Source organism: Pleurodeles waltl, chromosome 5, assembly GCF_031143425.1.
Source record: "Pleurodeles waltl isolate 20211129_DDA chromosome 5, aPleWal1.hap1.20221129, whole genome shotgun sequence".
Taxonomy (NCBI): domain Eukaryota; kingdom Metazoa; phylum Chordata; class Amphibia; order Caudata; family Salamandridae; genus Pleurodeles; species Pleurodeles waltl.
This window is the reverse complement of record NC_090444.1, coordinates 583948041-584092219: the sequence shown is the minus strand read 5'-3', so window position 1 is coordinate 584092219 and position 144179 is coordinate 583948041.

Sequence of the window (144179 nt, the reverse complement as noted above, 5' to 3'; positions counted from 1 at the left end):
CTAGAGTGTGGACTACATGATGGCAGTAAAATTTTAGAGCCTGTGCAGGGTGGTGGGTTTGTCTATAGATTGGGAAATGTATGTCTGCAGTCATGCCCCTGTAATTCTTGTCTTGTATGTGTCACACTTGGGGAACATTGACAAATAGAAAAGGTCTAGCTTGCTGTTTTGGACACAAATGTGATTCAACCATTTGTAATGAAAGTTGTGATCAAAATCTCTTGATTTGTCTCTTGCATCCATGCAGGTCAACACCAATCAAAAGAAGATATAGTGAGCCATTGCCAAGAAAGTGTAGATCCTGGGAGACCACAACCACCAGAGCATCCACAGCTGAAAAACGAGGGAGGACCTGACACGCTGGGCCTGAAAGATCATGGAGGCTCAGCTGGGACTGTCCTCCCAATGTGGGCATGGTGCCCATCAGACCATGACGCCCCCTAATGGTCCGCATCCTGATGGCGGCCTACTGAGAGCTTGATGGGTGTTTAAGGGCAGCACAGCAGGCAAAAGGATGTGAGTACAGGGCATTTCCCTGCCTGTCCCATTGCCAAGTGATTGAATTAGGTTCTAGCACCTCCCGCTGATGTTTAGGGATGAGCCATGTGTCACACAGTAAATGAAAGATTGTTTCTGTTGACATGATGTGCCTTGCCTATTGGACCAGGGACCTACGGCACAACTGGGTGGAATCTGCAAACCACCTGCTCTGCAAGGACAACATATAGCTGTGTACATTGATCAATCATGTACTGTATGTTGTTGCACTGGGTGTAATTACTAAATAAGTAGGTGATGAATCACTGTCCTCTGCCATGTGTCTGGGAAATTGTGTATGTTGGCATCAGCCACAGTGCCAGTGCCACACTGCAGTCTGTAATATGAATGTGTGCAACATGCATGTGACAAGGCTTACATTGTTCTTTGGATGCTGTTATAGCTCACTACTTTCCCTTTGTAAGTGGGGAATGTCCATTGACACGATTTATATGCCATCACTGTTGCCAACATTCCTTGTGTCTGCATGTCTCTTTCTTCTGGAAAACATTTGTAAGCTGCAGTTCATGCTCATGCATGGTCTAGCTATGTTGATGGGATGATGTCTGTATTCCTTCGCATATATGTGCATGGCAAACTGTTTGTGGAAAAGTACATTTACAATGGGGGTATATTTTATGTTGTACCACAGACAGGAGTGTGTCATCATTGTTCATTTGCTGGCACATAGCCTTACCCATCATAGTATGTCAACAGCAGTAGCGTGACCGGGAGGCCTATATTTTAGAGCCACAATGTGGATATTTATGCCCTCGATGTTGCATCAGGTGGAAAAGTGCACTGCACATATGTAATGGTTAAGGTTTGTATCCTGACTGTTGATATGCATCATAGAGTGACTTGTAGTTATGTAGAAATCAAATGTGTTTGGGGACACCAATTCATCCACAGACACACATCTTGGTTTGCATGAGAATAATGGGGACAGTGATGTATCTTCCCACTGGGCAACATGTTGAGGGCCTTCTACAAGTCCTTGCAAATTTCTGTGTCTCTCCAACATGCAGTGGACTGATGGCTTCTACAGAAGCCCTCAGAGTATGTCATTGTAAGGGGTGCCATACATTAGTAGTTATAACCCTGGGGCTTGCTGATTCATTGTGTTGTGTATTTTGGGGACATCTCTACCTGATATCTTGCACATAATGTCCACAGTTGCATTTCCATGCAACATGTGTGGCCTAATTTAGCAAAAGTAATACTACCTTCTTGACTCTAATGGGATAAATATCACTTGGTGAAGTGTACATTGTTGATATGTTTCCAGTGTGACGTGGGTATTTCAATGTCACCTTCTCCAGGGTATTGTATTGTTGTCATCAACTTGGCATGATTTTGTATCATCAGTCCTCATTTCTGGGACTTCATGTATGTGACAAAGAGATGTGTGCATGACCTTGTGTGGGATCTGTGGAAATGCATTTTGCATTGGCCCACTGTTGTATGCCAAAAGGTGATCGTAGTCTGCTTCATGGAGCAAAGATTTGAGGGTGATGGTGACTCCTCATGATTGAATGGTCTTTGAGATAGCACAACTTCAGCCATGCAACCGTAGTTGTGTGAGATCCTGAATTTCCTATTAGCAACTGTTGGCAGTTCAGATGGCGTGCATGCATATGGTATGGCACATGTATGGGCTACTTAAGTGGAATTTGTTGCTGGGGCCAAGTTGACATCATGGTAATGTTTGCTAATCAGAGTTGTTGTTCATGTGTGATTACAGACATGTGATGACCCTATTTCTCTTTGTATTTGCAGCATCAGCACCAGCAAGTGAAGGAGATGGAGCAGAGAGCTGAGTGGGGAAGCTTCTGGCCACAGGACCTCAGATCAAGACACCACTGACACAGAAGGACCCGTTGGCCCAGAGGGAAAGGGGAGTGCCATGGGGGAGACTGCAACATCATCCTCATCATCATCATATTTTTCCTCCAGTGGACACTCCCTAGTGGTGGCAGTCCCATTGGGGCATCCCCAGTACTATCCTTGTCCGCCACCTCCCATTCTGTCACTGCCCTCTCTGTTGCTCCCCAACCAGTTGGTCATGCCCGCTCACCCAAGAGGGTGGGTATCTCCTTTGCTGTAGACACCTCCTCCTCAGCACCTGTTACCCGTGCTGCCCTCAGTGAGGAGGCTATTGACCTTCTAAGAAATATCTCTGTGGGTCAGTCAGTCATTGTGAAGGCCATCCAGGGATTGACCACCCAGCTGCAACAAACCAACGCATTCCTGGAAAGCATTCATTGTGGCAATGGCTGGCTTACAGAGATCTTTTCATGCTCTGGCCTCCACACTGACGACAGCCAGTCACCCCCAAACTTCCGTCCTCTCTCCACCTCCCCTTCACAATCTAAATCCCTCCTTCACCTACCTACTTAAAGCACTCAGACAGATCTGCATGCATCTACATCAACACACAAGCACCACAAAACACACCGGCATGCAAGCAAACAACATCACCCACAGACACCTGAACAGTTACAATTTCCCCAGACACCCCTACCACCTCCAGCATCACACGCACATCAGGCATACCGCCAAGCACTACAACAACACTGACACTCCCACAGTACACATCATACCCACAGACACCACCCCCAGACATGCACCACAGGTATCACAGACACCACAACTACAGACACACACACATCCATCACATCCAGCCAACCCCCAGTCACCACAACAGACACATCCATCACTCCATCCCTTCGCGCCTCCACCTCTCAGTCCCTCAAGACAAGCAAACTCACTCATCCACCCACCCAACAGACACCCACCACACACAAGCATAAATCCCAGAAGCATGCACCCACGACATCCACACCAGCACAGCAGACAACCACTCCCTTGACCTCCAAATCCTGGCCTTCCTTTGATGGCCATTCCCATGTCCCTAATAAATTATTTATGTTTGACCTTGACCTTTGTCCTGTTCCCTTCACCCTCTGTCCCAAGCCAAAGAGGCACCCACCCAGCTCCCAGCCCCTCCCTTCCACCTCCTAGGCTTTCACTGCCCCCCCCTCAAGAAGAAGCCCACCCCTCCGAAAAGAAGACCACCCCTCCTAAGCCCAAGCCCTTATCCTCCCTCCCAAATCGAACCCCCTATTCCACCCCGGATAATACCTGAGGTGCCTGCCTGCCCCATTGATTCCCCTTCCTATCCCCGTCCATGGCAGTTGGGATCCAAGTTCAGTCACAACGCTGTGTATTATTGGACTGCTTTTGGAATGGCCAATAGCCTTGGGACTTCAAATATTTATTGTTTATTAAACCCAAACTGTTGTATTTTTTGGGGTATACATTTGTCCTGCAATTCCTTTTCTACATTATTGTTTTTCCTGAGTGACTTATGTTCTGTGGCTACAGTTGTGTGTGTTTGAGTCTGTTGCTGCTCCCTTTGCTGTTGTTTGCAGTGTCTGACTTTGTGGGCACTGTTGGTGTCCCCCAAGAGAAGGGTATGTATTGGGTGTATGGATATGTGGGTGGTTATGCAAATGTGGTGTCATGGCATTGTGCACTGTTTGTTATGGTAAGAATTTTATCCTGTGTTTTCCAATGTGAGCATGTATGGTGTTAGACTTGTCCCTTGATATGTCAGCTTGAGTTTTGTTTGTGCAGACATAGAGTGTGTTCAGTTGTGTTTGCTTTGTTTGCATTTGAGTGTGCATGTTTCCATTTAGCTATGTGTACCTTGCAGCTAGTTCCTGTATAGCTATGCCCCATGCAGTTTGAGGTGTATGTGCTTTGTTGACTTGCACTTCCAAAATGTGCAGATGGGCCAGACATTTGGGTCTAGTTCTGTTTGTTCCTGAGACAAATGTTGGGCCATTTCCTGTGCACATGTTCTTTTAGGGGTGTGTGCAAAGTGATATGTGTCCCAGTGCAGCCTCCTTCTATGAATGCTTCTGATGCCCGCATCCCTATTGTGCAGGTATTGTTGTAATTTTGCTCTTTGTCTAGTTGTCTCTCTGTCTATTGTGTATGCCATTGTCTTTCTATTATGCTATGATGTGTGTGTCCATTGCAGGACAGTTTACTGGGAATGTTTGTGTTCCATGCCACATCAATACATATGAGTGTTGTATGTGATAACAGTCCCTGACCTGTGTGGAATGTGAGTTGTATTGGTAGATGTGATGTTTGTGTGTTGTTGGTTATGTGTGAGACAATATGGTGTAGCCTTCACTATCCCTATGCCTGAGATGTGTGGACATGTGTTTTTGTGTAGTGTTGCTATGCAGTGTGAGTGACCAGCCCAAAGGGAGCGTATTCTGACTGTGAATGTGTCCGTCATCATTTATGATTTGGACTGCGTACAAGGTGAGACATGTACTTGGTGCCCATGGTGTGACCCCCACTTGTCGTGGGCGATGGTGCTACGATCAGCTGTTAAGGTTAATGACACAGGCAGGTGTGTATACTTATGTTCGGCTCTGCTCTTGAGGCATTGATTTTGTGCTCCTTCGATGACCAAAAACAGCTGCAGGGTGTGAGTGATAGGTTCCATAGCAGCACCAGACATGTGAGGCTGTCTGCAGGTGAGTGTCTCCCTTTATAGTCCCCATTTCTGCCTTCTGAGATGTGGTGGTTTGACCGTCACGGTCACATTTGCGATGTGCAACCTCATAATTTGTCCGGCGGCAACACAGGCTCCGCCGGCCTGTTTGTGCTGCCTCCTCACTGTGGTGATCTGTGCTGTCTGGCGGTGCCGGTGGCACTGCGACTGTCTTTGCTGCCATAGGCCAGCATGACTCGTAATACAGCAGCCCGACCGCCATACCGACAGCATTCAGACCACCGCCACTGCCACCACAGCATTCGGATGATTGCCAAAGTCGTAATGAGGCTGTAAGTTATTTACTTGACTAATTAGTAATTAAATATGCTACTAATTCTTAATTTAATTGAAAACAAAAAGCAAAAATGTAAAATGTCAATAGTTTCTCACCACTTTCCATATGAATCAAACAACCTGCTACTATATTATACATTTCTGATCAAATGTATATACATTAATTATACATTAAAACTTACAAACCTCACTAAAGTGAATTTAAAATAATTATTATAATAATACTAATTCCTAAAATAAATATAGTAACTAATGGATGTCACATTAATTACAAAACAATATTTAATACAACTATATTAAAGTAAACAATATCATACAGGGTATTTTACAAACAAAAATATATACATCACAACAGTATTCTTACCTTTGATATTCAGTTCATCAATATTTTTGACTCAGCAATATTTTTGACACTGTATTCTTACAAATCAATATTTTCGAAACAATATTTCTGCCGTTCACAGCAGTGACAAACCACTTTTGTACTTAGGCATCAACTACCCCTCCAATCACGTTTTCAATGCCTTTTCCTTGCACTCTGACAGGAACCTGCTGCCTTTCATATAGGTTTATGTGCATAAACACCATGTGCATACATGCACACAAATGTCTGGCTTTCTGGGGAATCAAAATCATCACATATATAAATGTGGCACATCCACCAAGTGAAACGGCTGAATGCAAACATTTGGCACATTTGTGCATTTCAACATTTTGAAGAACTATTTTTGCTTCTCAGTAGTAAACATGCTTTCCTACGTTGGAACTCCTAGCTGTATCACCCATAAACTATGGGGATGTTGCCTCACTTTTTCGGCATTGGCACCCAACATGCCCTAACCCATGGGAGGCGTGACTAAGAAGATGCTCACATTAGTAAAAATCTGCAAGGATTACCTGAAAACCAACAAAGCTACAATTCTGTGGGTGTTTAACTAACTTTGCGGGTACACACAGCAAGAGTCCCAAAAAGCAGCCAAATTACATTTGTGAATCTCAAGATTCAGGTATACTGGAGGATTATCCTTTATGTGTGTAGAGATTGATAGATTTTTGCTTAAAAATTCAATCTGGGTGCACATCATGTTGTGAAACTCATGCGCAGATACCCTATATTCGAGAGGGATAAAACAGAGCAGATTTTGCCACGTTTTAAATGTCACTTCTTTGAGCATCAACAAATTAAAAAGCACGACTTTTCAATGGCATTTCATGACTTTGACATTTTATTGTCAGCCTCTAACTTTGCAAAAAACTAGTACACATTTCTAGTAGTGAAGTCTACGCCCTATAAATGAATATTTTTAGGGCCAGACTGGCCTCGTATTGTATTTTATTGGCCCAGGGTCGGCTTTAGTGCTGGTGGTGCCTGTTGCAACAATCTTTTTCGGTGTCCCCGCAACTCCTATGACCTCTTTCTCCACAGATTGCCTCACTGCCACCCTCCAAAAGTGCTTCTCATCTCTCCATCGACCGTCTCTCACCCACATTTCACTGGTTCTATAGTGCAACTCATACCAGTGTAGGGTGTCAGAGTACTTCACATCACACACTACTTATACAAATACAATGAATAGTATGTGTGTAAATCAGCCTATAGGAAATGTTATACAAGAAAACGACGCTTAAAAGGTGTAAGAATTATATATAATCTATACTAGTAAGCAACATATTTAAAGAGATTTAAGTCTGGACAATCAATCTCAGGATTTACAATATACTTTAGCGGTTGGGATGGGCTTACTAACGAAAGTGTGGGGTAAAAACAGCTTTCAAACCTATATCATGCAGTTTGCATGCAGCTCTTTGATGACAGTGCATAAGTAACTGTGCTATATTTCGGGACAGATTTAAGAAAAGTGGCGCTGCACCGAGTGCAGCGCCACTTTTCTTGAGCCCCTTAGTGCTCCCCTTATCGCCACCATGTGTGTGCCATATCTAAGATATGGCGCATCATGGCGGTAGTTAGGGAACTAGCGACATAATTTTTTACACTAGTTTAGAGCTTTGCAGGATTAGAGTAAAAAACGTTGACGCAAATCCTGCAAAACCTATTGAGGTCAATCGTAAATAATGGCGTGCCTCCTTTTAAGGCCTGCTCTAAGCAGGCATTAAAAGTGCCAAAACAAATGCCGCAAAGAAATCTCTTAGATTTCTTTGCACCATTTTTTTGCCCCCCCCCCACAACAGGAGAACGTCCCCTTTGCATAGACTGTGCCTGGCACAGGCATAATATAGCGCAAAGGGTTACAAAGGGGCACAATGCATGCATTGTGCCACTTTGTAATTTTGGTGCAGCAATTTTGGTCTCGTTAGGCCACATTAGCGTAAAAGAATTATGCCAATGTGGCCCAAGGAGGCACGAGGAGCTCTTAAATCTGTCCCTAAGATTATAAATTGTAAACTGCAAGTAACAAGAGGATCTCTGTGACAAAAGCAGTAACCCACTGTGGTGTCCACATAAAATAAAGTTCTATTATCTGCATACATGTTCTTGTCAACGCTACCACAAGAAAGGGAGAGTAGGAAGGACGAAGGTAGAGAGAAAAAGAGTCAGGACAATGAAGAGTGAGACAGGAGAGGGAAAGGATAGATAGAAGGAGGCTGTTTTTTTGAGCTTTTGTTGTAAGGGCTGCTTACTGTTCTCTACTCTGGCCCTACAAAAGTAGTAGGACGAGATAGCTTTCCTCATCATAGTAGAAAGTGACATCACTTCTGTTACTGGGACTTCTGGTGCCCCTGAGAGTCCGCCCCGGGTGTTACGTGGTTTGTGAACTCATGGTGTCACGTGTTAGCCATGTGCTAGGGTCCTAGCCCTTGGTTATTGGTCTTTTGGCTGTGCAAAATTAAGGCCTTGGTGTTGTGCAACCAGTTTCAGAGCCTAAGAGGACAGGTCAGGACATGTTAGACATTCAGGACCAAGAGGCTGCTTGGGGGTCCCCTTACAGGACAGAGAAATGGGCGGGCAGGCCAAACCTCCTCACTGTTGGCTAATCCAAAAGAGGGTCTGGTCAAATGTTGCTTTTGTTAGATCCAACCAGTCAATTTTGAAAATGTAAACCTAAAACAAATACACCGCCCTGGACTTCCCAGGACAGGATTTAAGGATGATAGGCACTGCAAATCTAAATCAGATGTATATCCTAGGACTTTCCAGGACAGCCATCAAAGGGGGCTCAGTAGAGGTTAAATTATAAACTGACCAAGCAATTAAAAGTTTAAAACAAAACAATGGACCAGTAATGCAAACCTACAACAGATGTGTGCCCCAAGATTTCCCAGGACAGGACTCAAGAGTATGACGTGCATTGCAAATCTAAAACAGATGTATTTCCCCAGGACTGGACTCAAAGGATGACAGGTATTGCAAATCTACAACAGATGTATGCTCCCAGGACTTCCTAGGACTGGACTCAAAGGATGACAGGCATTGCAATCTAAAACAGATGTATGCCCCCAGGACTGGACTCAAAGGATGACAGGCATTGCAAATCTAAAACAGATGTATGCCCCCAGGACTGGACTCAACGGATGACAGGCATTGCAAATTTAAAACAGATGTATACCCCACAGGACTTTTCCAGGGGCACAGTAGAAGGTAAATTATAAACTGACCATGCAATAAAAAGTTAGAAACAAAACATTGGACCAGTAATGCAATCCTAAAAAACAAATGTGTGCCCCCCCAGTGACTTCACAGGACAGGCCTCAAAGAGTGACAGGCATTGCACATCTAAACCAGATGTACACCCCACAGGACCTTTCCAGGACAGGAATCAAAGGGGCTCAGTAGAGGTCAAATTATAAATTGACCATGCAAATCAAAGTTTGAAACAAACAGTGGATTGCCAGTGCCCACCTAAAACAGATGTCTATGTCTATCCCACACCCATTACAAAGCCTAGGAATAATTAGCACAATGAGGGCCTTATTTATACTTTTTGGTGCAAAACTGCACTAATGCAGCTTTGCACCAAAAAGTTTTGCACCGGCTTGCACCATTTTTTAGCACCAGCTGGGCACCATATTTATGGAATGGTGCAAGCCGGTGCAAAAGGTAGGCTAGCGTAAGCTAAATGACTCTAACCAGATTAGCGTCATTTTTTGAAGCTAAAGGGCATATTTATACTCTGTTTGCACTGAATTAGCGTCATTTTGTTTACTCTAATTCGGTGCAAAACTTAGGGCCAGATGTAGGAAGCCTTTTGCGCCTCGCAAATGGTGAAAAACGCAGTATGCGAGACGCAAAAGGCTGAACGTGATGCAGAATCACATTTTGCGAGTCGGTACCGACTCGCAAAATGTGATTCCGACTCGCAAATAGGAGGGGGTGTTCCCTTCCTATTTGCGACCGCATCGCGATGTAGAGCTGCTTTGTGACCGCGAAAGAGGTCGCAAACCAACTCGCAGTTACCATCCACTTGAAGTGGATGGTAACTCATTCGCAAAAGGGAAGGGGTCCCCATGGGATCCCTTCCCCTTTGTGAATGCCCACAAAAATATTTTTTCAGAGCAGGCAGTGGTCCTGTGGACCACTGCCTACTCTGAAAAAACCGAAACCAAATGGTTTCGGAATTTTTTCTTTTTGCAGCTCATTTTCCTTTAAGGAAAACGAGCTGCAAAGAGAAAAAAAAACTGCTTCATTAAAAAAGCAGTCACGGACATGGTGGTCTGCTGTCTCCAGCAGGCTACCATCCCCATGAGTGCATTAGACTCTCTATGGGGTCGCAAACTGCAACCCACCTCATGAATATTCATGAGGTGGGTTTTTGCGACCCCATAGCGAGTCGCAGAAGGTGTCTCAGACACCTTTCTGCATCTCGGATTGCGAGTTGCAATTTGCGAGTCGCTATGACTCGCAAATTGCAAGTCGCAATCGGATACCTACCTACATCTGGCCCTTACTCCATATTTATACTTTGGTGCTAGACCCGTCTAGTGCCAAATTTATGGAGTTAAAGTCATTTTTTGGAAGTGGAAACCTACCTTGCCTTAATGAGATGCAAGGTAGGCGTTCCAATGCAAAAAATTACTCTATGACCTTAACGCCATATTTATACTCCCATGCAAAAATGGTGCAAGGGAGGGAGGAGGGGTCCAAAAATGGGGCATAGCTTGCTTTGCCCAATATTTTAAAGCCTTGGTCAGGGCAGGCGTTAGGGGACCTGTGGGCCTATTTCCATAGTGGAACACCATGGAATAAGCCCACAGGTGCCCTCCCCAGGCCCCAGGGTCACCCCCACCCACACCAGAGGGACTGCAAAGGATGGGGGAGCCCATCCCAGGTAAGTACAGGTAAGATTGCATTTTATTTTTGAAAGTGCCATAGGGGGCCCTGAATTGGGTCCCCATACATGACACAGGGTGCAATGGCCATGCCCAGGGGACCCTTGTCCTCTGTGCTGGCCATTGGGGTGGTGGGCATGACTCCTGCCTTTTCTAAGGCAGGAGTCATGTGGCATGGTAGGTTTAGCACCATGAAATGACACTAATCTGGTTAGAGTCATTTTTTTTTACTCTAACCTGCCTAAAGTCATTTTTTGGTGCTAAACCCTCTTATTCTATAGTGCCAGCCCCACCCGACTAAAGTCTTTTTTTTTTTACTCTAGCCTACCCTTTGCATCGGCTTGCACCATTCCATAAACATGGTGCCTGGCTGGTGCTAAACTTTTTGGTGCAAAACTGAGTTAGTTCAGTTTTGCACCAAAAAGTACAAATAAGGGCCAATATTTTGTAAGTTTGTGCCACTTTTTCATCAAAAAAGGGCGTTAATGCGGCGTTAAAAAAGTATAAATCAGGGCCTTGGTGCTAGACGGGTCTAGCACCAAAGTATAAATATGGAGTTAGTTTTGCACTGAATTAGAGTAAGAAAAACTACGTTAATTCGGTGCAAACAGAGTATAAATATGCTGCAGAGTATAAATATGCCCCTAAATATGGCACTAAGGCCATAGAGTCATTTTCTGCACGGGAACGCCTACCTTGCATCTCATTATGGCAAGGTAGGTCTCCACTTCCAAAAAATGACTTTAACTCCATAAATTTGGCACAGACGGGCCTAGCACCAAAGTATAAATATGGAGTTAGTTTTGCACCGAATTAGAGTAAAAAAAAATGGCGCTAATTTGATGCAAACAGAATATAAATATGCCCCTGCGTCTTGTATAAAAGCCCCCACCTTCACAGACCTCTTTTTGTTATGAACTACATACTTGAAGTTTGCGGAGAGCAGGTACCATCAGGACCTCAATGCTGAAAACATGAAGGGTAGAGCACAGACCAATGATGCTAAACCTCTTCTACTTGAGGTCTGTAACAATGTGATGCATGTATAAGTTCTACTGTAGTTTAACATTGACATTAACCCCAACCTGTTTAACTATATATAGCAGAGTAAAATGCACATGTTTTTAAAATGATATGAATATATGTTGGAGGTGGTCGTTGGCAAGCTGTGGGGGTACAATGTTTAATTTGTGCATGCGGGTTCTGGTGTTGAGCATTTACATGTATTTTTGAGGGTATGCTTTTTATTTGGGCTGTGGAAGCCATGCTAAATTTGTACTTGAAGGTTCTGGGACTGTGTTTTTGTATGTATTTTAGGGGGTCTGCACCTATTTTGTAGGGTGGAGGCAATACTTAATTTGTACTTGCTGGTTCTGGTGTTGAGCATTTGCACTTATTTTTGAGGGTCTGCATTTATTTTGACGGGTAGAGGTAATGCCTAATTTGTACTTGCTGTTTCTGGTGCTGTGTATTTGTATGTATTTTTGGGGGTCTGCATTTATTTTGGGGGGTGGAGGCCATGCTTATTTGTACTTAAAGGGTTTGGGGCTATGTGTATGTATTTTTGAGGGTCTGCACTTATTTTGTAGGGTGGAGGCAATGCTTAGTTTGTACTTGAAGGTTCTGGGGCTGTGTATTTGTATGTAGTTTTGAAGGTCTGCACTTATTTTGTGGGGTGGAGGCCATGCTTAATTTACACCTGCTGGTTCTGGTGCTGTGAATTTGGATGTATTTTTGAGGGTTTGCATTTATTTTGTAGGGTGGAGACAATGCTTAATTTGTACTTGAAGGTTCTGGGGCTGTGTATTTGTATGTATTTTTGAGTATTTGCACTTATTTTGTGAGGTGGAGGCCATGCTTAATTTGTACTTGCTGGTTCTTGTGCTGTGCATTTGTATGTATTTTTGAGGTTCTGCATTTATTTTGGGGGTGGAGGTCATGCTTTAACTTGTACTCGCTGGTTCTGGTACTGTGCATTTGCACTTATTTTTCAGGGTCTGCACTTATTCTGTGGGGTGGAGGCAGTGCTTAATTTGTTCAAGTTGTTTCTGGTGTTCAGCATTTGCAGTTATTTTTGAGGGTCTGCATTTATTTTGGAGGGTAGAGGTAATGCTTAATTTGTACTTGAAGGTTCAGGTTCTGAGCATTTGCACCTATTTTTGCCCCATTGTGCTCGGGGACCTTGTGCTAATAATAGAAACGGTCTACTCTCAGAGGCAGCGCAGGCTCCGAGAACAGGTGCTTCTATTATTAACTTGAGGTCTCTAAGCACGTTGCGGCTTGGAGATCTCAAGTTAATAATAGAAGCCGGTCTGTTCTCGGAGGCCCTGTTAATGGCAGGAGGCCTACGAGAACTATGTTTCAGAGTTGCAGGAAACCGCAGATGGTGCGAGGGCCTGGCCCTCAGGCCCAAGACTGGCGTGCATGGGCCCTCAGGTCCTTACAGTTAAAAAAATAAGTTTGAGGCCCTTGGGACCTGAGCACGAGGCTCAGGGCCCCCAGGGGCCCACATGGCAGAATTTTCCTTTTTTTTTAAATAAACAAAAAAAAATTGAAAGAAATAAAATAAACTAATAATTACTGGTGGCTACAGAGCAGAGGCCAAACTGTGTGTGTCCTCTGCTCTGTAACCCCCAACCCTACAACTTATCACTGGTGGGGGCATTGAGCAGTAGGCTCAGGCCCCCCAAGCCCACAGCCACTCACATTAGTTCAGGGGTCTGGTGTCCAAGGATGGTGTAGAGAAAGATACTGGTCCCCACACATGCTGCCTCCACAGACGGCCATTTTAAAACAGAAGACTGTGTCTGGGGTGTTGGAGCTGGCTCTGCCTGTCTGCTCCACCCTGGAGGCTTGTGTTTAGATTGAGCTCCGCCCCACACATAGATCTGAGCCTTGTTGAGCTAAGGCAAAAACATGGCTTGAATCCTAGGATCCGGCTACCAGTCTATTGTACATGTATGAATTCTAGGAACTGTAATGTTTTTAAATTGTGTTGTGTTATTGTAGGAGGCTGGCCAAGCTTATAGTGGGTACCAATAGTACTTACACCTTGGGCCAGGCCCAGTTATCCCTTATTAGTAGATTAGTAGTGTTCTAGCAGCTTAGGCTGATAGAGGTAGCTATAGCAGAGCAGCTTAGGTTGAACTAGGAGACATGCAAAGCTCCTACTATACCACTTATATCATATAGGTACTATATCATAAGAAACACAATACTCAAATTACTAAAAATAAAGGTACTTTATTTTAGTGGCAATATGCCAAAATATCTCAGAGAATATACTCCCTTAGGAGGTAAGTAAAATACACAAAATATACACACAAACCAAAATCAGGTAAATAAAACAGTCAGAAAGTAGTGCAAACACTGTAGAATACAATAGGATGCAATAGGCCTAGGGGCAACACAAACCATATACTGAGAAAGTGGAATGTGGACCTCAAATGGACCCATAGGCTAGTGTAGTGTGTAGAGGGTCGCTGGGAGAGTCAGAAAACACTAAGGGTGTCCGAGATACCACACCCCAAGACCCTGGAAAGTAGGAGTAAAGTACTACGATTTCCCCAGAAACACACAAAAGTCGTTATAGAGGATTTTGCAAAGACCACAACAGACTGAAAATCACTGAAGACGTATTCCTGTACCTTAGGACCTGCAAAAGAAGGGGACCAAGTCCAACAGTCGCAAAAGTGTCCGGGGGGAGCAGGAGCCCACTAAACCCCGGATGAAGGTGCAAAATTGCTGCATCTGGATGGTAGAAGCTGAAGATTCTGCAACAAAGAAAGGTGCTAGGAACTTCTCCTTCATGCAGAAGATGTCCCACGGAGTGCTGGAGGATACAGAGTTGTTTCCTAGACAAAATACTGCAAACAAGCCTTGCTAGCTGCAAGAGTCACGGTTGAAGAAAAAGGGTGCTGCCCGTGCCCAGGAAGGACCAGGATGTTGCCTCTTGGGAGAGGAGACAGAGGGGGCCCTCTGCAATGTAGCACCCACAGAAGTCCTTGAGCATGGGTTCAAGGAGTCTGAACATGGCAGTCATCTCAATACTGCAAAAGAGGGTCCCACGACACCGGAGAACAACTCAGGGAGCTGAGCATTGCAGGACAGAGTGCTGGGGACCTAGGCTCGACTGCGCATGCAGGACTTCTTGGAAATGTGCACAGAATCCCCAGTAGCTGCAGTTCACGCGGTGCACAGGATTACTGTCTGGAGAGGGGAGGCAAGGACTCACCTCCTCCAAATTTGGACAGTTGGACCACTGGACAGTCTGGGTCACTTGGGTCCACAACCTGTGTTCCAGGGGCCACGCTCGCCAGGATGAGAGGGGTCCCAGAGTACCTGTGACACTGAAGTTTGGTGCCTGCTGAAGCACGGGGAAGATTCTGTCAACCCACAGGATATTTATTTGTGGCTTCCAGTGCAGGATGAATGCAGGCAGCCCCCAAAGCATGCACCACCAGGAAACAGTCTAGAAAGGCGGCAGGATTAGGTGCTACAATGTTGCTGGTTGTCTTCTTGCTACTTTGTTGCAGTTTTGCAGGAGTCCTGGAGCAGTCAGCGGTTGATCCTTGGCAGAAGTGCAGAGGAACTCTGGTGAATTCTTGCAAATCGTTATCTGAGGAAAAGCCCACTGGAGAGACCTTAAATAGCCCTCAGATGAGGATTGGTCACCTAGTCAGGTAAGCACCTATCAGGAGGGGTCTCTGACATCACCTGCTGGCACTGGCCACTCAGAGGCCTCCAGAGTGCCCTCACACCTCTGGAAACAAGATGACCGAAGTCTGGGACACACTGGAGGAGCTCTGGGCACCACCCCTAGGGTGGTGATGGACAGGGGAGTGGTCACTCCCCTTTCCTTTGTCCAGTTTCGGGCCAGAGCAGGGACTGGGGGTTCCCTAAACTGGTGTAAACTTGCTTATGCAAGGAGGGCACCATCTGTGCCCTTCAAAGCATTTCTAGAGGCTGGGAGAGGCTACTCCTCCCCAGCCTTTAACACCCATTTCCAAAGGGAGAGGGTGTAACACCCTTTCACAGAGGAAATTCTCTGTCTGTGGGGTGGCAGCAGCGGTAGCTGCAGAGAAAACCCCAGAGAGCTAGTTTGGCAGTACCCGGGGTCCATAGTGGATCCCTGTGGATGCATGGAATTGGCTCCCCATTACCAGATTTGGAATGGGGGGACAATTCCATGATCTTAGACATGTTACATGGCCATATTCGGAGTTACCATTGTGAAGCTACATATAGGTATTGACCTATATGTAGTGCACGCGTGTAATGGTGTCCCCACACTCTCAAAGTTCAGGGAAATGGCCCTGAATGATGTGGGGGCACCTTTGCTAGTGCAAGGGTGTCCTCACACTTAATAACTTTGCACCTAACCTTCAGCAAGTGAAGGTTAGACATATAGGTGACTTATAAGTTACTTAAGTGCAGTGAAGATGGCTGTGAAATAACATGTGCGTTATTTCACTCAGACTGCAGTGGCAGTCCTGTGTAAAAGTTTGTCTGAGCTCCCTAAGGGTGGCAAAAGAAATGCTGCAGCCCATAGGGATCTCCTGGAACCCCAATACTCTGGGTACCTAGGTATAATATACTAGGGAATTATAAGGGTGTTCCAGTATGCCAATAGAAATTGGTAAAAGTGGTCACTAGCCTATAGTCACAAATTTAAAGTCAAAGAGAGAGCCTAAGCACTGATGTTCTGATTAGCAGAGCCTCAGTGACACAGTTAGGCACTATACAGGTAAACACATATGAGCACCGGGTTCCTGGCTAGCAGGATCCCAGTGAGACAAATAAAACACACTGACAAATCAGGTTTTCACTATGAGCACTGAGGTCCTGGCTAGCAGGATCCCAGTGAGACAGTAAAAACACATTGACATATACTCACAAACAGGCTAAAAGTGGGAGTAACAATGCTAGAAAGATGCTACCTTCTCACAGTTATACATTTTTATAATTAGTGTAATTATATGATGCTATAAAGACCTTAGGGGACATTGTAATAGGAATAAAATGAGGTTGTGGATCCCCTAGAATTATATTAGTAATGCCTTATAGAGAGAATCCTAGAGCTTATGGTGTGCAAAAGCGCCACCCTCTGGACTTTGTTTGTTAAACAGTGTATAGTTTTTGAGAAAAGGTCTACAATTGCCTCTGTGCATTATACTTCCAGAACATAGGCGTTCAACAAATGGCACCTTTAGAGATTTTTTTTTTTCAACCTTTTGCATGGTTTTCTGAAGGGGTTATGCATATAACATTAAGGGGGTGATTCTGACCGCGGCGGACGGCGGTCGCCGCCCGCCACGCGGTTCCCGCCGAAAGACCGCTCCGCGGTCAAAAGACCGCGGCGGTCATTCTGGCTTTCCCACTGGGCTGGCGGGCGACCGCCGAAAGTCCGCCCACCAGCACAGCGGGAAACACCCTTCCCACGAGGACGCCGGCTCAGAATTGAGCCGGCGGTGTGGGAAGGTGCGACGGGTGCAGTTGCACCCGTCGCGAATTTCAGTGTCTGCTAGGCAGACACTGAAATTCTTTTTGGGGCCCTCTTACGGGGGCCCCTGCAGTGCCCCCTACCGCCATCCTGTTCCCGGCGGGAGAACCGCCAGGAACTGGATGGCGGTAGGGGGTGTCAGAATCCCCATGGCGGCGGAGCGCGCTCCGCCGCCATGGAGGATTCTCAAGGGCAGCCGACTTTCCGTTTCTGGCCGCGGCTGAACCGCCGCGGTCAGAATGCCCAGCGGTGCACCGCCAGCCTGTTGGCGGTGCTACCGCCGACCTCCGCCATGGCGGTAATTACCGCCAGGGTCAGAATGACCCCCTAAATGAGTTGTGCTTAAAGTAAATTCTGTCTCTTTTGTACTAGGACCTACAAGAGCCTCCGGGTTCCCCAGAGGAAATGGAGACAATGCAACAAGGTGAGTTACAGGTCACAGGCCGTTCTAAACAAGATGTCATGATTGTTAATTTTTATTTTACCATTAATGGTTTCCCATTTGTTGGTGTGCTTGTACAGGTTATGATGCAGAACTACAGCTTGCGGTTGATGCTCTGTAACAGATCCTCCAGGCTCAAGATGGTCCAAGCACAATGCCCCAGGATGCAGCTTTTGCAGGTAAATAAAGGAGTCCTTGTGTAAACGCCTTGAAAACCTAAAAAGCCCCCATAAACGCAGCATCGAAGGAACCCGCAGAGAACTCTGGGCCTGATTCTAACTTTGGAGGACGGTGTTAAACCGTCCCAAAAGTGGCGGATATACCACCTACCGTATTACGAGTCCATTATATCCTATGGAACTCGTAATACGGTAGGTGGTATATCCGCCACTTTTGGGACGGTTTAACACCGTCCTCCAAAGTTAGAATCAGGCCCTCTATGTATTATGTTGTAAATGTAACACTTATTTATTTTTTTATCCCACGGTCCCCCTGCGGGAGAAGCGACTCCTGGGGTAATGACCCTGAATGTGGATGGGAACGTTAAAAAGACAGTCTGCAAAAGGAAGTCCCAGCGTCTAAGGATGTCTCCCCTTATTAAGAATTGTCCCTCATGTTGGAAAACCTCAGGTGAGTTTTTAGAAACTGTAGAGCCAGATGAATACAATCGTTAGTGTGTCTCAAACCTCTTTCATCCCACGGTATATGGGCTATAATAACACCTAATATGTATTTTGCTATCTTTACATCCTAGAGTCATCACATAGGAGCTCTGGAGGAGTTGGCCATCAGACTAAACAGTTGATGCTGTCTTTAAAGGTCAACAATGGGACCATTCAAAACCCCATGATGCCAGCCGCATTCGTGAACAGCGCAGGACCCCAAGACCGACCGTGCAGCGGCTCTACAGACATCAGTCATGGCCCAGGTACAGCTCTTAACTACACCAAATCATCAGTCATAAAGGGTATGCCCAGTAGCGCGAACACATCTACAATAACTACCTACGGGCAGGGGCTTGAACACTCTGACATTGTCATGTTTACAACCCCAGACACACAGCAGCTTGTACCATGTAAAACCTCTGGAGGGGACTCTAATCACCGCAGCAATCCTAAAATAAATCAGTTGTCCTTAAAGAATCATAAGAAGTTGCAGACCGCTGAGCTACAAGCCTTGCCTTTAGACCTGTCTTTTAAAAAAGTTGCTAAGGCTCAGACTACTCCACCCAGCCCCCAATGTTCTAAATGTTCAATGCAGGTGGAGTCTAATATGGGAAGGCACGTCAGCGATCTACCACCAACAAGTGGTGTAACAATCCATCATAGTCTTTGGGACACAGACTTGAAAAATGAGCACCACATAGAGGATCCTTATTCCCATTGTATAGGACTTCTTAAGGCACTCTCTGGTACGGTAGAGAGTTCTGAAGCCACAGCAACGCCCCATGACACTTCTAATGCGTCCCCCTTAAGGTTGCAATCAACAGAGCCGCAATCATCATCACCCATCCACAGCACTTCCTGTACATCCGAGGCCTTGAGTTATTACGACCAACATTTAACCTCCCCATGTCAGATGTCACCAGTTACACCACCGGGAGCGTATGACCCCACAAGCCCTACACCAAGTGCCTGCGCCCAGTGGTCTTCACCATCCTCCTCAATATACCCGACCAGCAGTATAGGATGTAGCAGATCACAACATCAGAGCTTTGGAACACCATATATCGAAGATCAGATCTCTCAGACCCCGGGATGTTCACATTGGAACCCTTTGTTTTTTGACCCGCGCCAGTCTGTCCACTCAGAAAGGGAGTAATAATGTTAACCATGGTCCTGTAGCAGGGGCGGCTCAGGGAGATGTCAATCATCCATCTAATGTCTCAAGTAATGACCCAGAAACGGCCCTTCGGACCGTACTAGAGTCCTGGACACACATATAAAAGAAATAGACCAATCTGTTAGACAGCTAAAATTCAGACTCCGTCTAAAGACTTTAAAACTGGGTAAGAACGGCTGCAATACTGGGGCCTCCAGAGCTACCGTGAGAGCTTTAATATAGCGGTTGGCCCAGTGTAGAAGTTAGGTTGTCCAATCTTGCGATTCAGCAGTTGCAGACATAAGTAACATACCGTCGTGACTTTGCATGCAGGCCGACCTAGGGACTGTAAGACCCCCATTTATTAATACTTCTGTCCTTAGGTCTAAATATAAAAAGAAAACCCAGGATGTACTCAGTAAAGCTCTAAAGCCCTCATTACAACCCTGGCGGTCGGTGTTAAGGCAGTGGTAATACCACCAACAGGCCGGCAGTAACTAAAATGGAATCATGACCACGACAGGAACCGCCAACAGATACAGCCACTTTAACACTCCAACTACCACGGCGGTACCAACAAACACCATGGCAGTAACCGCCAACAGCCAGGCGGAAGACGATGTACCGCCCACCCCATTACAACCCGCCCATCTGCCAGCTTTTCCAGGGCAGTACCAATGCCATCAAAAGCACAGCAGAAACAGTACTTTGAAGGAAAACCACTCACCTCTTGACACTCAAGGAAGAACCAGGACGCCATGGAGTCTGAGATGTAGGTCTGCCCCATGCTGGTGTTTCTGCTCATATGCCAGGTGTACCAACAGCGGCGGGGCGACAACCACGGTGAGTACGGCATCTAGCACATAGAGGAGGGGGGGAGGAAAAAGATAGTGACACACATATGCAACGCGCAACACGCAACACGCAACACTCCCACCCTCACCCTCACCCCCAACACCATACACACAAACACATGCAACAACATTACAAATACACTCCGTAACCCTCTGGAATTATGCAAGGACAAAAGTAATTGAGTCAAATGAGTGTTATATTAGAAATAGTTAGAAATACGATAATAATTCAAAAACAGTATTTACAATATATACAAAAGGTGGGAAAATGTCCACTCAAAATGTCCGTTGCCCACTGGACCAAAACTTGATTCGTGCCTCAATATGGAGGGAACACTGCAGGGGCATCAGGTCGAAAAGACACAGGCACCTCAGGGGGACGGGGAATGGGGGCACCTCAGCCGGAAGATGGGACAACGCCACTGCTCCTGGAGGGGGCTCCATGCTCACAGCGATGTCCTGGGGAGTGCAAAGCCACAGTCTCTCAAGTGCGTGGTTTGCCATTCTGCTTTGTCCTGGGGAGTGCAAGGCCACAGTCTCTCAAGTGGGTGGTTTGCCCAATGCTTGATCCTGGGAGTGCAAAGCCACAGTCTCTCAAGTGGGTGGTTTGCCCACTGCATGGTCCTGGGGAGTGCAAAGCCACAGTCTCTCAAGTGCGTGGTTTGCCCACTGCTTGGTCCTGGGGAGTGCAAGGCCACAGTCTCTCAAGTGGGTGGTTTGCCCAATGCTTGATCCTGGGAGTGGAAAGCCACAGTCTCTCAAGTGGGTGGTTTGCCCACTGCATGGTCCTGGGGAGTGCAAGGCCAAAGTCTCTCAAGTGGGTGGTTTGCCCACTGCTGGGTCCTGGGGAGTGCAAAGCTACAGTCTCTCAAGTGAGTGCCAGTTTTCCACTGGTTCTGGAGGGGGCTTGGTGCCCAGTGTGCTTCATCCTGCCAAGGATAGGGTGAGTGGATGCCTTTTTCCACTGGTTCTGGAGGAGGCTTGGTGCCCAGCGTGCTTCATCCTGCCAAGGATAGGGTGAGTGGATGCCTCAGACGGCTGCCCACTGGGACTGCTGCTCCTGGTGGTGGAGCTGCTTGCGACAGTGCTTGCGACAGTGAAAGTGGCGGTGCTGCCCGCGGTGAAGCTGGCGGTGGTGGGCGCGGTACAGGTGATGGTGCTGCCAGTGGAGGGGGGAGGCTCCAGCCCTTTCCCCGCAGCCTCGGATTGCTGCCCACTGGGGTTGCTGCTGCTGCTGGCAGTGCTGCTGTCTGCGGTGCAGGTGGTGGTGCTAACCGTGGAGCAGCTGGAGGTGGTTGCTGCGGTGCAGGTGGCAGTGCTGCCAGTGGAGGGGGGAGGATCCAGCCCTTCCCCTGCAGCCTCGGATGGCTGAAGTGCCCTGAATGGTGTTCTGTGCCCCTTCCTGCCTTTGTCAAATGGTGGTGCCTCCTTGCTTCTGCCAGCTGGAGTCTTTGCCTTTGTCTTGCTGGCTGGTTGTGCCTCCTTCTCCTTCCTGGATGCTCTCCCTTTTTTGCCCTTTCCTGGTGGCGGAACCTTCTTGTCCTTGGCACACTGGCTGGCCTGACGGGTGCCTCCTTAGAGCCTCTCTGAGCTCCAGAAACCACAGTGGATGTGGACTTGGTGGCTGAGGTGCTGGGCTGGGTTCTGGCCACCCTAACCTGAGGTGAAGGACATGGGGGGGGAGGGATAGGGGATAGGTCAATGCTGGTGAGGAAAAGCTTCTTAGGGACACTGGAGCAGGAAGAGGGTGAAGGGTTGGGAGTGGAGGAAGAGGGAGTGGTTGTAGGAGGTGTCAGTCTGCTGTGTTTAGGTGCAGGTGCATGAGCTGGATGCTATTGTGAGGTGGATGGCTGTTGAGGGGGTGAGTGTTTATGTTTGTGTACTTTGGGAGGAGGGGTCACAGACACAGTGGGAGAGGACACAGGGGACGTGTGCATGGATGTGGAGGTGGTGACTGCCAGTGAGGGGTGTGTAGTGATAGGCATGCTGGTGATGGAGGTAATGGATGAGGATGTAGTACATGCAGGTGTGAAGGCAGATGCTACTGGGAGGGAGATAGGCAATGAGGAGGAGGGGGACACAGTTGAGGCAGTGGCTGTTGGAGTGTCTGCTTCTGGGTGGTACTTGTGTGAGTGCCTGTGGGATGATGTGTGGTGCTTGTGTTTGCCTGAGCCACTTCTGTGTGTTGATTTAGGTGAATGCTAGTCTGAAGGTGTGCTTTGGATAGGTTGGGGTTGAGGGGATTAGGACTGGGTAGAGGAAGTTGGAGGGGGGAGGCTGAAGACAGGGACAATGGCTGTCATCAGTGCGGAGGCCAGAGCTTGAAATGCTCTCTGTTGGGCCGCCACGACAGAGTGAATGCCCTCCAGGTATGCATTTGTTTGTTGCAATGCCTCTTGACACCCTGGATGGCATTCAGAATGGGTGACTGCCCAACAGTGAGGGATCTCAGGAGGTCAATAGCCTGCTAATACAGGGCTGCAGGGCTGACTGGGGCAGGGCCTGAGGTGCCTGGGGCGGAGGGGATGCCCACCCTTGTAGGTGAGTGGGCAATGGAAACACGCTGAGGGTCTGCTGGGAGGGCGGTGCTGGTAGGGGGGTGGCAGCTGTACCTGTTGTTGGGGTGGGCACAGAGGTGTCCGCCATCGCCATGGAGCTTCAATCGGAGGAGGAGTCGCTGTCTGGAGTGCCCCCTTCTGCCTCCGTCGTGGTTCTCCCCTCGCCCTCCATTCCACTGGTGCCCTCACCGTTGGTATATTCAGCCTCCAGGCCCATGTGGGATGCAGCTCCCTCCGTCGTCGGTGCCTCTGCTCCTCAGCCACATGATGCTAATGCACACAAGGACAGGGTGACAAAACAAAAAGGGGGGAGAGACAAAGGATACACTTGGTCAATGCCAGCAACACCACTACTGTTGGTGTACACAACACACAGGGAGCTGCCCTATGCATCAGGCCATGCACTACCAGTTACACAGCTAGTCACCAGCCAATGGGGTACAATACCTAATGCCATGAGCTGCACACCTGAAACCCACAGGAGCCTGCCCAGTAGTAGATGCCCACTAACACTATTGGGGTTGGAGTGCTTCAGAACCTGCCCATCAAGGGACCTACACTGCCAGTTCGCCCTAGCCTAGAGGCACCCAAAGCCAACATCACACACCCAGGTAAAACCTTAACGCGCGCAAAGTCATGATTCAGAATCTGTTCTCACCCCCTTGTGGCTGCTGTGATGCCTTCAAGCGCCCATCCAACTCCGGAGTGGCCACCGCCAGAATGCAGAACATCAGGGGGGGGTCATGGTACGACAGGCACCCCTTCATCGTTGGGAGGCCAGCCCCAGCTGGTCCTCCGCCGTCTTCCTTGCCCAGCGGCACAGGTCCTCCCACCTTCTGCGGCAGTAGGTGCTCTGCCTGTCAAAGACCCCCAGGGTCTGCACCTTCTTGGCGATGGCACGCCAAATACCCTTTTTCAGATGGGCATTGACCTGCAGGGAAATATGCATAGAAAAAAGGGATTAGTAATACCGTCCGCACTGTTACACTCAAGTCCCACAATATCCCTCCCATCTCCTTACGCACAGACATTGACTACCAGACATGCAGCACTCTATCCCGGACTACTCAGCCCCCCCCTACAAGAGGCACACACACACAGCACTCCATACATTCATGGCCCACACATCATGCTCACAGTGTACTCACCTGTTTGTCTGGAGGACCATAGAGTGAAGTATACTGGGTAGAACCCCATCCGACAGTCTCTCCAACTCCTCCGAAGTGAAGGCGGGGGCCCGTTCCCCAGACACTCGATCCATTGTCACTTCCAGACACAGGTCACAGCAGCACTTACAGTATAGGTCCTCTCCTGTTGAAGGTCAGGTAGCAAGTGATTGAAAAGTTAGAAAATGGCAGTCACATCCGCTGCGGTGCGTACCGTCACCGCCGGCGTACATCGCCATTGGCTCCTGGAACCCATAGGGCTCAATGATAACCAATGCGAAGTTGTGCGGCGGTTATCGACTGCCGATCTCAACGGCGCACAACGCCAGTGGAATTAACTCATTTCCACTTGGCTCTCCTCAGAGGTCAGGCAGCTGCCATTTCAGGGGGGCACAGGCCATGGCACCTAACTGCGTCACAGCAGACATTGGCACATCAACTGATTTTCAAATTCACATACTGTTTCTGTAAAGGAAGAAATGAATTTTTATTATAACATGTGTGTGAATATGACCCTCTGTTCACTGTTTCCCACCCTAGAGTTCAACCGCTGAGGATGAACAGGAGATGGAAACACCCCCTGTGTACAGACCCCTTGTGGAACTGGTGACTATGGAGGACAGTCACATAATCCTTTCCTACAGACTTGATCAGGACACAATCCAAGAACTGTGTGCCCAATTGGAGCCAGACCTGATTTCAGCTATCCGCCACCCCACAGTTATCCCCCCTCTAGTGCAGGTCCTGTCAGTGCTCCATTTCCTGGCAATTGGTTCCAGTGGCAATGGCATCAGGGATTGTCTGCCCTACTGAAACACATGCGCAGGTAAATCGTATTCCCCCAGGTGGAGGATTTGGCCACAGTGAAAGCTGGCTTTTATGCCCTGGGACGTATCCCCAACATCATTGGTGCCATTGATGTTACCCATGTAGCATTTGTTCCCCCCCACCCCCCCCCCCTGGAGAAATGAACAAGTGTTCAGGAATAGAAAAAGCTATCACTCTCTGAATGTGCAGATGGTGTGTTTGGAAAAATAGTACATCTCCCATGTGAATGCCAAGTATCCTGGCTCGGTGCATGATGCCTTTATCTTGAGGAATTGCAGCATCCAATATGTGATGGCTCAACTCCAAAGGCACCGGGTGTAGCCAATAGGTGAGCCCAAGGTCCCCACCCAGTATATGTTGGTGTATGGGTTTGTCCCTAAGGGTGAGTGTGTGGCTAACAGGTATCACTCGATAGTTGCAGGTGACTCTGGTTACCCCAACCTCTCATGGCTACTGACCCCAGTGGGGAATGCCAGGACAAGGGCAGAGGAACGTTACAATGAGGCACATGGGTGAACAAGGAGAATAATTGAGAGAATCTTCGGCCTCCTGAAGGCCAGGTTCAGTTGCCTCCATCTGACTGGTGGATCCCTTTACTAATCACACAAGAAGGTGTGCCAGATCATCGTTGCGTGTTAGATGTTGCACAACCTGGCCTTGAGACACCAGGTGCCTTTTCTGCAGGAGGATGAGACTGGAGATGGTCTTGTGGCAGCGGTGGAGCTTGTGGACAGTGAGGAAGAGGAGGCAGAGGATGAAGATGTGGACAACAGAAGTTCTCTCATACAGCAGTACTTCGAGTGACACACAGATAAGACATTGTAACTTCACTTTACATTGCAGTTTTGTGTTGGACATTGGACATGGCAGCATGATTTCCCTATGTCTGTGGTCACTCACTGTATCGTCTGGCATCTCTATTTTCAGATCTCTGTGCCCCACTCTGGCTTCTGGTGTGTTTACTGCTGCCTACTACAGGTCATACCAATATATATATAACTGTACATATGAATTGCAATGTTTACAGATTGTTGAACTAACACATATTTCAATCAATTGACAGACTCTGGACTTGTATTTGTTCCAAGGGTGTTTATTTAAGTGCTAAGAGGTTGAGGGGGATGTGCAATGGGCTGGGGTGATAGTGGAGGAATGTCCAGTTAGAGTCCAGTCTCTTTGTATCACAGGTGCATTGTCCAATGAGGCATAGGAAGGGGAGCAATGGCAGTTCAAGGTGAACAGGGTAACAGAGTGGGACACAAGGGTGACAATCAGGAGAGTCTTATTTCTTGGTGGGGGTCTTGCTTCTGCCTGGATCACAGGGACCGTTTGCGGGGTGGTTCTCTTTCTGCAGGGGGTGGGGTGCTGGTGCCTCCTGTTCACTAGCGCCTGCGGAGGTGGAGGGCTGTTCCTCGGTGTGGCTATTGTCAGGGCCTCCCTCATGGTGTTGCCCATGTCAGCCAGCACCCCTGCAATAGTGACCAGAATGGTGTGGATGTGTTTGAGGTCCTCACTGATCCCCAGGTACTGTCCCTCCTGCAGCCGCTGTGTCTCCTGCAACTTGGCCAGTATCTGGCCCAAGGTCTCCTGGGAATGGTGGTATGCTCCCAGAATCCCTGCAAGTGCCTCGCGGAGAGTGGGTTCCCTGGGCCTGTCCTCCCCCTGTCGCACAGCAGTCCTCCTAGCTTCCCTGTTGTCCTGTGCCTCTGTCCCCTGAACCGTGTGCCCACTGCAACTGACCCCAGGTCCCTGATTATCTTGGGTTTGTGTGGTTGCCTGGGGTCCCTGTAGTGGTGGACACACTGCTGATTGGCGTGTCCTGGGGACAGCTGGGTGGATGCTGTGCTGGTGTTTCCTGAGGGGGGAGGCTATGTGGTGGTATGGGACTGTTGCAGGGTAACCAACTGTCCAGAGGTCCCTTATCGGCCGGGTTGGTCATCGTGATCCATCCGTGCAGAGCTGCTGTCATCACTGTGGGCCTCTTCTGTGGAGGGACTGGATGTTGGTGGCACCTCCTCTCCGGTGATGTTGAGTGGGGGTCCTGTGGGATGTAAATGCAGTGTTATTGTATCTGCGTGTGCCATCTTGTGCATGGGTGTGTTTCTCTGTATGGTTGTGATTGCCCTGTCAGCTTTGTCTTGTGTACGTGATGATTTTGTGGACTAGGTGATTCTCTCTAGTGGGCATGCTTTAGTGATGGGTGTCAGTGCAGGTCTGTGATGGGTGTCCATGCATTGGTGTTGCATGCAGGGCTTGGTATTGGGATGGGTGGGTTGTGATAGCGAGGTATATATGAGGTGGTGGAGTGATGGGGTGAGGGTATGGGTAGGAGTTTGTGATGGCATGCAGGTAGGATTGGGGATATAGTAGTAAAGATTTGACTTACCAGAGTCCAGTCCTCCTGCTACTCCCGCGAGGACCTCAGGATGCATGGTCGCCAAGACTTGCTCCTCCCGTGTTGTTAGTTGTTGGGGAGGAGGTGGGGGTCCACCGCCAGTCCTCTGTACGGCTGCCTGGTTTCTTGCAACCACGGAATGCACCTTCCCCTGTAGGTCGTTCCACCTCTTCCTGATGTCAGCCCTTGTTCTGGAATCCTGTCCCATGCCATTGACCCTGACCACGACTCTCTGCCATAGCTCCATCTTCCTTGCAATGGACGTCTGCTGCACCTGTGATCCGAATAGCTGTGGCTCTACCCGGATGATTTCCTCCACCATGACCCTTACCTCCTCCTCTGAAAACCTGGGGTATCTTTGGGGTGCCATGGATGTGGTGTGAGTGGTATGTGTAAGGATGTGTGGGGTGATGTGTTGTGGTGTGTGCTGTGAGGTGCGTGGATGGTGTATGGGTGATGGTGTTCTGTGGCTCAGATTGAGTGGGTGCTCCTGGCTTGTCTCTCACTCTGTTAAAATCTTTTTTTCGTTAAAGGAGTTGCGGGTAATGTGGGTGTGTGTTTTGTAGTGTTGTGGGTGTGGTGTGTGTATGTGTGTGTAGTTTGAATTGTCCAATGTGGTGTAGTTTTGTAACTGTGTGTGTATTTCAAGCACAGCGGTGTGTACCGCCAATGGTTTACCGTGGTTGAAAGACCGTCACTGTGATTTGTGGGACCTGATACAGTGGGCGTATTCCTGTTGGCGTAACAGTGTGGGTTTTGGTACCGCCAGTTTGTCACTGACCTTTGGGCTGGCGGACTTGTGTGGGTGTCTGTATCGTGGCGAATTTCTCTGTGTGGATCATAATACCCGTAGCGGTATACCCACGTGGTCACGGTATGTTGGCGGCCGTCAGCACGGCAGTAGGCGGCATTTATTGCCAATGTTGTAATGAGGGCCTAAGTGTTTTACGAGCGCTCAAAACTCAAAAGCAGCGTGAGCATACCCTTAACGGTTTAAAAATCACAAAAACAGAACCCTCAACTTGGCGAGGGGTGTGTAGTGATAGGCATGCTGGTGATGGAGGTAATGGATGAGGATGTAGTACATGCAGGTGTGAAGGCAGATGCTACTGGGAGGGAGATAGGCAATGAGGAGGAGGGGGACACAGTTGAGGCAGTGGCTGTTGGAGTGTCTGCTTCTGGGAGGTACTTGTGTGAGTGCCTGTGGGATGATGTGTGGTGCTTGTGTTTGCCTGAGCCACTTCTGTGTGTTGATTTAGGTGAATGCTAGTCTGAAGGTGTGCTTTGGATAGGTTGGGGTTGAGGGGATTAGGACTGGGTAGAGGAAGTTGGAGGGGGGAGGCTGAAGACAGGGACAATGGCTGTCATCAGTGCGGAGGCCAGAGCTTGAAATGCTCTCTGTTGGGCCGCCACGACAGAGTGAATGCCCTCCAGGTATGCATTTGTTTGTTGCAATGCCTCTTGACACCCTGGATGGCATTCAGAATGGGTGACTGCCCAACAGTGAGGGATCTCAGGAGGTCAATAGCCTGCTAATACAGGGCTGCAGGGCTGACTGGGGCAGGGCCTGAGGTGCCTGGGGCGGAGGGGATGCCCACCCTTGTAGGTGAGTGGGCAATGGAAACACGCTGAGGGTCTGCTGGGAGGGCGGTGCTGGTAGGGGGGTGGCAGCTGTACCTGTTGTTGGGGTGGGCACAGAGGTGTCCGCCATCGCCATGGAGCTTCAATCGGAGGAGGAGTCGCTGTCTGGAGTGCCCCCTTCTGCCTCCGTCGTGGTTCTCCCCTCGCCCTCCATTCCACTGGTGCCCTCACCGTTGGTATATTCAGCCTCCAGGCCCATGTGGGATGCAGCTCCCTCCGTCGTCTGTGCCTCTGCTCTTCAGCCACATGATGCTAATGCACACAAGGACAGGGTGACAAAACAAAAAGGGGGGAGAGACAAAGGATACACTTGGTCAATGCCAGCAACACCACTACTGTTGGTGTACACAACACACAGGGAGCTGCCCTATGCATCAGGCCATGCACTACCAGTTACACAGCTAGTCACCAGCCCATGGGGTACAATACCTAATGCCATGAGCTGCACACCTGAAACCCACAGGAGCCTGCCCAGTAGTAGATGCCCACTAACACTATTGGGGTTGGAGTGCTTCAGAACCTGCCCATCAAGGGACCTACACTGCCAGTTCGCCCTAGCCTAGAGGCACCCAAAGCCAACATCACACACCCAGGTAAAACCTTAACGCGCGCAAAGTCATGATTCAGAATCTGTTCTCACCCCCTTGTGGCTGCTGTGATGCCTTCAAGCGCCCATCCAACTCCGGAGTGGCCACCGCCAGAATGCAGAACATCAGGGGGGGGTCATGGTACGACAGGCACCCCTTCATCGTTGGGAGGCCAGCCCCAGCTGGTCCTCCGCCGTCTTCCTTGCCCAGCGGCACAGGTCCTCCCACCTTCTGCGGCAGTAGGTGCTCCGCCTGTCAAAGACCCCCAGGGTCCGCACCTTCTTGGCGATGGCACGCCAAATACCCTTTTTCAGATGGGCATTGACCTGCAGGGAAATATGCATAGAAAAAAGGGATTAGTAATACCGTCCGCACTGTTACACTCAAGTCCCACAATATCCCTCCCATCTCCTTACGCACAGACATTGACTACCAGACATGCAGCACTCTATCCCGGACTACTCAGCCCCCCCCTACAAGAGGCACACACACACAGCACTCCATACATTCATGGCCCACACATCATGCTCACAGTGTACTCACCTGTTTGTCTGGAGGACCATAGAGTGAAGTATACTGGGTAGAACCCCATCCGACAGTCTCTCCAACTCCTCCGAAGTGAAGGCGGGGGCCCGTTCCCCAGACACTCGATCCATTGTCACTTCCAGACACAGGTCACAGCAGCACTTACAGTATAGGTCCTCTCCTGTTGAAGGTCAGGTAGCAAGTGATTGAAAAGTTAGAAAATGGCAGTCACATACGCTGCGGTGCGTACCGTCACCGCCGGCGTACATCGCCATTGGCTCCTGGAACCCATAGGGCTCAATGATAACCAATGCGAAGTTGTGCGGCGGTTATCGACTGCCGATCTCAACGGCGCACAACGCCAGTGGAATTAACTCATTTCCACTTGGCTCTCCTCAGAGGTCAGGCAGCTGCCATTTCAGGGGGGCACAGGCCATGGCACCTAACTGCGTCACAGCAGACATTGGCACATCAACTGATTTTCAAATTCACATACTGTTTCTGTAAAGGAAGAAATGAATTTTTATTATAACATGTGTGTGAATATGACCCTCTGTTCACTGTTTCCCACCCTAGAGTTCAACCGCTGAGGATGAACAGGAGATGGAAACACCCCCTGTGTACAGACCCCTTGTGGAACTGGTGACTATGGAGGACAGTCACATAATCCTTTCCTACAGACTTGATCAGGACACAATCCAAGAACTGTGTGCCCAATTGGAGCCAGACCTGATTTCAGCTATCCGCCACCCCACAGTTATCCCCCCTCTAGTGCAGGTCCTGTCAGTGCTCCATTTCCTGGCAATTGGTTCCAGTGGCAATGGCATCAGGGATTGTCTGCCCTACTGAAACACATGCGCAGGTAAATCGTATTCCCCCAGGTGGAGGATTTGGCCACAGTGAAAGCTGGCTTTTATGCCCTGGGACGTATCCCCAACATCATTGGTGCCATTGATGTTACCCATGTAGCATTTGTTCCCCCCACCCCCCCCCCTGGAGAAATGAACAAGTGTTCAGGAATAGAAAAAGCTATCACTCTCTGAATGTGCAGATGGTGTGTTTGGAAAAATAGTACATCTCCCATGTGAATGCCAAGTATCCTGGCTCGGTGCATGATGCCTTTATCTTGAGGAATTGCAGCATCCAATATGTGATGGCTCAACTCCAAAGGCACCGGGTGTAGCCAATAGGTGAGCCCAAGGTCCCCACCCAGTATATGTTGGTGTATGGGTTTGTCCCTAAGGGTGAGTGTGTGGCTAACAGGTATCACTCGATAGTTGCAGGTGACTCTGGTTACCCCAACCTCTCATGGCTACTGACCCCAGTGGGGAATGCCAGGACAAGGGCAGAGGAACGTTACAATGAGGCACATGGGTGAACAAGGAGAATAATTGAGAGAATCTTCGGCCTCCTGAAGGCCAGGTTCAGTTGCCTCCATCTGACTGGTGGATCCCTTTACTAATCACACAAGAAGGTGTGCCAGATCATCGTTGCGTGTTAGATGTTGCACAACCTGGCCTTGAGACACCAGGTGCCTTTTCTGCAGGAGGATGAGACTGGAGATGGTCTTGTGGCAGCGGTGGAGCTTGTGGACAGTGAGGAAGAGGAGGCAGAGGATGAAGATGTGGACAACAGAAGTTCTCTCATACAGCAGTACTTCGAGTGACACACAGATAAGACATTGTAACTTCACTTTACATTGCAGTTTTGTGTTGGACATTGGACATGGCAGCATGATTTCCCTATGTCTGTGGTCACTCACTGTATCGTCTGGCATCTCTATTTTCAGATCTCTGTGCCCCACTCTGGCTTCTGGTGTGTTTACTGCTGCCTACTACAGGTCATACCAATATATATATAACTGTACATATGAATTGCAATGTTTACAGATTGTTGAACTAACACATATTTCAATCAATTGACAGACTCTGGACTTGTATTTGTTCCAAGGGTGTTTATTTAAGTGCTAAGAGGTTGAGGGGGATGTGCAATGGGCTGGGGTGATAGTGGAGGAATGTCCAGTTAGAGTCCAGTCTCTTTGTATCACAGGTGCATTGTCCAATGAGGCATAGGAAGGGGAGCAATGGCAGTTCAAGGTGAACAGGGTAACAGAGTGGGACACAAGGGTGACAATCAGGAGAGTCTTATTTCTTGGTGGGGGTCTTGCTTCTGCCTGGATCACAGGGACCGTTTGCGGGGTGGTTCTCTTTCTGCAGGGGGTGGGGTGCTGGTGCCTCCTGTTCACTAGCGCCTGCGGAGGTGGAGGGCTGTTCCTCGGTGTGGCTAGTGTCAGGGCCTCCCTCATGGTGTTGCCCATGTCAGCCAGCACCCCTGCAATAGTGACCAGAATGGTGTGGATGTGTTTGAGGTCCTCACTGATCCCCAGGTACTGTCCCTCCTGCAGCCGCTGTGTCTCCTGCAACTTGGCCAGTATCTGGCCCAAGGTCTCCTGGGAATGGTGGTATGCTCCCAGAATCCCTGCAAGTGCCTCGCGGAGAGTGGGTTCCCTGGGCCTGTCCTCCCCCTGTCGCACAGCAGTCCTCCTAGCTTCCCTGTTGTCCTGTGCCTCTGTCCCCTGAACCGTGTGCCCACTGCAACTGACCCCAGGTCCCTGATTATCTTGGGTTTGTGTGGTTGCCTGGGGTCCCTGTAGTGGTGGACACACTGCTGATTGGCGTGTCCTGGGGACAGCTGGGTGGGTGCTGTGCTGGTGTTTCCTGAGGGGGGAGGCTATGTGGTGGTATGGGACTGTTGCAGGGTAACCAACTGTCCAGAGGTCCCTTATCGGCCGGGTTGGTCATCGTGATCCATCCGTGCAGAGCTGCTGTCATCACTGTGGGCCTCTTCTGTGGGGGGACTGGATGTTGGTGGCACCTCCTCTCCGGTGATGTTGAGTGGGGGTCCTGTGGGATGTAAATGCAGTGTTATTGTATCTGCGTGTGCCATCTTGTGCATGGGTGTGTTTCTCTGTATGGTTGTGATTGCCCTGTCAGCTTTGTCTTGTGTACGTGATGATTTTGTGGACTAGGTGATTCTCTCTAGTGGGCATGCTTTAGTGATGGGTGTCAGTGCAGGTCTGTGATGGGTGTCCATGCATTGGTGTTGCATGCAGGGCTTGGTATTGGGATGGGTGGGTTGTGATAGCGAGGTATATATGAGGTGGTGGAGTGATGGGGTGAGGGTATGGGTAGGAGTTTGTGATGGCATGCAGGTAGGATTGGGGATATAGTAGTAAAGATTTGACTTACCAGAGTCCAGTCCTCCTGCTACTCCCGCGAGGACCTCAGGATGCATGGTCGCCAAGACTTGCTCCTCCCGTGTTGTTAGTTGTTGGGGAGGAGGTGGGGGTCCACCGCCAGTCCTCTGTACGGCTGCCTGGTTTCTTGCAACCACGGAATGCACCTTCCCCTGTAGGTCGTTCCACCTCTTCCTGATGTCAGCCCTTGGTCTGGAATCCTGTCCCATGCCATTGACCCTGACCACGACTCTCTGCCATAGCTCCATCTTCCTTGCAATGGACGTCTGCTGCACCTGTGATCCGAATAGCTGTGGCTCTACCCGGATGATTTCCTCCACCATGACCCTTACCTCCTCCTCTGAAAAGCTGGGGTATCTTTGGGGTGCCATGGATGTGGTGTGAGTGGTATGTGTGAGGATGTGTGGGGTGATGTGTTGTGGTGTGTGCTGTGAGGTGCGTGGATGGTGTATGGGTGATGGTGTTCTGTGGCTCAGATTGAGTGGGTGCTCCTGGCTTGTCTCTCACTCTGTTAAAATATTTTTTTCGTTAAAGGAGTTGCGGGTAATGTGGGTGTGTGTTTTGTAGTGTTGTGGGTGTGGTGTGTGTATGTGTGTGTAGTTTGAATTGTCCAATGTGGTGTAGTTTTGTAACTGTGTGTGTATTTCAAGCACAGCGGTGTGTACCGCCAATGGTTTACCGTGGTTGAAAGACCGTCACTGTGATTTGTGGGACCTGATACAGTGGGCGTATTCCTGTTGGCGTAACAGTGTGGGTTTTGGTACCGCCAGTTTGTCACTGACCTTTGGGCTGGCGGACTTGTGTGGGTGTCTGTATCGTGGCAAATTTCTCTGTGTGGATCATAATACCCGTAGCGGTATACCCACGTGGTCACGGTATGTTGGCGGCCGTCAGCACGGCAGCAGGCGGCATTTATTGCCAATGTTGTAATGAGGGCCTAAGTGTTTTACGAGCGCTCAAAACTCAAAAGCAGCGTGAGCATACCCTTAACGGTTTAAAAATCACAAAAACAGAACCCTCAACACTTAAAACACTCCCCATAAGGCCTCAAAATATAAAGTTAGGAGAGACTATGGGCATTTACAGGTCCCCAAGGGGTAAAGTTCAGAGCAGGCTCAACCCAAAATATCCTGAAGAACCCCCTCCCAAATTAGGTGAAATGTCAGGGTCACCACTTGTAAATACCCCAAATGTTGTTCAGATAGGATATGACCGGTTTCCAAAAAACAGTTGGGTGTGTAAGAAACAGAAGTGGGCTAGTAGCGCTAGAAACCGTAAGCTTTTATTAAGGAAATTAAAGAAAGCCAGACTAAGCGTTTCAAGGAGGTACAAAAATACACCGGCAGCAAACAGTAGTCAACTACCAGCGGATGATACCCCGGGGAGCCCTCCAACCACCGGCTGTTCTCATGCTGAGGCTTCAGAACAGATGTTTTTGTTAAGTGTAAGAAGGTATAGTCGTAATGTAGAGAGGTTTAACGCTTCAGAGCACTATGAGGAGTTTAGGTTTGTTAACCTAGACCGCCTAAACTCCTCTGATCATGGTATTATAGATATATCAGGCCGTGCAAACGCTCATAGAATGATTGTTACATGATGTGGGGCCTAACTATTTCTTTCAGATGTGTTTTCAGGGGCAGGGTCTCAATAGTCCTCTGTTCGCCAGACGGTCGTCTCGAGATGTGACGTTTCTAGAAAACCTGTCTAAGATTTTACAGAGCAAGGCTGAATTACTGGCGTACAGGACCTTCAGAATCATCGCCCTCGTTGTTAGGGGTCGTGAGGGCGGTGCTTCCTGAACCTTAAAGAGCATCATGTGCAGTAAAATCATAGGCAAAAAATGTCAATGGTTGCTCGACTTTAACACCGGAGCTACCAATATGTGTCTATTGGCAAGCATTGCGGGATTGTTGGTGGACAGGGCCACCACAGACAACGTAATTATGTCCATGGTGGCTGCAGCCCATGAGGCGCTTCAACTACTACCCAACAGACTGGTTGGTTTTGGGGACCTGGGTCTTTTTGAGAACCATTTTGCCTTTACGGTAAAAGTTCTGCACTACAGCGGTTCTTGGAAGTACTTCACGACCAATGAACGTTCAAAAAGAAGACAGTTTATGTGCTACATCATGAAAACAACTTTTACGGTATCTTGAACCTGAAGGGTTTTCTAGGAGCAAAGTACGAGTGCGAGCACTGCGACCACATATACAACAACCAGACCAGACACCAGTGTGAAATGCACTGGAAAATGTGTCAGAGGGACAGGTGTGTCACCCGTGACGCTCAGAAGGTGAACTGCTCGATGTGTAAGATGGTCTGTCGGTCGAATGCATGCTTTAATGTACACATAAGCCTCGCACAGTGCGTCCATAAATCAGACTGTGGGGCTTGCGGTCGTTACAAGGCCAAAGACAACGATTGTAAAGGTATGCAACGTCCCAGGTGTAAAGCGTATTTTATAGCCGGGACAGCACACAAGTGTTACATGCTCGTAGGATTCCCCCAGAAAAAAACAGAAACTATATTGTATTCAATATAGAGTGTATGCAGGAGACGGGTGTGCACTAGCCTAACTACATTTACCCCCATCATCTGACAGCCGATGAAAACTGGGAGATTGAAGGCCAGTCATGCGTGAAAGATTACCTCAACACATTCATGCAGCCAAAACACTACGAGTATACAATGCTAGCGCACAACTTGAAAGCGTACGACTTGTTCTTTAGTCTCCGGGACCTGATTCGTGAAACGTTGGCTGTGGAGCTCATCACCCAGGGTTCCAAACTGATGCTGTTAAAGGTTGTGCCTTTTGAAATTAGGTTCATAGACATCTAGAATTTTTTGCCCATGAAGTTGAGCAAGTTGCCAAAAGCCTTTGGTTTTGAAGGATGTAAAGGTTATTTTCCTCACTTTTTTAACACATGGGCTAATCAGAATTACAGTGGTCCTGTGTCTCCGCCCAACAGTTATGGTGTTGAGTACATGATGCCATCTGAAAAAGAGAGCTTTCTACAGTGGTAGGAGGAAAACCGTGAAAATTGGTTTCATTTTCAAACAGAGTTGAAAGCTTACTGTTAGACAGATTTCATGATCTTGCGAAAAACGTGCAACCTTTTCAGAGACGTTGTGGTGGAGATGACAAAACGGGTTAGGATTATTAAAACCAAATCCTACAAGAGAAAAAAAAAATCACTGAATACCTAGACCCATTTAGGATCATTACTCTGGCTTCAATGTGCATGTCTATTTATCAGCACATGTTTTTAAAACCTGAAACCATAGCTCTAGTACCACCCGACCTCTATAACGGTAAATAGAAATGTTACTCCACCCCTTCTATTCAGTGGCTCATGTACGTCTTGGAGAAAGAGAACATCTTCATTCAACACGCTTTGCAGGGCGGCGAATACCATCTGGGCTGCTACTACCTAGACGGGTATGCGTCAATTAATGTGGTGCCAACCGCCTTTGAGTTCAACGGCTGTTTTTATCATGATTGTCCCCATTGTCACAAACCCCATGAGTTTAATAGACTGCAGGACACCACATTTGAACACCTGCATCGTTGTACTCTGGCAAAGGTGCAATATATTGAAAACAGCAGCTTTGCTTTGAAAACCCTCTGGGAGCACAAGTGGTTAGACGAGATAAAAAAAGATGTTGAACTTGGCACTTTTATGAAGAGTCGACAGTTACCAGCACCTTTGGAACCCAGCAACGCCTTATTCAGCGGTCGTACAAATGCCATACAACTGTGCCGTCTTGCTGGTGAGGGTGAGAAAATACACTACTACGACTTCACCAGTCTGTATCCATTTGCGAACAAAGTGAAGTTGTACCCACTGGGGCATCCTAGGATCATATACAGGAACTCTAAGCCCCTCAATGAGTACTTTGGGCTCGTTAAGTGTCAAATTCACCCTCCACGGAAACTTTACTTCCCAGTACTTCCGTACAGAGTCGACGACAAGCTAATTTTCCCCCATGTCGAACATGCGCAGACAGTAAACAGACTAGAGCGTGTAGACATAGTGATGAGCAAAGGTTGCTGGAGGAGACATGGTGTACCATCAAGGTACAAACGTCCCTCGAGAAAGGGTACTGCCTCGGTAAAATACTGAAGATTTGGCACTTTCCACACACCACAACTCGACTCTTTTCTGAGTACATCAACTTGTTTTTCAGAGACAAATAGGAGGCATCGGGTATCCTGAATGGTGTGTCGATGTACCCTCAAAGCAAAAGTATATCACTGATTACCATGCTCACAAGGGTATTACGTTGAGGCCTGAGTTCATCAAGGTTAACCCCGTCAGACGTCAGTTGGCCAAGCTCTGTCTCAATTCCTTGTGAGGAAAATTCACACAGCGTACCAATTTGTCAAACACATCTATCATCACAGACCCAGATGAGCTTTTTAAGTATCTATTTGCCCCATCTTACGACGAGTCCAGTCGTGAATTTATAGACAATGAGTCGGCCATTCTATGCTGGAAATACGCCAAAGAGTACCCCACATCGTGTAACAATATAAATATCTTCATAGAGTGCTTCACAACCGCTCACGCTCGTCTAGAGCTTTACAGGCTGTTGGATAAGCTTCAGGATCGTTGTTTGTACCATGACACAGAACAGCAAACTCAAAAAGGATGAGTACCTACACGAATACACTTCCTCAGGACCCAAGACCTACAGTTACAAAACCTCTAACAACAGGGTTTGCATGAAAGTCAAAGGTATCACTTTAAACGTTAACAGTACGGTTGAAATAAATGTTGACAGTCTGAAGGGTCTGTGCATGAGTACTACGCATTGAGCGATCACGAAAATAGCAGAGCAATAGTCGTAAACAACCCTAGCATAGTCAGGTCTGAAAAGAGATGGGAAATTACAACACAACCACTGTATAAAACACTGCACGTAGTGTTTGATAAATTGGTCCTCACCGAGGACTACAAAACACTACTGTACAGTCTTTGAAATACATTAGAGTGGTGAACCCCAACCGCGATGGACACCAGGCTGCAACACCCATTCTCCTGCATTTTAGCCGGCCCCTCAAATAGCAATAAAAGTTATTTTATAAAGAAACTGCTAGAAAATGCTCCCGGTGTTTTATCTCAGACACCTAACAACATTGTATGGATTTATTCTTGCTGGCAAGTTCTTTACACAGAACTCTCCCAAAGTTCCCACACATCAGATTTATAGAAGGCATCCCCAATAACCTCAACAATGACTACTTGTTACCTAAACACCTTGTAAACAGGATCGTTGTGGATGATCTCATGCGTGAAGGAGGGGACCACCCCGAGATTGAGAAAGCTTTTACTCAATCTCCACATCATCCTAATCTGAGCATATGCTATATCGTGCAGACCTTGTTTTACAATGGCAAAAGCAGTCATTCTATAACTCTCAATGCCTCATACTTGGTCTTATTTAAAAATCCGACAAACTTCAGATATCAATTATAGCTAAACAGATGTACCCCGGAAACACACAGTTTTTCATGGGAGCGTTTAACAATGCCACCGTAAAACCCCACGGCTACTTACTGGTAGATTTAAAACCCAATACTCTAGAAGACTATAGACTACGCACTGGTATTTTCCCCCTGACTTTTCAGTCGCTTACACGCCTAAAATAGTCCCCAAAGCTTATAAAAAGACCCCTTAAGAAGACTTTGATAACATTTACACTCTAGACCTTGTAATATGATGTCACCACAATGTCTGCGCGGCTACGGCGAAATTTAGACCTCCTAAAAATGCTGGTCACAGCCAGCCCCATGAAAAGAAAAGCTATCCTGTGCACTGCTTCTGACGATTTAGTGGCGGCCATTCCAGAAATAGCCCTAAACACCTTAAAAGGTAATGTTCCGATATCAACAAGCCGGTTCCGTGTGCTGAAGAAGAAGCGGCACATTATTAAGAAGCTCAGCAATTAAAGGGCATTGCTCTTTTCTGAAAGGAAACTGGTCAAACAGTCTGGACGTTTTATAGGTTCGATGCTGGGTATAGCTATGCCCCTAATAACAGGTATCCTGTCGCGGACATGATGGAGCACTCCCAAAAAATTTACCTTGTGCCTCGCCATCAGATGGAACAGTTGGGCCATTCGACTGCCGACGTCTGGGACATACGCAGAAATGAGACGCAGCAAGCGTCTCGATGCTGAGATCAAAGCCATTTTGAACCGAACCGATCTAAAACCACACAACAAAGTGGGGCTTTACTCAGGTGCCCTTCAAAACTTTTTACAGTAATACAAACAGTTGAACACTGAAAAAAACAAACTAACTGTACACACCCGCCGAGGAACAGCCAGCAACAGACCCAGTAGCGCCTCAAGACCCGGGACCGCCAGCCACCACGGATGCCTTTGTCGTAGACCTTTTAAAAAATATAAGTCAGAAGTATAGAGGGGCTGCTCAAATGTTACTTGGTAAAATGGCTGCTTTTAAAGATCTGACCTCTTGGAACGACCGGGGTGAATTTGTTTACAAGGGATAACTGGTTGCTGGATCACACATGTATGATCTGGTCAGAGGTCTCACGCACAGTAAAACCCTATCGACACAAAACGCTCCTAGAGGATGGGAGCAGTTCCTAAGCACCACTGCAGAACTCAACATCCCCTCCATGATCATCAGTAACGCCGACCACTGGCAAAGGCTTGAAAGTTTGAAAGACCCCACCCCCGGTATTTTTACCAGGAGTCCAATCTTGCCAATGTCGCCTTTCTTTCCTCAGCTAACACCGTCTAGGAGCAGCGACACTCTACATACGGCCCCTAAAAAGAGACTGTTCAAAATGAGTACATGGTTAATGTAATCCCGAAATTTCAACCGTTGTACAGTTTTCTTAAAAGGTTTGCGTGTCGAACGATTTTTACTTCATTTTTTTTTTTTACCTGTGTGCATGTTTGTGGTGAAAACTGTTTCTAATAAATGCTTTTAACTTTTCATCAGTAGTCCAACATCTTTTTTAAAAATGGTTTTAAAATGTGTGGTGGGTGAATAAAAATGCATAGTCTGATTTCATGTTTATGATTTTTTTTATTTTAGACAGTCATCAGTACAAATAGAGGCTTTACAAGGCCTTACATTTTTGACATACACCGTATTCTGTTTTAACAACGCTCAACATGGGCCTAGTCTTTTCATTCACATATTTCATAACAATACCGTCATTGTTTACTAGATCGGTGGAATACAGATAAAAAAAATGTCTAAACATCATGCTCTCAGACAATTTAGTAATGAAAAATATACAATGTTCCCCACATGTGATGGCTAGAGAATCCTGTACACGCTGCTTGTTATACTCAACAGTAGGTGATGCTTTTTTTTTACATATTTGAATATCAGTTTTGTATAAATGTCATGCTCAGGGAACTCCACTAAACTGTCAAACACTATAACTTTGTCTACATCGAGAAACATGGCAGCCTAATGTGTACTACCCTTGTAATGTGGGTCGGTATTAAAGACTAGGGTACGAGGTCTTTCTGGGCCTATCTTTTCAGGTAGCCCATCGCTATGAAATACACCTAAAAAGTATTTCTTAGCGTATTTATGCATAGTTATGAAGTCACATATCTCAGTAGTGTCCATTTTACAATCTTTTAATGATAGTCAAACATAAGTTGTCGGGCGTGATTGACCTGGACAACGCTGTCGAATAACGAGAATACAACCATAGTCACATTGGTAGACAGAGCCTGTGCAAAACATATTTCAGTTTTTAGATTTCCATTTTTAATCAAGTTGCAGTGGTCACCATCTTCCATGTCTGGCGTCAGGTCGAACACAAACAACATGTAGCCAGCCCCATACTCCCTTCTTGAGACAACAACTCCTGAGTCCGGCAGATGTTTCCCCGTTATCGAGACCAGTCCGAGATATTCCCTGACAAAATTGGATGTTCCAAAACTCGGAGTGAACAGTTTTGCAGGGATAATAGCGCCCTCGTGGACCAAAGCTGCAAAGTTGATATCGTAGTGTTTGAAGGTGAATGTCGAGTCCACTAAAAGCTGTATTGTCCACAAACCCTATGATGATGTGTTTCGGTAGTTGCCCTAGAAATAGATTCTGCTGCTGAGTTAATCTAGAACCAGCGGGGATGCTGAATATCTTTGCGTTTGATAGTTATAAAGCTTCAGCGTGGGCCAGTCTGATGCTCGGTGACACTTTCACTCTCTTTACAAACAGACTCACTGCTCCGCATCGCTGCTGATGAGACAGAATGCAGTTCTGAGTTTGATCTTAAGATCTACACCATTGACTAGAAGCTTATCTTGGAAGAAAAGGTCTGAATGTATGCGCCCCAGGAGATCAAATTGCCTACTGCCGGCGTCAAAGCTGGCTCTTTTTTTTAAACCAGCATTGCGGCCGTCCAATGACGTCCTCAAAATGCGCTTCAGTATCTTTGTAGAAGAGTCCAGCTGAAAGCTGTGTGTCCAGTGCTTTGTGACTGTAATGTAGAATACTCTCTATGCAGGCCCTGTAGGCATACATGTTATCACTCTGCATGACGAGTCGATCGCGCAGGTTAATGTCCACTTGATTAAACGTGGTTGCAATGGGGTAGGCAATCGGTGCCACTTTAGCATCATCCTCGATGTTGGTGCTGTTCGCTTTGGTTATTTCGCAGACAAGGTGTAACAGAGTGCTGTTGAGATCCAAATACATATCCTTGGACCCCGACACATAAAACTCTGTCAGTGTCAGAGGTGTCAGAGACGCTAGAGGCGATACTTCCATGAAAAAACAGTTCTCAATGCTGGTCTGTGTGGGTTTAAGAGAAAACAGTGTACGAATGCCATGGTAGCGCTTTAAAAAATATTTGCACTAGAGCGTAGTCTCTTCTTTTTCCTGGAAGATCTCCTCCGTCTTATGACTCTTCTTTTGTGTGGGCCTTTTGAAGAAGTCCTCCGTTTTTTATAGGGCATTGGCGGGCCCCTATGTCTCGAAGCCCTTAGCTTCCTTTTAACACCTGCGCGCACCTTGTACAACAACCCAGCTCCTTCCTGGGGTTGTTTGTTCATGCGCTCAGCGACAGCACGACTTTACAGAGCCCACAACGTCTTGGGCTATGTTCGTGGCAGCAATTTTAACATGAGGTTTTGCAATTTCATATCCCCTTCTCAAGAATGGCAACAAACTCTGAAAGAAGCTCCCCAATCCGGCCCCATACATAACGGGGACACCTTGAAAGCAGGGCAGTGATCACCCATAGCCGGCCTGAACTCTATAATAGTCCCTGTACATAGAAGGATCCCGTACGTTTTCATAATGACCATTGTGATTGCCTAATAGTCACCGTCATGGCGCAGCCTTAAATGAAGCTTAACAATAACTTTCCTGATTTAAAGGCCACCAGCTCTGATTGATCATCGTAGATCATGAAGGTTATAGTGTCAAAATGTTTTTGGGAAATTGCCACGTAGTAGGGTTTGTGATGTTGTATATTAACCATTGTGTTATTTTTGCCCTTCACCGGGACTCATCTTAACAGCAGCGAATATCTATCCCCTATCCTCTGAGTTTCTACGATATCGCTATACACGTAGAATGTATAAAATCCACAGTTAATATCAAGGCATGTAGGGTCTGGATCCACCTGCCTTTTCACATGTTGTATGGTCCCTAAAACCCTTTGTAATTTACCTGAACAGTTAAACACTGTACTGAGCTCTGGGGCTTTAACCGCTTGCTCGCCACGGACATAATGGTTACATCCATGGCTGCGCCTGTGAGGCACCATGGAAATAACCATTGCAGTCCATTTACCAGCCCTCAGGTGAAGCTCTAGTACTCCCCCCAAGGGCTGCCCCCCACCTCGCCAGGACAGGGCTGGAAGGGGAATCACTTCCCCTTCCAACCCCGACCCCCCCGGACACCCCCAGTGACATCTGATGATGTCAGCACGCGAGAGCATTTCTCTTCCGCTCGGGAGGAGGGGGCCAGCAGAGGCATGAAAGGAAAGGAAAGGCCTTTCCTTTCATGTCTCTGCAAGCATTTCGTGATTGGGCAGCAGAAATGCCCAATAGACACCAGGGATTTTTTTTTTTTTAAATGGACAGAAGGAGTGTGGCCCATCGGGCAAGGGCCACTCCCCAGGGGGGCACATTTTTAGGCCATTTCTGCCCCCCCGGGGGCAGATCGGCCTAATATAATTAGGCCAATCTGCCCTCTGCTGGGCAGAAAACCCCTAGACACCAGGGATCTTTTTTTTTGTTCTTTTTTTTTTTTCTTTTATGTTTAGGGAGCGACCCCTTCAGCAAGGGTCCAGCAAGGGTCGCTCCCTGGGGGGCAAATTTCTTCTAGGCCATTTCTGCCCCCCTGGGGGCAGATTGGCCTAATATAATTAGGCCGAACGGCTCCCAGGGGAGGCAGAAGCCACTAGACACCAGGGAATCTTTTTAATGTTATACTTATGTATAAGGGGAGCAGCCCCTTGGGTAAGGTCCGCTCCCCGGGGGGGGGGAATCATTTTTAGGCCATTTCTGTCCCCCCTATGGTCAGATCGGCCTAATATCATTAGGACGATCTGCTCCCGGGGGCAGAAAACCCCTAGACACCATGGATCATTTTTTTATTTTTCTTTTATGTTTAGGGTGCGACCCCTTCAGCAAGGGTCGCTCCCTGAGGGGCCAAATTGTTTCTAAGCCATTTCTGCCCTCCCTGGGGGCAGATCGGCCTAACATAATTATGCTGATCTGCCCCCAGGGAGGCACAAACCAATAGGCACCAGGGAATTTTTTTTAATGTTATACTTATGTATAAGGGGATCGGCCCCTTGGGTGAGGGCCACTCCCCAGGGGGGCAAATCATTTTTAGGCCAATTCTGCCCCCGGGGGGGCCAGAAAAGCCCTAGACACCATGGACCATTTTTTTTTCTTGCTTCCTTTTATGTGTACGGAGTGACCCCTTCGGCAAGGGTCGCTCCCTGGGGAGTCAAATTGTTTTTAGGCCATTTCTGCCCCCAGGGGATGCAGAAACCAATAGCCACCAGAGATTTAAAAAATTGTGTTTTTTTTCTTTCTTTTATGTGTAGGGAGAGACCCCTTTGGCAAGGGTCGCTCCCTGAGGGGCCAAATTGTTTTTAGGCCATTTCTGCCCACCCTGGGGACAGATCGGCCTAATATATTTAGGCCGATCTGCCCCCAGGGGAAGGCAGAAAACCCCTAGACACCAGGGATGATTTGTTTTTTTGGGGTTTGTTTTTATGTGTAGGGATCGACCCCTTCGTCAAGGGTCACTCCCTGGGGGCCAAATTGTTTTTAGGCCACTTCTGCCCCCCTGGGGGGCAGAAACCTCTAGACACCAGGGATATATATATATATTTATTTAATTTATGTTTTTATGTATGGCGAGCAAACCCATAGGCAAGGGTCGCTCCCCTGGGGGCAGATTGTATTTACCCCACATCTGCCCCCCTTGGGAGTAGATCAACCTATTTTTGCAAGGCCTTGGGGCAGAAATCACTAGACACCAGGTCTTGGTGTGTGTGTATGTGTGTGTTTTGTTTGGGGGGCTGTCCTTTGGGCAAGGGTCGCTCCCCATGGGGGCTCATTACTGTTGGCCAATTTTTGGAAGGCCCATCTGCCCCAAGGGGGGCAGAAAGCCCACCAGATACCAGGGAAGATTTTTTTTTCAAAAGAAGAGGGTGGGGGTGTGGCCATGGCCCCACACCAAACAAATGGGGCCAAAGTTGTTCTGCCCACTAGTGGGCAGATGGGGCAATTACCCCCGATTCACACCCGGGGGGGGCAGAAAGTCTACCCTTTGGCATGGAATAAAAAATAAAAAAATGCAGGGTGGTGGCTACCAGCCAATATGGGCATGGTTATGCCCCCACCTCAACTGAAGGGGATAACAGTCTTTCAGTCTTTCAGCTCTCCCACTAAAACATCTTATTCCACGGCAAGCAAGAAGACATCTGATTATTTTGGGTTTTGGTTTTACATTTGGGCCACGAGAGCTTGGTAACTCTCAAAATCGTCCCACTTGGAATGGTGTGGGTTGCACTTTTTTGACTTTGGGATGCTGCCATGTAGAAAAATCCACAAGACCCAGACACATCTGAAAACTAAACATCTGGTTGATTCCAGGGAGGTGTGCTTCACATGCACCCCGCACCACTTTCTTACCCACAATGCCCTGCAAACCTCCAACTTTGCTGGAAATCACACATTTATCCCACATTTTTGGGATGGAACCTTCCAGAATCTGCAGGAATCCACAAAAGTTCTACCACCCAACATTGCCCCATCTATACCAATAAAAATTCTGCTGCACTTGTCAGCCTAAAAATGATTTTTTTTCAAACTGCCCTTTTGGACCCGTTTTGGTTCCCCCTCAATTTTGACATGTTTTTTGTTCTTCCCTGTCACAGGCACTTGGCCCACCTACACAAGTAAGGTGTCATTTTTACTGGGAGAGTGAGGGGAATGTTGGGTGGTAGGAAATTTGTCCCGGTGCAGTGATCCCACACAGATATGTGGGGAAAAGTGATTTTTTTGCTAAATTTGAGGATTGCTGAGGATTCTGGGTAAGAAATCATTGGGGGATCCACGCAAGTCACACTTCCCTGGACTCCCTCTGGTGTTTAGTTTTCAGAAATGTCTGGGTTTAGTAAGTTTCCCTAGATGGCTGCTGAGCCCAGGACCAAAAACACAGGTGCCCCCCCACCAAATACAGGTAGTTTTGCATTTGATAATTTTGATGTGTCCAGATAATGTTTTGGGGCATTTCCTATTGTGGGCACTAGGTCTACCCACACAACTGAGGCATCATTTTTATCGGGAGACTTGAGGGAACGCTGGGTGAAAGGACATTTGTGGCTCCTCTCCGATTCCAGAATTTTCTGGAACCTGGTGAGAGCCCACAAGTCACCCCATCCTGGATTCCCCTAGGTGTCTAGTTTTCAAAAATGCACAGGTTTGGTATGCTTCCCTCGGTGCTTGCTGAGTTAGAGGCCAAAATCCGCAGGTAGGCACTTTGCAAAAAACACCTCTGTTTTCTTTGGGAAAATGTGATGTGTCCACGTTGTGTTGTGGGGCATTTCCTGTCGCAGGCACTAGGCCTACCCACACAAGTGAGGTATCATTTTTATTGGGAGACTTGGGGAAACGCTGATTGGAAGGAAATTTGTGGCTTCTCTCAGATTCCAGAACTTTCTGTCACCGAAATGTGAGGGGAAAGTGTTTTTTTAGGCAACTTTTTAGATTTGCAAAGGATTCTGGATAACAAAACCTGGTGAGAGCCCCTCAAGTCACCCCATCGTTCATTCCCCTAGGTTTCTAGTTTTCAAAAATGCACAGGTTTGCTATGTTTCCCTAGGTGCCGGCTGAGCTAGATGCCAAAATCCACAGGTAGGCACTTTGCAAAAAAACACCTCTGTTTTCTTTGGGAAAATGTGATGTGTCCACGTTGTGTTTTGGGGCATTTCCTGTTGCGGGATCTAGGCCTACCCACACAAGTGAGGTATTATTTGTATCGGGGACTTGGGTAAATGCTGGGTGGAAGGGAATTTGTGGCTCCTCTCAGACTCTAGAACTTACTGTCACCGAAATGAGAGGAAAAGTGTTTTTTTTGGCCAAATTTTGAGGTTTGCAAAGGATTCTGAGTAACAGAACCTGGTCAGAGCCCCACAAGTCACCCCATCGTGGATTCTCCTAGGTGTCTAGTTTTCACAAATGCACAGGTTTCGTAGGTTTCCCTAGGTGCCTGATGAGCTAGAGGCCAAAATCCACAGGTAGGCACTTTGCAAAAAACACCTCTGTTTTTTGGGGGAAAATGTGATGAGTCCATGTTGTGTTTTGGGGCATTTCCTGTCACAGGCACTAGGCCTACTCACACAAGTGAGGTATCATTTTTATCGGGAGACTTGGGGGAATGCTGGGAGTAAGGAAATGTGTGGCTCCTCTCAGATTCCAGAACTTTCTGTCACCGAAATGTGAGGAGAAAGTGTTTTTTTAGCCACATTTTGAGATTTGCAAAGGATTCTGGGTAACAAAACCTGGTGGGAGCCCCCCAAGTCACCCCTTCTTGTATTCCCCTAGGTGTCTAGTTTTCAAAAATGCATAGGTTTGCTAGGTTTCCCTTGGTGCCGGCTGAGATAGAGGCCAAAATCCACAGCAAGGCACTTTGCAAAAAACAGCTCTGTTTTCTTTGGTAGAGTGTGATATGTCCATGTTGTGTTTTGGGGCATTTCCTGTCGTGGGCACTAGACCTACCCACACAATTGAGGTACCACTTTTATCAGGAGATGTGAGGGAATGATGGGTAGAAGGACATTTGTGGCCCCTCTCAGATTCCAGAACTCTCTGTCACCAAAATGAGAGGAAAAAGTATTTTTTGGCCATATTTTGAGGTTTGCAAAGGGTTCTGGGTAACAGAACCTGGTCAGAGCCCCATAAGTCACCCCATCTTGGATTCTCCTAGGTGTCTAGCTTTAAAAAATGCACAGGTTTGCTAGGTTGCTCTAGTTGCCGGCTCATCTAGATGCCAAAATCTAAAGCTAAGAACTTTGCAAAAAAGACATCAGATTTCAATGTAGAAATGTGATGTGTCCATGTTGCGTTTCCTGTCGCGAGCATCAGGCCTACCCATGCAAGTGAGGTACCATTTTGATCGGGAGACATGGGGGAACACAGAATAGCAAAACAAGAGTTAATGCCCCTTGTCTTTCTCTTCATTGTTTCTTTCCAAATGTAAGACAGTGTCTAAAAAAGAAGTGTAATTGAGAAATGCCCTTTAATTCGCATGCTAGTATGGGCACCCCGGAATTCAGAGATGTGCAAATTACCACTGCTGTTCAACACCTTATCTTGTGTACATTTTGGAAATACAAAGGTTTTCTTGATACCTATTCTTCACTCTTTATATTTCAGCAAATTAATTGCTGTATACCCGGTAAAGAATGAAAACCCATTGCAAGGTGCAGCTCATTTATTGGCTCTGGGTACCTAGGGTTCTTGATGAACCTACAAGCCCTATATATCCCCGCAACCAGAAGGGTCCCCCAGATGTAACAGTATATTGCTTTTAAAAATCTGACATAGCAGGAAAAAGTTGCAGAGTAAAACAATGAGAAAAATGGCTGTTTTTCACCTAAATTTCAATATGTTTTTTTATTTCAGCTGTTATTTTCTGTTGGAAACCCTTGTAGGATCTACACAAATGACCCCTTGCTACATTCAGAATTTTGTCTACTTTTCAAAAATGTTTAGCTGTCTGGGATCCAGCATTGGTTTCACACCCATTTCTGTCACTAAGTGGAAGGAGGCTGAAAGCACAAAAAAAAGTAAAAATGGGGTATGTGTCAGTAAAATGCCAAAAGTGTGTTGAAACATGGGCTTTTATGATTCAAGTCTGCCTGTTCCTGAAAGCTGGGATGATGATGAGTTTAGCCCTGCAAATCCTTTGTTGATGCCATTTTCAGGGGAAAAAACACAAGCCTTCTTCCGCAACCCCTTTTTCCGATTTTGTTAAAAAGAAACAACGTTTTTGCTGTATTTTGGTTAATTTCTTGGTCTTCTTCAGGGGAACCCACAAAGTCTGGGTACCTCTAGAATCCCTAGGATGTTAGAGAAAATGGACGCAAATCTGGTGTGGGTAGCTTATATGGACAAAAAGTTATGAGGGCCTAAGTGTGAACTGCCCCAAAAAGCCAAAAAAGGCTTTGCACCTGAGGGGGGAAAAGGCTTGGCAGCAAAGGGGTTAAAAAACACTTTTCTTCTAAGGTTATCCGACACCAGATGTATATTCTCATACGTTTCAATGCTTCATATAGATTTGTTGATGGTGTCGACCACCAAGGAAACAGTTGGGTAATAGCCATGAGGAAATCCCACGTGGATGCTCAGAGGGTCCTGCTCACGCTTTATAGTAAATTTAGCCTCGTGCTTTGTAAATGTATACCACATTCTAGGGTACTGTATCTCTGTTAGGGCCACCTCCCAGGACCCTTTCAGGTCCACCGGTTATGCCAGTTTCACCGTATAATTAGAAATATGTTTGCCGAGGAACATGCCCTTTGAAGCCTTGGACGGTTGCGTAATATAAAAAGGTGAGTGCTCCATTTCGGTGCTTACAGCGCGACCTCACACCCCGTGCAGCGAGCTGTCCAAAACCCAAATGTTAAATTTCTCAGGCCACCCAAGCCATTTGACCAGCGCCTGTCTCTTAACTCCAATGCCTTTTATTTTCAGAACCTTTTCAACCCTGTACACCCTGTTCGGATCGTAGAGCACCTTTTGTAACTCTTCGGTGTAAAAGACTCCCGCTACCTCTTCCTCGGCGTAGTGCTTCAACTTGTAAATATATACCCCTTCTTTAAGCTCCACACTTTCCACTATGAATATCTCATTGCTAAATGTCTGTAGGCAGCCTTTGGTGAAGACACGCTTCAACTCTGAAACCCTGACATGATCCCCTTCTTTTAAAACTGGTTTCTTGACCCTCGATGCGAGACAACTGCCGTACACGGTTCTCCACACCATTAACGAATTATCAGAGGTTACTTCCATGGGAGCCATTTTGATTTTTCTATGGTAACTGGCATTATAAACATCTATTAAAGGCTGTAGAACATCCACATATCTGTAGGGTATAGTTGGCTGTGAAATATCACTACATCTTTGATTTTAAAGTTCTGTTAAAACTCTCTACAACCGCTGATTTTACCTCTGTGTGCATTACAAAATGCTGAACAGCGTGCGGCTTTAATAATTTCTGAAAAGGTTTGTTTAAAAATTCCTTTCCAGTGTCTGTTTGTAGTTTTTGAGGTACTCGACCTCTCGTGAAGATGTCTTCAAAGGCGGCAGTGACAATGGTACCACTTTTATTGTTTTACGCCTCTGCAAAGGCATACTTGGACAATACGTCTATTACTGTTAATATATACATCACGCCACTGCTATGTTTTGCTAAATCCTGAAGACTGATTATGTCTGCCTGCCACTGATAATCTAGCTGCACGCCAACGACTGTGACCCTCCTCTTAAAACGTCTCCTGGCTGGTTTGTGGAGTGAATATGCCTCTTCCTCCGCTAACCATGTCTTCACCCTTAATCGGTTTAAAGATTCATTTTCAACTTGAGCCCTTCTAAATAGAGCTTCGGAGCCTCCAAAGCTTCCAACCCCATGTGCATCGTAACGAAGCCTCCTTAAAGCAGCCCCCATCATGTTGTCACACTCAGCAATCAAGAAATAAAAGACATTTGTTTTGTGTAAGCTCGTTTCATTAAACATAAAAAAACATGAAAGACTGCTGGACACCTTGAGGCCTTTTAACTGCGTATACATAGTACGACATGTTACACATATTACTCAGAGCTGTTCTTTTTACCAGGTCTCAGCATCACAAGCTTTGATATTTTTATAGCTATACTCTCACTAGCTCTAGACATGACTAACAGCATTAAGCAGTTCATACAGTTCTAGGTCGAACAATACAGGACTTTTATTTGTGAAATAATCTTCAGTCATGAGCTCCAAAGCACTGTGTAGCCCAGTCAGTGGTGAAAGACTTAACTCACACATCCAGTCCGTGATCCAGTATTTATCCACTGCGGGTAGCCATGCATTGATACACCAGTTGGCGATACACACAGGACTGTTGCACTGCAGCGCAGCTGGCGGTTCCGTAATGTTCAGATAACGCAGAGTCACAGGGTGTATTTCAGCTATTCTCTCCTTAACCAGCATATATATCAATCTCCCGATACAGATGTAGCCTGTGTGTAACTCATACACATCTTGCCCTGCAACACTCTGATTCTCGTCCTAAAAGTGAGGATGTATGGAGCGTTAAGTAACACTGTTATGGTCTGTTATCCACGACCTCTGTTTTTTTTTTTTTTTAAAGCAACTTTTCGGGGGGTTAAAGATGTAATTCTTCTATTTTTATTATAAATATCACACATACGTTTTTCTATGACTCTTTCTATCAAGCTTTTGTCAAAATAGAGACACAGCCCCTGCATACGTTCGAGTTTTGAGCAGGGCTCAGAAGCGTATTGGATCTCATTGAAAGCTTCTGCCAAGACCTTAATCATATCGACGTGAACACCTTTCTTCACAGCTGACAGCCCGTACACCACCCTTAACAACTTATATACCTTGTGTGGGTCTAAACGGCTACATATGTTCCGAATTGCTCTTGCAGTGTACAATTGGTATAGTCAGTTGTGAGCCTCCTGCTGTTGTGAGCTCATTAATTTTACGCACGTAACACAGGTTATAATAGACACGTTTAACACATGTGTTCACAACTTTTGCTGCAAAACCTTCAACAGGCCATATGGTGTTGTAGGGTACGCCATGCGTTTTCTTTTCAAAATTGCTGCTAATGTAAGTGCTGATACATTTCTGATGCTGCTCTTTGTTCTAGCTTGTAATACTTTCAGACTGTCTGGAACAGCATAAGCAGTAAGAATTTACATTGTTAACCTTTGGTGTAGACCCCTCTAGTGCATCTCTTTCTGCAGTTGTTTTCTACGGTTCAAACAGAAAGCAAAAGACATACTATTAGTTAAAAGTATGATAACGGTGTATACACGATAATTGTCTATAGAGTTTTTACTAACCTCAACTTTTTTTGCCACACTCCGGGACGGCTCTCAAATCTAGCGAGTTGCACAGGTCCGTTGGTGTAGAAGTGACTTCAGATTTTACAGTTGCTGGTTGCATCACGACTGCCTCTGGATCTGGGTCCTCCTGAAAACCCATGTCTTCATAGATTGGTGAATTTGGTGGTCCTACAACTTCTTCAGCATCTTCAGTGTCATTGCAGTTGATTGGATCACTTAATTCGTCTTTCGAGGATTCGCTGTCACTGCTATCAACCTTGATAGGGGATGCCAGTTGTGGCAAATCCTTGAGGCTGAGCTTTTCAAGCCATTGGTAAAGCTCTTCGTGCAACCGATGGAACCCCCATCTTTAGGGGCAGTCTGCTGTGCATTCTCATCCAACACCAGAGGTGCGAGGGTCCGGTAGTATCTATTGATAGGGTTCTGGGCTCCTGAGACTGTGGCTTTTCTGGTTATAGGATTGTATTTCTTCATATTGGCTAGACACCCTATTTCAGCACTAGTTCACGGTTTGACATGCTACTCTAACCACTCTTTATATGTATTCAATGGTTCAAAAAGGGCGTGCACTTCTACAACACATAACAATCACATGCTCACCTTGACGGCTCTAATACGCTGCTGGGTTACACGTGGTGCTAACCACACGTCACAGCTTTTGCACCATTTGCCAACCCCTCTTTTTGGATTAGCCAACAGTGAGGAGGTTTGGCCTGCCCACCCATTTCTCCGTCCTCTGAGGGGACCCCCAAGCAGCCACTTGGTCCTGAATGTCTAACATGTCCAGACCTGTCCTCTTAGGCTCTGAAACTGGTTGCACAACACCAAGGCCTTCATTTTACACAGCCCATAGACTGATACCCAAGGGCTAGGACCCTGGCACATGGCTAACACGTGGCACCATGAGGTCACAAACCATGTGACATCTCTACACCGACGTCAGTTCCGGGGTGGGCTCTCCGGTGCACCGGAAGTCCCAGTAACGGAAGTGACGTCATTCCCGGGGGGGCAGGACAACTGTCACATTCTAGTATGACGAGAAAAGGTATCCCATCCTATTACTTACATAGTTCGTGTAAAAGAACTACAATAAAGAATATAGTAAAAAAAGACATATCTAGTTTGATCAGGCTGGTAGCTTAGTAAAACGTTCCCATCTTACTTTACGTATCCAAAAGAAGCAATAGCACAGACCGGCCTGAACACATGCTTCAATTTAAGGGATCATTTTTTATTTTTTTATTAATAAGCAAACATATCCTGCACGCCTAATGCTTTTTCACGGTCTATAAAGACTGTGCTTCCCCCCCAGTGAGTATGGATTTCACCTGAAAATGCGGTCCATTCTGGGAAAAAAGAGAAATAAACGACTCATCAAATTGTGAGAATTACAAATTGTTCAAATAAGTGTACTGCGATTTTCTTTCCCTCCTATTACCATTCCGGGACAATTCATTCCTCACTCTGAGTTGTGTAGTAGTTCCTCGGTTGATTTCTGAAAACGAGATGCACACTAGGTGGGAAGAGAAACATGTTGTCACTGCTGGCTGTGTCAAATTAACTTCATATCCGCAATGTGGGCAATTGTATTGCATTCTTGAAATAAAATGGAGACAGTTATGACATATCATTGGATCCTATTTACTGATAATAACCCGCCGACGCATTTATAGGCACCCCAAGAGCACTTTTCTAGACCCACACTTCAGAGAAGAATATTTTGACATGGAATTAAATAAAATGTTCCTTAAGGTAGTTTGTGACTAAATTTATTCCACAATACCTCTTCGGAAAAACATGTATTTTCTGCAAATTTGAAAATGCCTGATGCTGAAAAAGGCACAACATTTATTTTTCTTTTAGTTTGTCACAAGATGGTTTAATAGTTTTAAATAGGGGAATCAGGGGGCATTATTTCAAAATTCCATGGACTACATTGTTTCAGTGTTGTAAATGACATTTAAAGAATGTATTACTGATACTTTCAAAGAAGATAATGTTCTGCTAAACTCTTCCAGGAGAGATAGGCCATTTTGTTTTGGGAAGAGTATTTTCGAAGAGGAAGGGCAACCAGTGCCGGTGTTAAAATCTTAATATGCATAAAACAATTGAAGTCATCCAAGTTGCATAGATTTATTCATTCAGTTACAAATTAGCTCCATAATTTAATACGTGTCCTTTTATACCATTAACGTGACATTTTATTTGTGAAACATAGCTTTCGTATATCACAGTGCTTGTTGGAAGGAGATTTTGAAATAACTGCAACATTTTTGCTATGGACAAAGCCCTGACTACTTATCCGCAAACGAGCAAGAATGGAAATATTGTCTCATGAGTGTTCCTAACGTCCCAATTTTCGGAGCAGCTATGCCTAAGAAAAGCAGTACAGTATACACCAGCCTGTGTTTCATGATTCCGTCCTATTTTCCCAAATGCAAAATACACGCAGGGGACAGACTGTGATTCATACTCCCATGCAGTGCTGGTCCGTTGTCTCCCATGGTAATGTAATGTTTTTCAGGGACAGCTCCTTGGCTATGCCGAACAGCCAGGAGATGAAAAATAAATAAATAGTTGCCCTATTGTTTTATTTTTCTTCTGCTGGCTCAGCCAGCACTACAGGGATGAGCAGAGATTATGCAACTAAGGCCCATATTTATACTTTTTTAGAGGCGTATAAAAAGTCCTCCGCAATGAAGGACCTGCATAAAACAACAAATGCATGACCTTCCATCAACTAACCAGACACCTACGATCCTTCTCCCTAGTCCTCACAGACATCCCCCAGATCCTCTGAAACAACAGCAGAGGATGCTCCTTTCATACCTAGTGGCCAAAGCTTGGAACGACCTTCACCTGCACTTTACAATGGCCCAATCAGTCCAGCAATTCAGGAAAGGCCTCAAGACTTGACTGTTTGAATGAACATCCACCACAAATTTACTAGAAACTCCAGTGCCTTGAGACCTTCACGGGTGACTTGCCCTGCTCTACAAATCGCTGATTGATTGATTGATTGATTTACACATTGCATCTGAGTTAAGCCTGACTGATATGTGCTAAGGTACACAAGGGTTGAGCACAGGGTAATTTGGGGCTGCTTGTGACTATGCCCTGACAAGAATTTGTGGTTGCTGCTTTAGTCAGTTTTCACCCCCTCAACCAGTAACCCACTTTCTTACATCAAGTATTAATATAAAAGAAGAAACATGCTCCAAGTATAGCACTACTGAGAAAAATAAAATACAACTATCCTACAATAACTGATCCAACATAGTTTGAATAGGCATTGAAGTTTCCCTGACAAATCAGCACACAGTGAAAGTCCCTGCAGCCTCTTCTGCAATAAGTGAAGTAAGTATTTCTTCAGATCCCAGTCTTTAGCCACTTGCTCAGTTTCTCTTGTTTACCCTGGATCATCGTAATCATTTTCCTTTTAATGTTTCCAACTTCCTTTCACCTTTGCAAACCATTGCTTCTTCATAGTCCTTCAAGAAAATAGAACTAGTGACCAGAACTTAACGTTGTTTAACTGAATATGTAGTTATGGGCAGTGCTGGAAATAAGCCCAGCCTAGAGTATGTTTCTGACAGCAATCTGCCTTTTTCCCATTGCTGAAGCAATATACTGGGAAATCACCATTATCCCTGCTACTCTTTAAGTTGAAGATAATTTACTTTATTACTGCCTCTTTTCCTCATTTGCTGCACAAAAATGCCCCACTGGAATAGCTGTACGTAGGCCCAGGCATATACATTTTGTTCGATTTCTTTATACGCTTTATCATAGTTTAAATTTCTTTTAATTTATGTTCTATGAATCAATGTTCAAGAGTCATAGAAATAGATAGGTAATTGTTTGCTTCAACTCAGTGCAAAACCAAACAGTTCAGAGACATATTTATTAAAAATGGCCTGCTGGTACTGTGATCTCCTGCATTTGAACACTAAAAAGGCTGCCTGGCACAATGTAGAGCATCACACCAAGTTGCAGAGATGAGTGTGTGCTGTCTACTATAGGATTTGCACTGGAAGCAATTTGTTTGCAAATTCCTGAGCATAGGGAAACTCTGAAGCAACCCACACATCGGATGTGTGTTCTGCACAACAGCACACATGCAATGTGTTGGTTGTTTGGAGAAATTAAAACACTTCACATTTTTTATCATGCTTTTCTTAGGCCTATCTTGGTAGATAGGTTTTTGTGGCAAAAGCTATGGGTGGTTATGTAGATCAATCCAGTAGTGCCCTTTTGACACAAATAGTCATTTGTGCTTGAAAGTCAATACCCTTATGTTAGACCTGACACCCTTAGGGTGGTCACCCCAAACTATTTGCCTGCCTCCCTCCACCTTTTGGACTCTGTTTTTGCTGGCTTTTAGACTCTGCGCACTTTACCACTGCTAACCAGTGCTAAAGTGTATATGCTCTCTCCCTTTAAACATGGTAACCTTGGATCATAGCCAACTGGACTATTTAATTTACTTATACGTCCCTAGTAATGTGCACTATATGTGCCTAGGGCCTGTAGATTAAATACTACTAGTGGGCCTGCAGCACTGGTTGCGCCACCCACTCAAGTAGCCACTTTTACCTTGTCTCAGGCCTGCCATTGCAAGGCCTGTGTGTGCAGTTTCACTGTCACATCGACTTGGCATTTAAAAGTACTTGCCAAGCCTAAACCTCCCCTTTCTCTACATATAAGTCACCTCTAATGTGTGCCCTAGGTAACCCCTAGAGCAGGGTGCTGTGTGGGTAAAAGGCAGGACATGTACCTGTGTAGTTTGCATGTCCTGGTAGTGTAAAACTCCTAAATTCGTTTTACACTACTGTGAGGCCTGCTCCCTTCACAGGCTAACATTGGGGCTGCCCTCATACATTGTTGAAGTGGTAGCTGCTGATCTGAAAGGAGTAGGAAGGTCATATTTAGTATGGCCAGAATGGTAATACAAAATCCTGCTGACTAGTGAAGTTGGATTTAATATTACTATTTTAGAAATGCCACTTTTAGAAAGTGAGCATTTCTCTGCACTTAAATCTTTCTGTGCCTTACAATCCACATCTGGCTGGGTTTACTTGACAGCTCCTTGTGCATTCACTCAGACACACCCCAAGCACAAGGTACTCAGCCTCACTTGCATACATCTGCATTTTGAATGGGTCTTCCTGGGCTGGGAGGGTGGAGGGCCTGCGCTCACACAAAGGACTGCCACACCCCATACTGGGACCCCGGTAGACAGGATTGAACTGAAAGGGGACCTGGTGCACTTCTAAGCCACTCTTTGAAGTCTCCACCACTTCAAAGGCACATTTGGGTATAAAACAGGGCCCCTGCCCTACCACCTCAGACACTTGTTGGAGACGAAACCTGAACCAGAACCTGCATCCTGCCAAGAAGAACTGCCTGGCTGCTCAAAGGACTCACCTGACTGCTTTCTACAAAGGACTGCTGCCTTGCTGTTGGCCTGCTGCCTTGCTGAACTCTTGCCTTGCTGCAGAAGTGCTCTCCAAGGGCTTGGATAGAGCTTGCCTCCTGTTCCCTGAAGTCTCAGGACCAAAAAGACTTCCATCTTTCAACTGGACTCCTTGTGCGCCAAAAAATTCTACGCACAGCTTGCTCCATGGTGAAAAATTCACCGCGCGCTGATCCGGAAAGATGCTGCTCGACCCCGCAAGGAAAAGATCGACGCGACGCCTGCGGTGCGACCGGAACTTCGACGCACGGCCCGCCTGGACAATGCCGCCGACTTCCAGAGAGGAAATCGACGTGACGCCTGCCGTGAGGGAGAAAATTTCACGCACTGCCCACCGGAATGACACGCAGCTGGATAACAAGTCCAGGATTCCACGCACAGACCCCGGGACATCTGGGAATCCCGAGACCCACAGAGGAGACTGTCCGCACGCCAGAAATCAACGCAACTTCTTCCCCGCGTGAAAAATAATGATGCAAGTCTGTGTGTGAAGGGGAGAAACTGACGCACACATTATTTTTCCACATCTGGCTGGGTTTACTTGACAGCTCCTTGTGCATTCACTCAGACACACCCCAAGCACAAGGTACTCAGCCTCACTTGCATACATCTGCATTTTGAATGGGTCTTCCTGGGCTGGGAGGGTGGAGGGCCTGCGCTCACACAAAGGACTGCCACACCCCCTACTGGGACCCCGGTAGACAGGATTGAACTGAAAGGGGACCTGGTGCACTTCTAAGCCACTCTTTGAAGTCTCCACCACTTCAAAGGCACATTTGGGTATAAAACAGGGCCCCTGCCCTACCACCTCAGACACTTGTTGGAGACGAAACCTGAACCAGAACCTGCATCCTGCCAAGAAGAACTGCCTGGCTGCTCAAAGGACTCACCTGACTGCTTTCTACAAAGGACTGCTGCCTTGCTGTTGGCCTGCTGCCTTGCTGAACTCTTGCCTTGCTGCAGAAGTGCTCTCCAAGGGCTTGGATAGAGCTTGCCTCCTGTTCCCTGAAGTCTCAGGACCAAAAAGACTTCCATCTTTCAACTGGACTCCTTGTGCGCCAAAAAATTCTACGCACAGCTTGCTCCATGGTGAAAAATTCACCGCGCGCTGATCCGGAAAGATGCTGCTCGACCCCGCAAGGAAAAGATCGACGCGACGCCTGCGGTGCGACCGGAACTTCGACGCACGGCCCGCCTGGACAATGCCGCCGACTTCCAGAGAGGAAATCGACGTGACGCCTGCCGTGAGGGAGAAAATTTCACGCACTGCCCACCGGAATGACACGCAGCCGGATAACAAGTCCAGGATTCCACGCACAGACCCCGGGACATCTGGGAATCCCGAGACCCACAGAGGAGACTGTCCGCACGCCAGAAATCAACGCAACTTCTTCCCCGCGTGAAAAATAATGATGCAAGTCTGTGTGTGAAGGGGAGAAACCGAAGCACACATTATTTTTCCACACGGCCCTTTGCGGAGATTTTCCACTCCAAACCAGGTACTTTGTGCTTGAAAGAGACTGTGTTTGCTCAATCCAAGCCATTAGAGACACTTCACAAGCAGGAATATACCACAAAGTCCAGTCTTTGTCCTCTTTCTGGCAGAAGCAGCAACTGCAGGCCAACCTAGCAATGCACAGTCACAGGCAAAGGGACAGTACTCCTCCTCCAGCTCTTCTCCTTGGCAGGGTCGTTGAAGTAGCCAAACTTCAAAGGAAAGTCTCTGCTATTCAAAAAGTCCTGCCTTTCCCAGGCCTAGCTCCAGACACACACCAGGGGGTTGGAGACTGCATTGTGTAAGGGCAGGCACAGTCCATCCAGGTATAAGTGACCACTCCTCCTTCTACTCTAGCCCAGATGGCCCATCAGGATATGCAAGCAACACCCAAACTCCTTTTGTGTCACTGTCTAGTGGAGATTTACAAACAGCTGAACTGTCAGTCTGACCCAGACAGGGAATACACAAGCAGGCAGAGTCACAAAATGGTTTAAGCAAGAAAATGCCCACTTTCTAAAAGTGGCATTTTCAAACTGACTATTTAAAAACCAACTTTACCAAAAGATGTATTTTTCAAATTGTGAGTTCAAAGACCCCAAACTCCAGTTCTCTATCTGCTCCGAAGGGGAAACTGCACTTAAAAGTTATTTAAAGGCAGCCCCCATGTTATCCTATGAGAGGGATAGGCCTTGCAACAGTGAACATTGAATTTGGCAGAATTTCACTGTTATGACATGTAAAACGCATCAGTACATGTCCCACCTTTAACATACATTGCACTCTGCCCATTGGCTGCCTAGGGCCTACTTCAGGGGTCTCATACATGTTAAAAAGGGAAGGTTTGGGCCTGGCAAGTGGGTACACTTACCAGGTAGAATTGGCAGGTTAGAACCGCACACACAGACACTGCAGTGGCAGGTCTGAACCATCTTTACAGGGCTACTCCTGAGGGTAGTACAATCAGTGCTGCGGGCGATTAGTAGCATTTGATTTACAGGCCCTGGGTACCTCTAGTGCACTTTACTAGGGACTTACTTCTAAATCAAATATGCCAATCATTGATTAACCAATTATCAATACAATTTATACAGAAACAATATGCACTTTAGCAGTGGTTAGGAGTGGTAAAGTGCCCAGAGTCCTAAGACCAACAAAAACTGGTCAGAAAATAAAGGAGGAAGGAGGCAAAAAGTTTGGGGTTGACCCAGCAAAAACAGCCAGGTCCAACAGTCACTTAAAGTTTAGAGAGGTATTTCTCATAATTTGGCGAGCTCTTGTGTGAAAACATCTTACAATAATGCAATTCATGTACCTGCATTGGCCTGACAGAAGCAAATATGGACTAGTGACTCACAATGCACAAATGATTTTCACAAATGTCTCACATACAAATATATATTTTTTATTATTATTTTTAAAAGACTACTCTAACCGAAGCAAGGGTTGGTCATCTCTTTGTTGTCTAACACCCCTCCTAAAGTCTCAAAAATAATATTAATTTAATAATGATAGCCTCACAATCAGATATTGAATGCCAAAGACACACAAATGAGAAGTATTACATTCTTCATTTTCTATTACCCAGTGTTTAAATATTTAAGTATACTGATGACTGAAAAGCTAAGAGATTTAAATACAATGGAGACCTTCTCAGTTACTCCCTAAATACGTAAAGTGGAGAAGAAATGACATAGCCAAATATGCTGCCCTGCCTCCAATAGTTTGGGTAACGTTTAGTTAAATATATATAAAAAATAAGTATTGAAAAATATAACTTAATCCCTTGAGGGAAACATAGTGCTTAAATGAAAGCATCATTCTGGGTATTCTTGGATTGTAAATCACTTAAAATAAATAGCGGATGTCATTTTATAATATTTATTTTTATGTAAGAAATGACACCCGGCACATCGCACAGCTCTTTGGTGCTGATGTTTCTCTAGGTTCTGCTTTCTTTAGACTGATGTGGAATATTACATATATTTCATTCATTCAATAAACTATTTGTAGCCTTTCATCAATATTGTGTAATTATATCATTTTTTCCATGAAACACTGTGACACACATCTCCCCTTTTGTGTCCAGCAGTCTGACCTAAAGGCACAGCAAGCCTCACTCCTTAAAGACAGTGTTTGATTTAAATCAAAAAAGCACATGCTAAAGTTGCGTCATGTAACATACACCATGTCACACGTCTTCCTATATTCTCTAAGTTTCTGTTGCCCAAACATATGGGCATTTTGCTATGTTCACTATTGATTACACCTGCCTCCCTTTTGGTTTCACCCATGTACAAGAGGCCACACAGATAATCGATGATATACATATTTGCAGTTCTGGAAGCTTATGAAGGTCTCTAGTATTAAATGTTTATCATTACGTTTAAACACCTGTTTCCACTGTGCAATAGCAGACTTTACAAATATTACTCCAATGGTGTCCCATGGACTTCCCATTGCCCCACAACATATTATGCTTCTCTTTTATTGACACTAAGGGCCGGATTTATTAAAATGTCATGCAAAGCAACACAGCACAACACCTTCCTGTGCTGCACTGCGCAACAGTGAGACAGCAGGAATGTGCCATAACTACTAAGATATGGTTATTCCTACTCTCTCCCTGTGCTGACAACTATAATTCACCCATTGTATCTTTATCATTTACTTATCTGTTTATGCCAACATTTTAAAATATTACATTTAGAGATACAACCTAATTAAAACATGTTTTTTTACATATTTCATATAAATGTTGGAAGTTATAGTTGCTTGACTGCATGAATGATGTTAGGAACTGATGAAACACTGTGTGCTGTAGTGTATATGTGTGAATTAATGTTGGAATCAAAATCACAAATCAATTACTCTCTCATATCTCAAACGTTTGTGTAGTTTAAATGTGTGTTGTAATGGAGCAATATTATATTAAACCCTAACTATAACTGACGTCCAATTATTGTTTTTTTGTGTGAATTTCATGGTTTTTTAGGAACAGTAAATTAAAAGACATGCTCTTTTTTTCAGCAAATATTTAACATACGTAGAATATATGTGTATATGTATTTTATTTTTTGTAGGAGAATAGAACCCCATATTTAAAATATAGCCATCTAAATATGCATTAAAATATATGTATTGCATTTAAATTACATTTTTATTATAGGATTATTTGTAAGAACATATATACATGTTTGCAATTATGATAGAAAGTGTTTTGGTTTTTCTTAATAACATTCAGGTATACATTTTGAACCTACTTTATTTAAAACATATATGTACAATTTAACTGCTGTAAATTTTAAACTGTTTGTAACTTTGTCTACAAATATGTGTTTTTAAGGGGAGGGTGGGCTGCGTTGTGAACCTGTATTGTTGTAAGAGTATTTTTTTCATTTATCGCCTGTAACGCAGTACTATCTTAGTAGTACTACAGTACCTTGCGATTGTAAGAAAGCTTGTGATAGGCTGTAAACATTTCTTATTGAATGAATAGAAAGCAGCAGTTATATTTGAAACTGAATTTAGTGTTTTTAGTTATTCTTAACAACAATGGTGGTGGCAGGGGAGTATGTTTGTTAAATATACTATTAACATTTGTTGAAGTACATATTTAACAAATGCAACTTATTTAATCTTGTGTTGCTCTATTTGTAGTAACAATAAAGTTACAAATGTATGCTACCATGTACTACCTAATAAGGTGCATACACGCAATATATATTGGTCATCATGAGACACTGAAGAAAAAAACAAATCGAATGGATTGTGAAAAATGTGTAAATGTTGGGCTTGTTCAACTGTGCATTTTAGTAAAAGTATGGAAGCAAATACTACTAAATACCTACATTTCTTACCTGAAGCAGTAGATTTCTTCAAAAGTCATCAACCATGCTAGACCACATAATGACATATCTACTGGTTGCTATGATTACTATATTTAGTTCATAGTTCTGATTTCTTGATGGCTGTACCTTAAATTAAGATTTAGGAATTACCTTAGGCAAGTAACGGTTGTTTGACAATCTGTGTTTAAAGGTTAACTTTGTGTCATAACATTCAGTCTGTCCTGTATTGTTCCTTAAATATATTGTACAATAATGTCATGAAATATCTTTTCTCTATAATGGAAATTAATCTCAATACAAGCACAATATAATAATGGAAAGTTGGCTAGCAGTCAATTAATTCATTAAGTTAATAATTATCATGTGATCTGGAGCACTTCTTTGTATCATCACACATATACACTTAATGACCATAGTTAACCAAAGTGTCATCACAACCTTTGATCTATATTTTGAACAAAGTTGGAGTGCACAGCTTGATATAGTATTTTTTTTAATTATGTTGATTCACAATCAGGAATAGGAAGGTATAAAAATCCTTCAATTTCTGTGACTGTTGAGAAAGTATTCATGCATTGAAAACATTCACGTTTTCAATAGTACCTGACAGCAAAAATATTTCCATGAGGTAAAGTTTCATTAGCTATAACTTCAAGAATAGCCATACAACAATCTTGGCATCCTGTTGCTGATTTATGGAGAAGCAAACTGTTCCTGTACAAACCTTGACAATATCTTTAAATCTCTTGTAGAGTGACAACATTGTTTTTCCAGTTGAAGTAGGGAATACAGATGAGTTACAGTTTTACAAAAAGGGTTATGTGTATTTTCTAAAAGTGTGTTTTTACTAAAGGCAAATATAGAATGAGACTTACAATCACGTTATTATAGCAGTTAATACCATATGTATTACTGAACTGAAAACTTAAAATTTCAAGGTGGTGTACTTTTCTCATTCTTTTTTTCACATGGCTGTATATGTTCTAAATGTTCATTGGTTGTGAACCTTTGTTGCCTTTTCATATATATTTTAGGTTTAGACACAACCAGATATTCTTCAAGAGAAGAAGTACATCTTTTTTCTCAAATGATTATATTTGCATACACAATAACTGTCTGCATTCATTTTGGTGTCGTCAACATCAATAAAATATAATCCTTCCAACATTTTAAAACTTCATCAAGCAACATATGAAATACCTTTTTAAAGCAATTGAGCCAATGTTAACTAATTCATAATCCAAGTGTACGTATTGTTACAGCATAAGCTAAATATACAGGAAATCTTCCTTTTCAAATATATAGGACTTTCATTAGTAAATATTGTGATGTTACTCTTGAAATTTGTTCTTGTTCCTTTATGTTGTCACATTTCAAAGTAAGGTATTCAATATCATAATTACTTTTGTATTTAACAAAATGCAGTATATGTCCCGTTGCTCCTTTTAACAGCCCATGTTCCACATCGAAATTTCAACTTACAAATCCATGACATGTTTTACAAAGAAATAAGGGTCTGTTACCACCAAGCCGCGTTGGCGGTGGACCCGAAAAGACAGTCCAGTCAGAGTTGTTCCACACGCTTGAGATGTATTGCAGCTGAGCCACGGCAGAGTGTACTCAGTCAGACCACCTGCATCCAACAGCTGACACTGCGGACTCCAGTGCTGACAAATATACCACAGTCGAACATTTGCCATTGCACTGCAGCAGACGATTTGGATGCAGGAATTGCCACACAGAAGTCATTTTTTTTTCTGTTTTTCTCTCCCTCTGTGTTTCTTGTTAACATTACTTTTTTGGCTGACCCTTCACCTTTGTGGGCACTAGTTTTTTTCACAATTATCCACTAAGGCAGAGAGGAAAAATACATGGTTCATAGAGGGATCATTGTCTATCATGGTGGATGAAATCATTAGAGTAGACCCACAATTCCTTCGAGCACAAGTATGAAATACAACCATATCTCAGAAAAGGCAAATGTAGACCAGAATAGTGGATAGCGTGAATTCTGTATCTAACAACCTGTGTGCACCATGGTACAAAGGTGCCTGAGTTGACGCTCTGCAGCATTTTGTGCACCAGGGCAGGGGCAAAGGACAGAAATGCACACAATCGTGTAGATACAGTGCCTTTCTGACCTTTCCATGTGGCGCAGGGCAGCACAGCAAGATCATTTGCTGTGCTGCCATGCGCCACAGGCTTGTAAATATGCCTCTGTGTGTTTTGTGTGTCTCAGATGTGCAGCTAGAGCATCATCTCAAAGCAACAAAAAAACAACGCACGGAGAGTGAAATATCCCACAAATGCACAAGAGGGAGAGAAAGGAGGAGAAACTAGGGAGAGAAAAAGAGAAGCCACTATGAGAGAGGCAAATAGAACTAGAGAGAACAATAGAGAATTTAAGAGAAACAGAACCAGTGAAAGAGAGAACTAGAAAGAGAGAGAACTAGAGATAAATTATGAGAGAGAGAGAGAGAGAGAGAGAGAGAGAGAGAGAGAGAGAAAACTACATAGAGAAAGAGAACCAGATACATAGCTAGGGAAAGGCAATATTGGAATGAGAGAACTAGAGAGAAGGCGAGAGAGGGAGACAGAGAGAACGATGCTGCTTATTCAAAGAAAAGCAGCAACGAGATGATGGATAGAATGCTTAAATTAATGTCAGCCAATGGCAACTGCTTGGATCATATTTGAATCCAATATTTTCCACCCACCATGCCAGCTAGACAAAGGCCTGCTTAATCAAAACAGCACCAACCCTGCTCTTCATGTAAATAGTCACAGACCACCAGGTGAGGCCCCCTCCAGAAGGGATCACAAGCAACCCCAGATCAATGAAGACATCTGTCTTAACATATACAGTGTATGGAAAGGCTAATCCAGACAACTCAAAAACCAAATTCATAGGCCTTAAATACTCAAATATACCCATTTTGTAGATCTAGCCAAGACCTTTTGATTTAGCTAAAACAATATGTATACTATACTTGCTTAAAGGGGCTTTTATCTCTCTCATCTGACATTGGTCTATTTGTGTGTCATTCCCATTTTGCTTCAGCCTACTACAGCATACAGCCTGGGCAATGTTTCTGCCTAATTAAGCCTCTTCTTCAAATCATTTTGAGTGAGTAAATTTTTATCTACACAAGAGAAGATGCCCATACACATACAAGGATTTCTCTTTAGTGTCAGTGTTGCCTGATGTGATAGTAGGACTTATTTGAAATGAGCAGAGGGCACATTCCAGCTCAATGAGTCCCTTTTTCCTTCTAATGCTGTTGTACATTCCTTTGGAAGTGGATTGTTGCTATATCACAACACTTCATGTTGTGTTCCTGGACTCAGTTAAACCAATCTTTCTCTTATAAACATTGCCCAGGAAGAAAAACAAACTTTATGATGTTTAATTTGCAGTGGTTTTATCTAAACATAGGTGGGGTGTGATTTGGGATGTACTGTCCAAAATGTTATACTGTCAACCCTCTGCCCTTCCTTCTTTCCATCTTGTTTCTTTCTTTCATTTGTATGTCACTTTTTTCTTTCTTTCTTTTTTGCCTTCTTTGTCCGTTTTCTTCTTTGATTCTTTTTCTCCTACTTCCTTCCTACATTAATTTTTTCTTTCTTTTTTGCTTTTACTTTTTTGTTTTTGCTTTCTTCTGTTTCCTTCTTTCCCTTTTCTTTCCTTCTTTCTTTTCTTTCTTTATACCTTCTTTAAATGTCTTTATTTTTCTTTCTTTTCTGCCTTCTTTCCCTTTTTTTTCCTTGATACCTTTACCTTTACCTTTTGCTTACCTTTATTCATTATTTCTTCTTTTTTATTTCTCTTCTTCTTTTCTTCTTTCTTTTTTACTTCTTCTTACCATATTTCTTTTTTCTTTTTTACCTACATTCCTTTTTTCTTTAATTCTTTCCTTTTTGCCTTATTTCTCCATATTTTCCTTGATTCCTTTCTTTCTTGCCTTCATTCCTTTTTGTTGCCTTCTTTCCTTTCCTTTTTGTATCCTCATTTATTTCCTTTTGTTACTTTTTCCTTTACTCCTTTCTTTCATTTCTTTTTGCCTTCTGCCCATTCGACTTTCTTTTATTTTACCTTTTTTATTTCCTGTTTCTTTCTTTTTGCATACTTTTCTTTTTTCCTTTTTATTTCAATTTTGCCTTTTCATTTCATTGTTTCTGTCTCTATTGATTTCTTCACGTCTCTCTTTATTTTTTGCCTTCTTTTCCTTTACCCTTCCTCCTTTCTTTCTTTTTCGGCCTTTTTTCACAGGAAAAGTGAAGGTATTAGTCTCAGATTCATCAGTGATCTACAGGCGGTAGCCATATGAAACATGGAAATATGTCTTTCAAAAAACACATTTCAGAGAGCCAAAACCCCCAAAACCCTCAAAAATCTGACAGCTGCAGACAAATGCAAAGCAAAACGTTGTCCAATTGAACACTGTGAATACTGAAAAAATGGCAATCCTTGTGTGGCATACACTCATGTAGAATACTATGTAAGGCTAATAAAACAATGGATAACGAAAGGAGTCCGCTGTTACTTCCGTGAATTTTTAAAAACACGCATGAAAGCCTCATTTGTTTGATTCTTTGGCCTGGGCCCGAGGGTATTGTAAAGCAAAGGATGTTTTTGTTTTCCATTTACATTCCTGACTGTTGCAACGTCTACAGCCTTTAACTTAAATTGAAGGAAAAAAGCAAAAATGGTTACCTTATTATCACGACAATAAAGACTATTTTGAAGGTAGCCTTTGAAGATGCAAATTAATGGAGTAATTTGTTAGGCTAATCATATAACGCATTCCAATTACAATACTTTCACATACAGCTTGGATTAGGATTTTAAAATGTAAGCATTTCGAAACTCCTGGAAAATAAATAAATACCAGCACAGAAATGCAAGTAGTATTTCCAAAATTGCCTGCATTAGTTTGTGATTCATTGTGCTTTCCCTTAGAAGGCGCTCGCAAAACAAAAGGCAAGTGAAATCTACGTCACTGCTCAAGGCGGTGTTAGGTTGTGTTTCTTTAAATAAATAAAAAGATGCAGAGCAGGTAGCAGGGACGATGGCTTTATTCCCAGAAAAAATTAGGAGCCCAGGAAGGACCTCTCACACTGCTCGGTTGCCCAACGGAACCTGGAACCCACCTAAAGAAAACACATTCTACACAAGTTGAGCACAACTCGAGATAAAAATATCTTGTGATAATGACAAAATTTAAAACATTAATAATGAAACATTATGAACTTGTATATAAATATCATTAGCAGATACATTACTGTAAGTAGTAATCCTTAACCCTAGTAGAGATAGACATATTTCGAGAAACTCTAGTGGTGATACACGAGTAGAACTTTCCTCATTATAACTCATATCGCCTGTAGAAGAGGAAGAATCAAAAGTGCTCACATAGTCTGAATTGACATTATCCGGAATAGTGCTATCTATTAATTCTCAACGAGATACATTAGTACATGGATTGAAATCATGAAACCATGCGCTGTCACAAGTAGAACTGTGTTTTACATCCTTCTTTTTGTAAGCTTTTTAAGTTATCTGCTTTTTCAGGCATCAACTTAAAAAAACTCCTTTTACTCCATCATCCTTTGCTATCTACTAAGAGAGCACTTTTGAATAGCTTGTTAATTTTTTCCGACATAGTAAATTTAGATTCACCTTTTTAACCATGTTGGGTTTTTTAATAATGACCCAATGTCCTACTTTGAAAATCAATTTGTCTAATTTGATGTCTACTATTAAAACATTTTTCTGTTGCACATTGTTTCTTACTCACATCCCCCTTAAGCAAACATGACAATCAAAGTCGTCATGCTCTTGCACCCAATCAGGTTTCAACAATGTTATAGGTGTCCTGGTTTGGGATAATTTAAAAGGTGAAACTCCTGTCATACTGTGTGGTGTAGTTAAATAATTCCATGTATTTTTCCTCGGAAAACTCTTGACATTCATCCTGGTCATTCATCATAGTGGAAATAGCTGTCTGTACTCCTTCTTTAGGAAATGTGTTGACACTTTCAACCAAACCATTTGCGGATGGGGAGTACAAAGCAACCTGTTTGTGCGTAACATTGCGACTGTCAATAACAATTTTCATTTTCTGTAGGTCAAACATTTTGGATAAAAATGCAATAACCGTGTCAGTGTCCGGTGAAGTGTCCGGTGAAGCCACACAATCCAAATAATACCATTTAAAAAAGTAACCCACAAGAACAATAAGATCCCTCTTGCAACCTGGCAACAACTTGAACGATCCTGCAAAATCCATGGAAACTTTAGACCAAGAGCCTTAATGCAAAGGAACCATGTGTAACGAAGTTTCTGATGTTCTCCAATGGTTGTCTGAAGCTAAACATACTGCACAATCATTTACCCAAGCATTCACATTCCTGTCCATACCAGGCCACCAGTAAAATTGTTTTAAATTCTGAACAGCTGCTGACACTCCAAGATGCCCCTTATGAGTAATATCAAATAAAACTTTATGTAAAGATGCTGGAGGAACCAATATATCATATTTCAACAAAAATCAATCAACAACTGACAATTCACTAGCCACTGGTTGCAGATTATAATGTCAAAGTATTCTCAATTGCTTCTGACCATTTTTCTTTATAAACTGCAAAATACTCGGTATTGCAGGTGTCTTCAATCAATGCCACAAAACATTCTATATCATCTTCTAAGGTATCAGATTCCTCAACGACCAAAGGTGTGGGTGAAATAAGTATTTTTACCACCTGGTAAGTACTTGATGGCAAAATTATACTCTTGTAATTTGGAGAGAATCCTTACTAGTCTAGCTGAAGCCATACCAACATCATTACCATCAATTAAATAAATTAAAGGTTTGTGATCCGTGCACATTTCAAACCTACCCCACATTTAAATTCTACATTTCTCAATGGCCTATCATAAGATAACACTTCCCATTCTATTGTACTATAATTGGCTTAAACTTTTGTTAAAGCATGGAGAATGAAGAAGGTGCACCAGGTCTACAAAGTTTCACCAACATTCATCAAACAGGTATACAGTTAAATCCCCTCTGGGTAGTTATTATTACATCAGCTGTTCCATAGGAAAAGTGTTTTTGTGTTGTTAATAATGTTAGCACTATTTGACAAATCTCCAAGAAACTTTCCAAAAAGGTGCTACTTTTTTACCAGTTTGAAAATGAAAAGTTTAGAGGAGATCTGTTGAGAAACAACATGGGGTGCCCTAAATGAACAATCCCGATTCATTTTCAATTGGCTTCTTTAGGCAGGCCTACGGTAGAAACTGTTGAACAGAGTAACACGAAATTTGGCAAGAAACTAGATATCCGTCAACTGATTGTGCTTCTTGTGATTTGGTGTCATTTAATCCAGTAGTCTTCTACAAATTAAGGGTCATACATTTTGTATATCTGGACAGTTGGGTCTGCGAGAAGCTCGTGAAACTCTTGTGGCAGTGCCAATTCAAAATTAGAGCATTCTGACTGGTCCACTGAGTTTTATTTCCTTTGTACCAATGTTCTCACACAGCAGTGAGACGCCACAGGAGAGAGTGCTCTGATTGGCTGCCAGCAACATGAGAATAATGTTGCTGGCAGCTGTTACAGGACTCTGGGATACCCTGCCCCCTAGGCCCCATGAGGAGGGAAAAAAAGGGACCCCCTTGGGGCAAAAATACAAAACAAATTAGCATTGTTTGCTGTGATCCAGTAGGACTCCCAATGGATAAAAAAATGGAGGACAGGACCACATCTGGTTATGAGTGAGCTGGATATTCCTGATTACTAGAGGGATGGTTATTTGTACAGGGATCAGAGTTCTGAGTTGTGTGGAATTTACTGCACCCGGAAATTACTTGAAGGAATAAAGTAATTACTCTTTTTTACATTTCGCCATGTCAAAGCTGCTGAAATTTAAAGGCGAGGAGTGTGGGGAATATGGTACTTGTTGGAGTATGCAGATTTTGGTGCAGTTAAAGCCAAAATATTAATGCTATTCCACTAAAATTGAGAATAGGTGCAATTTATTGCACTTTATGAATTCCAAACCCTATGGAGTCAGAGTTTATTGGGTGCGGTAAGTAGCCATTCTCTCTATTTTTTAGGTCTCTTGCATCGCATACACCAAGGTTGCTTGGGTTTGTTGTAACCACACTTCTTATTAACTATAGTCTCCTATCTATTCATATCACTATTAAATGTTTTTGGTGTATGTTTTTTTTCTATCTTTACAATTTATCAGCCTTGAGAAAGTCCCATGTTGGGTAACGAAAAACGTGTCGTCTGAAATAGCAATGAGACATCACCATTGTAACAACACCTGTAACCATTTGCCTGTATTATATTGAAGATGAAGTAAAAAGAATAAATACTATACCATACGGAGAACTGGATGACTTTCTTGTTTAAATTAGGAGAGAACACTGTCTCACATGAGACTGGCTTTTCTAACCATGGTTAGTGGGCTTATGATAAGGACTGAACATTGAATTTACATTTGGGGGTGCTTATTTAACATTAATTGAATTGTTATAAGAGTGTCAGTTCTGAGGATCTGGCTAAGACACACTGTGACAACAGGTGTGACGAAAGCATTTTGCGCACCAATTATATTGTTGACTACAATGCTCAGAGGATAGGGATGTGCAACATTTTTACCACTTTCTGTTTATTCGAAATTTTAACTATGTTAGGGTAATCAAAGTAATTTTGCCAATTCTGCGTTACTCTTTGACTCATAATTATCAAGAATGATGTGATTACGCCCGCGCACATAATTAGAACTAATGTCAAGGGGAAAATTCTACAGTTAGAGGACATTTAGGGGGTCATTTTACCCTGGCGGTCTTTGACCGCCAGGGCCAAAATGACGGGCGCACCACCAACAGGCTGGCGGTGCCTCCCAGCGTATTTGGACCGCGGCGGTAGCAGATATTCCATCTGCTGTATTAGGATCTTCATAGAATATAATGGGATCATAAGACGGCAGATGGTATATTCATCACATTTGTGATGGAGGAAACCACTCCGTCAAGCTCGTAATAAGCCCTTTAGCGCTTGGCTCAGAATGCATCCTTGTATCCTTTTGGATGAGCATTTTTGCACTAAGAAAATAGAGCTAAGTGGAGATTTACTCTTCTTTCAGAATTCCACATAATCTTGTGGAAGTTTTGGCTAATTCCAAATGATTACACTGCACAAAATTATGTGAGTTACACCCACACCTAATGACAATTATGTTGCTGTCTGAACAACAATTGGACTCACACTACAACAAACCAGTGGCTAAAGGAGGCTTAACCAAAACGCTTTTCAGGTAGCATTATCAGTATTACTATGATGCATGCGTATTTGCTATCACAAATGGCTAATAGGCAGCTAAAGCAGTCCCATGACCAGATCAAAAAAGCGAGCTTCAGCATCCATTTCTAAATTTATAAAAATCAATCTGAGGTAACCTCTATTTACTGGACTGCACCAAGAAAAAAAAACAGAAAACAAAAGCTTCCCTTGTATTTTTTCCAGACCTTTTTTGCTCTCTCTCGTCCAGAGATTTCTCATTTAAACTGCCACTTTTCATCACTTCAATCAATGTAAATTGTGTTTTGTCAGAGCTTGTGTGTTTTACAAACTAATTATTCACTTCGCTAAAGCACACGGGTTTTCAATATTCCAGTTTAAGAGAAATTTACACTTAAATTAAGAGGAATGAAGAAAGTGGGCAATGGATAAATTGGAAGCGCAATTCCAATTGAATTTGACCTGCTTGTGTGCTACAGTATGCATGAGATTTTTACTACTTTGTGATATCACTTGAAAGACCCTTAGTGAATTTTCTAAAAATGGGTTTTGTTTACTGTGAGCGAGTTTTGTTGAAAGCAGTCGATGTACGTAATTACAAATTATATTGATTATTCTTCTTAATCCTGTTTAGCTTATTGGGAAGTAATGTAGGCGTAACCTCAACTCCAAAACAATTAAACAATTTGTCATTGCTATTGCTGCATCACGGTCAGTATATGATGGAACTCATGATATGGAAAACAGGTCAATAATCTTTATTTATATATAAAAATACATTCAGTCAACACGTGGGGCCAATACACAATCTGCAGGTGGCACATTTACGATGAACTCTTTGCTTATTACAAACGTGAACGCGAAAATTGTTTGTATACCGTTTCCTCCAAACACGTTATGCACATTTTCCACGATGGCCCAGAATGTTAAAATGAGAAGAATGATATTTCTACTGTTAATTTGGATATAACAATAAAATCGTCTTAAACGATGCTTCCTTGACAATTGGTGCAATGAAGGTACAGTGTGTGCTGGAACACCTTTGCCCTCTGTCTGCATTTTGCTCCCCCTGCAAGAGGCTTGTGTAATATAAGCACCTATGTAACTACAGGTTAGCTTTGGGAAAACTGGGACTGAAGCACCCTCTTTGAAATAGCGGGGCACCTGCCACATTTTTGGGCCTCCCCTAGCCTTAGACTTTGTGCATGAAAAACCTCATATATACGTTTCATTTACAGACCCGAAAATTTCTATTGTGGATTTAGCCATGCCCAAAATTATCTTTACGTAGTGGATTATTCTGAATCGGGTCCCATGTTACCCCATCTGAGTTTCTCCTTTAATTGTAACTTTGATAATTAGAGAATATCTGTGAAGCAGTAGTGAAATGTGCGAGCTTCAACAATTTGGAGATGATGTCCCTGTGGGTTTATTACACCCGCCCAAGTTCTTCACTACTTTGTACTAGATGCCAAGGCAAATAAGTAAAGGGGCCTCTCCTCCTACTTCCAGGTAATGTAATAGTTGCCTGTAGGAAATTGGTTACGGGTTGAGTGGGTGAGACCGTACTCAAGCAGTAACCACATCCTCGTCAGAGTGAAACACAAGTACTCCCCAAATTGAACTGTGCTCAACCCCCTAGTAGCTTGGCGCAAAACCAGTTAGGTTAACTTAGAGGCTATGTTGTAAAATATTTATGGAGTACTTCAAATAGTAATGAAGTGAAAACATAACACAAGTGAAAGTCGATACCAATTTAGAAAAATAAAGTGAAATATAAAAGATTATTTGAAACTAAAATAACAAAAATACAATCAGTAGAACTGGAGACATGCTATTTCAAAGAGGTTTGTGGAAATCAAGTGCTAAGAAGCAAAAAGTGCCAACTGCGGTTATCGGCTTTGCCGTAAACTGCAACTAAGTTACAAGTTCAACCCAACTATGATGGAATGCGGGCTGGATAAAGAACTGAGTTCAGTTCTTTAAGAAACTACCTTGTCAGCCTAGGTGTCAAGATGAGAAGTCCTTGTTTCGAGATGCATGGGCCGGATTCGATAGCCGTCAACGAGGAGCTGGGATGTGAGGTCCTGTATCAACAACGAGAAAGTGGTGGGTCTTGCAGAGGATTGTGCTGTGATGAATCGTGCAATCGACAAGATGAGATGTGCTGGGATGGTGCTGGCATCAGGTGGTGTAGAAGAAGCTGCCAGAGCATGCGAGGACTTGCGATAAGATGTGTCGGCGATGAGGGCAAGCTGCATTGCAGTGTGCCAGAGTTTATGGCAGGCTGCATCACCTTGTTGGTAAATGCATGGAAATGCATCAAAATCACAGAAGCCTGTTATGGCCCTGTGGCTTGGAACAGGTGCCAGCCAACTGACCCTTGTAGATGTAGTGGAGTTCTGTGTCCAAAAAGGCAGTCTGGCTTCAGCAGGGCATCCCAAAGTAGCAGAAAGGTTCTTGTGCAGCAACAAGAGGCCCTGGCAGCAAAGCAGCCTTTGGTCATCAAGCAGATCAGTAGAGCAGACTTCACACCAGGGCAGTCCTTCATCCTGGCAGAGTCCAGAGGTCGAGAAGTGATCTGAAAAGTTGGGTTAGAGGGTCCACTATTTATCCTTGGTACCAGCTTTGAAGTAGGAGACCTTTCTATAAAGTTCCACCGCCAGATGTATTTGGAGTTTCCTGCCTCTCTGCCCTGAACCTAGTGTGTCTGGGGGCAAAAACAACTAGTGTCAAAACCCTTCGTCAATGTGCTGAGGCAGAGGCTTTCTGATGTGCAAATGTGATGGGTGACCGCTCTACCCACCTATCAAGTCAGAAATGGCTCATCCTGCTAACATCTATCCCCCCTTTGTCTCATTGCCTGGGAGCAATATAAAAAGAGCAACTGCCAGCTACACCTTGTCATGTGACTCAGGATATAGGCTGCTGTCAACTAATGGTTGGCACAAGAAAATTCAAATTTTCTGAAAGTGGCATTTTCAGAAGTGTGACTTAAAACCAAGCTTTATCATAAAATATGGATTTAAATTACAATTCTTTAAACAGCAAAACATGACATTTTGACCTGCTCCCAATAGAAAGTTATCACTTACTAAATGTGATAAGATAACCCAATGATATTTTATGGTAGAGGAAAGCCTTGCAGTAGTGAAAAACAAACTTAAGAAATATTCACTACCAGGACATCTAAAAGTTAAAAGTATGTGTCCAACTTTGTTAAAGCATCCTGCACCCTGCCCTAGAGGCTGTTTAGGGCTTACCTCAGTAGTGATCAATATTCTTTAACAAAGGATGGTTTAGGCCTGTCAAATGGTTTATTTTTCCAGGTTGAAATGGCAGTTTAAAAGTGCTCACACATGCTGCATTGCAGTTCTGATACATGTTTAAATGGATTCTTATGTGAGTGGCACAATCAGTGCTCTGTGCCCACCAGTTGCATTGAATCTACAGGCCCTGGGCACATCTAGTATCACTTTCCTAGGGAACTACAAGTAAATTAAATGCACAAATTGGGTGTAAGTCAATGTTACAATTTCTTTACGAAGAGAGTGCAAGCACTTTAGCACTTGTTATCAGTGGTAAACTGCAGAGAATTCTAAGCCAGGCAAAAACAATGTCCGCAAAAACAGGGGGATAGCAGGGAAAACGATGAGGGAAACCTTACCAAGAATGTGATGTTCAACACTACCCTTACTGGGCATCCACAACAGGGAAATGCTTGAATTACTTGCACACCTTGGAGATGAGTCAGCTATGTGGCTCCAACAACTTCATAGCACCAGATATGCCAATGTCATGACTTAGGGGGTCATTCTGACCTTGGCGGTCTTTTCGCAAGACCGCCGAGTTACCGCCGCGGTGAAGACCGCCGACCGCGGCGGTATGCCGCTGTGCGCATTCTGACCGCTGGGAGCGTTCCGCCGGAAAACCGCCAGCAGCCACACTGGCGGTCGGCGGGAAAGTGGAGACTGGTCAACCTCCACCGCCACGCCAGCAGAACACCGCCCACAGAATTACGACCCACATTTCTGTGTGGCGGTCTTCTGTTGGCGGTCTTCTGTTGGCGGTCACCTCCCCATGGCTCCTGTCACCTCCCGGAGGACCAACGCACAAGGTAGGTTGATCGTCCGTGAGGGGAGGGGGTGGGGGGGTGTTGTGTGATGTGTGCGTGCATGGGGGTGAGCGTGTGAGTGTGTAGAGGGGGTGTGTGAGTGCGTGCATGCGGGCGGGGAGTGCTGCTGTGCCTATGGGCAATGTGTGTAGTTCGGCGGGTGCGCATGTCGGCATGTATGTGTGCGGGTATGTGTCCCCGTTGTGTATGTGTGTGTGTAGGGGGTGTGTATATGTGCATGTTGGGGGTGTGTGCATGTCGGGGGGCGTGTATGTGCATGTCGGGGTGGGGGTGGGGAGGGGGTTCGTACCACCTCTGGGGGGTGGCAGGGGGGTGGAGGGTGTGGGGGGAGGACTCGGGGGGGCAGTGGGGGGTGGGGGAGACCCCTATCAGTGCCAGGGAAGGAATTCCCTGGCCCCGATAGTGCCTACCGCCATGGTTCGCATGGCGGTTCCCGAACACCAGAAACCGCGGCGGTGAGCAGGGTCATGATACCGTTGGCGGTCTTGGGTCGACCGCCGGACCGGAGTGCGCAGACTCCAGCCCGTCGGTCATGACCGCCGTGGCTGTCGGAGTGGGGAAGTAGCGGTCGGTCGCGGCGGTGACCGCCGCGGTCAGAATGCCATTTTTAATACCGCCGGTCTGTTCGCGGTCCGACCGCCGCCTCTCCGCCGACCGCCAAGGTCAGAATGAGGGCCTTAGTCTCTTGATCTGCAGCAGAATTTTCCAGATTCCCGTTTGTCTACCTTAGAAGGCTACCAACAGTCTTTGGAGGCAGCTCCTGAAGGCAGTGGCAGAAGCATTGATGCCTGGTGCTCAACCATGGAGATCAGGGCCCTAGTGCTAGAAAGGGAATGCTGGGCATTAGTTGAACATTGTTAATCTACTTATTGGAGAGCTCATTGATACATTGGGCTACATTTGTTTGAATAACTGTCTTCAAATGCAAGGAAAGTGTTTCATGTAAAATACAGCTACTTCAGCACAATAGGTGTTGTTCAACCAGTATGTCCTGAAATGTTAACAGAATTAGGCATGTTTATTGCAAGTTATAGATATTTGAATGAAAGGAAATTGGATAACACAAACTATGATATGATTTGGGGATAAGTTCATGTTGGTGATTGTAGGCCCTATTCAAGAAGGTACAATTACATGCATAGATCTAGTTATGAGTAAAGTTACTCTTCACACCTTGGGATAACTTCACTACTTCTGGCTACTCACCATTTCTGGGTTTAAATTACTCCATAGTATACACTCACATGTCACCACCCAGTAAAATAAGGGGATAGAGTCAATTTATGAGTGCAAAGTTATTTCTAAGCACAATTCGTTTGGCAAAGAATTGGGAAAAGTGAAAACATTCAATACATTTTATAAAAGTATAGTACAAATATTATAACATTATTTAATAATGTAAAATAATTTTATAGATCTATTTAAACTTAGAACAAAAAGCAAACTACATTATCTTAAAAGTTTATTAACTACATTATCTTAAAAGTGTATTCATAGTTTAAATATATTTTAATCTAATTATTTATTTAAATGTTTATTTTAAAAAGTATCAAATTCCAAAATTTATTTTTATTTAAACTGTATTCCACAGTTATCAACTTATGTATACAATTAATTTGAATTAACATAATATTTTACAAGTTAAAGCAAAATCTATTTTTACTTTTTAAAAAGTTTATTAAAAATTACACCATAATAATATTGTTATATAGTATATATACTTTTGTAACATTGAATAAAAGGGATGCATAAAATATATATATATAACCTAGTGGCAGTTGCCCCTAGGAGCCTATAGTGAGGACCTAGTTTCTTTAGTTTATTAGTTTTTGATAAATTAAAGAAAATACATATTTGTATATATAAGGATGCGAAGCCTTAGCAAACCCTGCCTATCTCGTGCTGAGATCTGATTGGCTGCCAACACTTCAACAAGGAAGTGTTGGCAGTCATGTTGGGGCTCAGCTGAGTCCGAGAATTTTTTTAAATAAAAGAAATGGGGCCAGAGTAGGGACACCCTCACCCCTCAGCTCTGGTGATGGGTGTCTTTTGTCAAATAAAAGATAGGGAGGTCATGCAAACCCCAACCCGGAAACCACCATTTCCACAGGGCTTAGTTCATATTTAATGCAGGGGGCCTGAAGGCCCCTCCCTGGTGCAAAAAGAATGTTGGAGGGGAGCAGAGCTGCCCCCATCGAGGAGGCACAGATGGCCCTGGGGACTGCCACCCCCAGGGACAGCTCCTGCTATGTCCCAGGGAGCCCACTCCCAGAACATAGCTGTTTGATTTTGCTTGGTGAGAGCTGACAGCCCCCACCAAGCAAAAGCAAACATACTCCAGTTTCTGACAGCGAGAAATGTCAAACTCCTTCAGTCAGAAAGCAGAGTTTTCATCTGTCTTCCCTGCACGCAAATATGCATGTGGGGAAGGCAGATGAAAACATTGTTACCACAAAAAGGGAGCTGCTATTTAAAGCAGCTTCCTGATTGGGGGAACAATGCAGGCTCCTGCAGGATGCGGGGAGCTGGCTGGGCCCGTGGGGGCCTTGCGGCTCCCCCCACAGTCCTGTCACTCTCTCTCTCTCTCTCTCTCTCTCTCTCTCTCATCCAACCCATAATGGGATGGAGGAGAGAGAGAGATTGTCATTGCTATGGTCTCTCCATGCAATGACCTCAAAGAGTAATACTAGCAGGATGCTTGGTGTGAATGTTATAGTTACATTTGGATGCAGACTCACTTCTGGCCTAATGGTCATGGTCTTGTCCTGCCACTCAGGAGACTGAAGGTTCAAATCCTGGTATTGCTTGGTAGTATATACTGGTATACTTGTGTTTGACTGCTAAACCTTCCTAGTGATGGAACATTAATGTTTTTTTCAATCACATGCATGGGTTGACTATCATAGGTATGTCTAGAAGGAACACAGTAAGGAGTCACCTATGGCCTTAAGGTTAAGGTCACAAACCCTCACACTGAAAGTTAAGGGTTCTAGTCCTGGTGTGTCTGTAGTCATTTCCCTACTTTAATACATTCTTAACTTCAAAATCTCAAGGTTCATAATTTAAGGTACTCTCACTCTTTTTAATTGACAGACACATTTTTCTTTACAGTTTGTCCAGAAATATCTCATTCTAAGTATATCATTCACCAAAGTCTAAAAAACTCTCTATCTCTGTCCCTCTCACTCTCATTCGCTCGCTCTCCCAATTCCTCTTTTTCAATCTCTTTCACCCACTCACACACCCACTCAAACACTTATGCACCCACTCACAGCCTACTCAGATGCTCACACACCCATTCACAGAGTCACTCAGACATACACACACACTCACACACCAAGTCAGACTCTCACAGACCCACTGAAACCCTCATACACCCACTCACAGACCCACACAGAAACTGACACATCAACTAAGACACTGATACTCTCATACCCAGACAGACACTCTCACAGCCACTCTCACCCCCCAGATACACCCTCTCATACCTATTCGCACACCCAGGGAGACAAGCCACGGCCAACTCGCACCACGCACAGCCAAAGGGCCATGCACAACATGAGATTGGATGGCTAGTGGGGTTGGCCGCAGGGTCTGGCCATTGGCTGTGTGTGGCAGTAGTTAGATTAATGTATGATAATCAACATTTCTTTACGTTAGAAAACACCATAGAAATTCACCAAAAAAATCCAGAGGTTACAGTGACGCGATAGTTAGGAAATAGAATAAAAAAAAAAACATTGAAATTCACTTAAAAACCAAAAGTTACAGTGACATTATAGTCAGGCTCACATTTTAAACGTACCAAACCATAGAAATTCAGCTGTTATAGTTAGAGTAATCAAAAGTAACTATAACCTGTGCCCTAAGGAAACTATAACTCGCACCATTGCCATGCAGTTCTAATACCCCCACAAATTACAGCAATGATGGCATCTTTCATAACATCATTGATAAAATCACTGTAAAATCTGCAGTAATATATTTGATCAGATAACTATGTACGGCAGTGGCACGAGTAATAGTTATCTTAGGGCATGAGTTCCTAACTATAATGTTGCAGTAACCTTTTTTCAGTGAATATATATATTTATATATATATATATATATATATATATATATAAAAAACCTAGTGGCAGTCACCACTAGGTAGTTATAGTTAGGACCTAGTTTCTATATAAAAAAGTTTTTTTTACTTGCCTATATCTTTTGCAAATCGTCAAAAAACTTTCCCGAAAAAAGTGCCAGCCACATCAGCTGCTGTCTGGAAGGCTTTGGGGTGATCCATCTGGGTGGGGGAGGGGGGTCGAGAAAAAGGAGGGGGTCCCAAAACATGTTTTCCCCATTCATTTTTCCATAGTGATTTTGAACAGCAACAGCGCTGAAACTACTGGAAAGAATTACGCCAAATTTGGCAGAAAGGTAAGTCCTGGTCCAGAAGTAAATCATTTTCTGTTCTGGTGTAGTTCTGTACTGTAGTTTTTGAGCAATTAGGAGGAAATTAATATGTATACCTAGGGACGCTAAAGATTTGTGACCCCTCTCAATCACTTGCTGAGATCTGATTGTCTGACAACACTTCAACAAGGAAGCCGTTGAAGAGTTGTCAGCCATGTTGAGACTCAACTTTAGGCCGAGTCCTACAAAAAAAGTAAAAAATAAAGAAAAGGGGCAAGGATACGAACACCCTAATCCCTTAGCTCTGGTGGTGGGGGTCCCTTTGGGACCCGCCAGGACTAAAATGCATTTTAAAAAAAAAATTACGGTCAGAGTTGAGGTGGATCCGCCATATAATAAAAACAAAAATGAAGGGCAGGCTCCAGCGCTTCATGTTTATTAAGCCCCCAGGTGTACCAAGTGGTGCTTCACCATCAGAGCTGAGTATTGGAACTTCTCTATCAGTGTCAGAAGAAAGACAGGCACTGTGGGCATGTTCCTTGGATATCTTTTTTTCCAGAATCATACACATACAAACACATTTTGCCACAAACTCTGCCTTTATCAATGCAGTGCAATCCATCTTACTTTGCTCAGATATAGTCACATGTGTTCAACTTCATCATCGACACTATAAAAGTTTCATGTACTCAACTGACCGGAGCGAAAGCTTACAAAAACAGTAAATGTATTACACATCCTCCTATCACTCCATATGAGAATTCTTCGATGTAATCATGATTATTATCATTTAGAATTGTGACATAATTCTCACCAGTTATCAAAACATTGTAAAGTCATCCCTTCTGAATATAATGATGCTGAAAGGTTCTACACATCTATATTAGCTGGTGGTGGACTATGCAAAAAAACAAATGAGGTGCCACCAAAAAAAAACAAAAGATCTTAAAATCACCAGCACTCTGTTGTCTAAAATGCTACATTTCAGAATAGTGCCCTTGCAGGCAAAAATATTTTTTGTTGTGCATCTGCACTACTTTATGCCTTAATAAATCTATTTCCATTGTTCCAGAGCACAGTAACACTTTTCCACATAACCTGGGCAGGGAAATATGCACAAGCCACGTCTAGAGGTTTTTGAATATCAATCCTTTCTCAATATCAAACATCCGATCCCACTTATGGTGTCACACTGAAGTTTAAAAATGTAATGCTTGAATTAATCTCAGCCACTGGTAAATTCTCTGACTGCATTCCAGTACATTGTTATTTTGCACACCATGCCACCTCAGATTAGACCCAGCCAAAGGAAAAATCAGTCTTGAAACTGTGTGAATAGAAACAATCCAGCCCGAACTGTCAAGCTAGGTCCTCCTTGAACCAGAACACAAGCAGCCCAAGACCAGTATCTCTCTTGTTAGGGCTCTGCTGTTGGGATATAGCTTGGTTCTAGTGGCACAGTGTGCATAGGGAACATATCTGGACATACCTGTCATACTTAGAGGATCACACTGAAGTATACTAGTTAACCATTCTATCCATCACTGTTTTGTTTCTTGCTGCCATAAGTTTTGTCTGCATTTTTTTCAGTTTTCTCCATTTCCTATTGTGTTTTATGATTAATGTTGTCAAAGACAATAACCCTATCTGGGATTGTGTGTAGATTTCCTGAATATTCATATGCCCTGCTATTTAGTCAAACTCTTTCCTTCCTAATGGTATAGAAGGGGCACATATTCTACATACCTTCTGTCTACCAATTTGTGTTTGTGGGATGTATATCTTTTCTGCATTTTTAATTAGATTGGTTTCCTCATTTCCTGGGTGAGAAAGGGTGATTGTGGGAAAGTAGCCTCTTTTTAGCTTGGTTATTCCCACTTTTGGCCTGTTTGTCAGTGTGTTTAACTGTGTCTCCTGGGATCCTGCTAATCATGACCCGAGTAGTTATGCTCTCTCCCTTGAATTATGGTTGTTGCATACTGGTAACCCAGTATTTCATCCAAAATGGGCATACTGGTGCCCCCTTATAAGTCCCTAGTGTATGGTACTTAGGTACCCAGGACACTGGGGTTCCAGGGAGTCCCTATGGGTCCCTATGTGCTGCAGTATTTCTTTTGCCACCCATAGGGAGCCCGTACAAAGGCTTTTGCAGGACTGTCATTACAGTCTGCGTGAAAAGGTGCATGCACCCTTTAACTGCCATTTACACTGCACCAGGTCAGTTATGAGTCACCCCTAAAGCAGGCCATTCAGCCCTGAGGGCAGGGTTCAGAGTACCTGTGTTTGAGTGCACCCTGTTCTAGCAGAGTTGCCCCCATTTACCTCCAGGACCATTTTCCCAGACTTCGTGAGTGCAGGGATGCCATTTGACGTGTGTATTGGATATAGGTCACTACCTATGCCCAGCTACATAATGGTAACTCCAAACATGGGCATATTTGGTATTAAACATGTTGAAATCATACCCAAAGGCTTTTGCAAGCATTGGTTGTATGATTCTATGCACTCTGGGGGCTCCTTAGAGAACCCACAGTATTACCATTACATCCTTCTGAGGTTACCCAGGCAGCCCATGCTGCTGCCACCTCTCAGACAGATTTCTGCCCTCCTGTTGCTTGAGCAGCTTAAGCCCAGGAAGGCAGAACAAAGGATTTCTTTTGGGAGAGGGGTGTTACACCCTGTCCCTTTGGAAATAGGTGTTACATAGTTGGGAGAGGTAGCCTCCACAAGCCACTGGAAATGCTTTGAAGGGCAGATTTGGTGCCCTCCTTGCATAAACCAGTCTACACTGGTTCAGGGACCCCCAGTCCATGCTCTGGGGTGAAACTGGACAAAGGAAAGGGGAGTGGCCACTTCCCTGTCCATCACCATCCCAGGGGTTGTTCTTCAGAGCTCCTCCAGAGGGTTCCTGGATTTTGCCATCTTGTATTCCAAGTTGGCAGGGACCTCTGAGAGCAACTGAGTGGCCAGTGCCAGGAGGTGATGTCAGAGCCCTCCCCTGACAGGTGCTTACCTGTCTAGCTGACCAATCCCCCTTTCACGGCTATTTAGGGTCTCTCTCTTGGGTAGTTCTTCATATTTGGATTGCAAGACTCCAGCAGGAATCCTCTGCATCCAATACTTTACATTCTCACAGATGAAACTGCATCTGGACCCTCCAGGAACTCTACACACTGCAACAAAGAAGCAAAGATGAATTCTGCAACATTGTATCTTCAGCTCCTGCCAGCAACTGCAACTTTTTCCCAGCTGTGTATTCTCAGAGGACAGCCTGTCTTCAGCCTGCAACAAGGAATCTCCCTTTGAGTGAAGGAGTCACTCCCCTGCTTCAGCAGGCACCTCTCTGCAACAACAACCAGCTGCGTGGGTCCTCTCTCCTGACAAGTTGCGTGGATCTTGCATTGGTGGTCCCGATGGTCCTAACGTCCTACTGTCAAACTTTGGTAGAGGTAAGAACTTGCCTCCACAAGCAAGACAGAACCCCATCGTTCCACAAAGTTCTTCATGCGCCTTGCAGCTCCAGCCCCCAGCACTCTATCCTGCAATGCGCATCTTCCTGAGTGGATCTCCGGCGGCGTGGGATCCTTTGTTGTAGTGCTGCATGGGTATCCTTTTGCACCTTCTTCATCCCTGTGCTGTGGGGCTCCTGTGCACACTTCCTGGTCTTCTGAGGGCTCTCTGCCCCCTCTAACTCCCCCTGCTGGGTAGAGTCCACCAGATCCCCCCTGGTCCCAGGCAGGGCCATTTTTCACTGACCGCGATCTTTGCATGTGCCAAGGCTTGTTGGTGGAATCTGGTGACGCAAACCAGACTACAATCTTTCATCTGGTGTAGTTCATCATCTGCGACAACCAGGAACCCACATCCATCTTCTCCAACTGACTGTTGTTTTACACCTTCATCCAGGTTAGCATGGGCTCCTGTTGTCCCTAGACTTTTCTGTGCTTCTTTGACATTATCCCCTTCTTCCACAGGTCTTCAGGTCCAGGAATCCACTGTTGGTGTCTTGCAGTCTCTTCTGGTTCTTGCATTATCTTCTTTCTCATGTTCTTGTGTGTTCTAGGAAAGTTACTGTGATTTACTCCTGCTTTCCTAGGCTCTGGGGTGGGTTCTATTACTTACCTTCGATGTTTTCTAACACTCCCAGCGCCCCACTACACACTACTCTTGCATAGGTGGGAAACTGACATTCGCATTCCACTCTCTTAGTAAATGGTTTGTATTTCCCAGGCCCATTTCTAACTATTGTGATTTTCAATAATTGCTCTGTTTTCGAACTATTTTTATTGCTACTTCTGCATACTAGTGTATATAATTTGTGTATTACTTACCTCCTAAGGGAGTATAGTCTCTATAATATTTTTGACATTTGTGTCACCAAAATAAAGTACCTTTATTTGTAACACTGAGTTTTATCTTTCATGTGTGTGGGTACTGTGTGACTACAGTGGTATTGCATTAGTTTTGCATGTCTCCTAGATTATCTGTGGCTGCTCAGCTACAGCTACCCCTACAGAGCCTGGCTTATAGACACTGCCTACATTTCATTAATAAGGGATAAGTGGACCTGTTATAAGGTGTAAGTACCATAAGGTACCACCTACACACCAGGCCAGTCTCCTACAGGGATCCACTCATGTCATGGCACCTTGGACTCCCCTAGTTATCTAGCTTTCAAAACTGTGTGTGTTTAGGAGGTTTCTCTAGACAACAGCTCCAATTTCTGCAGATATCAATTTCACCACAATGGGTAATTTTTCATGACACAAAATTGATGCCTCCATGTCATATTGTGGAGCCTTTTGAATCATCGGCAATAGGGTCAACCACACAAGTAGTTGTACTGTTTTTATTCAGAGAGGTGTGGGAACACTGTGCATTAGGAAGTGTGTGGATCTCTGCAGATTCTGTAACGTCCTCTCACAGAAATGCGTGATAAATGTATGTATTTATAGCCAAAGTTTAGGTCTGCAGGTCCTTCTGGGTAGGGAATAGTAATGGGGTCCACACAGGTCGCACCACTCAGGGCTCCCCTGGGAGCTTAGTTTTAAAAAATATCTAAATTTAGTAGGATCATATGGATAGTGGCTGAACCATGGCCCAAATATCAACCCCATCCCTATCACCAAAACAGGTCACTTTGTATAGGAAAAATGTTGATCTCTCAACATTGAGTTTGAAGCCTTGTCTTGCAGCCTGTTTGTGTCATATGCCCAGTCATACAAGTGGGGTACCATTTTATTAGGAGAAGTGGGGCAATACAGAATAATAGAACATATGAATTCCCTGCCATTATTGTCTTCTAAGTGTAAACTAGTGAACACACTTAATAAAATGTCCTTGGAATCACCTAAGGGTATGGGTAACCCCAAAGTCCGGGGCATATTTATACTCTGTTTGTGCCGGAATTGCGTCGTTTTTTTTTACGCAATTCCGACGCAAAACTAACTCCATATTTATACTTTGGCATTAGACGCGTCTAGCGCCAAAGTCCATGGAGTTTGCGTAATTTTTTAGCGTGGACACCTACTTTGCGTTAATGATATGCAAGGTAGGCGTTCCCGTCTAAAAAATTGACTCCGAGGCATGTGCGCCGTATTTACACTCCCGGTCAAAATTCACGCCCGGGAGTGGGCGGGTCAAAAAAAATGACGTACGGCCGCTTTTGCGCCGTTTTTTAGCACCTGGACAAGGCAGGCGTTAAGGGACCTGTGGGCTCGGAAGGAGCCCAGAGGTGCCCTCCCATGCCCCCAGGGACACCCCCTGTCACCCTTGCCCACCCAAGGAGGACACCCAAGGCTGGAAGGACCCATCCCAGGGACATTAAGTTAAGTTCCAGTAAGTACTTTTTAAAAAAAAAAATTGTGGCATAGGGGGGCCTGATTTGTGCCCCCCTACATGCCACTATGCCCAATGACCATGCCCAGGGGACAGAAGTCCCCTGGGCATGGCCATTGGGCAAGGGGGCATGACTCCTGTCTTTGCTAAGACAGGAGTCATTTCTATGGGGGTTGGGGGTGGAAAAAAATGGCGCAAATCGGGTTGAGGCGAAAAATTTGCCTCAACCTGACTTGCCCCATTTTTTGGCGTCCAAGCTCCATATCCCCCTACGCCGGCGCTGCCTGGTGTACGTCGTTTTTTTTCACGCACACCAGGCAGCGCCGGCGGCTAACGCCGGCTAACGTCATTGATTAAATACGGCGCCCGCATGGTGCTTCAGAATGGCGTTAGCCGGCGCTAATTTTTTTGACGCAAAACTGCGTTACCGCAGTTTTGCGTCAAAAAGTATAAATATGGCCCTCAGAGTTTTACATATAACCACTTTTTTAAGCTCAGCATCTAGGACACATTTAAAAGATACAAAGGTTTCCTTCAGTCAAATTTTTCATTTACTAGGTTTTACCATACAAATTGCTGCATAGTTGGTGAACAGTGAAAAATCATTATCTACAGCAGTTTAGCTCTTCACTCCCCACATTATGTGCTTTTGGACACCAACAAACATATATCCCTGTGCCGACATTTAATTGCACCTGCCATGGGCTTCTGAACAGAGCTTCAGGCAATGGTACTCATTTGTATTTCAAATTATACACTAATCTGGGATATATTCCGCAGGGACTAATAAACACATCTGATTCACTCTTGGATTTGTTTTCAGCATCTAGTTCCTTGTTCTGTGCAGATCCAGCTTAATAATCCCGGTACTCAGTAATCACTCCATATTAATTTTTTCCAGCTTAAATCAAAGTACATATTTAGCAGTGCGTTTACATCCTGGCTATAATCAATGGTTTTCTTGAGGCATAATTGCTCAGTAACATGTTGCAGTACAAAAATATGGTCTAATAGTGAACTTCCTTTTATGAAGCCCTCATGCACCTCTGGCAAACCTTTTTTGTCCTCTATTCATGGTTGTAAAGCTTGGAGTAAACATATGGTGAAGATCTATTGATCTATAAACATGAATCTAATTTAGATAGTACTGCAACTTGTTATTCTCTCACTTCTTGTAGAGTTGAACTACCATGTTGTTCTACCATTAATCTGAAAAAGTTTCAGAGTCGTAATTAGCAAATATTCAAGCAACTCACCAAGCCACCTTGAAGGTCTGTGCTGCGTGAAAGGGAGAAGGCTACTCTTTGCCTGTGCTGGTGCACAAACTGCTGACTTGCCAACGCAGGCACCCTTTCACCACAGTGCAAGGGTGCCTGTATTTTAGTCAGGACTTTTTTGTAAAGGAAGGGACACCTTCCTACAAATAAAAAATCCTCCGAGGCTTTTTCATCTTTTTATCTGTGCTGCAGAATGCAGTACATGTAGAAAGATGAAAGAGAGGCATAGCATTTAAACACATTCCAAGTCAGCGATTTATAGTAAATCTGTGAAAGCACAAAAAAGCATGGATATATGTGTGGGGACACCCACCTTCCACACACGGAACTCCTCCCTGCGGCACAGTAACACATGGCAGTGACCTGGCTGCCTTGAATTGCTCCACATTTACCAAGCCAAGCATGGCCATGCAAGATGGCCATGCAAGGCTTGGTAAATATAATTCTAGGTTTTGCATTACCCTTGCACCCCCATCAGTGGCACAAGTGTGACAGAAAACCATGATAAATACACCCCTGAATCACTACAAGCTTCTAAATAGCCTTCTCAGGGTCAGAGTCCACCAGCTCTAAATGTTCCAAACATATTCTTACCTTTGCATGTCAGAGCCTGTAGCTTTAATCTGTAATGGTACATTGACTGCTTTCTATATTGCATTTTTTTTAATTTGGGCAATTTGCCCCCAGGATTATTCAGTGCACCAGTGCAGGGATGGTTATGCTTTTATCAATGTAAACATCTGAATGTGAATGTTACACAAATGAGTCCACTTAAAGTGATAATTTTGTTGAAATCTGACATTGGTATACAGAGGTATAATGCCCTCAGTGACAAGAATTAGTGAAAAGATTATTGAACTGTTTGGCAAAGCCATACAGTTTCAGAAAGTATAATTTAATTAGATCTTATTCAGAATGGCTCCAGCAGGCATGTCAAAAATGGTTCAGTTTTTAAATGAAATAGGAGACGCCAACATTGCATGGAAAGAATGGGTGAAAACATTCAAATCCTACCTAATAGCTATAGGAGGAGAAAAATTTAACCTGGCAAGAAAACAACACACTACTCCATAACTTAGGAACACACAGCAGGAAGATTTAGGAATCTTTACCTGAACCGTTGATACCCCAAGATGTACAAAATAAATATGATGAATATAAAATGAGTTGCCAAAAATTGGAAGCTTAATTTGGTGATAAGGTAAATGTTTTGTTAGAACTGCATATATTTTTCTGCTGTATACAGGGCAAGCAAAAAGGTGTAGCAAACTATGCAGCTGCTCACAAAGGCTTGAGCGTCTTGTGTAATTTCAGAGATCTAAACGATTTTCTCATTCTAGACCAATTAGTAAGGTGTACTAACAATATAAGAATCCAAGAAAAATGATTACAAAAACTACCAGATCTAATGAGGCCATAGAGATTGCCAAATCAATTGAGCATACAGCTATATGCTTGAAAGAAATTAGATCACAACCTCCTTCCGAACAAATATTTGAAATTAGAGAGGAAGAATCAGGTATAGAAGTATACAACATAAAAAACACCAGTAATCCATGTAAGGGAATAGATAGAAAAGTTAACAAATTAAATTGCTTTCACTGTGATAGCAGCAATCACATGGCCAATTCTACTTTTTGCCAAGCATGTGCATGTACATATGATAAAGAACTAGATAACAAAACGTTCAAAGAGAATTCACTCTCAGTCAGGAACATAAGTAAAAGATGAAAAATCACAAATCACACCATACCTAGATTGCAAAATATATTTTGATGGTAACCCAGTCAAGGTTTTGGTAGACTCCCGCTCATCTTTTATGCTAATAAACGTTTCTGAATTTCATAAGATAGCAAATGCACCCAACATAAAATTGTGTAATCCTGACATCAAACTTAAAGGAAACAGTAGATACCCCATTCCTCTCAAAGATATGATCAAACGGTGCATAACTTTCAAAGCCAGTTCCACTTTAGGCAAAGTTTTTGTAGTTAAAGAAGGATCCAATATATTGGGTTGGCAACACCAGAAAAAACTAGGAATCAAATTGGATCCTAACAACCCTGAAGTGGTGAGGGTAATTGATCAATCAGGTGCAGATAGTCAAATTCATAATGAGTTTCCTGAGGTTTCAATGACAATATGGGTTTATTAAAGAATTTACAACAAAAAAATAAATTAAAATCAGACACCAAACCCATATTACATAAAACCATACCAATACCACACTTAATAAAAGAGCCATTAGAGAAGGAAATCAACAGATTACAATCTATGGAAATTAATCAACCCATTGAGAGTTAGAAATGGTTATCTCCCATCATAATTGCAAAGAAAACCCATAGCAAGGAAATTAAATGATGTGTGGACTTAAGAGACTTAAATAAAAACATTTGGATAGAAAGACATCTCCTGTCTTTCTAATGCCTACCATCAGGTAGAATTACATCCTAAGTCTAAATGGCTTACAGCATTCACTACTCCAATGGGTTCCTTCATGCTTAACAGGATGCTTTTTGCATTGGCATCTGCTGCCTCAGTATTTCAGAAACTTATGCAGCACATACTAAAGGGCATTCCTAAAACTCTCTGCTTTCAGGGCAGTGTTCTAATATATGGAGCCACAATCAAAGAACATGACTAAATTCTAAGAGGGATAAACTCTCATTTATATTCTGGTAGAGCTGGGTTATCATCAATGGGTCTCCCGCTTCTCTGAATCTGCTGTTCCCATTCCCCATTTAGGTGTGGGGTATGTGCAAGGTACACACCGGTGAACCTCAGCTGGCTCCTTTGACACAGCCATTCATAGGTAGGCTATGTAAACATCACTGGATTACCCAGCATGGGGTCACCATGTGAGATACAGAGGTCTCAGACAGGGAAAAAAACAATAATCATCTCAGACAGGAAAATAAAACAATAATTCTAAAATGCAGTGAGAAAACTCACTGTGAGTTAATACAAGCTTTTGCATTCAAGTTACAAAATCTCACTTTTGGAGGTGGTTAAGTCTTAACATGACTGTAGTCCTCTACCAGGTTAGCAAAGGCTACAGCACTTGATGACTTGGTGGGTCAGAGAGCCGCCCACCATGGTCTAAATTACTTGCATGACTTGTTCATATTCGCAATGTTTTCTCTCCTGATCAAGATCTTTGTTTTTTGCTTATTAATAATAGTTAAGTCATGAATCACCAGTATTTAAATCAACTTTGTTTTTAGAAGTGTTCTTTCCAGCTGTAAGAATGATGTCAAGAGTATAAAAAAATTGATTTGTACACTTTATAGGGAGGGCTGAGGTGGAATTTGTGGTAAGTGAGATTGTTGCTGATGTGTAACCACTGAGAAGTTAATGTTGTAGTTTTATGTTTAGTAGTGGGAAGCCATAAACAGATAATGACAATGGTGAAATTAAACAGAAAGTGATCTGGCAAATACCCAGGAGCTGATTTATAAAGGTGATGAATTGATATTGCAGTGTGGAGTGGCATCTAGAGACTGACTGTTCTTGTGTACTGAGCCTGTGGCAAATGGATAAAGTCAGTAGATCCAATTTTCTTAAACGTTTTTGAAAGTAATGAGTACTAGGGCTATATTAATGAAAGTATCACGCAACACAGTGCAGCAGTCAAAAATGCTGCCTTACATGACAGGGAGGGAGAGCAGGAGAGAGCCATATCTACAGAGATAAGGCACTCTCCTCCTCTCTCCATTGCGCCGGCACAGGATTTTGCTGCCGAAGGCCACACACACTCCTTTGTACCACAGTGCAAGGATGTATATGTGAGTCTAGCATAGGTTTTGCACTGGAAGGGTTCCCTTCCAGTACAAAGGCCCTCATTACAACCCTTGCGGTTGGCGGAGAAGTGGCGGTCTTACCCGCAACAGTCTGGCGGTAAAAAAAATTGGAATTATGACCATGGCGGTCACCGCCATGGTAATCCGCCACTTCTCCAAACTGACCGCCAGGGCGGAGACGACCGCTGGGCTGGAGACTTGGGTCTCCAGCCCGGCGGCCGTCAGAAGACCACCGGCGGTATCATTACCCGGCTGACTGCCATGGATTTCATGGGGTTGGGCACCGCCATGAAATCCATGGCGGTAAGCACTATCAGTGCCAGGGAATCCCTTCCCTGGCACTGATAGGGGTTTCCCCCACCCCCACCCCGAGTCCTTCCCCGGCACCCCCCACCCCCTTCCACCCCCCAAAGGTGGCAGGACCCCCTCCCCAGCCCTACCCCCAACATCACTACACAGACACACACCCGACATGCATGCAGGCACCACCAACACACATACCCGCACACACACGAACAAACATGCCAACAGACACACACACACAGTCATACACGCACACCCACATTCAGACATACACGCACACATCCATACAGACATACATACAGGCAGACACACACACATTTCCAAACACACTACACCCCCGCATGCATACACGCACTCACACACCCCCACTACATACTCACACGCATAGCCCCATTCACGCACACAACACACAACACCCCCCACCCCCTCCTCTAATGGACGATCAACTTACCTGGTCCGTTGATCCTCCAGGAGGGGACGGGATCCATGGGGGCTGCTCCGCCGCCAGCACCCCGTCAACAGAACACCGCCATGCCGAATCACATAACGTGATTCAGCGGGTGGTGTTCTGTTGACGGGGCGGTGGAGGTGGAGCAACCTCCACTTCCCTGCCGACCACCAGTATGGCTGCTGGCGGGTCTCCGTCTGGAAAAGGACAGTGGGCTGCCAGCAGTTATAATTTGCCGAGCGGAAAACCGCCAGCACTGGCGGTCTTCAGCACAGCGGTCACTCGGCGGTCTTGTGAAAAGACCACCGAGGTTGAAATGACCCCCAAAATTCTATAACTTGACAAGTTTTAAAATCTTTCCTACTGGGTATGTGTGCGATGCAGTGCAGTACACAGGCAAAGTCAAACTAGGAAAAATAAATCATAACAGTTCTCCTTTTAGACCCTGCTTTCAAGTGACTTTGTTTTTTTGTGCAAAACCCTTTCTACTATAATTAGTGGATAGGGTTTTGCATCAGAAAGCATGAGTGGTTGCATTGGAACACCCATGTACCTTGTAAGTAACACTCTCTTGATGCGAAGTGCTTAGCATTTTTTAAAATTACTTTTATATGGTTTTAGACAAACAAAACAAAAGGAGCACCGACTTGTGCCCAGCACCTACAGACAATTATGCAGAAGGGCATCCGCATATTAGGCATCACCTTGAGAGTAACAGATTGCTAGTATTGAAAACAATGAGTACAGTGGGACAAGCACAATGATACATGATACATGGGTCATAATGTCTGAGGGACAAGACTTAATTCACTTCATTATACATATCTAAGTCATAATATTGAATCCACCCTGTATTTTGTGAAACTTATGGGGAAACCCCCTAGTTTTATACGTAATCCTTTCCCCCACGATGTATAAATACTTCTCTCTTTTCCATTCCGCTAAGGTCGGAATTTCCACCCCCCACCCCACTGTTTGGCTAGATCTCTCTAAGCTATCACCAGGCCCAAGTTACAGAATAACATTTTCATTCAGGGGAGATCAACATCAGTGGACAGTTTCTGCAGGGTATCGGCCATATTATTATTGATAGTTTTCTACATGGAAGAAACCACTTTATCTGTAATTTCCTCTAACCAGAGTCTACCCTCAAGGGGAGCATATTTTGGGAGATCTGCAACAATGTCTTCACTTCCCAGGCATGTTGGAATTGTAAAATTATTGATAAGAAAACTGTGCATTGCAAGGGGTGAGTTATATTTACCTTAGGGTGCGAGTTATAGTTACTTGAATGAACTCTAACTATATCTGCTGCATTTCTATTTTTTCATACTAGTAAATTCAGAACCTAACTATAAGATCCCTGTAACCTTTGTTTTTTTCATAGTTAAATATATATATGTATATATATATACTGCAGGGTGGAGTGGTCACCTACATGTGAAAGGGCTGTGCCTGCCCTCACACAATACAGTCTCTGACCCCCTGGAGTGTGTCTGGGGCCAGGCCTGGGAAAGGCGGGATCTTGTCAACAACAGAGACTTTCCCTTGAAGTAGGCCTACTTTAAAGGCAAAAGGGGTATAAGTAGTGGACCCAAAACCCCAGACTTTTAGAACATTTCTGTAATCAAGAGGAACCTCTGCCCAGGAGACGAGCTGAAGAAGGAGTGCTGTCCCTTTGCTGTGTTGCTTTGCTCGACTGGCCTGCGGTTGCTGCTTCTGCCTGAAAAGAGTGCAACAGGTGAACTTTGCTGTGTGTCCTGCTTGAGAAAGTTCTCCAAGGGCTTGGAGTAGAGCTTGCCTCCTGTTGGAAGTCTCAAGGTCACCAAAGACTTCAGTTTCCTGAACCTGCAGCACTGGGAACTGTGTGTTATGTGCAGCTCAAGAGGAGAAACCACTGGGACGCCATCAACTATGCCGCTGGCCTGCACCGTGACCTGCTGATGCCAAACAGAGCCACACTATCCCGCTTCAGGCCGCGACCCTGGTCTCACCGATGCCGTCATCGGACAACTTCACCAAGCCGCTGTTCACACCGCGACCTGTGGGCCCCACACACTGCATGGCCTGCTCACACCACACCATGGGCATCCCTGATGACGCCACTCCTGCTGACACCAGCACCGCTGCCTGCACCGTGGCTTGTGGACACCACTCGTTAAGAGCATGAAGCACTCTCCCGCACCGCAATGCAGCCTTGGTGCATCAACGCAAGCACCATCGACCCCAGTGTCATCATCAGGCATCCCTGCCTTCACCGTTGCCTGTAGACACCGCTCGTGAGGGTCATGAAGCACTGTCCTGTCCTGCACCACTGGCTTGGGCCTACCGATGACAGTGCTTCAGCAACAATGACAACACTGCCAGCACCGTGACCTGGTAACACCGCATGTCCCATCGCCCTGCTTCACACTGCAGCCCTAGTCTCACCACTCTGCTGGATGCCGTTACTGAGCCGCTGCCTGCACCGTGACCTGTGGGCACTGCATGTCTCATCGTCCGGCTTTGCGTCGCAGCCCTGATGCCATCCACGCCAGCGCTTCTGACTTCATCAGCCCGGAGTTTGATCTGCAATGCATGTGACTTCAAGGGCCCGACGACTTCCTCATCGACTCCGGAACTGACACCACGATGCCGGTGAATCCGCTCTCCGGAGCTCACCGCGAGGATCACAACACCCTGCAAATCCAAAGGTACTGTTTGCAGGTCTTCCCGACACCGTAGCCGACCTGATCTGTTGGTTTTATTGATCACAATGCCATGATAGCCCCAGGTGGAGCTATCAATGCAAAAGTATTTTATTTTTGACTATATCTTGCAGCATTCATATTTTAATTACTGCATGTTGGATTTTGTATTGTATTTGGTCTTGTTTTATATAGATAAATGTTGGCTATTTTTCTAAAACTGGTGTGGTGTCCTTTTGTTGTGTTTTCCGTATTACTGTGTGTTATGTGCAAATGCTTCTGAGATAAACCTGACTGCTTGTGCCAAGCTACCAAGGGGGTGAGCAGGGGTTATCTGAGTGGGTATCTCCCTTATCCTGACTAGAATGAGGGTCCCTACTTGGAGAAGGTGCAAACCTACTGCCAACTAGAGACCCCATTTCTAACAGAGACCATTCAATTAATGGAATAACTATTTGGGGATCACTATTGTCAATGCGGCAAAGAAATATAGCACTCTGAAGAGTAATAACATTTTGGCCTGCACCACTCTGCCTAGCAGAGATAAGGGAAGTGAACATCAGAAGGGGAGAGACCAGTATATAGATTGTAGTGCTTGATCTACATTGCCCTCCTTGACAGCCCTCTCCGTATGGATTATTTGGATGCCCAATTACTTGAAGGTCCCATAACATCATTTGAGTTGACACTCTGCAGAAGTGGCTCGGTGGGGCTCAGGAGCTGAGGCAAAAGAAACAAGTAGGACTTAGGCCAGTTCACCTTAAGGGCAGAAGCAGTCCCAAATTCAGCCAACAGGAACACCAGGTCCGGGAGGTAGTCTCAGGCTTTGTTAAAGAAAACTAGTACATCATCTGCCTAACACAATAGTACAGAGTATGGTATCTAACTCTCTGATAGCCCATTGATGCCCCTGCGGATACAGGCAACACTAAAGCCGTTCAATGGCCATTGCAAAAAGTGGTGACCACAGCAGACACCACTGTCTAATGCATCTTATGATCTATGCTGTTTGATATCACCTTGCCCATTCTCACTCTAGCGGTTGGTCAAAAATATAATGTACAGAGCCACACAAGGAACTTCGGTCTCAATCCTACACATCTTAGCATCGCTAGGTTGAATTCCCTGCTGAGAGTGTTGAAGGCTTTCTCAATATCTAGAGATACTGCCACCCTGTTGTAAGTCTCAGTGGGTGTATTGAGGATAATTTGCAGGAACCTTCATTTGTTGAGGTATGAATCCCAACTGATCCTTATGAATCAATGTACTGATCTGTGGGAGTAGCCTGTTCGCCAGGATCTTACCCAGGGCTTTGCAGTCCAGGATGAGCAGGGATACCGGGCGATAGGAGCTTACATCAAGAGGATCTTGTTCTGGTTTGGGGAGAACTACTATTAGCGTCTCGAGTTGAGAGCCTGGAAGTTGGCTATGAAATTTAGCCTAATGAAGTCCTCCAGGAGAGGTTGGATAAGGAGAGCAGAGAAAGTGGTATAATACAGGAAGGCCATCTGTGTCTGGGCTACATGGACTATGGCCCTTCTAATCCCTTCCAGGGTAATGGGTTCTTCTAATTCAGCCTTCTGGAGTGAGGATAACAGATGCAGAGGAAGGCTGTCCAAGAAGACATCCCACTGCCCAGGAGCCAGGACTTTGATAGTTCTATATAGTGCGCAATTGTAATCCTGAAAGACTGGAGGCCATGGAGCTTTCATCCCATCTTATCGCTCTGATCAGGGTATGCTGTTGATCTTCCCTAGCTAGGCACGTCAGTAGTCCCCCCAAGTAGTCACCCTCTGCATCTAACCTGGGTAACCACCCCTTATAATCGTATTTACTCAAGCATGCTCAGAAGCCTCAGACTCCCTGTATTGCCTGTGAAAAAATTGGAGTCTGTTGCCCCCCACCGCCTCAACAGCTACCACTCTCTTCAAGGGTTGCTGTTGTCCATCTGTTGATGTTAGTTTGTTATACAGCATCTGTTGGACACCTCAGGTGGCCCGCAAACAATGATGCTGTACCACTATTTTTTGTGCATCCCACTCTGTCATGTTCAAATGAGTGGATTCCTTATTAAGGTCAAAGTATTTCACAATGAATGTAGCTTGTCCTTCAAGGAAAGGGGAATGAAGTAGTGGCTCAGTCTGGAGGCACCAGGTAGAAACTCAGAGTCATGGTCAACCCCACTGCAGAACTATCTGCAGCGGGCAATGATCCAGAAGAGTGCGGACCAAGTATTCTGATCTGTGGATCAGAGAACCCAGTTGATCAGTCGCAAGGATCAGGTCGCTCCTAGTCTGAAGAATGTGAACCAGTAAGTAATAAGAATATTCCTGAACTGTTGAATGACCCAGTCACCAGGGATTATAAAGGCACTGTTCTGTCAGCCAGGTACAGAAGTGTTTTGCGCCTCTCGGGCACCTGCTGCACTCCACAGATGAGGGAACTGATCGGTCCCAGTCCATGTCAAGCACACAATTAAAATACCCACTGATTTGCATTGCAGTTCTGTATTCCCAAATAATGCAGGAGTGAGTGTATCAAAGATTTCTGATTACTTAGAGCTTTGGATGAGACCCCTGCAAGTGTCAGGGGGGGAGCCATCCAGTTGTCCCACAAGTGACACATAACTGCCCTCATGTCTGGATTATGTCATGCCACCACATATGGGACCTTGTGAGCTATCCAAACCAGGACCCCACGGGCAAATGCTAAGAAAGAAGTGTCATATACCTATCCCACCATTTCAACAACATTTTCTGGAGTTCCGTGGCTGTAAGATGAGTCGCCTGCAGCATGGCGATGTACCTGTGGAAACGCTTACGAGAAGCATAAATTTGGTAACACTTAGTAGGGGCCAACATGACGGTCACTTTCCAGGTCACCACATTTTAATGTAGGGTAATGTCATTAGTGCATGTACCCCTGGGTTGCATTGACAGTGCCTACATCAAGCAATAAAGGAAATGTCCAAGATAATCCCTCCCTCCTCTTCCAGCAGTGTGCATGCAAGTATCCCTGCCATGCCACCCTCCAGAGCATTCTCCATCCACATAAATCAATATACAAAGTCTTCTTCTAAACAAGCATAAAATACTAATTCCTCCCTGGTCAGGTGACATTGAAGTCCCCTACCAAGCACCCTGAAACAGAAGCCAAACAATAGTAAAACCATCAACTAGGCAAAAGGTGTCCATTTGGCAGTCTCTTAGAGGTGCATGGAAGTACCAGTGTTTATTATCCCCACAGCTGAGGCACGGTGCAGATGTGATATCATCAAACCCATCAAAATTGCAACAGCTTGCCGTTGATGTGCTCAAACATCTTCGCAGCACAATGCACGATTAAATCCAGGACCAATAGCGTCCTCGGCGAGAGCTGTCTGCTGGTCATACGGCAAGCCCAGTCCCAACAGTCACCAACCAGCAGCGATTTGGGAGTCTCTAGAAGCAAGCTGGAATCAGGTGATGAATGCAGGATAGCGAGGTGCAAGAAGGGCAATTTCTCAGTGCAAAGGTTCGTAGTTTGTAAGCACTGCCGCAGGAAAAGTAGGTGTCCCTACCTAATTTCACCTGCAGAGTGCCACGTGGTTTTTGGGCCTTGATGACTATCCATCGATGATGTCCTAGAATATCGAGAATTGGATCTCACCTCTGAGAGGCTGTTGGTGTGCAGCAGTGCAAAAGGGTTTGTGGTGTGTTGCGAAGCCTCCTGCAGTGCTTTAACACACCCCTCCACTGCCTGAACCTTAGTGGGCCTGGATCGCATAGATTTGTGCCTGCTCTGGCAGGGCCGGGGCATCAGCCTCTCTTCGGTGTTGGGATTCTCCAGAGAGGATTAGGCCATGAACTTGCAGATCCAAGCATATTCAGGGGTGGAGAAGATATGTGTTGTCTCACCATCCACTATGCCAATTTTTGCTGGAAACAAAAGGGGAAAGTGAAAGTTCTGTTCTCTGAGATGTTGCTTAACTTTGGTGTATGATCCCCATTGATGTTTTACCTCAACTGTAAAGTATGGTTATGCTGTTATAGTAGTGCGCTAGTACCTCCAGGGGGCCTTCATTTTAAAGCATTGCAGGATCAGGTCCCTGTCTCTGAATTTAAGGAGTCTGTCTATAATGGATCGGGGTGGAGCACCTGGGGGAGGAGGCCTGCCAGGTATTCATTGCATCCTTTCCACCAAGAAACATGTAAGTACCTTGTCAGCCAGCAAAGTGTCCATCAACCATTGTTTGACCAAATGCTAAGTGCAGGGGCCTTCTGATCATTCAGGAAAAGAAAGAAGGTGAATGTTATTTCACCTGGAATGCCCCTCAGCGTCATTCCACCCTGCAATGCTGAGAAGCCACCTCTATACTCAAAGACTTCAATTGATCTTGCAACTCCTGCACCAAGGGCCTAAGGGCAGTCAGGGAGGACTCAATGACATCTACTGTGAGATAGTCCACCCGAAGCAAGTTAACATCCAGAGAAACTGTATCAGTCTTGGCTTCTAACAACATTTTAGTGTCTAATATCGCTTGCAAGACCTTCTCAAACTGCATTGAGCATGTCTGCAGGATGGCTTCCTGTTGGCTCAGGGCATCAGAGGTTTGATCCATAGCTACACCATTTAAAGGGTGTCAGTTCCACACCATCTTCCAACAGCAGCCTTGTGTTTCACAATCATGTAGTTTGGGTTGCAATGGAGGCAGTGAGTAACAGCAGTGAGCGTCACAGTAACCCAATACTAATATTGTGGAACAAACCCATTTGTGTGTGGAGGGAGGGGAAAGTTAGCAACCAGCAAATGTAAATGAGACAGGAATGCAACGGTCTTTCAGTACAATGCCAGCCAGTCTCAGTTTTTCTGGCAGTAAGATGGGTGGAAGTAAGACTCAATTAGAAGGATGCCCAGCGTCAAATTCTATCCATTCAATGTCCTACTTGTATAGTGCAGTGGTGAAGATACCCCTTTACAGATCCAGGTGGAGGTACTCCAGTTACTAAACAGAAGGATGGGTTGTCAGGGAACACCCAAGTATCAATGGTGGCACCACTTAGTCTTCATATAGGCACAGCAAGCATGACCATGGGCACAGGTGGTCGAGAAGGGCACCAGCAGCTGGACACCCACTGGGGATATAAAGCACACTCTGGTAATTGCATTCTCTGAAAATGGTCAATGGTCCCCAGTATGCAGCCCACTATTACTACTATTGCATGGAGATTGCCCATTGTTTCATCATAGAGAGGGGGAGCAGCTGCCAAGAGTTACACAATTCTCACCCTCAGGGGCAAATTTTCAGTTCATGGCCCTCAAGGTGGTTCCACTCAGGCCCGCTTGCACTCTGACCCACATTGTGTGTCAATTTCTAGGTCTGCAGGCCTAAGGGAACCTGCTAGCAGCTCCTATGCTCTGCCTTGGAGCATCAAACAAGTCTCAGGAAGTCCAGGAAGTCCAGGGGCACTTGTGGTAAAGGTTAAAGGCACTGCTGTGGTGGAAATGGGTAGCAGTCTCCCAGGGCCTTCTGACTCGCACATGCAGTAGGTTTTCAAACCCCTTCCCACTCAAAGCTGTCCCAGTGCCAGTGGCACTACATGTGTAGAGTGGGGCCACCCATGCTCAGCACCTCGTTTGATATCCCCAGTGGCTATGATCTGACGTCCAGGATGAGGGAGGAATCAGCCACCCCTGCTACTTCACTTGTGTGTTTGTGACGTTCTCTGGGACCACTTTTAGCCTGAAAGTGCCCACAGCAGGGAGAGAATCACTTCCCCGAGGGGGCTGTGCAACCCGAAGTTCACAGTGCTGGTTTATTCTGGCACTCCCCCTCACCTTGACGGCTACTCATGTGGTGAGGTCAGCTTCATGGGGGACGCTCCCTCTCACTTTGGGGATTCCCCACAGGATACAGCCAGCATGTTGGGGATTCGATGCAGGCCCAGTTGCTCTCTTTGGGGGGGCATCACACATCACGCCTAGGACTGTGCCAACAAATGTATACCGCTCGCTGGGAAAAATAAATTAAGTGATGCTTTGCAGCTCCATGTGAGCCGCCAGGGCAGCACTCACATCCGAATTCAGGGCAGGTGGTTAGGATATTCTGAGGATAATAAATGGGCCAGCTGCAGACCTCCTCACAGCACGTCTGGTAAGGCTGTCTTCTTGGCCATACCCCTACATTTTTGCACACATGCTGCTTTTTCTGATTGCTGCATTGCTTTTTGTAGTATAGTTGGTGTGATCATCGCTCAGAAAAGTTATTTGGTTGCTACAACTGGCTGATTGCAGTATTGTGTGAGCTCATCCAGTCAGTCCGCTGGTCCAGAGCCAACGTCAGTCATCTTCTTTCCTGCTCTGACTCAGTCACTCATCCCAACTGATCTGGATTAATCTGTCCTACACCAGGGCTTCAAGGGATGATAACACCATTTGCAAGCTCCACCATCCTCACTCTTTATGTTACCCTATACAGCATTCCACACTAGGTAGTACGTTATGGACTTTAGAAATTACCTTTGGAATTGCCTTTGACATTATTAAATTTGCGAACCTTTATACTTAACTCATCTTCACTTTGTTGTATCTGTGCAGCGGTTCTGTAATCCATCCCACTATCTGCTCTCCTTATTTTCCATTGCAAATCCTTTCTAAATATCTCCTTTTTCTTGAGCTACTTTCCCCTACGGTTCTCAAGGTTATGAGACACTACCTTATTTACAGTTATCTTAGCTTTCTGGAATTTGTTTTCTATTATGCGTTTACCCTAATGTAAATCTTATGATTTGTGTTACAACATATTTGCCTGATGTGCCAAGCTAAAAGAAATGCTTGCTGAAAAATTTCAAAATAACAGCGGAAATCAGAGTAAATGTAAATAATAACACTCCCTTTATTGTTTTTAAGGGATTTGAGGGGTCCTGAGAATATTTTTTAACTCATCACATTGCTTGTCTCTTATTTTATTTTATTATATCAGCCACACCTATTACAAAATCATAGTTATGTTATTTTTATAAAAACAGTTAAAAATAAGTTAAAAAACACAATAACAAATGAACAAAGTAAAATTCTGCAGCACACGTAGAAAGAGGAAAAAGCCCCAGAAGATTGTTTTTTTGGCAGGAAGGTGTCCCTTCCTGCACAAAGACAATCATACCTACAACCCAGGCGCACTTGAACCATGATGCAAGGGTGCCCACCTTGGCGCTAGGCAGCAGTTTGATAAATATGCCCTTTAATGCATAAGGGAGGATGTTATTCTGGACTCTACTGATCTAATTAAGTCACACACAAGGAGGTCTCTATAGCCACATAACTAGGTGTTAGGGTACCCATCTTAATTGTTTGTTCTACTATATTAGATTTATAAGACCAGTGTGCTGAGTTCATTATCTTAAGAGCAATCAGCCCAATAAGAGTGGGGTTATCTCAAAGATAGCTAAGGCTGTAAGCAACCCTTCACATATTTGCCCAACAAGTAATATCAGGACCTTTACATTTTAAAGCAATTCATTCTAATGGAGATCTAGGCCATGAAGTGTCACAGAGATTACTTTTGAATCGAATCCAGTATAATTCAGGGTGAAAGTCAATAATATCACTGTTTGATTTAATATTCAGCTCCAGATAAAGAGCAATTAAGGGAGTACCAGGCCCAAGGTTTAACTAAGAACATTAAAATGTATTTTCTTTCATCTGCAGTTCATTTCGTCAGTGAAACTATGCATCTCAGCAACATGCAGCTCTGCTTTAACCGTCTTTTGCTGCTAAACTTGGGAGATTCCACTCAGTGGTTTGCTACCAACTTTATTAGCAAACCTCATTAGTCCCTTTGTACAACAAAAGCTATCAATTCAATCAATAAGTTTCCGCATTGACGACCTGTTAAAGACATTAAAACCGCATACAGCAAAGTTGCCACTTTGGTATCAAGCAACTCTGCAATGTCGAACTTGAAATCGCTAAAGTGAGCAGCAACAAGATTCATAAATAACCTGTATAGCAAGGGGGCAACATCACAGCCCTGCCCCAGACTCACTGGATTTTCGAAGGCTTCACTGCATTTCCCCAGTGGTCCATACTATGCCATTTTACTTCAATCTATTGGTTCTTGATTCTGTTGAATGATTTAAAGACCTATTCTTTAGCCAGTGACTTGTATGTTTTCTGCTTGTCTCTGCAGGTGGAAAAGAACAGGAGAAATCCAAAATCACAGGCTACAGGAGTGAGGAGCACAACCACGAAGGAAGTGTTTGCAACGCAAGGAACAGTAAACCAAATTGTGCTTATATACTGAAAAACAGGAAGTGACATACAGGAAACATTGAAGGAACTGTTAACTCGTCCCTCTATGATAAATTTCTACACATTGGGACTCGTTTTAGGCCATGGAATCGTTTGACCCTGTTGAGACCCTAGGACGAGATAGCTAATCAACATGTCAATCAATACGTCAGTAATATCATAAATATTTATCACAATAACGCATTTCATTTTAGTCAAAGACATTAATCAAACTTGAGACACCACCATGACCTTGCAGTCATGAATAACCACTAGCAAATGTATTAGTCTCAAAACCAGGAAACACATTAGCATAGTCACAATATGGCAACTCTGATAAGATTTCATCAAGGCAAGAATCACAAACATTAGAATATAGCACGGCGTGAACATAAACTAACATTAGCAGAGTATATCAACGCATTGTTCAACAAAGCATAGATTCAGTCATTTGTCAGTTTACGTCAGTTTAGTGAACCCCTCTCCTAACCTCTAATTAGCATTAGCATGTTGGGCTTCATGCAAAACAATTTCGTAACACCAATTTGGAAAACATCTAACTATGGCTCTTGTCAAAAGAAAAGCAGTTGGTACCTAGAAAGGAAAAGCAAACAGACAATCACAATTTCAATGTCATATAGTTACCCGCCAAGTTTGGTCAATCAATCAATCAATCAATCAAAAAAAATTGTAGAGCGTGCTACTCACCCGTGAGGGTCTCAAGGCGCTGGGGGGGGGGAATCAAGGGGGGGCCGGGAGGGTCACTGATTGAACAACCATGTCTTGAGGTTCTTTCTGAAGACCAGGAGGTCTTTGGTTTTGCGAAGGTCGGTGGGGAGGGAGTTCCAGGTTTTGGGGGCAAGGTAGGAGAAGGACCTGCCTCCTGTGGTGGTGCGTTGGATGCGAGGGACTGTGGCTAGGGCGAGGTCGGCTGATCGGAGGTTGCGTGTGGGAGTGTGGAAGTTCACTCTTTCGTTGAGGTAGGTTGGGCCGATGTTGTGAAGGGATTTGTGTGCATGAATGAGGATCTTGAATGTGATTCTCTTGTCTATGGGGAGACAGTGAAGGGTTTTGAGTCGTGGAGAGATTCGTTCGTGTCGGGGGAGGCCAAGGATGAGGCGTGTGGCTGTGTTCTGGATTCTCTGGAGTTTGCGTTTGAGTTTGATTGTTGTGCTGGCGTAGAGGGCGTTACTGTAGTCCAGTCAGCTGCTGATGAGTGCGTGGGTGACTGTCTTCCTGATTTCTGGGGGAATCCATTTGAAGGATTTTTTTAGAGTGCGGACTGTGTGGAAGCAGGAGGAGGTTAGGGCATTGATTTGCTGTGTCATGGAGAGGGGGGTCTAGGATGATGCTGAGGTTGCGTGCGTGGTTTGCGGGGGTGGGTGCGGGGCCTAGGGCGGTGGGCTACCAGGAGTCGTCCCATGTGGTTTTGTTGGGGCCGAAGATGATGATCTCGGTTTTGTTTGAGTTGAGCTTGAGGTGGTTAGTGGTCATCCAGTTGGCGGTGTCGAGGAGAACAGCTTGTAGGTTGGTTTTGGCGGTGGTGGTGTTGCGGGTGAGGGAGAGAATGAGTTGGGTGTCATCTGCATAGGAGAGAATAGTGATTCCGTGTGCTCGGAGGATGTTGGCTAGGGGGATCATGTAGATGTTGAAGAGTGTGGGGCTGAGGGAGGACCCTTGTGGGACTCCGCAGGTGATCTTGGTAGTGTTGGAGTGGAAGGGTGGAAAGCGGACTCTCTGGGTCCGGTCGGTGAGGAAAGAGGTGAGCCAGTCTAAGGCTTTGTGGTGAATTCCTATGTTGTGGAGGCGTGTGCGGAGTGTGCGGTGGCAGACGGTGTCAAAGGCTGCGGAGAGGTCTAGGAGGATGAATGCGACGGTCTCGCCTTTGTCGACTTTGGTCCTAATGTCGTCAGTGCATGCGATGAGGGCGATTTCCGTGCTGTGGTTCTTGCGGAACCCGGATTGTGACGGGTCAAGAGTGTTGTTTGCTTCGAGGAAGTGGGATAGGCGGGCGTTGACTAATTTCTCTGCAACCTTGGCGGGGAAAGGGAGGAGGGAGATGGGGCGGTAGTTGGAGAGGATCTCCGGGTCGGCTTTTTTTTTTTTTTAGGAGAGCAGTGATTTCCGCGTGCTTCCAGGGGTCTGGGTAGGTGGCGGAGTCGAAATAGGAGTTGATTATGTTGTAGAGTATGGGGGCAATGGTTGGGCTGGTTTTGTTGTAGATGCGATGTGGGCAGGGGTTGGAGGGGGAACCGGAGTGGATGGAGTTCATGGTTTTTCCGGTTTCTTCATGTGCAGTGGGGGTCCAGGTGGAGAGTGTGGTGGGGGGGTCATGAGTGGGGGTTGGGTTGGGTGAGTGAGGGGTGTGTGTGGTGGGTGTGTGTGGTATGAAGCCATTGTGGATGTCCAGGATTTTGTGGAGGAAGTGGTTGGACAGGGCGTCACAGAGGGGCTGTGTGTGTGTGGGGTCTATGTTACTGGCTTTGAGTTTGGCAAGTTCATTGATGATGGTGAAGAGTTCTTTGCTGTTTAGAGAGTTGTTGTCAAGGTGTGTCTTGCAGTGATCTCTTTTGGCGGTGCGTATGAGTTGGTGATGGGTGCGAATGGTGGTTTTGAGGGTGGAGAAGTTGGTTGTGGAAGATTCTAGTTGCCATATTTTCTCCGCTTGGCTGCATTTGCGCTTGGAGTTCAGGGGTGAACCATGGGGCGTTCTTGATGTTGGTGGTGGCGATGTGTTTTCTGAGGGGGGCTAGTGTGTCTGCGCAGGTAGTGATCCATTTGGAGAGGTTGTGTGCTCCAGTGTTGGGGTCGTTGGTGTGGGGGGGTTATGGGCCACTTGGGAGTTTAGTCGTTCTGTGGGGATCTTGTCCCACATGCGGTAGGGTGTTGTGTGTTGATGGTAGTGTGTGGGGGGGTTTGGTGAAGGAGAAGTAGACGCAGTGGTGGTCAATCCAGAGGAGTTTGGTGGTGTGGGTGTAGGCTATGTGTTGGCTTGCGGTGAAAATTGCCACGAGCGTTTGTCCTGCTCAGTGGGTGGGTGTGGTGACCAGTTGTTTGAGTCCGAGGTTCGTGAGGTTGTCTATGAGGGAGGTAGTGTTGTGGTCTTGTAGGTTTTCTAAGTGAAAGTTGAAATCACCGAGGAGGATGTAGTCTGTGGAGGTGAGGGCGTGCGAGCTGATGCTGTCGGCGATGGTGTTGCAGAAGGCGGGTGTGGTCCTGGTGGTCTGTAGATTAGTGTACCTCTGAGGGTGGAGTTGTTGATAATGTGGATTAGGAAGTGCATGTGTTCAGTGTTCTCGGTGGTGTCTTGGGAGCTGGTGGTGACTTTGATGGTGTCTCTGTGTAGGATGGCGATGCCACCGCCTGGCCTGTTGAGGCAGTCTTTGCACTGGAGTTTGTATCCCTTGGGGGTGGCAATGGCTATGTCGGGTTCTGAGGAGGGGTTGGTCCAGGTTTCCGTGAGGAACGCGATGTCAGGTGAGTGTGATGTGATGAGGTCCCAGAGTTCTATCGCATGTTCTTGTAGGGAGCGGATGTTGAGGAGCAGGCAGTTGAGGTGGTTGTGGTGGATGGTGTTGGTGTGGTGGGTGAGGGTGTTGTTGCGGGGTATGTTCTGGTTGTGGGCTGGTGTGTGGTGGGGTATTGGTGGGGCAGGGCGGGTGAGTCTTGCGTTGGGGGTGTTGTGTTTGTAGAAGGTGGGGTCGCTATTGTCGTTGTGTGGTGTGAGGGATGACGAGCAGGAGAAGTGACAGGTGTGGCAGGTGAAGGGGCCATGAGTGTGTGTGGGGCTAGATGGGGTGCATGTGGGGCGGGGGCCTGGGTTGAGAGAGTGGAGGGTGAGGGGGGAGTAGGTGTGTCTGAGAGGGCCAGGGTGACTGGCGCTGGGCACGGTCTTGGCACGGACGGGCGCAGACGGACTTAGGTTTGGTGCGCCTTTGGTGCGCCAGCGGCGCTGGCGCGTCGTGGCTGCCATAAGAGGAGGGGAGGGTGGGAGTGGCAGCTGGGAGGAGGGAGGGCTTGACGATTGAGAGGGCTTGGGGGTGGGCGGCAGGAGGGGCTGCAAGGACGCAGCGGCGGGGAAAAACAGGCAAAGAGAGACGGTGAGGAGGAGGGGGAGGTGGGAGGGGCCGCAGGGACGCAGCGGCGGGGAAAAACAGGCAAAGAGATACGGTGAGGAGGAGGGGGAGACGGGAGGGGCCGCAGGGACGCAGCGGCGGGAAAAAACAGGCAAAGAGAGATGGTGAGGAGGAGGGGGGAGGCGGGAGGGGCCGCAGGGACGCAGCGGCGGGGAAAAACAGGCAAAGAGAGACGGTGAGGAGGAGGAGGGAGGCGGGAGGGGCGTCAGGGAAAAAGGAGGATAAAAGATGCGGAGTGGAGGTGGTGCGGATGGTGGAGCGGGGATCGACCTGCCTGCAGAAGCAGGGTCAAAGGTTGCTCCCTGTTACAGCACCGCGGCTGCCATAAGAGGAGGGGAGGGTGGGAGTGGCAGCTGGGAGGAGGGACGAATGAGAGGGCTGGGGGGTGGGGCCGCAGGCACACAGCGGCGGGGAAAAACAGGCAAAGAGAGACGGTGAGGAGGAGGGGGAGGCAGGAGGGGCTGCAGGGACGCAGCGGCGGGGAAAACAGGCAAAGAGAGACGTGAGGAGGAGGGGGGAGGTGGGAGGGGCCTTAGGGACGCAGCAGTGGGGAAAAAGGAGGATAAAAGATGCTGAGTGGAGGTGGCGTGGATGGCGGAGCGGGGAGCGACCTCCGTGCAGAAGCAGGGTCAAAGGTTCCTCCCTGTTACCACGCCGCAGCTGCCATAAGAGGAGGGGAGGGTGGGAGTGGGAGTGGAAGCTGGGAGGAGGGAGGGCTTGACGGATGAGAGAGCTGGGGGGGTGGGGCCGCAGGGACGCAGCGGCAGGGAAAAACAGGCAAAGAGAGACGTGAGGAGGAGGGGAGGGTGGGAGTAGCAGCTGGGAGGAGGGAGGGCTTGACGAATGAGAGGGCTGGGGGGGTTGGGACGCAGGGACGCAGCAGTGGGGAAAAACAGGCAAAGAGAGACGGTGAGGAGGAGGGGGGAGGCGGGAGGGGCCGCAGGGAAAAAGGAGGATAAAAGATGCGGAGTGGAGGTGGTGCGGATGGTGGAGCGGGGATCGACCTGCCTTCAGAAGCAGGGTCAAAGGTTGTTCCCTGTTACAGCACCGCAGCTGCCATAAGAGGAGGGGAGGGTGGGAGTGGCAGTTGGGAGGAGGGACGAATGAGAGGGCTGGGGGTGGGGCCGCAGGGACACAGCGGCGGGGAAAAACAGGCAAAGAGAGACGGTTAGGAGGAGGGGGAGGCAGGAGGGGCTGCAGGGACGCAGCGGCGGGGAAAACAGGCAAAGAGAGACGTGAGGAGGAGGGGGGAGGTGGGAGGGGCCTTAGGGACGCAGCAGTGGGGAAAAAGGAGTATAAAAGATGCTCAGTGGAGGTGGCGTGGATGGCGGAGCGGGGAGCGAACTCCGTGCAGAAGCAGGGTCAAAGGTTGCTCCCTGTTACCGTGCCGCAGCTGCCATAAGAGGAGGGGAGGGTGGGAGTGGGAGTGGCAGCTGGGAGGAGGGAGGGCTTGACGGATGAGAGAGCTGGGGGGGTGGGGCCGCAGGGACGCAGCGGTGGGGAAAAACAGGCAAAGAGAGACGGTGAGGAGATGGGGAGGGTGGGAGTAGCAGCTGGGAGGAGGGAGGGCTTGACGAATGAGAGGGCTGGGGGGGTTGGGACGCAGGGACGCAGCAGTGGGGAAAAACAGGCAAAGAGAGATGGTGAAGAGGAGGGGGAGGTGGGAGGGGCCGCAGGGACGCAGCGGCGGGGAAAAACAGGCAAAGAGAGACGGTGAGGAGGAGCCGCAGGGATGCAGCGGCAGGGAAAAAGGAAGATAAAAGATGCGGAGGTGAGGTGGTGCGGATGGTGGAGCGGGGAGCGACCTGCCTGCAGAAGCAGGGTCAAAGGTTGCTCCCTGCCATAAGAGGAGGGGAGGGTGGGAGTGGCAGCTGGGAGGAGGGACGAATGAGAGGGCTAGGGGGGTGGGGCCGCAGGCACCCAGCGACGGGGAAAAGCAGGCAGAGAGAGACGGTGAGGAGGGGGACGGAGGTGGGAGGGGCCGCAGGGACGCAGCGGTGGGTGAAAACAGGCAAAGAGAAACAGTGAGGAGGAGGGGGGAGGTGGGAGGGGCGGCAGGGACGCAGCAGCGGGGGAAAACAGGCAAAGAGAGACGGTGAGGAGGAGGGGGATGGGGGAAGCGGGTAGGGGCCGCAGGGACGCAGCAGCGGGGAAAACAGGCAAAGAGAGACGATGAGGAGGAGGGGGAGAGGGAGGCGGAAGGGGCCGCAGGGACGCAGCAGCAGGGAAAACAGGCAAAGAGAGACGGTGAGGAGGAGGGGGGAGGCGGGAGGGGCCGCAGGGACGCAGCAGCGGGGAAAAAGAAGGATAAAAGATGCGGAGTGGTGGTGGCACGGATGGCAGAGCGGGGAGCGACCTGCCTGCAGAAGCAGGGTCAAAGGTCAGCAATCAAGCTCTGTCTACGTCTTCAGTACATCAGTTGAATCGCCATCAGTAATTCAGCTCCGGGTAAAGGGGCACTTCCCTCTTAAGGAGGTAAGTGTAAAGGGGTAAACTAAGGACAAGGATGGTTCTAAGTAAAATCAGCAAAGTCACTAGGCAAGGTGACAAAATCTCTGGATCATATCAAATCGCATCAGCATCCCCCTAACTAACTAACTCATTTCCGTGTGTCAAGAGGTTTTATCCCTTTTTCTTTGTACTTTCAGCTCCTTCAAATCTGCACTATCTCTAGTTAGGTTAGTAAGCATACCTCTAATCTTTTTACTATTATCAGGAATGAACAAGCAGCAATGACGTTCGTTAAGCATCTTACAGACTCCGCCGCTCTTTGCTAAAAGAATGTCTAAAGCAAGCCGATTTTGAAAAGTCATAGCTCTTTCCGCAGCAAGTTCAGTGTCCATCAGGAGTATAGCCCCTATAAAATTTGTCAGCATGTTATCCAGAATAGTAGACAACTTTTGAATCTTTATGGAGTTTAAGATAACCCTCGCTGAAGGAATTATGGCTCCAAATATGTCACCAACGACAGCAGCCGCTGTCTCTCCCTTTTGTCCAGCATGTTGTACTTCAGACATTTTAGGTATTTGTTTTAAGTCGTCAATCTGGTAAATCTTTGGGAAAACTATTCCCAGATAACATGTCCCATACCATCCCTTAGGGAGACGGTAATAAGCATTAAGCCCACATATATAATAGATCACAGGGATCAATGGATCCTGTCCATTTAACATGAATGTCCACTTACTCTGAAGCAAAAACACATGCCTGCATTCACTCGTTCCCACAAATAAAGTGTCATGATCAGATTTCGGCCTATATCTACAAAGCCTTCCTACATGTAATGCATCTATAGCTAATTTGCCCTGCATTTTTATTGCGGTGTAAGCATAATCATTTGCATATGTGCATTTTTCTAACCCCTTTGCAGTGCTTTGCGTCTAACATCAGTGTGATCTAAGAACCTTTCCTCCACAGGGGTTAGTAGACAGGTCAAATTATTGCGATGTGCATAAGCTGTGCCAAAGGTTAGTGTCGGCTCAAAGAAACCCCTAACTAACTTTATACTGTGCTCTTTAGCTAACTTGTTCATAAACTCAATCACAGGCACAAAAGAAAACACTACATCTAGATTTGAATAAAAATATTGCACATGTTCCTGGTAATAGAATCTTGTTAGTAGCAAACTACAGCTTATCCCGTAGGTTAATGGTAGGTGACCCCTTCTTGTACTGATGAAGGAATCTTTGTGCACACATAACAGTTCCTCGCATCCATTGTATCAACATACTCATTCAGCAAGCGATAGAAGACATTAGTAGAAAGTCCCCCCTTTGAATTAGTTCCCTCATGCAAGTGTTTTGTATCCTGCTCAAACTTTTCCCACAGTGTTAGTGTAGCAGTCTCAGGTTTTGCAGTATTGGTAGTCACCTTTTTATCTAACCAATGCATTCCCACAATCACACCTATAATTATTATTGCGCACACAATACCTAATATAATACTCAACCAACCACACACTTTACCCTTCTTGCTACTACCTCTAGTAAGCCATGATCTGTAAAGAATCAGATAACAGAAGATGTAAGACAAACAATCAACTTGAGGACGATTTTAAAGCTCTTTTTTTTTTTTCAAAGTCTCTCTTTCTTTCTGCGAGTACTTACAGTGTTCCACTCACCCCAGGACCCTTTTGTCAAATCAGGTTAGCAGCTTGTCATAATCGGGGTTCAGTGTCAATTCAGGTTATCAGTGTCACATCTGGTAATTTTTCAGTCTCTTTTTTTCAGCTGTCGATTTCAATTTTAACACAGTCTCTTTCTCTTATTGATTTCAGGTGCCGTAATATTGGCCTGGTACCTCTCGATCAAAACAGAAGGCTAAGAATTCTTGTTCCCATTCAGATGTTGTCGCATATGCCCATTCAGGACCTGCGTACCTTCTGTTCGCAACTCTTTTTCTTTTCAGTCTGCGTTCGGTTTTGTAATTCCCCTTCACTAAGATCCTCCCTTCTGGTTGTATCAATTTCTTCCTCTATTGTTTCACCTGGAACAAACTTTTCTCTTGCAGCTTGTTTCTTTGGCCAGTTATCACCTTTATGTGTTTTCTTCCTGCTTGGTTTTTCAGCACGGTGAATAGCACCCTCCTCTTGTGCTATGGTGTTTTCTTTTGACGGACCTGCAAGTGGCTCAGGAGGAGTTGATGTACTTTGACCTCCCTCTGCTCTTTCTCCCTCGTCTTCAGGGTCTGTAATGGGCTCAAGTTCTAACCTGTATCCTTCTGGGAGAACCTCTCCTTGACTTAGTTCTCCTGCTGCCTCTACTGAGATAGGCTCATTGTCACCTCTCTCATTTACTGTTTGAGGGACTAAGCCGTCCTCAGTGGACTCTCCTTCAGTCTCACTTCCCCTTTTAATATTCTCCGGCCCTGAGACTTCCTTATCTGGAATTGCTGAGTCAGAAACTTCAAGTTCCTCATCAGTCGGACATGTTACCTTCTTTGTGTGACTGGCATGTATCCAGTTCGGAACGCCTGCACATTTCACAGCAGTGGTTGTTGTCAGTATTACTTGATATGGCCCCTTCCAGCGCGGCTCCAAACACGACTTCCTCACATGTTTCTTGACAACCACCCAGTCACCGGCTTGCATGGTGTGACCTGGATCACTGATCGGTGGCAATGTGTTAGCCTCCACCTGGTGGGAAAAAGAGCGGACCACATCAGCCAGACCTTTGCAGTAGTCCAACACCATATAATCCGTGATATTCACAAGAGCATTTGCAGGTACTGCGGGCAACCTCATAGCTCTGCCCATCAATATCTCATGGGGAGATAGTCCTGTCTTCTTATCAGGTGTGTTTCTCAGTGACATCAGCACTGAGGGCAATGCATCTGACCACTTCATATTTGTAGCTGCACACATTTTTGCCATTCTCAACTTCAAGGTACCATTCATCTGTTCCACTAATCCTGATGCTTCAGGGCGGTAGCTACAATACAGCTTCTGCTCAATGTCCAAACAGCACACAAGAGCTTAATCACCTCATTGTCGAAGTGTCTGCCCCTATCTGATTCTAAAGAGACCGTAAATCGGAACCGTGGTAATAATTCCCTGAGCAACAACTTTGCTACTGTGAGACTATCATTCCTACGTGTAGGGTATGCTTCAATCCAATGGCTGAAAATGCACACAATCACCAACACGTACCTCAAGCCTCCACACACAGGCATTTCAATGAAATCCATCTGCATCTTGCTAAACGGACCTCCAGCTCTCCCTATGTGGCTCAAAGTCACCACAGTCCATTTTCCCACATTCATCTGTTGACAGATGATGCACCTGTGACAGGTAACTTCTTCACCTTGTCTGAATTTTGGATTGAACCAATCAATTTTGAACAATCTGATCATTGCATCTCTTCCAAGGTGAGCCTCACCATGGTAAAGCCTTGCAAATTGTGACAAAAGACTGTTTGGCAAAACCAACTTCCCCTCCTCTGAAACCCACAAGTCGTCAGCCCTCTGTACACATTGCATTGTCTGCCAGGAGCGTTTTCCCTCTCTGCTAGCACGACCCTGCAGTGATTTAAGCTCATCTGATGTATCAACCACTCTTATTGCAAAGTTCAAGCATGTTTCATTTTCAGTTTCAGGTAGTAGTTCCCACTGTTCCTTGAACGATATACAGTTCAATGCGCAAAACCTTGCGACTTGATCTGCATATCCGTTTCCCATTGACACCAAGTCTTGTGACTTGACATGAGTATTGCATTTCACAACGGCAATTTCAAGAGGTAATTGAATCGCATGCAACAAATCCTTAATTTGTTCGCCATTTTTCACTGGTGAGCCAGAAGAGGTCATGAAACCCCTCTGTGACCATAATTGGCCAAAATCATGTACAATACCACATCCGTACCTGCTGTCAGTATAGATAGTGACTTTCAGATTTGCATCTGCGTGGCATGCCTTAGTAAGGGCAATCAATTCAGCCACTTGAGCAGAGTACACTCTGTCGAGCCAGGAAGCTTCTAGGATGCTGGTGATTGTACACACGGCATAGCCAGCCCTCAGTATTCCGACTGAGTCTCTCAAACATGATCCATCAACAAACATAATGCAATCATTTTCTTCTAACTGTGTATCCTTGATGTCAGGTCTGGGTTTGGTGCATAATTCTGTTACCTCAACACAATCATGCTCCACTTCCTCTGTATTACTAATCTCAGCATTTTCAATAGGAAGTAGAGTTGCCAAGTTCAATATTGTACACCTCTTGAGAGAGACATTTGGAGTCCCCAATATCATGGTCTCATATCTCGTTAGCCTAGCATTTGTCATGTGTTGAGTCTTAGCTCGGGTCAACAGAATTTCAACTGAATGTGGAACCATAACTGTCAAAGGATGTCCCATCACTATGCCTTCACACTGTGTGAGGCTCTGACCAACTGCTGCAACTGCGAGCAAACAATCCAGTAAGGCTGCTGTGACTGGGTCCAAAGTAGCTGAAAAATATGCTACTCGGCGGTTTGCACCTCCATGGACCTGTGTTAAGACAGACAAAGATCAAGCATCACGTTCATGACAAAACAGTAGAAAAGGCTTTGTGTAATCAGGCATACCCAAAGCTGGCGCCCTGCACATGCACTCTCTCAATTCCATGAATGCCTCAAGCTCTTCTTCGGACAAAATTGTGGTACTCAGTCATCCTTAATTTCCTTGCCTGTCAGTTTTATCAATGGTTTAGAGATAATCGAGAAGTTGGGGATCCACTGGCGACAGTAGCCCACCATTCCCAAAAACATTTTGAAATCTCTCTTTGTTGTCGGTGGGTTCATCTGCAGTATGGCTGTCACCCTTTCTTTTGATATTCTCCTAGACCCTTTCTCAATCAAGTGCCCCAAGTACTTCAACTCTTTCTGACAGTACTGCAGCTTCTTTGGGGACACTTTGGCCCATATTTATACTTTTTGACGCACCACTGCGCCAACGCAGTTGTGCGTCAAAAATTTTACCGCCGGCTAACGCCATTCCAAAGCGCCATGCGGGCACCTTATTTATTGAATGACGTTAACCGGCGCTGCGGACTGGTGTGTGTCAAAAAAAATGACTCACACCAGGCAGCGCCGGTGTAGGGGAAAATGGAGGTTGGGTGTCAAAAAATGGGGCAAGTCAGGTCTGAGGCAAAATTCAGGCCTCAACCCGATTTGCGCCATTTTTTTTTTACGCCCAACCCCCATTGAAATGACTCCTGTCTTAGCAAAGACAGGAGTCATGCCCCCTTGCCCAATGGCCATGCCCAGGGGACTTATGTCCCCTGGGCATGGTCATTGGGCATAGTGGCATGTAGGGGGGCCCAAATCAGGCCCCCTATGCCACAAAAACAATACGAACAAAAAATACTTACCCCAACTTACCTCTACTTCCCTGGGATGGGTCCCTCCATCCTTGGGTGTCCTCCTGGGGTGGGCAAGGGTGGCAGGGGGTGTCCCTGGGGGCATGGGAGGGCACCTCTGGGCTCCTTCTGAGCCCACAGGTCCCTTAACGCCTGCCCTGACCCAGGCGTTAAAAAACGGCGCCCATCAGGCTGGGCGACGTTTTTTAAGGCCTGCCCCCTCCTGTGCGTCAAAATGACATCACAGTATAAATATGGGGCACAGGCCTTAAAGTCATTTTTTGGAAGGGAACGCCTACCTTGCATATAATTAACGCAAGGCTGGTTCCCCCTTCCAAAAAATGACGCACATGGTGGAACTTTGACGCCCGCGGGGTCGGACGTCAAAGTATAAATATGGGGCAGGGTTTACGCCGATTGGGCGTCAAAAATTTTGACGCACATTCGGCGCAAACAGAGTATGAATATGCCCCTATATGTCCATTCTTTCCCAAATGGTTCAGTAAGGCAATTGTGTCATACCTGCAGTCGTCTTTCGTTCTGGACGCAATAAACAAATCATCAATGTACTGCACTAGAGTCGAACTGAAAGGCAGTTCCAATGACTCTAAGTCCTTCTCCAATATCTGATTGAAGATGGATGGTGACTACGAAAACCCTTGAGGAATTCTGCACCAACTGTATACCTTGTCCAGGAAGTTGAAACTGAAGAGAAATTGGCTGTCCTCCTAAAGAGGCACCGAAAAGAATGCCTGTGACAGGTCCACCACTGTGAACCATTCTGCATCACACAGAACCTGAAACATGATCACTGCGGGATTTGGCACTATGGGGCAACATTTCACCACAATATCATTTATTTTCCTCAAATCCTGCACAATTCGAACCTTTCCACAAGGCTTTTTCAGACCCATTATTGGTGAATTACCAGGGCTGCTCAATACTTCCTTCAAAACTCCTTGTTTTACAAAGTCTGCAATTATCTGTGATACCTGGATGAGGACATCTTGTGCCATGTGGTACTGCGGCACTGCTGGGGAAACACTGCATTGGGTTTTACCTGTACTTTAACCGGTTCTACTCCTTTTATCAGTCCCACTTCTTTTCCTGTCAGGTCCCACACCTTCTCTGTCACTGTTCCCTGCAACTCGGCTGCCAAGTCTGTCACTGTGAGCATTGGGAATAAGGTTATCAAAGGGTATTCCTAATTTACGGTCTCTGTCTCCAACTCTGAAAACTGCCCATCATCCCCATCATCATCACTGTTTGTCTGCACCTCAATTCCTTCGTTAGAACAGGTAATCGAACATTTTGTTTTGCACAGTAAGTCTCTTCCCAGTAGGGACACAGGACTAGAATCGCAGACTACAAACTTATGCAGTCCCTGAAAGTTTCCATTCTCAACTTGAACTGGGTCTGTAATCGGGTTTGTTAAATACTGATTAGCTACTCCTACCACTCTTATGGTACGCCCTGAAAGTGGCAATTTCGGAATCTCTGCACTTCTGACTGTAGAGCGTGTAGCTCCTGTATCAACTAGGAAGAAAACCTTGTGACCCATCACTTTTCCCTCTACGTAGGGTCCCCTCTGATCTACTTCTAGGGATGCTGCAAGCCTGCACTCCTCACTGTCAGTACTGTCATCCGACCATTCATCATTTATTCCATCCTCACCATGCAATGGGAATTGCTGCACTGTGTTATTTTGACTCATCATTTGGCCTGTGACCTGCTGAGGAAGCATCACCCATTGCTGTCCCATTGGAGCTAATGGTAGTGCTTTGCTGTCAAGGTACCATTGGAACCTGCTGTTACACCTGCTGCATTTGTGCTGGTTGAACACGCGGCATTTGTATTTGCTGCATGGGCTGTAACCACTGCATTTGAACCATGTTATTCTGGAAGTTCTGATTTTGACCTCTCGATTTTGGACCCCTCATATTTTGAAATGTACCGACATCAGTGCTTTTTTGAACAACACCATCATGCACCACATTTCAGCATTCCCGCCTCCAATGCCCCACGCCCCCGCACGCATGACATGGTGACATCTTTTTCATCGCCTGGGCATCATTTTGAATCACCACAGTATTCAAATCTGGACCGCGATTTACAAAACCCCGACGTCGGCCTCTCGGCTGTGCCTGAAACATGCCAGTACCTTGCAGTTGTTGCTGAACCATTTGCTGGCTTCCATTTCCCTGCATACCTGCCTGTGCTGCCTTAATCTGCATCACCATCACTTTCTCCTTCAACTTTCTCTGCTTTAACTCGATCTCGTCACTGCAGTATTTCGCATACTGCAACACCTCATCAATCGGCTTTGCCTGCCAACAGATCAAATTATTCTTAATCATCTGGGTAACCTCTGTCTCAGTCCTTCAACAAATCTAAACACAAGATGGTTCATGTCTTTCGGCTCAATAGTCTCAGTGCCACTGTAATGCTTGAACGCTTTTAACAACCTCTCATAATAAGCATGGATTGACTCTTTGACCTCCTGTGAGGTCCGGTCGATTTTCTGCCAATCGGTCACTTTTGGCGACACTTTATGCTTCAAGAACTCAATCACTTTATGACAGTACTTCATCACCTCCTCATATGGTGCTCCAGTCACCTTATCCCTTGCTGGTTCTTGCCAGTCCACACCCCTTTTGCACTCAAGCCATAAATCAGGTGGAACAATGATTTCAAACAGAATATTCAAGTCCTCCCAGAGACACTTCGCAAGCTTCACAAACCTGTCTGTCTGCTGATACCACTCTATCGGTTTCTCTCTCAACCTGGGATAATCATTTGTAAATGACAAAATGTCTCCCCTGGACCACAGTACATGAACTAGAACCCCTCCAGCTGTTTCTCTCATTGGTAACATCTTTACTGATCCTGTGTCTGGTGAAGCTTTAGCTTGACTTGATTCCGGACTATCGCTTTTCTCCTTATCTCTTTTCTTTGCCCATCTGCCTTACCATTTTTCCAGTGCACCCCAGATCTGCACACTGTGCAGTATCTCTTTAAGATGCACTTTCATTCTGGTAGATCTCATGTGCTCAAAATCTTTAGAATCAGTCTAATCTGTAATTTATTGTCAAATGTTTAGTATTCTCAATGTCTATATTGTATTTATCTGCAGGTCTGCCAACCTCTGATGCACCTTGCCGACTTCTTTAGTGATTTTGGGACATAGGTACCTCAATTCTGCTTCTGTGCATGACTCTAATCGGTTTAACCTCAGTGTCCCTTCTACTAATTCTGCAGCTTCTACTCCCAGTCTCACAAAATTTAGGTATTCTTCCCTTTCTGGATTCTCTGCAGTTACCACAGTATTTTGTGAAGCATAGGTCTTTTCTAACCACTCATTCAATTGTTGCACAGAAAAACCTTGCAGTGAAATATTCCCTGCATGCATCATTGGCGACTGTGACGAGTTTGTACTTATTGTCTGTGGGGTCAGCACACCTAACCCTGCTTGCCTCATTGCCTCTAAAGGTGCTTCGATCGGACTGAGGTCTATCAAGGACCTGGGTCCTTCAGCTGATTGCTCTCTCGGTGCCATTAATTGGGGAGTGACTATGGACCCTCCTCTAGTTGCCTCTTGGGTCATCACTCTCTGATCACACATACCAGGCTTACCTTGTACATACAATGGTACTGGGGGACCAACTGTAATTGGTAGTGATATGGCAGCTGGTGTCTGTCCTGGTCCCAAACCCCATGGAGCAGTAACTCCCAGAGCTTGACTCACTGTAGCTGGTGCAGGTACAAACGGAGGTCCTGCCGCTGGACTATAACCCGGAATCAGCGGTTGCTGCGGCTAGGGCAGCAACTGTGGAGTTGGCTCAATCTGGACTAACCTTGATTTCGTATATATCGTAGTAGTCTCTAGTACTGGGACGTCTGGATAAATCCTCTGTATCTGTGGTGAGGTTGCAACTGTATCTGCATGTCTGGCGCAGTGGGTACACTGATACCATTCTGTATCAAACCTGTATCACTAGTCTGCACTGTATTTGTAACTTGCTTACTCTGTGTTTGGTTCCCAGGACCCGCACTAGGGCTTGGGGCATTGTCATCTATTGCATAAGGTGGCGGGCAATCATGTAGCAATTGATAAGATACTCTTCATCGTCTGAATCATCTTCGTCTACCCAAGACCTCTTGGTCTCTTGTGGCTTACTAGAGCCCTTCTCTGTCTTTCAGGTGGCTTTCTTTCCCTGCATCTCATCTTCCTGTGTTATTGCTGGAAATAATTTGAGTCCGTCAACTATTCCCCTTCTCCACATTTTGCTCTTGTTGTCCCATCTACCCTCAGCTAATGTCTTTTCTGCCTTTTTCATTCTCCTCTCAAATTTCTGCTGTCTCTGGCGTATGGACATTAAATCCCAGACTGCTAATGCATCATACTGAGCTGGTCTCGGAGGTGGTTTCTGCACACTTAACATCCACCTCAAATTTTCTAAAATCCTTGTATTGAACGTTCCGTGCTCCGGAAACGCCAAACATCCCTCCTTCTCTGTTAATTTGCGCCACTGCTTCATCCATAGGCAAGGCGCTACTCCCTTTTCCTCCATTACTATATAAGCTGGAGTACCCTCAGGCGGTGTCGGCTCCCCCTCACTCGCCATAATGTATGCTTCTCCTTTCAGAGCGCTCCTCAAAGCTTTAAGAAAATTCATTTTTGCGTCTTTTATTTTAGTTTGAACCTAATCAGGAAGTGCCTTTAATTCCCAGGACACTCTTCACCCACCTTTCTCAGCCTATTGCCTCTCACGGACGGCTGCCAATCCGTGCGCGACCTCTCTTGGCAACTGACCTATCCCAGCGTGGTACCACTGACGTCACACTCACACACTGCAGCTGACAAAGTCTTGCAGCTTGTCCTCCTTACACTAGATTCACACCAAACTAATGCAAAATAAATGCGAGCACCTTTAACAACAACAACAACTCAAATTTGCCGGTTCACTACAGGAAGGGTATACAATTGCTTCAGAACTTTACAGAGATTTCACTTGAAGCCTCAGCCGCTACTCACTCCTTCTCAGTTCCCCCAAACATAAGAAGAATTCGACCCGCAAATCCTAATCTCGACTTGTCAATAGTTTGTTCTAGTGCACTATAGAACTTGCCAAATCTCCATTGAAGGTTTCATACACACAGTTTGACTCAAACTCGACTTGTCAACCACGCCCGATTAACCTATTAAACCGCACAAATTACAACATAAACCCAAGTGTCTCCTACACTTGTCAATATACTCCAGAGGCTTAGACCACGCCGGGTCCGTACATTACCAACCAACCAAGTGGATAATTTTTTAGCACAAAGCGTGACACTCATATGAAGTATGCAGACTTCCCTACTCTCATACTGCAGTGTATGCCCACTCCTTCTAAAACAACATTACCTGGCCTAAACACAAACAACTTCACAAATCACCCGCAAATGCATAAGCTGAGCAAGCGCAAATTCTATACCACACATGCTAAAACGCCGAGAACATTCCCAACTCACTTAGGCAGGCTCCGAGATCCCAGGAAAGTCATGGGGAATTTAGAAACGCATTATACCTCTAATTTGTATTATCTCAGAAAAACAATTTAAACAATAATTCTCAAATCTAGGGCCCCAAAGGGCCTAAACCGTCGCTCTGCTACCAGAACTGTTAACGTCTCCCTCTATGATAAATTTCGACACATTGGGACTCGTTTTAGGCCAACGAATCTTTTGACCCTGTTGAGCGAGACCTTAGGAGGAGATAGCTAATCAACATGTCAATCAATACTTCAATAATATCATCAATATTTATCACAATAACGCATTTCACTTTAGTCAAAGACATTAATCAAACTCGAGACACCACCATGACCTTGCAGTCATGAATAACCACACGAGTTTAGTATGAATTTAGTGATATTTATTCCCTATTGTTTACAATACTTCTAGCAAATTTATTAGTCTCAAAACCAGGAAACACATTAGCAGAGTCACAATATGGCAACTCTGATAAGATTTCATCAAGGCAAGAATCACAAACATTAGAATATAGCACGGAGTGAACATAAACTAACAGTAGCAGAGTATATCAACGCATTGTTCAACAAAGCATAGATTCAGTCATTTGTCCGTTTACGTCAGTTTAGTGAACCCCTATCTTAACCTCTAATTAGCATTAGCATGTTGGGCTTCATGCAAAACAATTTCGTAACACCAATTTGGAAAACATCTAACTATGGCTCCTGTCAAAAGAAAAGCAGTTGATACCTAGAAAGGAAAAGCAAACAGACAATCACAATTTCATTGTCATATAGTTACCCTCCAAGTTTGGTCAGCAATCAAGCTCTGTCTTCATCTTCAGGACATCAGTTGAATCGCCATCAGTAATTCAGCTCCGGGTAAAGTGGCACTTCCCTCTTAAGGAGGTAAAGTGTAAAGGGGTAAACTAAGGACAAGGATGGTTCTAAGTAAAATCAGCAAAGTCACTAGGCAAAGTGACAAAGTCTCTGGATCATATCAAATCGCATCAGCATCTCCCTAACTAACTCATTTCGGTGTGTCAAGAGGTTTTATCCCTTTTTCTTTGTACATTTCCCTGAAATCTGATTGGCTAAGGGGTTGCACCCCACTATCTATAACCAATTAAAAATACATTAAGTCATCAATTTTGTCACCCCACAACATTTCCCACGTATTTTATTGGTGCTTATGATTGACGTCTTTAGCAGGTGGTGTGTCCGGTATGATTTCATCGTCTTGGGGTCTTTTGCACATCTTCGGTCAGTGGCTCCATTGTCCGTACCGGTTTAAGCGACCTTGTTAATCTACACTGTTGCATTTAGCAAAAGAAAAGTTACTATAGGCAGGGTGAATTTCATGACAACGGATCTATTACAGTTACATTCAGCTTCTAATTTTTGGAAAAAACAAGAGTTCATGTCCTTTAGCAAGTCAGCACACTGCACAATAGAAAAATACATTTAATATGAGAGTCAGGCAGCTAGGCCTGGACTCATGCTAACTAAGGCCTACCGCTTTATTAGCAAAATCTAATACATTTAGTCCTTCAACACAAATGTAAAACCCAATTTTAGTAAACATTTCACCATTATTAGTCAGTTTCATTAGTCCTCATATACATTGGCGGCCACTCCCCGTGGTCACATTTCAAGTGCACGTTTTAGCAAAACAGGTTAATACAGTTTCTATTCGGCATTATTATGCATTAGTTCATAAACATTTCATGTTCATTATTGATTATATAAGCTACGCTCTCTCAACACCATCTTGGATTGGACAAGAACACAGGTAAATTGAAAAATAGCCACAGTATTGAAAGGTAGAGACCAAAGCATGCAAGGAAAGGAACCCAGACTCTTGGGAAGAAGAAACATAGCTATGGCAAGGTAAAGAAAAAAGGAAGAAAAAGAAGAAAAGAGGAAAACAGCAAGAACAGGTAAGCAACTAAAGAGGGCAAGAACGAGGGCAGTGTAAACAGTGCTCGAAGGGAAAGTTTAGGCGAAAAGCAGACCGCGGCAGAAACGGCCGTCCGAAACGCGGACTGCCCATCTGACCGCAGCCCGTAAGTGAGGCGCCACCGGTCTTTGCAGCTTCAAAAAGAGCACCTTCTTGGTGCCAGGTAAGTTCATTGTCTCTACCGGAGTTTGCTTTAACAGCTCTGGTCTTCAACTTGATTTAGAAAACTTAGGCAAAGAGTTGGAAGGTGGTTAATTAGAAGGTGTTGGTAGGTACCCACCATGAGTAATAAGGCCAAAATCACAATATAAGATCCAGTCAGGTTCTCAAAAAATTAATCCCTTGCTCAACTCTTGGGAGCTGGCAACGAGTGGGCATGCTTAACTTAGGAGACAGATGTGTACAGCATATAAAAACACCAATACATTAAATAAAACACAACACACATTAAAAATCCAACTCCAACTTATAAAGCTAGGAAATATTTCTATGAATAAAATGGCACAAAAATGAAAATAAATCAATTTAGGGAACCAGAGATATGAATTTGTAAAGATTAAAAGTAAAACTAGCACTTAGAAACAACGCGATGTAGCAATGTAGCGATGTAGCGATTAGCATCGCGCGCTGACAAACACAGAGGGCCTCCTTCCATCGCGCTGGAAGCCCAGTTCCAGCGCGATCGAAAGAGAAATGCTTTGCATTTCTCTTTCGATCACTTGGGGGAGGCCCGGAGAGGCTTCAAAGGGAAGGAAAGGAATTTCCTTCCCTTTGAAGTCTCTCTGAGCGTTTTAAAAGCCGGATTGCTTGCAATCCGGCTTTTGAAACCCACTAGACATAAGGGAATTTTAGTTTTTTCCTGAAATTGGCATAAGGGAGCGACCCTTGGGCAAGGGTCGCTCCTGGGGGGGCATTTTTTTGGAAGGCCTTTTCTGCCCCTCCTGGGGGCAGATTGGCCTATTATTAGGCCGATCTGCTCCCAGGGGGGGGGGGCAGAAACCTCTAGGCACCAGGGATCATTATAATTTTTTTTTGTTTTGTTTTGTTTTGTTTTTTTGCAGGTGGGGAGCGACCCCTTAGGCAAGGGTCGCTCCCCTGGGGGGAACATTTATTTTAGGCCATTTCTGCCCCCCTGGGGGGCAGATCAGCCTATTTTGATTAGGCCGATCTGCCCCCAAGGGGGGCAGAAACCACTAGGCACCGGGGATTTTTTTGTTTGTTTTTGTTTTACAGATGCGGAGCGACCCCTTAGGCAAGGGTTGCTCCCCTGGAGGAAAAATTTGTATTTAGGCCATTTCTGCCCCCTTTGGTGGCAGATCAGCCGATTTTTGCTACGTCAATCTGCCCCCAAGGGGGCAGAAACCACCAGGCACCAGGGATTTTTTTTTTTGCGCCAATGTCACGCAGGGGGAGCGACCCCGTAGGCAAGGGTCGCTCCCGGGAGGGATTGGAGGGGCAAATTTATTTTAGGCCATTTCTGCCCCCATGGGGGACAGAAACCTCTAGGCACCAGGGCAAATTTTTTTTTGTGTTTTTTTTTTTTTTTGTTTGTTTTTTTTAGAGATGGGGAGCGACCCATTAGGCAAGGGTCGCTCCCCTGGGGGCAAATTGTATTTAGACCATTTCTGCCCCATTTGGGGGCAGATCAGCCGATTTTTGCTACGCCAATCTGCCCCCAAGGGGGCAGAAACCACCAGGCACCAGGGATTTATTTTTTGCGCCAATGTCACGCAGGGGGAGCGACCCCGTAGGCAAGGGTCGCTCCCAGGAGGGATTGGAGGGGCAAATTTATTTTAGGCCATTTCTGCCCCCATGGGGGACAGAAACCTCTAGGCACCAGGATAATTTTTTTTCTTTTTTTTTTTTTTTTTTTTTAGAGATGGGGAGCGACCCATTAGGCAAGGGTCGCTCCCCTGGGGGCAAATTGTATCTAGACCATTTCTGCCCCATTTGGGGGCAGATTGGCCAATTTTAGGTCAATCTGCCCCCAAGGGGGTATAAACCACTAGGCACCGGGGATTTTTTTTTTGCGCCAATGTCACGCAGTGGGAGCGACCCCGAAGGCAAGGGTCGCTCCCGGGGGGGTTTGGGGGTGTGGGGGGACAAATTTATTTTAGCCCATTTCTGCCCCCCTGGGGGCAGATCGGCCTATTGTTATTAGGCCGATCTGCCCCCAGGGGGGGCAGAAACCTCTAGGCGCCAGGGCAAATTTCTTTTTGTGTTTTTTTGTTTGTTTGTTTGTTTTTTTAGAGATGGGGAGCGACCCAGTAGGCAAGGGTCCCTCCCCTGGGGGGCAAATTGTATTTAGACCATTTCTGCCACCCTTGGGGGCAGATCGGCCGATTTTTAGGTCAATCTGCCCCCAAGGGGGCAGAAACCACTAGGCACCGGGGATTTATTATTTTTTTTGCACCAATGTCACGCAGGAGGAGCGACCCCGTATGCAAGGGTGGCTCCCGGGGGGATTAGGGGGGTGGGGGGGCAAATTTATTTTAGGCCATCTCTGCCCCCCCTTGGGGGCAGATCGGCCGATTTTAGGTCAATCTGCCCCCAAGGGGGCAGAAACCACTAGGCACCAGGGTTTTTTTTTTTGCGCCAATGTCACGCAAGGGGAGCGAGCCCGTAGGCAAGGGTCGCTCCCGGGAGAGGGGTTGGGGGGCAGGAGGGCAAATTTATTTTAGGCCATTTCTGCCTCCCCTGGGGCCGGCTGAGCTAGAGGCCAAAATCCACAGGTAGGCACTGTTTTCTGTGAAAAAATGTGATGTGTCCACGTTGTGTTTTGGCCCATTTCCTTTCGTGGGCGCTAGGCCTATCCACACAAGTGAGGTACTATTTTTATCGGGAGACTTGGGGGACCGCTGGGTGGAAGGAAATTTGTGGCTCCTCTCAGATTCCAGAACTTTCAGTCACCGAAATGTGAGGAAAATGTGTTTTTTTAGCCAAATTCTGAGGTTTGCAAAGGATTCTGGGTAACAGAACCTGGTGAGTGCCCCACAAGTCACCCCATCTTAGATTCCCCTAGGTCTCTAGTTTTCAAAAATGCACAGGTTTGGTAGGTTTCCCTAGGTGCCGGCTGAGCTAGAGGACAAAATCTACAGGTAGGCACTTTGCAAAAAACACCTCTGTTTTCTTTTAAAAAATGTGATGTGTCCACGTTGTGTTTTGGGGCATTTCCTGTCGCGGGCGCTAGGCCTACCCACACAAGTGAGCTATAATTTTTATCGGTAGACTTGGGGGAATGCTGGGTGGAAGGAAATTTGTGGCTCCTCTCAGATTCCAGAACTTTCTGTCATCGAAATGTGAGGAAAATGTGTTTTTTTAGCCAAATTTTGAGGTTTGCAAAGGATTCTGGGTAAGAGAACCTGGTCAGAGCCCCACAAGTCACCCCATCTTGGATTCCCCTACGTCTCTACTTTTCAAAAATGCACAGGTTTGGTAGGTTTCCCTAGGTGCCGCCTGAGCTAGAGGCCAAAATCTACAGGTAGGCACTTTGTAAAAAACATCTCTGTTTTCTTTAAAAAAATGTGATGTGTCCATGTTGTGTTTTGGGGCATTTCCTGTTGCGGGTGCTAGGCCTACCCACACAAGAGGTATCATTTTTATCGGGAGACTTGGGGGAACATAGAATAGCAAAACAAGTGTTATTGCCCCTTGCTTTCCCTACATTTTTTCCTTCCAAATATAAGAGTGTGTGTAAAAAAGACGTCTAGTTGAGAAATGCCCTGTAATTCACATGCTAGTATGGTCACCCCGGAATTCAGTGATGTGCAAATAACCACTGCTCCTCAACACCTTAACTTGTGCCCATTTTGGAAATACAAAGGTTTTCTTGATAGCTATTTTTCACTCTTTATATTTCAGCAAATGAATTGCTGTATACCCGGTATAGAATGAAAACGCACTGCGAGGTGCAGATCATTTATTGGCTCTGGGTACCTAGGGTTCTTGATGAACCTACAAGCCCTATATATCCCCGCAACCAGAAGAGTCCAGCAGACATAACAGTATATTGCTTTCAAAAATCTGACATTGCAGGAAAAAAGTTACAGAGTAAAACTTAGAGAAAAATTGTTGTTTTTTTCACCTCAATTTCAATATTTTTCCTTTTCAGTTGTTATTTTCTGTAGGAAACCCTTGTAGGGTCTACACAAATGACCCCTTGCTGAATTCAGAATTACGTCTACTTTTCAGAAATGTTTAGGCTTCTGGGATCCAGCATTGGTTTCACACCCATTTCTGTCACTGACTGGAAGGAGGCTGAAAGCACAAAAAATCGTAAAAATGGGGTATGTCCCAGTAAAATGCCAAATTTGTGTTGAAAAATTGGGTTTTCTGATTCAAGTCTGCCTGTTCCTGAAAGCTGGGAAGCTGGTGATTGTAGCACCATAAACCCTTTGTTGATGCCATTTTCAGGGGAAAAAACCACAAGCCTTCTTCTGCAGCCACTTTTTCCCATTTTTTGGAAAAAAACGAAATTTTCACTGTATTTTGGCTAATTTCTTGGTCTCCTCCAGGGGAACCCACAAAGTCTGGGTACCTCTAGAATCCCTAGGATGTTGGAAAAAAAGGACGCAAATTTGGCTTGGCTAGCCTACGTGGGCAAAACGTTATGAGGGCCTAAGCGCGAACTGCCCCAAATAGCCCAAAAAAGGCCTGGCACAGGAGGGGGAAAAGGCCTGGCAGCGAAGGGGTTAAACCTGTCACTTACAGGTAGTCCACTCCTGAATCCTGTGGAAGCCAGGCAAAGTCTTCCTCTGTAAAACTCAGAGTGTTTAGTCACTGCAGTCCTTAAGAATGCAATCCTTTGGGGAGCAGGCCAGGGTTCCAGCATGGTACTTTTTCTCCTTATAGTTTCAAGCAGGGATCTGAGTTGCTGGGTAGCTCTCCCATATTTATCCAGAGTTCCTGTGTGACAAGCAGGAGGGCACCACAGACAAATGGGGTGCAGGGTGACACCCAGAAGTATGACAGCCTCCTCCAAAGTGTGGCATATTCTTGCACCAGAAAGCACTAATCTGTCAAAGTCCAAAATGGAGACTCAAGTGAAAAACTCTCTCCTGGAGGTTAAGATCTGACTAAGCCATCCCACTTGGGTGGCTAACTTTCCCTAACACTCCACTTCCAGCCCCTCTGCTAATTCAATTACTGGGCCTTCTATCTGGCGGGCCGCAAGAAGTGGCAGTAAGCCTGTGTCCTATCCTAACTGTCATTCCCTCTTTGAAGACCAGTTTGCCTTTTGCTCTGCAGCTTGCAGATCTCCACCCACCAGATGTAATTTTGTATATATGCAGGCCACTTCACACCTCATAAAGAAAGCTTGGATCTGCCTGGCTGAGGCTGACCAATCAGAGAAGGGCTGCTTGGAGGCTGAATTATGGCTTATAAAAAAAACAAGTTCTATAACTACCTTTTCTGTGATAGCCATAATGAATCTAACAGTGGCAAATTGTTGGATTTATTCTAACCATCATTTTAAATCTTTGATATTTTTAGCTCTCTCCTACCAATATCTATACTTTAATAAAGTACTCCCATGTTAGCCTATGGACGTAATATACCAGCGGCTGCCCCCTGCTGCCAGTACAGCAAAAGTGAAAAATAAAATGCTGATATAATGATTCACCATTTTATTTTTCACTGATCCCAGCCCAAGCAATGTTTGGGGGCGGGGCATTGCTGCTGACTGGCAGCAGAGGAATGGTACTTCCTCCACCCATTTACACTGCGCATGTCAATTTGGCCTGCTGTCTTATGACGGCCAGCCTGACATGCGCAGGTAAACCTCTCCACCCAGCTGTCTAGGGCAGCTGTGTGGAGAGCAGGCAAAGGCCCCCTGTGCCTGCTGGACCGCTGAGGCAGCCCGCTCCTGCTAATCCTGGTGCTGCTCTTAATGCCTCTCATCTGCAGCAGAAGAGCAGTGTCAGGATTTGGACAGGGGAGTTGGCTGGGGCTCCATGAGGTGCTGTTGCACTGACTGCAGTGAAGACAAGGATGAGGAGTGTGGGTGAGTACATTTTTCTTTATAGTCTCATCTATTTGGCCCACTTACAGGCACTGTGAGAAACTTGCATTGTCATTATCCTTGATTCCAGAGCTCTCAGTCATGGCCCATTATAAGAACAAACCATGATTAAGATCTTTAGAACATGAGTCTAAAGGCATTGTGATTTATTACAGTGCCTGCCACTGGACTGGCACTCAGCTCGACAACCCTCCACAGTTGAGGGCACTGCCCTCAACTGTAATATACTACAGTGGGGAAAAACGAAATTACTAGTGTTTCCCTCACCAAGGCATATAAAACATATTTTATAATGTCCCTTGCCTTTAGTTACAAGGGCCCTGCACCTGGGGCACCTAGGGAAGACCTTGGGGGTGACATATGTAAAAATAAAGTAGTTTAATTCTTTGGAAGTACTTTTAATTCCAAAGTCAAATTTGCATATCATTTACTTTTAAAAGCAGCCTGCAAAGTAGGGCTGCCTTTACAATGATCACAGGCACCACAGCAGTGCACTCTTAAGTGCTTCAAACCTGCTGGGCTTCTAAACCTACATGCCCTACCATATCCTAGGGACTTACAGCTAGTTTGTCATGCCAATTGTAATTACACCCAATTATTATGTATTTTTAATCAGAGCACAGGACGGGTCGGCGTAGGAGAGCCCAGGGCACAATCAGAGTCAGAAAGCCATTATCTAGTAGACAAAAATGGGGGCAAAAAAGGGGGGACACTGCACGAAGTCCTGGTTTCTCACACAGAGAATTTACTTGGTATTAATGCTCTAGAGAATAGCAGATGTATTGTTATGGCTTAACAATAGGTGATGTAAATAAATATTAACGCACAGTAACACTCAGATAGCACCTGCACAGTTTTAAATAGCTTTGCAGTTGCTTCACACAGCAGTTCTAGATTGAGAGCACCTAAATGTCTGAAGGCAAGAAGTTCCAGATATGCCTTTAATAGACTTTACACTCTAACAAACCCCAAAGGGAAGCAATATACCCACCAAGCACTATAAATAATGAAGCATACATCTGAGAGGTTTGCATCGCCGGAGCATTACTTTTTTTGATGCTATGGCAGCACAAGGCTCTCAACCATATCTATGAAGACATGCAAAGCCACTTTGCATGGCTTTTCATGGCCTCCTAGGTATGTAGTAAGACAACGCAATGCAAGCTACTGTGTTGCCTTACTCTGCGCTCGAATGCATTCCATTAGCATTGCAATGGGTTTTCCCAAGCAACACCCATTGATTTTGATGCTCCCCCAGATTTACTTAATCACATAAACCTGGGGCAGCGCCAAAACCCTGCACGTCCCCAGAGCAGGCATAACAAGGAGATATATTTTCATTGCTCGTCGTTTTTTCCTCTTTCCATGTGTGCTGCATTCTGCACCACCAATAGAAAGAAGAAAACACCTCTCTGGATTGTTTTAGTGCATTAAGGTGACCCTTTCAGCACAAAAACAATCCTGCATACAACACAGACATCCTTGTACCATCATGCATGAGTGCCTGCATTTGGCGCTAGGCAGCTAACTGTGCGCCAGCACGGGGGAAAGGACAGGGGTGCACCATATTTCAAAAATATGGTGCATTTCTGCTCTTTCACATTGGCGAAGGACAGCACAGCAAGAAGACTTGGGGCGCTGATCTACGCTCTTTCCCCATAAATCTGGGCCAATAGTTTTGAATGCTGTTAACTTTACTGATAGCAAATGTCAGAATAACAAGGAGTCAAAATTACCAAGAGATGAAAATCTACCACCAGAAACGATAATGGGATTAAAAGCTCCTTTTGAGAGCACAAAACTTCAGGGAAAAATCTTTAAAAGTTGGCAGCAGCGGCCGTGACACTCACTACCTCCATTCAAAACAGCAAAGTCACAAGGCCGCATAAACAAAAAGAAATCAATAAAGATAGCCAACGACATAACTTAGGTCATACAGCCTAATCACCTTCCTCTCGTACAGCCGCCCTTGTCAGCCATTTGTAAAAGTATTTTTCAACGACCTGGAGCAAACTGCTGAATGGAGCAAACCGCCCCAAGAAAACCCCTGAAAACAAGCCAGAGATCAATAAAGTGCTCTTACTGTGAACATTTCTCCAGGACATGCAAAAACATCTAGAGGTCATTGCCGCAGATAGGTGGTAAATCTGGAGGTGGGATTCCAGCAACAATGGCTGCTTTCCCTGCATGCTTACAGCCAATGAGTCACTCATACAGAATTGTTTTCATGAAAGAGCTATAGTACCATTTCCACCAATATGTGCAGATACAGAGAAAGTAAGCTACCAAGATAAATAATGCATTTTATTTGCTGTAATAAAGTCTCGCTAGAAGAAAACTATATGGTTATTAAAATATTTTTAATTGTTACTAATTTGATCGTAATTTATCAGAATTACCATTAGTGCCACATTTTCTGTAGCATATGTTATGTTATCACCAGTATGTAAACTGGGCCCTAAGAATACTGGTTTGTGAGATGATAAACGTAGCATAGTGGCATAAATCTGTGCACGTTATTTACTATTCATGGAGAAAGGGGATTTGCGCTGGAGCAGTGCACTTTGAACAGCATGAAAACACTCAGGGGCATATTTATACTCTGTTTGCGCCAAATGTGCGTCAAAATTTTTGACGCACAATCAGCGCAAACCCTGCCCCATATTTATACTTTGACGTCCGACCCCGCGGGCGTCAAAATTCCACCATGTGCGTCATTTTTTGGAAGGGGGAACCAGCCTTGCGTTAATTATATGAAAGGTAGGCGTTCCCTTCCAAAAAATGACTTTAAGGCCTGTGCCCCTTATTTATACTCTGGCGTCATTTTGACGCACAGGAGGGGGTGGGCCTTAAAAAACGGCGCACAGCCTGATGTGCGCCATTTTTTAACGCCTGGGTCAGGGCAGGCGTTAAGGGACCTGTGGGCTCGGAAGGAGCCCAGAGGTGCCCTCCACTGCCCCCAGGGACACCCTCTGCCACCCTTGCCCACCCCAGGAGGACACCCAAGGATGGAGGGACCCATCCCAGGGAAGTAAAGGTAAGTTCGGGTAAGTATTCTTTTTCGATTTTTTTTTGTGGCATAGGGGGGCCTGATTTGGGCCCCCCCTACATGCCACTATGCCCAATGACCATGCCCAGGGGACATAAGTCCCCTGGGCATGGCCATTGGGCAAGGGGGCATGACTCCTGTCTTTGCTAAGACAGGAGTCATGTCAATGGGGGTTGGGCGTCAAAACAAATTGCACAAATCCGGTTTGAGGCCTGAATTTTGCCTCAGACCTGACGTGCACCATTTTTTGACGCGCAACCCCCATTTTCCCATACGCCGGCGCTGCCTGGTGTGAGTCATTTTTTTTTACGCACACCAGTCCGCAGCGCTGGCTAACGTCATTCCATTAATAAGGCGTCCGCATGGCGTGTTGGAATGGCGTTAGCCGGCGGTAAAATTTTTGACGCACAACTGCGTTGGCGCAGTTGTGCGTCAAAAAGTATAAATATGGGCCTCAGTGCCACTGCGTAAAAGCGCACACATCGCAGATGGTGATGAAAAAAGAATCTTGTAAAATAATCAAATCTGGCTTTGCATTGAAATCAATGCATACATAGGGGCATATTTACAATGAAGTGGTGAAGGGCAGTGCAGCAAGTAACCTTGCAGTGCTGTACTGCACCACAGGGAAAAGTCAGAAATGCATATTATTTACGATATACAGTGCATTTCTGTCCTATACCATAACTGGAGCACAATTTGCGAAGTCGGGGATCGCAGTGTCTGTGCAAAACGTTGAATCTGTGCACTTCGGGCGGCATCGGTCACGATGTGGTGCGGTGACTTTCACGGAGTCGCGGACTTCAGCGGGGCTACAGAGGCGTCAGGCCTGCGAAGGTCGTCGCGTTCTAGCGAAGATCACGGAGTCGGTGGCAGGCGGCAACGCCGGATTCAGCAGCGCCGTCAGTCCGAAGTCGTCCGAAGTCGATTTCCTTGAATTTCCACCAGCTTTCCTTTTAAGGGCCCAGGGACTGGATAGGGCACCACTTGTCAGAGCAGGAGTCTCTCCAGAGACTCCAGGTGCTGGCAGACAGAAGTCTTTGCTGTCCTTGAGACTTCAAACAACAGGAAGCAAGCTCTAAATCAAGCCCTTGGAGATTTCTTCACAAGATGGAAGGCACACAAAGTCCAGTCTTTGCCCTCTTACTCTGGCAGAAGCAGCAACTGCAAGATAGCTCCACAAAGCACAGTCACAGGCAGGGCAGCTCTTCGTCCTCAGCTCTTCAGCTCTTCTCCAGGTAGAGGTTCCCCTTGATTCAAGAAATGTTCTAAAGTCTGTGGTTTTGGGTGCCCTTCTTATACCCAATTTCTCCTTTGAATTAGGCCTACTTCAAAGTTAAGTCTCTTTTGAATGTGAAATCCTGCATTGCCCAGTCCAGGCCCCAGACACTCACCAGAGGGTCGGAGACTGCATTGTGTGAGGACAGGCACAGCCCTTTCAGGTGTAAGTGACCACTCCTCCCCTCCCTCCTAGCACAGATGACTCATCAGGAAATGCAGACTACACCACTGCTCTCTTTGTGTCACTGTCTAGTGTGAGGTGCAACCAGCCCAAATCTCAAACTGACCCAGACAGGGAATCCACAAACAGGCAGAGTCACAGAAATGGTATAGGCAAGAAAATGCTCACTTTCTAAAAGTGGCATTTTCAAACGCACAATCTTAAAATCAACTTTACTAAAAGATGTATTTTTAAATTGTGAGCTCAGCGACCCCAAACTCCACATGTCCATCCGCTCCCAAAGGGAAGCTACACTTTAGTCAAATTTAAAGGTAGCCCCCACGTTAACCTATGAGAGGGACAGGCCTTGCAACAGTGAAAAACGAATTTAGCAATATTTCACTGTCAGGACATACAAAACACATCACTATGGCCCTCATTACAACCCTGGCGGTTGGTGTTGAAGTGACGGTAATACGGCCAACAGGCCGGCGGTAAAAAAAATTGAATCACGACCATGACGGAAACCGCCAACATAGACAGCCACTTTAACACTAGGATCTCCACGGCGGTAGAAACAAACACCGTGGCAGTAACCGCCAACAGACAGGCGGAAGACAAAGTACCACCCAGAGTATTTCAACAAGCCTATCCGCCACCTTTTCCGGGGCAGAACCAACGCTATCAAAAGTACATCATAAACAGTATACAGAAGGGAAAACACTCACCTCTCGACAACCAACGAGGAACAAGGATGCCATGGAGCCCGAACTACAGGTGTTACCTATGCTGCTCTTCCTCCTGCTCTATCAGGAGCAGGACAGACGTCATCGACGACCACGGTGAGTACTGCACCTACAACACGGGGGGAAGAGAGTGTCACACACACGCAACATGGAATACCCCAACCCCAACCCTCACCCACAACACCATACACACAAATACATGCAGCAACATTACATATACATCCCCCCACCCCCCGGAAGAACGCAAGGACAAAAGGAAATGTTTGCAACCAGTGTAATCATGAAAAATCTGACTGTCAAAAATCTAAATTCAGTATATACAAATATGTACACCAACTACACAAGTCGGGATAGTGTACAAATCATTGTCCATGGACCACTGGTCCCAAAATGCATGGGCAAAGCCCACACTAGATACCTGACTGGAAATGGAGAGAACACTGCTGGGGCACCAGACCGAAAATATAGAGGCACTTCAAGGGGAGGGGGAGGGAGGGCACCCCATCCAGATGAACGAACGATGCCACTGCTGCACGAGGGGGCTGCATGCTCATTACTGTATCCTGGGGAGTGCAAAGTCGCAGTTTCTCAAGTCTCTCCAGTGGGTGGTTTGCCCACTGCCTTATCATGGGGAGTGCAAAGCCACTGTCTCTCAAGTCGCTACAGTGGGTGGTTTGCCCACTGCTTTATCCTGGGGAGTGCAAAGCCACAGTCTCTCAAGTCCCTCCAGTGGGTGGTTTGCCCACTGCTTTATCCTGGGGAGTGCAAAGCCACAGTCTCTCAAGTCTCTCCTGTGGGTGGTTTGCACATGCTTTATCCTGGGGACTGAAAAGCTACAGTCTCTTACGGTGGATAACAGTCTCCACTGGTTCTGGAGGGGGCCTGTTGCCCAGAGTGCTTCATCCTGCCAAGGACTGAGGTAGTGGATGTATCTCTCCACTGGTTCTGGAGGGGGCATGGTGCCCAGAGTGCTTCATCCTGCCAAGGACTGAGGTAGTGGTTGTCATTCTCCACTGGTTCTGGAGGGGGCCTGGTGCCCAGAGTGCTTCATCCTGCCAAGGACTGAGGTAGTGGATGTATCTCTCCACTGGTTCTGGATGGGGCATGGTGCCCAGAGTGCTCCACGTGCAGTGTGGCCGGTCCAATTCCCTCATCTGGGTGTGTATGCCACGAGATTGGCGAGGTACAGGTAGCATGATACACCATGGAGGCAGCTACATACCCATTCTGCTGCAGCTTTGCCTTCCACCTGCGGGTGCAAACAGTGATGGAAGTCATGCCTCATGGAAGCTGCCCAGGGTCCAGGAACTCTCCTCCAGCCTCGGACGACTGACCACTGGGGATGGTAGCCATGTCAGCGGTGGTGCGACTGTCCGAGTACAATGCAGGGGTGTGGCGCTGCTTGCGGCGGTGTCTGTGGCGGCGGTGCTGGTGGCGGTGCATGGGTCAGCACCTGCTGAGGGACACAGCAGGACGTCTCCTGCATGCACGGACGGCTGCCCACTGGGTAAGAGGCTGGAGAATGTCGCTGAGGCTGTAGACGTGCCTTGACATGGTTGCGGGGCAGCTGGCGGTGTTCGCCGCCGTACAGGTTGGTATGGTCGTGGACAGAAGGTGTAATACTGGTCCCTCAGTCGGTGCTACCATGCCCTCTCTTGACCTGCTCTTCTTCTTTTGGCCCTTCCCCACCTTTGAAGGTGCTGCAGTTGTCTTGCCACTATTCCCTTTTATTTTTCCTGAGCCCTTGGTGGCTGGTAGTTTCAGCTTCTCCCTCCAGGATGTGGGTACCTTTTTCACCTTGGCAGGTGGCGGAATGTCCTTGCCCTCGCTACGTGGCCCACTGGCAGCCCTGATGGTTGGCGCACTCGATGAGCCCGCAGTTGCTGGCGCCACTGTGCCTGGGGATTTGGTGGCTGAGGTGCTGGGCTGGGACCTGGAAAGCCTGGCCCTAGGGGAAGGATGTGGGGGAGAGGTGAAGGGAAGAGGTCAAGGGTTGCCAGGAAAGGTTTTTTAGAAACACTTGGACGGGAAGATATAGGGAGTTTGGGAGTAGAGGAAGAGGTAGTGGTTGTAGGAGGTGTGCGTCTGCTGAATTTGGGTGAAGGTGCATGGGCCGGAGGCTGTTGTGAGGTGAATGGCTGTTGGGTGGGTGTGTGCCTGCGTTTGTGTAGTTTGGGAGGAGGGCTCACAGACACACTGGAAGAGGACAAAGGGGATGTGTGAATGGTAGTGGGGGTGGTGATTGCACATGAGCGGTGTGTGGTGATGGGCGTGCTGGTTATGGAGGTAGTGGCTGAGGATGTAGTGCATGCAGTTGTGAGTGGAGACGAGACAGGGAGGGAAGAGGAGGACGTGGAGGAGGGGAACACAGTGGAGGCTGTGGATGTTGCTGTGTCTGCATGGGGATGGTGCTTGTGTGAGTGCCTGTGGGATGTGTGGTGCTTCTGTTTGCCTGAGCCATTCTTGTGTGTTGATGTGTGTGCATGCTGGCCTGATGGTGTACTTGGGATAGGCTGAGGTACAGGTGATTGGGTCTGAGTGGAGGAAGTTGGAGGGGGGAGGCTGGACACAGGGACAATGATTGCCATCAGTGCTGAGGACAGAGCCTGAAATGCTCTCTGTTGAGCCACCTGCCAAGAATGAATTCCCTCCAGTTATGCATTTATTTGTTGCAAATGCCTCTCAACACCCTGGATGGCAGATTTCCCAACAGTGAGGGATCTCAGGAGGTCAATAGCCTCCTTACTGAGGGCAGCAGGGCTGACTGGGGCAGGGCCTGAGGTGCCTGGGACGAAGGAGATGCCCACCCTCCTGGGTGAGCGGGCACGGGACACACGCTGAGGGGCTGCTGGGAGGGCAGTGCTGGTAGGGGGGGTGGCCGCTGTACCTGTTGATGTGGTGGGCACAGAGGTGCCCGCCCCCGCAAGGGAGCTCCCATCAGAGGTGGAGTCGCTGTCACTGGTGTCTGCTACTGTCCCCGCCGTGGAGCTCCCCTCGCTCTCCGTACCACTGGTGGCTTCAGACTCCGTTGCTTCACCCTCCAGGGCCAAGTGGGTTGCAGCTCCCTCCTGCTCTGGTGCCAATGCTCCTCTGCCTGATGATGCTATTGCACACAAGAACAGGGAGACCACAAAAAGGGGGGGAAAGACAGAAGAAAAACACGTTCAGTGCATGCAACACCACTACCGTTGGCGGACACAACACACAGGGAGCAGCCCTCTGCACTTCGCCATGCCCTAACAGTTCCTAGAAATTTCACCTGACATCAGGGGGGTCATGGTGCGACGGGCACCCCTTCCACGTTGGGAGGACATCCCCAGCTGGGCCTCCGCCGTCTTCTTGCTCCAGCAGCGAATGTCCTCCCATCTTTTACGGCAGTGGGTGCTCCGTCTGTGGTAGACCCTGAGGGTCCGGACGTCCTTGGCGAGGGCACGCCAAATACCCTTCTTCTGGTGGGCGCTGACCTAGAGGAATGGTATAGGGGGAAAGGAAATTACTCACCCGTCCGGACCGTCATACTCATTGCCCACCAGTTCCCACCCATGCCCTGACGCACATACACTCACCATCCACACATGCAAACCTCAGCCCCCCATGTATCTTCCATCCACACCACTCAAAGCAGGCATTGCCCATGCAGCATGCTTACAGTGTACTCACCTGTTTGACTGGAGGATCCTACAGTTGCGTATACTGGGTGAGGACCCCATCCACTAGTTTCTCCAACTCCTCCGAAGTGAAGGCAGGGTCCCTTTCCCCAGACACTGTAGCCATCGTCGCTTCCAGACAGGTCACAGCAGCATTTGTTATCCTGTGCCTCTGTCCCCTGAACCGTGTGCCCACTGCCACTGCCCCCAGGTCCCTGATCGTCTTGGGTTAGTGGGTTTGCCTGGGTTCCCTGTAGTGGTGGACACACTGCTGATTGACGTGTCCTGGGGACAGAGGGATGGGCCCGCTGGTGCTGTGCTGGTGTTTCCTGAGGGGGAGGCTCTGTGGTGGTTTGTGACTGTGTCAGGGGAACCGACTGTCCTGAGGTCCCTGATGGGCCAGGCTGGTCATCTTGATCCAGGCGTGCAGAGCTGCTGTCATCACTGTGGGTCTCTTCTGTGGGGGGACTTGATATGTCTGGCACCTCCATTCTGGTGACATTGGGTATGGGTCCTGTTCGGGTGTAAATGCATAGTTATTGGATGTGTGTGTGCCATCTTGTGCAATGGGTGAGTGACCCTCTACGCCTGTGCTTGCATTATTGGCTTAGTCCTTGTGTGATTGGTGATTTTGGGGCATGAGTGAGTCTCTGTACTGGACATGCTTTGGTGATGGGTGTCCATGCATTGGTGTTACATGCGGGGCTTGGTTTTGGGATGTGTGGGTTGTGTTAGTGGGGTATCTGTGGGTTGTTGGGGTGATGGGTGTGAGAGTAAGGGTGGCGGTATGTGATGGTATGCAGGTGAGGTGTGGGGGATAAAGTAGTAAAGATTTGTCCTGCCAGAGTCAAGTCCTCCTGCTACTCCTGCGAGGCCCTCAGGATGCATAATTGCCAAGACTTGCGCCTCCCATGTTGTTAGTTGTGGGGGAGGAGGTGGGAGTCCACTGCCAGTCCTCTGTACAGCAATCTGGTGTCTGGATACCATAGAATGTACCTTCCCCCGTAGGTCGTTCCACCGCTTCCTGATTGCATTCCGTGTTCTTGGATGCTGTCCCACTACATTGACCCTGTCGACAATTCTGCGCCACAGCTCCATCTTCCTTGCAATGGATGTCTGCTGCACCTGTGATCCGAATAGCTGTGGCTCTACCCGGACGATTTCCTCCACCATGGCCCTGAGTTCCTCCTCAGAGAACCTGGGGTGTCTTTGAGGTGCCATGATGTGGTGTGGGTGATGTGTGAGGTGGTGTCTGTTGTGATGTGTGAGAAGATGTGTTGGTGTGTGTTTGAGGTGCGTGGAAGTTGTGTAAGTGATGGTGTTGTGTGTCTGTGGATGCTGGTGTTGTTTTAGGTAGTCTCTCTCTCTGGCCTTCTTTCTAAATTTTGGTAGTAAGGGTTTGTGGGTGATGTGGGTGTGTGTTTTATATTGGATTGGGTGTGGTGTGTGTATGTGTATCAGGTGTGTGTATTTTGAATTGTCTAATGTGGTTGTGTTTTGTAAGTGTGTGTGTATTTTGAGTCCAGCGGTGTGTAACCGCCCATGGATTACCGTGGTTGAAAGACCGCCGCGTTGATTCGTGGGTCGTGATAGTGTGGGCGTATTCCTGTTGGCGTGACGGTGTGGGTTTTGGTATCGCCAGTTTATCACTGACCTTTGGTGTGGCGGACATGTGTGGGTGTCTGTATTGTGGCGGATTCCGAGCTGTGGGTCGTAATACCTGTAGCGGAATTCCGTGGCCGCAGCAGTATGTTGGCGGTCTTCTGCACGGTGGAAAGTGGGATTTACCGCCAGGGTTGTAATGAGGGCCTATATGTCCTACCTTAACCATACACTGCACCCTGCCCCTGGGGCTACCTAGGGCCTACCTTAGGGGTGTCTGACATGTAAGAAAAGGGAAGGTTTAGGCCTGGCAAGTAGGTACACTTGCCAAGTCGAATTTACAGTTGAAACTGTACACACAGACACTGCAGTGGCAGGTCTGAGATATGATTACAGAGCTACTTAGGTGGGTGGCACAACCAGTGCTGCAGGCCCACTAGTACCATTTGATATACAGGCCCTGGCACCTCTAGTGCACTTTACTAGGGACTTACTAGTAAATCAAATATGCCAATCATGGATAAACCAATTACATACAATTTTACACAGAGAGCATATGCACTTTAGCACTGGTTAGCAGTGGTAAAGTGTTCAGAGTTCAAAAGCCAACAGCAACAGGTCAGGAAAAAATAGGAGGCAGGGGGAAAAAAGATTGGGGATGACCCTGCATAAGCAAAAAAGTCCAACACACCTTAATGCACTACACTTAAAAAATTAACATTGACTTCTTGTTACAATCTCCTCTAGTGCATTTCCTGTCTGGAGCAAAACGAATTTTGAGGAAAAGAGTACTATTTGTTTCTCGTTTCTCAAATCAACTGTAGAAAAATGAAAAATATAATTGTGCCGCCCAGTGTAGAATAAAATGAAGGCACGTAGTTGACACAGGGTATTTCATTTGGGATGATAGTTTTACGCCGAATTGTACTTTTCTGGCTTCTAACACAAGGTAAATGTTGAGGAATATAATACATAATGCCACCATGCCAAGGATTTCGACTGCGTTAAATATTTTGATATCAGCAAAAATGTTCAGATATTAAATTACTTTGTGGAAAATGGAATCTCAATTCGCTTTGACACACATGATACCATGTGTTCTGACATTTTACATCATGGCGCATGCAGATAAGAATCACATTGACGTATGCTTGAGGAAGAAATATGTGCTCAAAGAAAAATACAGCCTGAACACAGATTTCCCTCAGGTTTTTTCGTAAAATTAATAACCTTATGCTAATTCTAGTCTCTGCTTAAAGGTATGAATAAATCTTATCTAAATTTTCCGACATCAAGAGGGGATAGAAAAGCATCATTAGCTGATATGTACTTGTCCAAACTCGACTGCATTTTTTTGAAATTATATAAACAATAAAAGGATGAATAAAAAAAAGAATGAATGCATGGATGAATGAAGTAAGCTCGTGGATATACGTTGGAAATAAAGTTATAGTAAATAGACCTATAAGCTACTGCATTACCAGTCTTAGATCGCGTCAAATCAGTTTTAGGTTGCATAGCCAATTGGCAGCCAATACAATGGCAAGATGGCACATGACATGAAGGCATGGCAACTGAACAGAGAAGTTTATACATATAAGCTGATCACAAATAAAAATATGTTTGTTTACTTCCTTTTAAAATGTTTTGTCCATTTTGTCTAAATTTGCCTTTTAAAGTGCTAAATTCGTTCTGACCACAGACAGGATTATTTTCTATATTGGTGTGTTTTAAGGAAGAATGAAAGGCTTTGATCTCGTTTTGAGATGTCAAGAATTTCACTGGTGCGTAAACGAAAAAATATCCTAGGATTAAACAAACATTAAAAGTTATCTGTTATTATAAAACAGATTAAAGCAACTAATCTTTCTCTTCACCACTTTTTGCCTTTAATGCATTTATTTTTTTGATGGCATTTCTAGGGGTGGGCGGTGAACTCCATTCCGCTGGCGAAGTTTGCAGAGTTTGGGCACTCAGTGCTCCGCTTGGAGGATGGAGTTCAGCTAAAAATTCTGCCTGCTAGCGGCGGAGCGGAGTTTCCCATTGCACGATCACTCAGGCTGTTTTTCTTTCATCGCAAACCACTGCTTAAATGCTGAACAGATGAGGGGTTGAGAAGGCAAATTAATTCTGTCCCAGGGAATGTTGTTGACTCGTCAGTGGCTACTTTGTTCACTTCGCTTAAATAAAGCAATCTTATTTATTTAAACACAGCCCATTTTCCTTTTAGGCCCGTAATCCTTGAGTTTGGAATCTTGGCGATATTAAAAAAACAATATCTACAATAGGTGAGTCTGATTTTTTATTTTTTTCAAATGCCTCCTTCTTGATTGTTAGGTTCTATGAACCACACATTATGGCTGATGATGTTCAACAGCACTCCCTAAAACTATTGGGGCCAGATGTATCAAAGTTTTTTGCATTTGCAAACGGTGCGAATGCCCGTTTGCAAAAGCAAAAAGCCCTTTCAGAATGTATCAAAGGCATTCTGATTAAAATTTTAAGGAATCGCTAAAATAGCGATTCCTTAAAATTGCGACCATGTTTAGAGAGTCGCAAATTGCGACTCTCTAAATAAGAAATCGCAAATAAGGAATCCTTATTTGCGATTTCTAAAGCACATGTATGAAGCAATTCCTTAATGCGAACTGGGCATTAAGGAATCGCTATTACCACCAAGTTGAACTTGGTGGTAACCATGTGCAAATTTTAAAAATGCATTTAAAATGCATTTTTTAAATTTACATGTAAAGCACACATGCCCTTTTGGCATGTGTGCACCTTACATGTTGTTAAAAATAGTTTTGGGGTGCAGCAGAGGGGGCCTTAGGCCCCCAGCACCCTGGACTTTGCATTTCCCAAAATTGCAAATTACAGTTAGGAATTAGTAATTTTGGACATGTAAAATATTCGCAAATATGGGCCGACAGTCCCATAGATGCGAATAAGGGCTGTATCGCAATTTGCGATTTGGTAATAGCATTTGTGAGTTTTAAGAAATCGCTATTACCGAATCGCAAATTTGATACATTGCATTTTGCGACTCAGAAATAGTGATTTCTTAAAAATGGCTATTTCCGATTCGCAAAATGCATTCTTGATACATCTGGCCCTTGGTTCTTTAAGTTTTGGTTCTAAAATTAGGAATTACGCATGCACATCACTACTCAGACAATTAACTTCAGGTGTGATCTTGAGCACTTCATTTTGCTTCCTCGCACTTGTTTGATTGGAAACAATTGACACCTTCAGGAGGACACCCTTCACGGATTTTCTTGCTTTCTATGAAGTGTGATGCAAGGGAGGTGTTATTTTAAACAGATTTACTTTGTCTTCAGTTGTGAGCCTTGGCTTCCTTCCCTGTATTTTCAAGGGTCTAGTGAGGCATCATATTTTAGAGTGCCCCACCTTAATCTGAACCCCATTTGAATGTAAGTTAACTGAGAAATGTACTCCCCCTTTTCTTTGTAAATCTCCCTTATCCATTCTCAAAGTTGCCCTGAGTGTTATCAAAACTCAAAGTTGAAAAATGAGCTGCAAACTCACCATTGACAGATACTCGCAATTAGGCTCTGAAACGGATACACTTGGACAGGCCCCACAGCACCTTGCGCAGCGCCCCGTCTGCACCCTAAAGGTGCACTAGTTTTGCTGGTACCTGTGCAAGCAGAGCACATGAAACAAGGCAATTTCCACCGGCTGTGTTGCAGACCAAATCTGATGACAACCAAAGAGCCTTCATAGAAAGACAAACAAAGGATGCTGCATACTTCCTGAGCTAGATGAAACAGTACCCAAACCGAGGCTTGATCCGCAAAAAACACCAAATGTACTGTTGGAAAGGGGGAAAGGTCGAGAAGGATTAGTGCGGCCTTGCCTGCATAGTCTAGTACGGCACGTATGTCCTTGGTGGCTGTTAGGAGTGCTGTTTCAGTGCTGTGGTTGCTCCTGAATCGGGATTGAGATGGGTCTAGGATTTGGTGTGTCTCGAGGAATTCAGTGAGTTGCTGGTTGACGGCCTTATCTGCTACTTTGGCTGGAAAAGGTAGCAGATAGAGGGGTCTGTAATTTTTCAGCTCCCTTGGGTCGGCGATGGGTTTCTTGAGTAGCTGGTTGATCTCGGAATGCTTCCAGTCTGAAGGGAAGGTTGCAGTCTCAAAAGATCGGTTGATAGTTTGGAAGAGCTCTGGTGTTATAGTGGAGCTGGCCAGGTTGAAGATGTGATGAGGGCACAGATCTGAGGGTGCTCCAGAGTGGATGGAGTCCATGATTCCTTGGGTGTCCACTTTCGTGATGAGAGTCGAGGAGTTCAGGATCTGGTGTAGTGCTGGGACAATGGTGGTATTTGTGGGTGGTGCGGATGGGTTTGGTTCTTGAAGCCTTCGTAAATGTCCTGTATTTTTTGGTGGAAGAAGATGGTGAGGTTGTCTCTAATGTTTTAGGAGGGAGGGATTTATGAGGTGTCTGTCCCAGGGTTCGTGAACTCTTTGACAATGGCGAAGAGCTCTGTGCTGTTGTGAGCACTGGCATTCTTGAAAGCTGCTTTTTTTGAGGCTCTGATGTTCTGGTGGTGATTGTGTTCTTGTAGGCTATGCAGTCTTTGGTTGATTTGCTATTCCTCCCTTTCCATTCCGGTGGTCTGCAGGAACGTTTGGATTCTTTTAGGTCTGTTGTGAACCATATAGGTGTTTTGCTATGTCGGTTTCCTGCGGGTTTGCTGATGGGGGCTACGCTGTTGCATTCCGATAACCAGCAGTGTAGATTACGCGCAACTTAATTGGCGTTCTCTGCGTCTGGTAAGGGGAGTGGCTGAGAGCACTGGTGAGTTGCACTTCTGTAACTTTCCCCCACCATCTGCCAGGGTGTTGGGGAACATAGTGGTATGTAGTGTTTTTCGTGAAGGTAAAGTGGACAAACTTGTGGTCAGTACACTGGTGTTTGGAGGTGTGAAAGATGGCGATGATGTTCCCTGCAGAGAAGACGGGGTCGAGGATGTGTCCTGCTCTTTGAGTAGGGCTATTGACAAGTTGTTTGAGGCCGAGTGTTGCAAGGTTGT